This window comes from Argiope bruennichi, chromosome 6 (assembly GCF_947563725.1).
Source record: "Argiope bruennichi chromosome 6, qqArgBrue1.1, whole genome shotgun sequence".
Lineage (NCBI taxonomy): Eukaryota > Metazoa > Arthropoda > Arachnida > Araneae > Araneidae > Argiope > Argiope bruennichi.
In genome coordinates, this window is record NC_079156.1 from 35,529,370 (window position 1) to 35,645,870 (window position 116,501).

Consider the following 116,501-nt stretch of genomic DNA (forward strand, 5'->3'; position numbering starts at 1 on the left):
TCTGGCTGAATAGACTGGGGGAGAGTATCTTCCCAGTTCAATTGTTGGATCCATAATTTTTGCATAAAAATTTTGGCCTTTGTGATAACCGGACCAACGAGACCTAATGGATCATATAAACGAGCGATAACAGATAACACGTCTCTTTTAGTGTAGAAAGGCTTGATCTTTAAGTCTACCTTAAAGAGAAAATAATCTTCTTTTGGTTGCCAATTCAGACCCAAAGCCTTTACTGAAGAATGTCGATCAACGAGAAAATATTGGTGGTTAGTTTCCTCAGTGCTATTGTTTATGAGTTCAGATGAATTTGAAGTCCATTTATGAAGCTCCATGCCACAAGTTTGCAGCATTTGTATCAACTGCCTTTGTAATTCCTGGGCTGCTTCTAAAGTAGCAGCACCCGAGACGAAATCGTCCATATACACGTCTGTTAGTGTAACTTGCGAAGCTAACGGAAATTTTTTCGCTTCATCCAAAGCGAGTTGCTTCAAACAACGAATGGCCAAAAATGGAGCCGATTTTGTGCCGTAAGTGACAGTGTTAAGGCGATAAGTAGTTGGAAACTCATTCATATCATCTTTCCATAATATTTTTAGGAGATTTCTTTGCGATTCATCAATTAATATTTGACGGTACATCTTTTTAATATCTGCCGTAAATGCGTATTTATAAGTCCTAAATCTAGTCATTATTTCAAAAATATTTTCTTTCACTGCACCGGCAAGAAGCAAATCATTTAGACTTTGTCCCGATGTACTAGGGGCACTGGCATTAAATACAACCCTTAATTTTGTGGTTGAGTTTTCAGGTTTATAAACTCCATGATGCGGCAAATAATAAGATCCTTCACACATGTCATTATTCACTTTTTCCATATGACCCAAATTTTCGTATTCTGCAATAAACTCCTTATATAAATTTTGCATCATGGGATTCTTATGCAATCTCTTAACTGTTTGGTTAAGTCTAACGTTGGCTAAGGCTTTAGAATCACCTAAGAAACTTTCTTTCATCGGCATTTTAACTACGAATCGACCATCCTTATTTCTGGTGTGGGTTTCTTTAAAATGCGCCTCGCAAAACTCTTCTTCACTACTAAGAATAGTATTTTCTTCACTAATATTTTCCACTAACCAGAATTTTTCGATTACTTTTTCAATATTTTCATTTCGAGAAACTAAAGTACATAAATTAGTACATGGCTCCTGATTATTTGTATTTACATAGCCAAATACAGTATTTTGAAATATTAATGAATTTAGAGATGAACGTATTTGTTCACCCTTAACAATTTCAAAGAAGGTTTCAGCACCCAAAAGGGCATCGATTTTGGAACTCCGTGTAAATTCCGGATCACCAAGCATAACCTGTGGAATTTCTAAATTCTCTAAATTAACATTTGTTGCCGGAACCATATCCGTAATTTTATCTATTACAAAAAAGGTTTGTGATAAAAAGAAAGATCCATTACAATTGGCTATATTTGCAACAGCCTCATATTCAATCGAAGTAGAAATTCCTCCCAATCCAGAAACCGATGTATTTATTTTTTGTTTTCGCAAATTCGCATTGTCCGCAAACTGCTTTGTTACAAAATTTGCCTGAGAAGCACTGTCAAGTATTACTCTAGCCCTCGAGAAGTGGCCATAAATATTCTGAATAAGTACTATTGCAGTTGGAAGTAGAACGCTTTTATTTTTTACGACTAAGCAGGCAGAGGAAGTATGCTGTGAATCGGCCAAGGTCACATCTGTGGGGGATAAATCAGCCCTCTGCTCCGAAGGAATTGCTTCGGAATGAGTAACATTTTCTCCTCCGATCGAAGGTTTGCGATGTCTGTGCAAGAGATAATTGTGATTACCATTGCAGATGTTACACAAATACTTAGATTGGCGACAAAAAGCTAATTTGTGCCCTGGTTTTAAGCACAACACACACAGAGAGAGTTTTTTAACCATATTAAAACGTTCCACAGCATTTAAATCAAGAAAACTTTTGCATTTATAGATAGGATGATTTGCTGGTAGACGACAAACAGGACACTTTGATGAAGTGTCATTTACCTTTGTTACCAAAGTACGAGGTTTAGAACTTTGGGAAATAAATTTCGATTTTGGTGGTTGAACGATATTACTTTGTAAATTTTCTAAAATTTGACATCTTTTTTCAATAAATTTTATAAAGGTATTCCAATCAGTTAGCTCATTTGACGTCAAAGTCATTTCAAATTGTTTACGCGATTCTTTATCCAATTTCTGCATAATAATATTAATCAACATAGCTTCACTTAGTTTATCCAAATCTAAATCCAATAATTTTAAAGCTCTTAAATGTTTATGTAATTGATCAACTAATGATCTTAAATCTTTGGCACTTTCATTGTGCAACTTTTCAATCGAAAATATTTCATTAATGTGAGTATTAACAATAAGTCTTTTATTATCAAATCTATCTTCCAAAGCTTTCAATAAGGAATGAAATGTATCGTCATTCGATATCATCCGAGCCGCACTTCCAACTAAGCATGATTGTAAATAATAAAGCTTTTGCGACTCTGAAAGTTGTTTGTTAGAAGAAATTAACGAATCAAATTGAGCTTTAAAAATGTTCCATTCCTCAAAATTACCCGAAAATTTTGGTAATGGGATTTCTGGCAGCTTGATATTAACATCATTAGATTTATTAATTTTTGCATTCCCATTTTCATGCATGCTATTATTAAAAAGTTTTTTCAAGCTTACCTCCAATTTTAGGAGATCCGAGTCGATATCCTCGAAGCTATTTTCAATTTCCACTAAATCTTCATCTCTTTTCACAACTTTGTAGTAGTCTTGTCTTAAAAGTTCAAACTGTTGATTTAATTTACGCACTTTATCCAACTTGACTTCAATTTCTTCTATTTCAACATCCTCAAACTGCTGATCCTTTATTGACGTTAATAGTCTAGTTATTTGCGCCTTGATTCCACCACGAGTCCTATTTAACGAAGTAATGTCTTTCTCCATTATTATTTACTATTCAAATCGAAATTTAATTAAAATTCAAACTCCGCGAGCGGACCAAATTTTATGGTACGAATTTACCATAAGTTAAGCTGGTTCATTCAATTTTTTAATAAGTGGACTGTATTCTTTAAAAATCAAACGACAATTCGAAAGCCAACTTTTTATTTCATCGAGGTGCAACGACCCCGCAACGAACTCCTCAGTACGAAACTGTTTTTCAAACTGACCCCATGTCAGCAAGGTTACAATAATTTTATCGCTGAAGCCAAGTCAGCATAGGTTTGCTACATTCCTTACAAAAGGCGCCAACAAGGCCGTAACATATACTATATAGAAATATTTTTCATACGAACCTTTAAGATGAATGATAACAAATCTCTTTTAATAAAATGTATTAAATAACAATAAAAATATAAATGTTTATATTTAAGAGTCATAAGGTTTTCATATTAAATCTAATTTTTCGAAAATTCTCACAATACATTTGAACTGGCGTTTTTCTTCATTTCTTTGAAGGGAAATATTTTTATTATAATCGATCTTTTAAATCATTCACAATCATTTTTATACTTCGACATTCGAAATTTTGGAAGGATCTGTTTATTATAGTGCATTAAAAATTATGTAAATATTTCTGAATATGAAGAGAAGCTTTAACATTTGAATTGAATTTTGATTGCATTTGCTGAAATTAAGGATTGATTATTTAATTATTCTTAATAAATGCACAATTCATTTCATATAAAAAACATTTAGTTCTTTTTTATTAGCTTAAGATATTTTACTGTACTGTAGTTGCTCGATATTTTAAATATCGTTCAAAATCTTAAAGGCATTGTAACTTTAGGTATTTTATGCTAATATGTTTATGAAATCCTAAGGTAACAAAGGAATATATTAATAACTCGTTTTGGAAACACACATGAGTATGAGAATATTATGGAGAAAATATCTGAAAAGTGCAATTTAATAATGTGATTTTGAAAGTAACAAATGAAAAACACAAATTTTACAAAACATAACAACGATTATTTATTGAACAATTTCAAATGCAATAACTGAATAAAAATGATAATTATAAAAGATAAAAAAAAATACAAATTCGAATATTAAAAAAATAAGTGAGGTAATTCGAAATCAAAAAAACAAACGGATTTTCTCTAAATGAACAGATTTACATATTCAAGATATAAACAAGAGTTTTATCAAACTTTTAAGTCTGAAAGAAAAGAGAAATTTATCAGAAAATGAAATGAATGAAAGTAATCAATAATTGAACAAAAATACTTGAAACAGAAATCATTTTATTGACATTATAAACATCAGATTGCCTTCATTTTGAATCTTAATAAATTTTAATATTTCCTTTTAATGCCATTGGTATCAATTACCAATATTTTCTTTAGTAATAGCACCACGCAAAATTTCAAAACTTTTACTTTTAATTTCAATTTTTTAATATAATAGATATTTTTTTGAAATGGAATACAAAATTTTAAAAACATCTTTATTTCCCAGTACAAAATGGAGTCAATTCTAGCGTAGGTCATCAATTTAAAGTAACTAACACTTGGCAGTTAAAATAAAAAAAGAATCCATTGCTCATTGTGATGTTAAGGGCAAATGAAGATTAAAAGTTGCATAAAATTACATGATGTAAGTACAAAAGGAAAAAAAAAAAAAAAAAAACATCTCTGTGTTCTTTATTAACGTGTTAAGTTTTTACTGCAAAAAACATTAAAAACAATGAAAAGTCTATTTATTATTTAAACAGATATTAAAATTAATTCACATTTCTTAAATCATTTATTGAATTAGTTTGTTTTTTATAATAAAAAATATGTAGGAACTGTACAATTTATACACTGTACTTGGAAAAAGTTCTAACATTTGAAAGAACACGTCATGACGCATATTAATAAAATTAATTTGGAAGAATCAGTAATCTATCTTTTTAATAATTCAAGATTGTTAAAATAAAAGATAGAAAATGTTTAAATCTAAAAGAAGCAAGTACCTTTCTTTTCTGCTTTTTAATAATAGAAACCATTAATAACGTATCTTTTATTCAAAAATTTAGATAAAATATAAAAATAGAACTACAGTATAGTTTAAAATGCTGTTGTTCAGAGTTCCATACAGTGCAACGCTTATTTACGTGTAAAGATGATATGAACAACATTGTTTGAAGTGTAATTGTGACATCGCACGAATTTACTCCATCGATTTAGAGTGTAAAATATTTGATTTCTAAATCTTAAATTTTAGGAAGGCATAATTAATTATCAACAAATGTGATCAATTGAAATTATAATCCTTAAAATTAAAAATGAAAAAAAAAATTACATTATAGCGATCAAAACAAAAAAATTACTACATAAGTATATATAGAAAAATACTGAAAAAAATATTATAAATAAATACTACAGAGACGAAACATTGACAGCAAAGTGACACACGAAATATATAAAGCTTGGGAGATTAAAGAAAAGAATACACATTTACAGAAGGATATTATACCAATTTTTATTTTTATAATGTTTGCTTGAAAGCAAAATTACTCCATTAAGTATATTTTAATGGTTTGCTGTGATCATGATAAATAGTATCAGGGTTGCTGAAAATCATTCGAACAAGTGAGGTGGGATAGAATAAACTGTGTAATATATTTCTCAAAGATAAATTAAATTGACAACATCAGTAGCACACATATATTGCAAATTATTGTATGATATTAAATAATATTCTCAACATTATATAATAATGTTGAATAATACAAATGTCAGAATATTGTACAATATTGTTATTGTGCAATAACAGTAACTTCTGTGTAGGGATGACGAATATTTTAAGAGCGGTTATTACGTAACCAATATCATAATGTCACAAATACCAGTGATCAATACTTTTCAAAGAGGGGTGTGATACAAATCCTTGATACGATCTTACTGATGATATTTCGATTACAGGTTTTGGAGCACGATAGAAAGTAACAATCGATACGATATCACTGAAATATGCCGGAGCGGTGACTTCACTGGAAAGTAACAATCGATACGATCTGTCCAATGGAAGCTCTCGAAAGAAATCTGTGATTGGATTGAAAAGTGAACGGACCGGTTATTGGAATAATCGTATCATATCATTGAATTGCATATCACTGAAATTTATCGGAGCGGTGATTTCACCGGAAAGTGCGAAGTCACCGCTCCACTTTACGGGAGTGACCGATATTCGTATTTGATGATGCACTATTCCATACAGATCATTTTTAATTGCTCGTGACATGATTGACTTTGATTACATGTGCTCTGTTTACTGCTGGCGCCATCTCTTGGTAGAATATAGGACTAAAGTAAACGTTTTAAAGAAATGACATATATTTTTAACTCATCTTTTCCAGAAAATGGTTCACTCTAATAAATAAATTAAATAAATAGTTTTGAGAAAAAAAAATTTAAGAAGTAAGCTGAAACAGATAAATTAATTCAATCACACGTTACTTAAATTAGTAAATTAAGTATTAATTACAATTAATAAATTTTATATTTAATATTAAGTAATAATTTTTAATTAATAATATGATTGAAATAACAGATATTTGGAACGCATATTTAAAAATAACAATAGCAATATTATTTGTTATTCAAAAAATCGAGGATGTTATCCCAAACCAATATGTTTGCATAAACTCCATTGTAAAAATTAGGAAGTATATATTTGAAAATCGAATTAAGTGCTTTCATATAGAACATAGATGGTTATTTAGAATAGAAAATCTTGATGAAAATTATTCTTATATTTTTTTATTTGATCCACGAATGGAAACGGAAGTTAAAACCGGTAATTCACGAGCAATCCACGTCAAAACCACTCAGTTTTATAGAAGGCATGAGGTGGAGTAGAAGGCTGGATATTTAACTTGAGAGTCAATTTCCATCACTCCATGCCATTTAGAATAGACATGTAATGATATTGTGGAGCATTCTGTCCAAGCTTCACCAAGGAGGATGAAGTGAAGCAAGGATGATGTAGCCACTAACTATGGGCTATGAAAAATAGAATGGCATGAAATATCATTACGTTATTTGCTTGGAATGGAATGCTAAAGGATCTGCCTATTATTGACCCCTGCCTCACTCCAAATGAAATACCATCGCTACAGGAAGATAAACCTCATCCCCATGGCGTCTATCTATCCTATCTACAGACTTTGAACCAATTGTTGTACTTAAAGGATCAACCAATTTCACTACAATAAAGCTTTTAAAAGCTTTTGCAAAGCTTATCCGCCAAATCATCTTCGCATATGAGTCAAAATGAGTCGCAGAAACTTGGAATAAAGCAACTCAAGACCTATCATTATGCGTTGAAATAATATAAAAATCAATCAAATGCCATTGAAATCAATATTAATACCCCCCTTATATTGCAAGTTATAAACGTCAGGTTAATTATTATTGTATGAAAAAAGACGGGATATACAAACTTTTGTGATTGAGACTTAAAAGACTCATTGGGAAAGATTTTGAGAGACTACATTGTGAAGTTGACACTTTGAAGACATCCTACTTACTTGCTATAAATTTTACAAACAGCAAATAAAGAAACAATTTTGGGTTAATTGTTATAAAAGAAGAAATATTTAAGACAGCATAGTTTCTATTCTTTGGTGTCCCGATAAAAATTTATTTCTTGAAGCAATATTAACATTTTGGAATGATCAGTTGTGATGTCATAATTTAACCAGACTTGCTCAAAACTAAAAAAGGTCAAGAATTTCAAAAAAATAAATTTCATTATCCAAGAAATATTAGAAACGTTTATTCTTCTGAATCAATGATGGTATAAATACAAATAGGGCATAAAAATAGGCAACTTTCGTGGCTACAATTGAATTTAATCTCGTATCCTATTCTAATGAAGACAGTCTTCCAATACTTTTAAATATGTAAGCTTATTTTTGAGTTCCTTTTGTTCTTAAAGTATATCGACGAGATTAAAAGTATCACAGATGATAAACCACTTCTTTAAATTGATTATTTGAAATTTTGTGCACATTTTGTAGACCTTTGTACAAATGAAGTTTCCTTTTAATATATTGCGAAGAATTTAAATTTAATACATATTTCAATAATCCTTTTATGAAATATGTATTATATTTTATTATGTTTCAAAAACATTTAAGAAATACGCGGAATAACTAAAACAATTTTCACTTTGAAAATAGAAAACTCAAAATTTTCAAGTTGTTTTCAGTTTTCAAGTTTCTACTTTTTTTTTTTATTGTGGATAAGCCAAATCTGTGACGATATATTCAATTGGAGTCATATCAGAAATTTTGTAATGAAGATGATAATATCTTCTTATTTGCTAGGAATGCCAATAGATTATAAATCACTTGAAATAAATATTCATTATTAAATCCATCCATTCTATAGCAATCAATATTCATTTATAATACATAAAATTTCTAAAATATAAATGGCAACTATTTAATTCTGATCATAAGATGGATATAATAAAAAGCACTGAAGTTCATGGCTTTTTGGTTATAAATTATGATATCTTTATAAAGACAGGCTTAACTAATAAAGTGCAAAAAAAACGCAGAAAAAATTTACAAATTTCTTCCATGAAATTAAAGACAAATATACAAAACAGAACTTGAATCATGAGCATAAAATATATTTCAGTTCAACAAAACCATAAGTTCGTTGGGCTCGTGAGATGCAACACTTATATAAGGCAAAAGTTATTTACAAACTGTTATTTTCAAATACTGATCTTCAGTTGATCATAAGAAACAGAGCACAGGATAACATCATTCCAACAATCTGAAAGAAAAAAATTAATTTGCATCACTTTTTGCTAGTTATATATTGTTAATATTTGTTCATATAAAAATAGAATTTAAAAATTAGAAATAGAATAGAATAGAATAGAGAAAGAAAAAAGAAAAAAAAAGAAGAAGAATCGTATAAAAGAATAGAGTAAAGATGACATGGAGGAATTTTACTGCAATTATAAGAAGTTTTATTAATGGAATTTTTGGCGATATTGGGATGAACGAGGATAGAACCTGGGACCTTGTGGTTAGCAATCCAGTAACATAACCATTATACCAAAACGATCGTTCCGGTAGAAGAGTTGTTAACTGGCTTATATGCTATTCACCACAAATTATTTCAAATAAAAGCTCAACAATTATAATTACGATTGAAAAGATACTTCCCGGAATACGACAAATTATTACAATATTTTAAATTTGAAATATTGGAGCTGATAGAAAACAAAAATATATTAATTGGTCAGATCCACATATATTAATTCTTACATTGCTGCAAATAATAATAAAGCTTTTATAACAATTTTTGTCAGTAATATAAACTACTAAATGTTCAATACTAAAGTTATTCAATAAATAAAATTACACAATTGGCTTTAAAAAAACCCCAATATTATCAGCAATTCGAAGTTCATTTTTATTCCATATATTTCAAAAGTACGGATATTTAACTATGAGACGCATTTGTAATTGTAAAATGAAAGTAAAATCAAATCAGTACTGATATTCAACAATATTTTTGTTTTCTAGTACACAAAGTATGCATAGAGAGACTATAATTGTCAAAAATATCAATCTCGAGGGTTTATTAAACATCCACGCTCCAGACATTCCAGAATTAGAAAACATTTTTGTAATTATATATCTATAAGTGTACGCTAAATCAACGAAGGGCGTGTAAGACTATTAATATTTAGAATATAATCTTTATACTGAAATTAAAAAATTATTTTGTTTGCTCTGTATCATATTTTGGACCAAATTCGTTGAACATTATTGTTAGTTTACTTTAATATATGAGAAGACGATCAGGGGCGGATACAAAAAAAGGGAGGGAGAGGGTTATGACCCCTCGGCCAAGGATGACAGGATAGATTCAGCAAAACTGCTAAATTCATGCCAGAAGTTTATATTTCACAACTGTTGTATGTCAGTTCTATGAAAGGTGTTCTCTAGAATAAAACTTTTATTAGAGAATATGCGAGAAAGTTTTGGATAGACCACACCTACTGGTTTCAAACGCAGCCTTCCCCACAGAATCATCAACATTTATTGCTTGATCTTACTCACATAAAACTAACGATTTTTCAAAATTTCACCAAAAAGAAAATGTGAAATTTTCAGTTGCCTTGCAACGTCGAATCGACTCATTTTAAATATGTTTTTCATACCTCATAAAAATTACAATTTTGTCTTTAATATTCAGTTCCATTCTCTCTATTTTTTTTTACCTATTTTGATTTTGTAATTCAAACGCGGGAACTGTAATGATTTATGGCTGTTCAGATTTCAGTCCATACCTGGCAGCATAGCTGTCTTTTTAAACATCCAATCCAGACCGTTCTAGTCTAGATGAAAATATATGAATAGCATCCCATAGAAGGAATGATGGCCAAACGTTTCCTTACAAGAGGAGCATGAAATTCCAAGAATGTCAATCATTAACGCTGGTTGAAAATGAAAAATCGGTCAATTCTTTGCTTCGAAATTTATAATGTTAATATATGGAGATCGCATTTTGATGTACATTTGAATACGTCAGAGAATTTTAATAATATAAAGCAGATAATAACATCGACCGCGATCGCATTAAGCGGTGTCCATTATAGAGAAAACATTCAATTGTAAAAATGTCTTTTCCGTATATCTTTGTACATTAGTGTCTCCTCTGTACCATGTCCTTCAAATGGATGTATCTCAAAGAATGAAAAACACGATCAAAAGAGAAAAAAATCATATATTTGAATTTTTTTGTTATAATCATGAATTTCACAAACCAAAAATGAACAATAAGACTAAAAGTAATAACTTACCAACACACAAGATATTCCAATACCTATTCCTCCCAATATTAGAGCATGATTCTTTACGAACTCCTCCAGCTGTTCTGAACAGCCCTGAAATAAACATTTTTGATCAGTAAACTAACATACTAAGTTTAGATGAGAATGAATAGTTCTACTTTAAAATTCATAAATACGGTTAATAGATTTCGATTCTTTTCTTTGATCAAGATCATCAAACCGAATTCAAAAAGTTGGAAAAACTAGCCGGCCCACGAAATTATTTTGGTTATGCTATAGTTGAGTTTTAAAATCAGAGCTCAGGTTCCGCATTTTCCACTTCTTTTTCTATGATCCACGTTGGCTGGCAATTTACAAAAGCCTTCACGGCCTATTTCAACGAATATTTATTTTAAATAAGTTGTCAATTGTCTGTGTTGCATGATACAAAAGTTAAAAATTTAATATTGGCAACATTATAATTGCATCTGATACAATACAAGTACTAGTATATAATGACACAACCTTCGATATGGTGATCTGCAGTCTACTCAACTTGTTTCCAGAAACGTGGAAATAGTGGAATACCTGCATTAGTACCAATTCTATGATACTTCGGATGGAACAACCTGTTGATAAGAAGAATCTCTAGAAACAGTTTAATATCGAATGCCATGGGTAGTTCCTCCTTTTCAAATCAAAGCTCAGCCAGATGGACTCAAATATGGGTAGAACAAAACAAATTTGTCACGGATTGATACCGAATTGCTCCACAGATTCTTAAATCAAAAATCGTTTCATTCGAAACATCAGTAGAATTAGTGCTAATTGAGGTATTCTAATCACTGGAAACAACTTGTAAAGAAAACTGACGACTGAACATCGAAAGAGTCTAGAACTTAGAAGATTATACATTTTTTCAATCTGATGCAATTATATTGTTGCCATTGTTAAATTTCTAACTTTGTGAATTAAAAAATTGGTTTCTCAGGGTAACACTTTTAATTGTATCAAATATATACATTAAATAGGCCAATAAAGCATTATTACCTGTTTAGTTGGGGAGGACGAATTTTTGGACACATTGTGAAAATCGAAAAAATAATTACAAATGCTTTCTTACTATGTTTTTGCACAATGTTTCAACAAGTAAAATAATAGTATTAAAACGTATAATAAAACTTATGAAATACTTTGATCATTGTAGCACAAGATGGCATTAAAATATCACATTTAATAGCATTATGCAATAACAAATATGGTATGACAACTGCCACATGCTGTTTTTACTCTATTTTATTTTTTCATTTTATTATTAAAATTATATAAATCTAAGAAATATATGCTTTATTACTTGTGGAAAACTATCAAAACATCTGGTTATTTCTATCATTCGAGAGAAGTTGAATTATAAGAAGCAAAAATGGGGAAGGGGACAGAATTTTTACTTCTTCATATGCATTTCCAGCCGGATTTGCCTGGCAAGTTCTAAGAGAGGTGGGATCTTTGTCCTTGCAGCAAGTTTCGGGAACTTTTCTGTCCCTGTCTTTTTGAAATTCTTTGTTCTTCTTGCTCCAGATTTCATAACCTGGTTGAGAGTCCACAACGATTCCGCAGCACTTGAACTGCAAGAAGAATGATTTTAAATCATACTTTTATTAAAAGAAAAAAATGTATATAATAAAGTCTAAGTGACGTTAAATACCGTTAATGACGTTAAATAATAATCTATTTCAGTGACTTTTCTATTGTATTAATTAAATAATGATGATGATGTCGTGTCCGCGTTACCACGGAAAGGGGGTGCAGTAGCTTCTGAGGGTAAAGAGCCCTGAACACCCGAGGCAGAAGTCGGACTTCTAGCTCACATGAAGATGACACATTCACACACCTCACAGATAGAACACAGATGAAGAACAACCATGCCCGAACCAGGATTCGAACCCGAGACGCGTATATCACGGGGAAGATGCGCTACCCCTATGCAAGGACGCTGGCTAGTAATTCAATACTTTAAATAATAGAGTTAATATATAGGCCCGGGAAATTCGAAACATTAGTAGAATAATATTTTCACCCAAGTACCATTATGAGGGAAGCAAACAAACATCAAATTCCAACCATTACTTAGCCAGTCCATTTTTAAGTGGTTTTTATGTTAATTAAAAACTTCTGTAAATGATGGTAAGATATTCGGAATAGTAAAATCGTACCATTATTTCACTACTTGTTAAATCTAGAATTAAAATATTTATGTTACGACTCTTCAAAAAGCATCAAGCCGGCTCAAATCTAACAGAAGTGTACTCCAATTTGAAAAAAATTAGTACATTTTGTGAGCACAATAATAAAACAAGGGCAATATTTGCATTCTCGTACACGAAGTGTGAAGGGAGAAAATATTGTAATCACCAAAAAATACTCACACTTAATACTTAATAACTTAATACCACCGGCGGTACTAGATCAGGGGTGATCGTTCTCTGATTCAGGTCTAAATTACGATCTGTGGATGAGTGAATGAAATGCGTGAATGAAGTCCGCCCCGTAAAAAGGATTGTGACGTGTGTGTAGCTAAGTCGTTCTCTTGGCCGTAGATGGCGCTACTATAAAAAATCAAAAGACGTTCCCCCACTAGCTTAAAATCGCTGTCTTCGTTACAGCGGGCTTGTCCATGGCAAGTGCCATAAGAAACAACAACAAATACGAACAAAAGTTTGTGACGAGTCCCCACGCTTTAGAGCTTCCGAGATCCAAAGATGAAGATTTTGGAATTGCATCTGTCTGTGAACGAGATATCACAAAAACAGCCATACGAATAATATTTAGTAGTTGGTCTTTACATTAAGATAATAGATTGTAATATGTAGCTAAATCTTATATGAACAAAATATGGTTGCAGGAAGTCTGTCAGTCTATTGATGTGATGACTATAATCTATGTGAATATGATATTGAGGAATTTATGAGTTAAATGAATGAAATTTGGCTAATAGCTTTATCTCCAGAATTATTGATATGTAACAAATGTTGGAGCATTTGCCCATACGGAATAAGTCTAAAATGCAAACTCGATTTTCAACATCATAGGACAAAGCCAAATTCAAAGTTTGTTGTATCATGTTGTTTGCAAGAAAGTTCAAGACAGAATATTCCTAATGGTTGAATTTTACAATAGAAACAAGTGATCCTAATTTAGATCTAATTTTACTCACAAATTTAGCAATTGATGTGTAATTTATAAGCTGGAATGAGGGGGAGCGTTCATGAAGTGGTTATAAAATTAATATTCCCGTTTTATTTGTCCATTCTTTCCCTCCATTTATCAAAAAATATACTGACCACTTTTGAGGTGCTTAACCCAAATGTCCTTCAAGTCTTATTGTTCAGTTTTGCAATCTTTCACTTATATATAATATTAGGTGAGAAATTTTTAAATAAGTCTCAAATATCTTAAGGCTGCTGATAATATTGCTAGTAAAAGAGATCTCTATGGATACAGCCCTATCACTATGGATACACGTTTCGAAGATAAAGGTTTTTCGCTGAAGGAAAAATTTTTCCTCCGAGGTACCTAAATAATTTTAGGGATATTAAAGATTTAGTGGTCCTTTTTCTATGTGCAAAAAGTTGTTCAATTTTTTTTTAGTATTGAATCAAAAACTTTGACCTGGCCTCGCTGTCCTGCAGCGAAACTTCTGATCACCCCAATAAACCGTTCAGCATAAAGGTATGCATATATTATATACCATAGTATAAAGGCAAAATATAAGTGAAACAAATGTATAGTACAGTGAACAAAATAAGAATATCAAGCAGTATAAGAAATAAACAACAAGAAACAATAAGAAGGAGATAAGTAACATAAAAAGAAAAAAAAAGAAATAAATGAATTAAAAAAATTAGAAATTTAGTAAATACATGAATAAAATAAGAAGTAGAAATACATATGCAGTAGAAGATAATAAATAGTTTTAAAAACATTAAAATTAAGAGAGGAAAGTAATTTTAAGTCAAATAATAAAAGAAATTAGATTTAAACATAAAATAAATAAAAATTAATAAGCCAGAAGAGGAATGAGTGAATCTGATGCACTTGACTGAGTTCAGTTGTCATGGCTAGGTGAGCAATTTCTTTAGCGTATTTAAAGAATAACTATAAGATTTTTGGTGACTAAATTTCTTTTCAGGTTCTGAACAAAAGTTTTTTTTTTCCCAAAAAGTATATTTAATTTTTCCGGTTCCAAAAAATATATTTAATTGAATTTTTCATATTTCCACAGGCACATACAAAACTTTAAGGATAATTTTTTTTAAGAACAATATATATATTTAGTGAAATAAAAGAACATATATCTAAACCTCAAATCTAACCTTATTACATCAAATTTGTTCATATAACATCATGTCAAATTTTTGGAAAAAACATAACTTTTATTAGGGGGAATATGAACGCAAGAAATAATATCCACAAAAGCTTTATTATTACATAAGTTGAAAATCAAACATAATCTGAAGTTTTAATGCCTCGCTCAAGAACACTCAACAAATAAGAACAGTAAAACGTTAATTGATTTGAAACGAAAACAATATTCCTGACGAACAAACTGGTCACCAAAGGCGACTAGTTTCATAATTTAATTGATATAAATAAAAGGAAACTATGAGCATAGAATAAAAATGCCCGATTTCGTTGCTTACGTATTCTTGTACCGAATCCCAGGCGTCCGTGACGGCTGTTTCGTTCTTATATAAAGGAATGGACATGATCATTTCTTGATCCATTTGCTTTTCCACCTGTAAGAATAAAGTGAATTATAATTTCTAAAAAAAGGTACAAAACTATTGAAAATCCTCAATGATCAGATACAAGAAACCTAATGATTCATATATAATAAGTGAAATATAAAATATATTATTTCATATTAAAGATTCTCAGCTATTATCTGAATAATGACTAACACTATGAGAATAAAATCCTTTTTAGCACTTCAAATTTGGAAAGACTCAATAGTATTTAATATTATTTTTCCATTCTACTGAATTAATACTTCGAAAAATAATGCAGATATTGATTTAAATTCTTACCAAATATTCCCTTCAGTATGGCATGTACTTGAGTGTAGAAAAACTTTTTTGACTTAAATGAAAAAAAATATTTAAAATAAAAAATTATTAATATTAAAATTTAATTAGAATATTAAAATTTAATTTATTAATATTAAAATAAAAAATTTTTAAAAAATCAATCTTTTTTTAACATTTACTCCAAATATCATTAAATTATGTTAATGTTTAATGACTCCTTTTATAAGTTTGTTAATATAACGTTACTATTAAAAACATAACTTTGCCATTTTGTGATGTACTTATTTTTTATTATAACTTTACTATTTAAACCTTTTTTTGCAGATTAATAAAATTTTTATTTCAAATTAAAAAAAAAACAACAATATTTGAGTTTTTATTAAAGAGCATGCTTTCGATAGATCATATTTATTATACATCTGCATCTAAGTAAGCTTCGTGAATGTATTTCAAAAATTTGTAACTCTTCCTTTAAAAAGTAATTCATTATATAAAAAAACTTTTTGACAATAATTACGTATAGTTATTAAAACCATTCTTGTTTAGATTGCTTAACTATTACAGTAAACAATTAAATTTTTATAATAAACATATTTAATTGAATGACTGAAATAAATAAAAATTGCTAATAAAAATACTTTTTACTACTTTAATCTTTAATATGAAATGTTTCAACAAGTACTATTGCAATGTTTTAACTTACCTCATTTCTAAACACGTATCCCAGAATTCCACCAACCAGCATGACGATAAAAATCATGAACAATATGATGAAGAACTGGAAAAGAAATAGTTAAAAATAAGAAAACGGATTACCATGTAATAAGAAATTTGAATGATAGTTAGACCATAGTATTAACTAGCTGATCAATTATTAATTTGTAACAATCTATAAGCTAAATTCTTAAATCACTATTAAGATGCAATGTTTGTTTTTTTAAATTAAAATATTTTAAAACAAAACTAGTTGTTTCATACTTTAATAATATAAGATAAGCAAGCAATTTAGTTTGGCAAAAATCTCAATATGTTGCAAAAATTAGATTATTGCCGCATATGGCGACGAAAATCGACGATAAGTACTTGGAGAGTTAATGAAATATTTATTTTTTTAATTATTACGAAATACGCATTATAAAATATACAATGTATATTTTAAAACTACGTTGTGCAATGTATTGTACATTTTTATGTTTTTATTTGCACAATATTTGAATATAAATTAGGTTTCGATTAGACAGTCTTTGCGGAAAAAATACTGATATAGAAATACAAAACAGGAAAATAGTTACGGCTGGAATCTATCAGATTTACTGAATCTATCAAGTGAAAAAATAATTTGTTTGTCTTTTTGCCGACCGATTGAAAACAAACAAAATGACACTACATTTGTAATCTTGATGTCACACATTGAACTCATTGATTTAAATCGCTGAATCCAGATGCATGCGAAAGCGCAGAGAACAAGCAGTCAACTCTTGGATAGACTTAATTCAAAATTTGGTAAAAATCTACACTTTAGATGCATAGATGTTAAGATTTTGAATTATCTCATTTCTATGTATGCAAAAAAGCAAGTCGTCAGATGATCAATTCGTTGAAGGATTTTTGGTTTCAATCTGATACGGATATTCATTTTAGATGTTAAATCTGTGCACCAAATTTCATCTATCTAGCTCTTTGCGTTTTGTAGTTATTGAGCTCACTTATGCTCGAACAGCCTAATAGACTTTACTTCAAGGGATTTTCTTTCAAAATTTGATAAAAATACAAAAATTTGGTGAAGACATCATCTAGGTAATCATATCTATATAAATACGAGGGGTTTAAGTGATTTAGTCTATTCTTTCTTTGCAATAGTGATCGCATTGTGAGCAGTTGCGGGACTGTTGCGATTACACTGTTGCTTTAATTTCAGTAGCGATTTGTAATCTGCTTGTGTGCTATTAATTTCTAGAAGTGCTGTTCTTCGTGTACTCGGCTGTGTTTTACTGCCTGTGCCTCGTGTTTTCTCGTGGAATGAAATGTCATTTCTCATTATACAGCGTATTCAATTTCTTTTACCGTACATCCACTGCATGATTTTTTTAACAATATTATGGATGTACTGCAGATAATTCAATGCTCGAATAGTTCCGTTTTTCATTCAATATTTTCCTTTAGTATCCATTTATAGCTTTTGTATTTTCAAGTTAAAGTAACAGCTGATATACTCACTGTAAGTAGCATGCACTTGATTTCCTTGATAGCCCCGAAGCATCCGAGGAAGGAGATGATGGTGACGATCACTCCGGTGGCTATGAGTATGGCTGTCGCGCTCACGTACAGGTCCGTTCCCAATAGCCGCTCCATGAACGACTTGTCTGCGAAAGTCCATACTCCCACAGCGAATACTGAGATGCCGCATACCTAGAGAGGAAAATAGAGCAATATTACAAAATGATAATGATAACAATAAAAGGTTTCATCCCATGTAGTTCGTCTTCATAAGAGACCCCAAAAAAATTAATTCTTGAAACCAAAGTAGGAAAAAAATTGCTATTATTAATATAAAAACAAATTACTATCCTCAAAAATTGGTTACTAACAGCATAAAAAGTTTTTGATGTCAACTGTTTAAAATTGCAATAAGAATGGTTTCAAATAGTGAAATTTACTCTGACAAAAGATTGCTTAGGTGAGATTACTTGGTATAGAGTCAATGACCGATAAATAACACGTATTGATTGGGTTTATTTTTTAAACATCGTTCTTTATATGATCACACTGCACGTGTTTCAAGCCTACTGTAATTTGACACATTAGGATTGGGGTTCCATTAAAGTATATAATCAGAGTAAAAGTGAATAAATTTAATAAAAACAGATATAAAAAGCACTTATTAGTGTGCTAAAAAGTATATATATATATTTATTTCAAATACTTTCTACTTTTCGGTTTTTAATTTATAGTTGATTTTTATAAATGTTTTGAAATCAATTCTGTTTCAAATTCCCTATTGCGAGGTGCTACTGGTATAAATAAAATTTAGATACATTAATCGATTAACTGGTAATTAAATTCTGAAAATATTAAAATAGTCTATAATCATCAACAATACAAAAGGGTATAAAAATTTTAAAATTCTCGTACATCAGAAAATCGATTATAAAATTCAGCTTTTAGGAACATGGAAGAAATCAAGTTAAATATTAAAAGTGTGTAATATTCGTTCGTATGTAATATTCGAGCAAAAAGGTGGATTTTTTTTTATTATTTTAAAGATTTTCTTCCTTTTAATCACTAATTTTATAATTCTCAATTATAAATATTATGGAATTTTAAATTTTTATTTAATTTTTTAATTCACAACCAGACGGCGCTTTTAATACGGAATCAAAATTTTATGAAATTAATCGATTAACTGATAATTAAATTTTGAAAATATTAAAAAAAAACGTAACATCACTAATAATGCATTTATAAACAAAATTTCAAAATTCAAGTATACCAGTATACATTTCCGATCACATTGCTAAATCAGTTTAGCAAGATTTTGTAGCATAATTAGCCGCTTCATTATCATAAATTCCTAAACAAAACTCGGAAAAAAATATTGAATCACTTATTCTGAAGAAGCAGTAAAGCAGTCAATATTGACTGGATGCATTCGATTGTCGCTTGTGATATAGCGCCTCCAAAGCACTCGTGCTATCAATATATATGATGAAACTGCGCCAACTGGAAGGCAAAATCTCTTGAAGAACACAAGATGTTGCCACCAAGCAAATAAAGAGAGAGCATATTTTTGAATGATAAAGATCAGCAAACACAAAAAAAAATAATTCTAAAAATTATATAAATAACACAAAAGTCTTGTCGCAAGACTAACTCATTATGGAAATTTATATTCAAGTAAAAAAATCAAGCAAAGCAGCTTTGCACAACAGATTCAACTAGGATGCTTTATGAAGAAAAAATTTACATCCACGGCATTCTTTATCGTTTTGAATTATTATCAACATCAGTCATAAAACTACCAGTTACAGTGTAAAACGTTTTTATATACGTCACTGTCTCAAATATTAATACTTTAGTGATAATATATTTCAAATGAAAAATAAAAACGGGTAATATAATGAGCAGCTGTATTTCAAATGAATTAAGACATAGTAATTAAAGGTTATTTTAGAATTGTAAACGCCACCAATGACATCTGGAGCTATGCCATTGTTTAATATTAAACTGATAAGTTATTTTCTTTCATTAATTGAGGGAAAATAAATAAGACCGGTTGAAGGATAAATATCAATTCTGAAGGCTAAAAATTATCAATGATGTATTCTATCTAAAGAATCAGTTCACGTGTCAAAAACTATAAATAATGCTTTTAATTTTTTAAGTCTAATTTTACAGCTAGAAATCTGCAAACGATAGTTCATAATTCTATAATATTTCGAGTTTTTTTTTCTTTTTTTTTTTTTTTGTGTGTGTGTGTGTGTGAAACAGATTTCACAAAATTATTCCATATTTATTGGAAATACATGAAGTACTTTATATTGAATTATTAGCAATAAAAAAATTAAAATTTCCTTCATTTTTTTTCTAATAAAATTCATTCATTAATTAGAAGATGAAGCAAGAAGATACAAAGAATAATAAACAATTTATTTAAAATATTACAAATGAAACATTAGTTTTAAAAGGACCTGTTCAAGGCATTGACTTTCACAATTCTTACAGCGTAATGTCGTTACGACCTGTTCATTGATGAATGGGAGGCCATTGGATGACTCAGTCTTGAAACCTGTTCTTTAGCTTCTAGATGTAATTATAGGAACAATCATTTCTTTCGAAATGCATTACTAATCGGATGCTTCCAATAACACACGATTTGTAGTTGCAAAACATTCAAAAATAACCTTCATCTGTTATTTGTAGAAATTATTATAACTGACTAAAATAATGTCCGTTCTTTTCTTGCATCTCGTAAAGAGGAAACCATATAATTTCTATTATTTAAATCCATATACATATTTTGTTTTTGAGACATATTTTCCAGTCACTTTCTGCAAGAAATCGGATTTTTAAATGCTGATTATCAACTTTCAGATTCTTGGCTAATCATTTACTTAGTAGTTCGTATAGTATACTTAGTGTTGTTTCTATGAAATTGCTATTGCACTTAGATTACTATATTTCTCAGCAGTAGGCGTACAACAGTATACAAAATTTTCATTGGTGAGGATAGTAAAATTCTTAATAAATTTTTAATAATTTTAAATTTCTTTATTCTAAAAGAACTGAACAGAAAATTTGTCTGTGGTTAAGCATATTTTATATACAAGAAACATTTCGTCATTAATTATTATGAAAAAAATTGCAATTGACAACTTGATAAGAATATGGTCGCTTTCACAGAAAGAATAAACACAGGCATTTAATTTTTGGCCAGAATGTCTTACACGCTTTGAGAGTTATATTGCAAATCACATTTTAATTGAATATCCTACTTTTAATTCTCATCGTGTTCGCTTTTTTTTTTTTCATTCATTACAAGTTTGCAAGTCTTGGTTGGTTGAGAAATGTCGCCCGAATATTTTTAAGTTTTTAAAACCTATTAGCTTTTATATTTCTTTTTAGCACTTTTTAATTTCGTTTTATGTTAAACTTTTCTATATTAAGCTTTTAGAATTTTTGTTGCTTCATTTTAATCCTTCTTTTTTAGAATTATTGCTTCATTTTAAGTTTCTGGAATTTTAAAATGTAATATATTTATATGTAAGTTTTTAAAATTTCTTTTAGGAAGAAGTTATAATAATTCTTAATAAAATAAAGTGTATAAAGGACTTTTTTAAAGAATATTTTTAAAGCAAATTTAACAATAGCTTTTATTTCTAATTTTGGTAGCTATAATTTATTATGCAATATCAGAATATTGAAATATTTTAAAATTCACAAACTTCCGGATTATTCAACTGGATAAAGCAGCTCAACATTAGCGCTCAAAATGACAAAAAAGTCAACAAATCGACACGAAAATACTTCACAATTCTTTTTATTTACAGTAGGTGAGGAATGTAGATTAGATATGGAATTATGACTTAATAAGCAATAGATTTTGAGCATCAGTTTCGTTGGTTTACTTTCTTGCAAAAATGTCTTCTGGCTTTTTTGTGTGTGTTAAAATACCGTTTTTTTTTTTATTTCTCTTTTTTTTTTTGAGTGTGTATTAAACTTTTCTGTGTTAAGCATTTTCAAATTGCATTTTCTAACAATATTTTCAGATTAACAGTTTCAGATCATCTGAATTTGTTATAATAATTTACTATGCGATGTAAAATTTTCAAAAAAATACATTGACTATGCTGTTTTATTAACTTCATGTCAGATACATTACATTTTTAATATTTTTCATTGATATACATTTTAAAATAAAAATATTCGGGTGTTGTGATCAAATTATTTAATTGTGTAGAATTGTATTCAGCCTAAATCAATTGTAAATTATCAATCTAAAAATAACACAGGTCATAAAAAAAATTAGAAAGCACTTTCTCACTTACCAAAATAACGCAGTTTGCCAAGAAAAGTGCATATTTTATAACCTTTGCGAATCCTTCCACCATCCTTGGAAGCTGTAAAAAATTAAATAATTAATAAAATTCCTCCAGAAAAATAGATATCTATTTAAAAAATTCTTATAAATATATAACAATGCAAAAAAATTATCACTTAAAATTTTTAATCATTTTGAGTAACTCTTTTTAAGCTGAAACTACTGATTTCATAAATGGTTTTATATAATCTTCATCAAAACGAAAAAATAATTAAGATTATCATTTAATAACTAGAATATTTATTCTGACATAATTTTCATGGTTGGCAAATCGGGGCAACTGATTCCACCCTCTTCCTCATATACCCTCTAGATATCCGGGTTACACCAAAAGAAAATATCTGAATTCATTAGGGCTTGCACACATAGCGCGCCCTTATGATGAAATCGAATCTGCAGTCTGGAACCTTTCCAACTGGTTTCTGGTTCCTTTGTCTCTGTGGAGAATCTCGAATTTGCTACTGGTTACAAACCCCAGATTTGAATTTCCAAGAGTTTTTATACCTACTATGACGTTATAGCTTTTCACATTAATGGCAGAGATTGAAAAGTCAAATCGAACTTCCAACGTAAAGAAATTCTTGGTATAAAGTTTTGTCATCAAATGGGATGATAGAATAATTTACTTCAGAGGTTTGGTTTGGTTTAGTTATATTAACATCCCGTTTGAAGCAACACTAGGGCTATTTTGGGACGGACCTCGTAATTTTGAACCACGGTCAGATGACGAGGATGACACCTGATCTGGCACCCCCCTCTCCACACCACGCCACACCAGCAGGAGGACGTTTGGTCATGACGGATTTAACGTGCAACAGACCCCCTTACACGACGGTTCATCGGTGGAATCGGGTCTCGAACCTGAAACCCTCCGCTTCCGAGGTCGAGACCTTACCACCAGGCCACCGCGGCCCTAATTTACTTCAGAGAAGGAATTTTTAAATTTTTGTAGCAGTTGCATGACTATCTTCTCTTTTGGATAATAGATAGAGATGCCTGATTAGGTACGCATCCCGTAATGCACTGCGATTGTAATTAATGCGATAAGATGCTGTTCTGTTAAGGTGTGCGCTCGTTAATGTTTTGTCTTGCCTTTGTTTTGCTTGAAATGTGATCATTAAAGAAACATTCCTGAAAACATAAATCCTCTTGCTTCCATTGCACGCATTATAATTATCTTCATTCTGCCACATTTTTACGTTTCCTAAATCTTATTTCTGCCTAAAAACGTTTCAGAAATCACTCCTACAATAATATTTATCTTAAACAATATTCACGTGCTTTTGAGGAAATATAATATTAACAATTAAATTGTAGAAAATAAGCACACGCTCGTAGAAGATTATTTTAATATTTTGCTCCGAGGTCCAAAATCCTCCTCCAAATAAAGGTTCCGTACATTTTGAGGGAAATGTCATTAAGTTTCCACCATTTACATTTCCAAAATTCAGTTCTTAATTATTTTACTACAACTAGTTTTTATTACATATTTGATGATTAAATCTAGAGAATTCAATTATAAATACAAGTAAATAAAACAATTCTTACCAATTAATAGTCTTTCAAATTATCAATTGTAGTCAATCAATTATAGCCAATCATAATAGTACAATTTATTACGATTTGTGTTTAAATCATGTAAAATAATGATTTAAAAACAATACGATTTAAATACAAATAGGCAAATTTGGTTGCGCATTTGGAAATAAGAAAGTTGGCACTTTGCATACCATGCTTTAAAAAAATCTTCCTTTTTTATTTTCTTTAAGGAAAAGCTGTGCTCTAGTAGATTAAATTTAAATTTTGAAATTCTTTTTCAAAATTTTCAAAAACTTGGCTAGATCTGCAGAATATTACTTGAGAAATTAATACCTGCACTTCGAATCGGAATATCTGAACTTAATACGCCATTTTCAGAAAAGAAAAAAAAATTGGATCTATTTTAAGTGAGAAAATTGTGCTCTTTAATTTTAATAATTCAGTTTACTGCAATTAATATTTTATTTCATCAGAAATTAATTGGGGTTATGTTAGTTAAATTTTTTTACTTTTAATGAGTTAAAAAGTCTTCTTTTATCTTGATAAACTAAATCTTTCCAATGAAGCAGCACACTTCGAAAAATACGATCTACAGAATTTTGGCAACATCGTTGTAGTGATTGGATTTTGAAGCGTTAGGAAATAAACGTTCATAGATGGCGCTAGACCACTAGCGCTAGTGTAATTAAAAGAGTGATGTCATTCGAGTGTTGGCTCTTGGAGGAGAAGGAGTTACTGAGCAGAGTAACTCGAACGAATCTGAAATAAATCTGTTAAGTTTTCTATTTGCCTAATTTTTTCAAAGCACTCACGAACCAGCCACGACAGTCGTTTAATAATTTCTTCAACAGAAATCAAAAATCACTCGGAATGCCAAATTTAAAATATATTTAATTCTTGGTGCGCAAAAAAATTATCCTGAGGTTTACATAAACAACATAATAATGCAAATTTCTTATGGACATCGTATGAATATTTAATTAAAAATTTTTAGGGCATTGTGAGTCATAAGATTTGGCAAATTTTAAAGCACTGCAAGGTCAAACTCCGAAAATGATGTATCATATTGAGTGATATCATGAATTCGCATACATTGCAACTTAAAAAAGAATAGAAACATATTTTAAATTAGAATTAAATTACCTTTAGCTTTTAATAAAATAATTATGTCACTTATAATTTATGGATTTCTTCAATTCTATATTTTTAAATCACATTTTAATTCTTGAAAAAAAATAGTTTTTTCTTTTTATCGGTTGAATTCGACATAAGTTATAATATTTCAATCGATTGAAAATTTCACAAAAATGGTTCAAAGAAGAGAAATAATATTCAAAGATTAATTAGTTTAGCAGATTCATACGTTTTCTAAGATTTGTTTTATATCATAATTTCACTATCAATATAGATATGAAAATATTGTATGATCCATATTGTATGATATCAAAAATCACACAATATGGATTTTTTAATTATCATCAGCGGCAAATTTTTAACTTATGTTACAATATCGGTACTTTTAAGTAATTCCAACATCCACACAGAGCATGAAAAAATGACAAAGGAGCATTATTTAAAACGGAATAATTTGCACCATTAAATCCTTTAATTTCTGATGGCCATATTTATTACTTTTATTTAAAATATCGAATGAAAAAAATTCATTTTTACATACAGCAACGACAAAATTGTGGATACCTTTTTGTAAAAGCTCATTTTTGAAATTTGATTGATCAAAATAATAATTTTATTAAGAGAGAAATACCATACAGTTATATATCATTTAAAAAAATAGTTTAACCAAAAATTTAATAAAAACATTTTCATAATGATATTTGTATTGGAAGAGCATTATAAGGAAGAAAAAGGGAACATAGAAATAATGACACATACTAAAATCCTCGCTTATGGCAGTCAATACTTAACTGAGTAAATTTTAACATGATTTGCACCTTGCACTGCCATTTTATGAAATTCATCAATCGGTTTGGTGCCTGAGCTGTTATTGTATGATACTCTAATTGGATTAGTGCTTCAATTAATTGATTTATATTGATGGATTGCTTTTGTGTAACAAGTTTCTTTAGCCTTGTCCTTAGATTTTCGATTGGGTTACATAATAACATAATTTAATGAATTACATTCTTGGTAAAATTATCTTTGAAACGATGCGTAGTTTTACGATGTAATTACTATTACCCTTTAAATCTCTAAAATGCACTTTTTCCAAAAAATGTTTACAAATGTTGGTTTCTACTATATTTAAAAATTTATTACATAACTCTTTTAAGCTCGTTTTTCAGAATTAAACATTAAAAAAAATGGTTTATCAAATATGTCAGATTTCTTATTTTAAATCGGAAATTACCAGTCCAGCTAGTTTTATTTTAAGGACAATCGTACGAAAGAATTTTTCAAGTCAATATGATATTAAATTTCTTTAAAATAAAAGGAGAAAATATAGCTTCATATATTATAGATAACAGAACATTTTATCCATGCCATTGTTACAGATAAGTGATCAATCGATTATTATTAATACCAACAAGTCAACGTGAAAAATCTATTAGTCACTTTTACCGGTTACTATTAGCCTGTTAATGGATAATTAAATTCCATTCATCTTAAATTCTATTCAACTATCGCATTGAAATATTTCGTCAAACCCGGTTAACAGGTTTATAATAACCAATTAATCAAACTGATCTTACCATCATCAATTTATAGTAATATTACTGTCGCTATCTAATCTTATTTCTAATATCACCAAATTTAGAAATAAGATAGAGACTTTTCGTGAAAACATACTTTCTTGCTTTAATGTATGATATACTTTTCTAAAATAATGTTCGATCCAAAGCTTATTAATACATACCTTGTAAGAGTGATGATGAGAGACATGAGGTTTATTATTTTCCCCAGGTAAGGGGCCTCTGAACGAAGCACTATGATGCATAGTAGACGTAGAAGCCATTTTAATAAATATATCGTTACAGTCAGAAAGTAACTAATCTCAAATAGAAGCAGATATTTCAGAGCACTTAAAAGATATCAAATCTTCGTATAATAAATATCCAAAAAGAGATATAAGCTGTTCATTACAGAGTTTCGTAATTTATTTATTCAATGGTATCTTTGAATATGAGGACGTGAAAGCGAATGTAAATGCAGAAAATATTTAGCAAAGTCATTTAACTGTAGCAATATCGTTAAAATAAATAATTGTTGATGAAATTCCAGAGATAATGGTCTTTATGGGTGATTGTTAATTGTCACAATCTGACAAAGATTCTTCAAGTTGCTCAGAATTTTGGATAAAATCTTCTTGCTCCTACATGTATTTGACAATATTTTTCACCAAACTGAAAAAATTTCGATGCCTCACTTTTATTAGTTGAATTCGAGAAGAAAATTCATAGTGCTGAGCGGAAATCCAAAAAAATCTACAAAAAAATCCACAAAAAATCATATAGAATATTACAATTTAAGGTACTTGTTTTTGCACTGCCTTCAGTAAAGTCTTACTACAATAGTTCCAGTTGCAGTCTCATAAAGTGGCACTTAAACGGCTATGAATCCCAGAAGAGGCACAGAATGTAGAATATTGTTCCATGATAGCATTCATGGGATGTTGGATAATGATAGCACAAATATAATGTTATAAAATGATAACATAAACTGATAGGATTCCTGCAGACTTCTTAAACTTCAAGGAACCAGCATAACAGACAACAAAAATTAACAGACGATAACTGGAGTAAAAAATGGACGACGTTTGCGGTAGAGAATGCAAGTGCACAAGTGTCCAGTGATTTCTCTCGTTCCCAGACTCAGAGCAAAGAGGGACAAGGCCAAAGATCCCCGCCTATTTAAAAGAGGTTCACCTTTAGGTCAGCGGCAGGGTGGGTGGCTGCTTCAGAGGTCACTTCCACTTGTCTGCATTGACAGGTCATTCTATATCGTGGAGGTGAAGTTCTCCACGACTTTTCAAGGATCCCTTCCCTTTTCAATAATGGATGGGAAAAGTGATCCAATATTTCTTCATCGATAATGATAAACTGGATTACCTGGATATCCTTAGCTTATCAGATAAGTTAATGTCCGATTCGGTGAGATGTTTCATGTCAAAAAGCTTTTCTTTTCTTTGCTCAGGTGTTTTCAGATCCGTAAACGGATTATGAGTGACACAGAAAGTGAAAGTTTCAAATAAAAAGAAGCGATAACCTCGGGGTGCATCGAATATTGATGTTATTTAAAAAGTGATTAATTCTTGGGTCATCTTTATTTTCAATGTATTCAATGTTGTAATTGAATAAGAAAAAATGGGAAAATTACTTTACCTGGAGACTATAACAGTTTTCAGTGAGGTAAATATATACTCTTTATGCTTATTGAAATTCCAAATAAATTATTTGCTTTTAATGTAAATTGGTACAGTACATCAAGGATTATATCTTATTCAACAGTTACAGTAATACGGTCGGTTTATCTATATGAAACCATAATGCGAAGAATGACCTGTCAAAGGCTGAAGAGAATTGGAAGAATTCTGATTAGAAGGAGGCTGAATTAACGTCATTAAAGAATTTCATTTGTCTTATAAACAACAGAGATATTGCGTTTAAACATATTTCCCAATTCTAAACATAAAATTTCAGCGGTGTTTGAGTTTTTCATTATCTTAATGAAACTATGACCCTAAAAGTGATTTTTGTGATAATATAAAAATAGTCATCAAGGTTTGAGTCAAATTTTGTGTTATAATCTACCAGTAAGTAGAATATAAGCTAATTATTTAAAATTTCTTACGGAAAGTAAAGTTGTAGAAACTTCTGCCACCAAAGAATAATGAAATGATATCAGAAATAAATTAATACCATTTATGATTATTTTATAATCATAAATGGAATATATAGCCCATATAAGAGTACCCCATGTAAGAATTGTCTTTATAAAATATATTATTCAGTCTTTAGTTAACTCAGCATAAGTTTTCCATTCTACAGTTATGAGCAATTGAAACTTTTTTGTAAATTTAAAAATTTCGAACTTCAGTTATAATCTTTGAAAAAAATTAATTTAGGATTTATAATTGGCTTTTGAATCATATTTATTCAAAACTTACACAAATTGATACACTTTTTTATCTATAATAAAACAGAATAATTTCTTTATTTCTCTATTTTTTCTGAAAGAAATAATAGTTGATGCAACACTAAAACTATCGATTCATATGTTCGAACATTTCTTCATTCGTTTAATATTGTCTTAAAATAAAACTAACCTCGAAGAATATTTATTAATTATTCACAGAATTTTTAGATCATATAGTTTTACACATACATAAAATATTTAACAATGATTTTTAAGCCATATACCATTAAGTTGGCAAATTTTTAATGTCTAAAACTTAAAATTTGTTAAGAAATCAGCAATATTCTTTAAGAACTCATGGTGCATTTAGTATTCTAATTTAGTAAGCTTTTCGAATAAAAAAACAACATTAATTAAAACTTAATAAAGTGAGAAAAGTTATTTCGTTTATAAAATTACATTCGTTATGTCTGAAACCTCATGATACATTCATAAAGTAATCAGATATCCCAAATTCTTAATCTTTTCCTCGAATATGACTGCAACGTTCCGGAATATTTGCGTTTTATTTTTTCCTATATGAAGCACACAAGGATTACGTAATGTAATCGTCAAAAAATACGAGCTCGAGATTTCGACGAATTCGGGAAATCCAAAGTCCAGAACGTATATCAGGAAAGGCGTTTCAAACCTTCGAGTGTCCACACAAAACAACGTCTTGCAATAATTATATAAGTCTTTCGGATTGTAAACACGATAGCTCCAAAAATACTTTAAGCTAGATGGATGAAATCTGGTATAAGGCCTTGACATTAAATCTGTATTCTATAGAATTTTGAACAAAATCTATTCATTGGAATTCTGCTTATTTGTTCGAGTGAATATGTTGATTACAAACATAAAGAGTTACATGGATAGAATTTGGTACAGAGCTTAAGCATATATCAATGAGTAAATCTATATTAAATTTTGTATCAGATCTCTTTATCGGTTGGTCAGCTGTTGATCTGCCCACGCTTATACATAGCAGAATGATAACTTAAAAATGTAACGATTATATAAATGAAATTTTATATACGATTTTTATTTCTAAAATTATATTTTTGTGCCGTATTTTGGTTTCATTTGGTCGAAAAAAAAGTGTTGAAAACTTATATTGGGATTTCTTTTCTATACTGCGAAATGCGCAATACTAGTGGGTGGAACCTTAAAAATAAAATTTTGTGTTCTTATGGCTTTCTTGACTTTGGCTTCCACAGTTTTTATGCAGAGGACGGTCCGTTTATCAAGGAGAAAGTTTCTTGGGAAAAGTTCATTATCTTTAATTTGTATACTTTTTTAACCCTTTAAAGGGCCATTTTTTTCTAGTCATATTATGTTAAAATATTTTTAGGCTTGAAATTAGAATAAGAAAAGGGATTCATTCAGCTTATTTAATTTGATTAATTAATAATTAAGTAACAAATCAAGACACATCCTTTTGTGTGAGATAAAGAACTGAAGCATCGAAGTTTCTGTCTTTCTAAAAAAATGTGTCAGAACTTATGCCAACCTACATAATTTCATACAAATATTGATAAATGTGGTGTGAAGCATATTTCCCACGGGCCTAGAAAGGGTTAAGCAGTCTGTCTTTCAATGATAGGATACTTGAAACACGTAATATAATGTGATCACTAACTTTATACCGATTGAGTTAATGGGCCTTTAGTTGCCTGCCTTTTTAGTTTTTTTTTTTCAATTTTAAAGACTGATTATTCTAAACTTTTGCTGTCAATAGCTGGAAATTCATCCGAAAAAAATTTCAAGAAATTCCCTTTCTTTTTTTCCATTACAGAATATTGGAATCTCTAAGATTACCCGTCAATTTAATGAACATACGTGGAAAAGTTTACTAAGAAGGAAAAAAAATGTTAAAATTTGCATACAGTACACAAAATAGCACAGTAACTATACGTAATACAATAAAGAAAAAGAGAATGTTTGGTGGGGAGGGGAATATGAGTTCAAGAATTTTGAAGAAGTTAATATTTAAGGGCTTGATTGAGGAGGGAAACAAGAATTTATTCAGGGCTTGGGTCTGGGGAGATCAGATCTTCGTTTTCAAGCAATACTCTTTCCTTATAAAATCACAAATACTGAATTAAACCGAGAAAACGATTTACCACGATCTCCTGGCGTTAGCCAAAATTAGAACAATCAACAAAGACTTTGTGCGTGGGACGGTTCAGATCTCCTTGAAGAACCGGATCCAAAGTACCCAATCATCGCATCTTCAGATCTATTATTGCTGAAGAGAGAGAGAGAAAGTGATTGCCAGAAAGAGAGAACCGAACCTTGGCCGCCTTTCGTTCAGACTGACCCATTACCCAAAAGTTCAATGCCAGCAGTTCATGAACGAGTACAGACTGATCCCATCCAGCCACTGAATGAATCATTACGGATATATGAATTACTAGACGGAGGAAGCAATGACAGCAACTGTTTCAAAATAATTCACGTTAGATTACGCAGCTTGCAACATATTGAATGAAATGGAGCAAGAGAAAACGTGGCATTGCATCAATCTATTCCGATTCGAGAAGTAATAACAAAAATTACCAATAACAGTAACTAGAACGTAATGATCAAAATGACTGTTTTCTATGATGGATATTTAGAGAACATTAATAATAAAAATGCATTATATCTTGGCTCAATAGCGACATGCAATGAAAAATAAATGTTTTCCGTTTTACATCTCGCATTATTTTTATGGCTATCGCTGAATCTTATATTTTTACTTTCTCGTATCTGAAGTCTAAAGCATTGTAATCATTAAAAAAAAATTGAGATTTTCTCGAATATTCAGATTTTAGTTCTCCAAAAAACACATTTGTGGAAAATGTCTCTCTGTTTGGCTGTGACCAAGATAACTCAAAAACACTTCGACACAAACGGATGACATTTGATATACGGTCTTCACACAAATTTGATGATTTCTTTTATATCTGGGGCAAAATCCGTCCAGAGTAAATCTGTCTGCTCGGCTTTTCAAATATAAGTTAACCCTTTAAAGGGCCATTTTTTTCTAGTCATATTATGTTAAAATATTTTTAGACTTGAAATTAGCATAAGAAAAGAGATTCATTTAGCTTATTAGATAAATTTAATTTCATTAATTTGGTTAATTAATAATTATGTAACAAATCAAGACACATCATTTTGTGTAAGATAAAGAACTGAAGTATCTAATTTTCTATCTTACTAAAACAATTTATCAGAACTTATGCCATCCTACATAATTTCATACAAATATTGATACATTTGGTGGGAAGCATACTTCCCACGGCCCTAGAAAGGGTTAGCACAATAACTACAAAACCAAGAGAGAGAGAGAGATATAAATTTTTTTACCGAATTTTATTCAACATCTATGGTAGAGACATTTATCAAATTTTGAGCCAAATCTAACAATCGAATCGTTCGTCTGTCGGTTTGTGCTTTCATAAACATGTAAACCCGATTATTCAAAAACGTCAAGACTTAAATACATCAAATTTGTTATGTGATTTTGCGACTACAAATGCAGTTCTGAGTCAAATTTTCGTTTCAATCGGTCAGGGCAAAGCGTCTAAGACACAAAGTCAATTTTCTTGTACTATTAACTATATACCAAGTACTGATCGCCAAAATTCTTTTTAAGGATCACACGATAGTTTCAGCAATAATGCTAAATACACGCCAAATGTTAACGCAACTATAGTGCGCTAATGCCATACAAGGCGTTCTCTGATATAGCACCTTTATTAGAGAGCATAGGAAAAAGTTCTGTAGAGACCACTCGCGTTGGCTGGATTCTCGTAAAGTCTGGTGAAAAAACAGATCTATCATGTTGTTGTGTTATGTTTGGGACTTGTGGCACTTTACAAGCCGGTTGACAGTTATCTGTCAGAGATTTAAGCCGAGTGAGCGTCACTTGTTTTTTCAGGAGCGCCAACTAGGACCAAGAGTACGACTTAACTACTCACGCGTCACAACCTTTTTTACGGGGCAGACTTCATTCATGCATTTCATCCACAGATCATAATTTTGACCTGAATCAGAGAACGATCACCTCTGAACCCGTACCCCTAGTGGTATAACTCTCGAAATGGAGGACTTTGTGACCACGACAGATCTATACGTGCGCCAGTCTTCGGCCGGTGGGGTTCGAACTCACAACCGTACGGATGCGTGTCCAACGCCCTACCAACCAGGCTATACCGGCCTCAAAGGCGCCACTGAAAAAAACAAGACACGCTCCCTATCGGATTAAATCGCTGTCTTCGTAACAGCAAGCTTGTCCATGGCAAGTGCCATAAGAAACAAAAACAACACGTCCGAGGTGACGCTATTTGACATTTCAGATTTATTATATTTAACATATAGGCCTTTATTTTATAAAAGTTAGGTGCAGAGGAATTAGAATCAAATCCCTCCTATTCTGAACACTACATACAGAAGGAAAATTGATATAAGAAAGGCGAATCTCGATATTTATGCATTTCAAAATGGCAAGAAAGAGGAGAAGTAGAGATAAAAATTAGATTCCAAAAGATTCAAATTTCGAATTTTGAAATTTCCAAATAAATTCTTGTCGTCTAAATGAATGAAAAAAAAATCATTCCGTACAGAAAACTACAAATGAATTACTCCTATTCACAACAATTTAAATAAAAAGAAAAGGATTCGGTCAGATCTTAATTATGCGTTTTTCAGAACATAAAGGATTAATATGAAAAGTGGATGATGATAGATAAACAACCATGAATATAAACATAATTCAATAATCATCGTATAACCAGTCAATGACACTGTAATTATATAAATCGTATATGTTAATTAAAATTTGTAATAATATTATATATATATATATATATATAATGAATTACAAGTAAAGAAATAGCGTAACAGATACATATAAATGTCACAGACACTCAAGTCTTAATTTTATCAGCCTGCAAGATAAAAACTCTGAAATAAAAAAAATGATCCCACTTCTACCAGATACTTCTTTTCTTTTGGTATAATTTTGTTTCTGATGGTTCAGTACCCCAGCGATCTTGCCATGCTATCTGGTAATTATTTTTTCTTCTACCAAGAACTTCGAAAGGTTATAATCAGAATGACTCATATAATGAAGATTTGATTTATCCACTAAAAGAATTACACGTTGTGTATGAAGCAAGGGTGACACATAGCATTTTAGCATGAATTGCATTTAGTATGGAAGACATATTGAAACTACTGGAATTTGAACGTGAACTTTGCTCCAATTAAAAATTATATCCCACTTTTCAAATTCCATTTCAGGATGCTTAGCTGGCGATTCGATGTGATTCTACTGCATTATGGTTTTATAATAAATATTCTAAAAACTTCACACGGCTAGAATAACTATTCTAAGCAGAATTAATAGCATGCATAACATAATCATAATTAAAAATAATTAATATAAATGAATGGAAAATATCTAGACGAAAGTTTACCTATTTGTCTAAGTATTTTTAATAATGCAGACCAATGGAATTCTAACTGTCTCTTACATACCATTCGGCATGTTAGTGCATTTCATTCTAACGACTGCTCTCAACTCATCGACTGTAGCCGGAGCTGGATTTATGCTACAAACATTAGATATCAAATGCTCTCACAAAAAGTCATCAGGCGTGACTTTTCAGTTTAAAGGAAGATTTTTTTCAATGAAAAGTTTAGTTACATTTCAAATTTTAAAATTTGCTTATAAAATGCTGCCTGGATTTAATAGTTAAAAAAATCAAACATTTACTTACTGACTTTGGAATTTAGAATGATTTAAAAGTGCGTGCGCCTTCTATACAATACAGCAAACACTAAGCTTAAATTTCCCAGATAAATACTGTTGACATACGAAACTCGCAGAGGAAGTTCTCTTTCAAACTTTTTATTGCGTACAGAATTCATCAAGTTGAAGCGATGCTAAATAATCAATACTGTTTTATAATGATTACTTATAGTCATAATATTTTTTTCAATCAATCACTGTATTAATCTATTTCTATCTCAAAGTCTTTCCGCTCTTTTTTCTATTTTTTCCTTTTAAGTTATAGAAAGTTCTGCGTTACGAGTTCATTATGTCTCGACTATACGTTGCTAGGAAACTTTTATTATATTGTTTTTACGCCTTTTTTTTTGTGTCGATAAGCTTGTTTTTCAATAGTTCAATACTTTGATTTTCAAGGCCAAACATTGCTTTTGCAGAATACTTTTTTTTACCACCTACGGTATTTCCACAATGTTTTTGAAAAATACCAATACTTGCATAAGACAGTTTTCTGTATAACGCAAACAACAGTTTAAGAAAACGAATATATGTTTTTGAACAGAAAAAAAAAGAAATATTATGTGAGTGAATATAAATAGTTTTTCTTTCATTCCTTTACCCGTGAGAAAGTTTTTTTAATTTTGTTTCTTTCATAAAAAGTATCAAAACTAGAAAAAAAATTCATGCCTATTTTTCAGACGAAAATATCAAACATAAAAACTATTTATATTATTTAGTAAAGTACTAGATTTCTTAAAAAAATCACTTACTTTATTATATTGCCGTTTTATTATATGGCTTCATTTCTTACTACCATTTATTATTTTGACTTATTTCTTCAAACACTGTATCGCATAAGATAATCAGATATTGAAAACTGAATATAATTTTTAAAAAGGCATCAACAGATTATATAGCGAATAAACTCTGCATTACATAAATGAACATTATTGTATAGACAAATCCATATGAAAAAATTGCCATAGTTTTCACAAAATGTATTACTAATTATAATCCCATATTCCATTCTAATGCTTTTCATCAAGGTATAGAGGGAGCATTTGTAAATAAACTATTGAACCTAAAACTGACAGCACATTCCAAATAAAAAAAGAATATCATTAAATAACCTTAAGTAAAAATTATGTGATTTATGTTATACAATCAACTATTGATCCTTGAGGGTGGCCCATTGATTAAGTCTTCAGACCTTATTCATGCCATAAAACTTAGAAAACAATACATATTTATGAATTTGTAAGAAAAATTCAAATATCAATCCTATAGTTTAAATACTTTAGAATTCGTTGGTCAAATGAATTTCATATAAGAGCGATAAAAACTGTCCCATTTATCAATGATTATCAAATATAGTTAGAAATTTCTATTTTTCATATTCAAAAGCATTTTTTATGGAGGAATTAAAACGAATACTATCATATTTATTTAAGATATTCTGTTGGTTGGATTTAGTTTAGTTTAGTTATATTAACGTCCCATTTTAAAGCACCACTAGGGCTATTTTGAGACGGACCTCGTAATTTTGAACTGTGGTCAGATGACGAGGACGACACCTGAGCTGGCACCCCCTGATGGATGTAGCGTGCAACAGACCCCCTTACCCGACGGTTCTTCTGTGGAATCGAGTCTCGAACCTCAAACCTCACAAGCCGAGACCTTACCATTAGACCACCTCAGCCCCCTCTATTGGTTGGAGTTACTGTCTTATCTGTGATTTAAATATGATTTTAATTTTTCCTGTAATATGCAAGTTAAGATGGTGTAAGAAAGAAATTAAATCATTGAATACAAGTTAAATAATGGTCAACCAGTTTCCACAAAGATTAAAGCAAATAAAAGTTTTCTTCACTTTTTCGGTCGCTGCAGTAAGAGCTTGTGCTTTGGATTCAATCATATTTGTAGACAGCTTCATGTGAATAGAATAGCTAGAGTAAATTTGTTTGGATTTTAACTGCACTGGAATACGTTGCTAGAAATGTAAAAATCTCGGACGAGTTTGCAAATAAGCCAGCTACTTCAAAGATGATAGAAATGGTGCTGGGGTTGAAATTTTCATTTTCCTATAACTTTCTTAATATTGAAGATAAATAAATAAATCCAATTAGCCAAATTAGCGCCTCATTAAGACGAACAACTTTTAGGTTTAAAATTTTTCGATGACTGCAATATCTTAGAAGTTAGGGATTCAAAAGTGATTTTCAAGCCCTAATTTTTACTATGTCTAACATCAACAATTTAAGTTTCCAGATAGTAATTTAGATGTAAAGGAATTTACCTTCGCCTCCAGCTTTCTAAGAGGATTTTTTTTTTATTTAAGAAGAAATTTAATATACTGATACACGAAGTAGTATCCATCTAAATCGATATCGAATAGCCGGTTTTATGATAATAAAGAGTGTCTGACAGCTAAAGAGGTATCATATTAAAGAGATATTTTTAAAGATTTTAACATGGTGTAAAAATTATCTTTCTCCAATAATATTTTTTAAAGTTATTGCAAAAAAAATTTTTTTAATTTTTACTTAATTTTCCTTGATTATAATTTTAATCATGAAAAAAATCTCTCCGAGATGCATATTTCTACCCTCCAAAATGTGTCAAATTTGGTAGCTTTAGGTCAAATGGTCTGGTCGGTAGAGCTTTACCACACAAACATACTTTTATATTTATTATAAGTAGAAATTGAAAATATAATTAAAATTTTGTAAAATTTTTCGTTATAAATTCAAGAAGTAACTACATGCCAAATCTGACAGCTCTACCTCCAACAGCCTCTTATAAAGCGTTCCGAACGATTTTTTTAATAGCGCATGTCCGAGGACGCAATTTGTAGATACATTTTTAATTCACACCCAATCTGAGTGAAGCAGCTAATTTCTAAATACTTTTGAAACTTTCTTCGTGTGAATAATCAATGCCAATCTTATTAAGTTACATTAAATAATCGTTTAATTGGGCCACTACAATCGAATACTTGTGTATCAAATTATATGAGGAATATCACACGAAGAACTTCAAATAAATATTGAATTACAATACCATTTAACTACAGCTGTGAATTTGTTATTCAGTATGTCAATGAACTATTGATGCAAAAAATCTGAATTAATGTACATAACTAAATATTGTTTTCAATTTTTTGCAATTAAAATGTTTTTTCTGCATTTTTTATTGCATTCGATTATGCATGTGAACATGCAAATGCCTTGATAAGGAATGCATGATAAATATGATGCCTATCTATAAAATTACTAACTATTTTCCTAGAGATAAATTATTGCCTATAAACTATTTGCCTAAGTATGCCACATATTTTTTCGTTTGTCTTGCGAATAACTGGACTGAATCTAAAATTTGAAAGTCAGAAAATAATTTTAAAAGCAGAAATTTGTTCAAAACTTCTCATTAAATTTTAGTTTGTTTGAAATATTTATCTAATGCTTCAGCTTTCAAGAGAAGTGTTACATTGCCTATTATATGCCGTTATTCCTCTTTCAAAAAAAGAAACAACACAGGTTACAGTGAATATGAGCTGAAATCGGTGCATATTTAGAGAAATACGAAACACTTTTTCTTCTTCATAATTAAAATAATTTTCAAAACGTGAATGTAGAAACATTTACATGAAACTGAAAACAAAAGCATTAAATGCGGTGAAGAATTATAACACATTAACAACACTATTACGTAAAGAAATGCTCTTTGCATGTTTTCGCACGAATTTTCCATTTGGCCCATTTCTTTTACCCGATAGAAGAATTTGGAGCGAAAAATAAAGCAAAAAACAGCACTTAAATAAATTATTCACTTTTTTGTGATTTTACTCATAAAATGAGTTACAGTTTGATCTATTTTGACTACTTTGCATTGTCGCTAAAAGCGATAAGAAAACATGAAATTCGGTGCATTCCATGACATACTAAACCTTTGACACGAAATGGAAAATAGAAACTGTTGCCATGGCAAAAGTAAACAATGCCCATATTCTTTCATTTGTAGATTGCAATCGCTTTCATTCCATCTTTTATCAAAGATTTTTTTGATGAAAGAAGTCAATTAACTGTCATGTGAACTATGTAAAATGTGTCGATCCTATTTAAATCTGAAACCAATCCTTATCTTGTATTTGAGTTTTAATATATCATATTAAAAAGAAAAAAAAAATTGAAAAATTGCTTGAAATATTTTTTTTTACTTTATTGTTTTCGCGCGTAAGAAAATAAAGTATTGTGATAGTTAAAAATTTGAACGCGAGATTTTGATGCATTTCCACATTTCAAACGTCACTCAGTACAAAAAAATAGAATTATATTAGTCTATAAATACGACAACTTGAAAAAATTTTGATCTAGACTTATGTAATTTGAAATGTCGTATTTACATCAAATTTATAGATTCCTGTCCCCTCTTCTCTCTTAAGTGAATTTCATTCAGAAATTCACTAAGAGGAAGTATGCGCATTTATCTGTCTGAAAGTAAATATGATAAATACAAAATATAAAAAGCTAATTGAATAAAATTTGGCATACGGTTTTAACATAATAGATCTACATCAAATTCTGAACCAAATCCATTAATGAGACCATCTGTATATCCACATGCATAACTCAAAAGCATAATAACTGGAATACATGAAACTTGATATGTGATTTTGCAAAAATTTAATAACTTATCTTTAACTAAAATCGTAATCCTGTGTCGAATTTTTGCCCAAAAGAACCAGCAGCATTAGTCTTCTTGAAATTTTTTTTCACATACTCTCTAATAAACTTGTAATGCCAGAAAACGCCTTACATGGCATTGGCGAACAATAGTCACGAAATTTTAACTTCTGACGTGAATTTATCATTTTTACTGGACCAGTCGTGTCATCCTTGGCGAGTTATTTGGCGATTAATCCCTGGAATGCGTAAATAGTATTCAAAAATCGAATTTGTTTTTTAGTCACTTTTTTTCTCAACCAACTGAAACAAAAATTTCACATGAAACTATATCTGTAGTTACAAAAATCCCATACCAAATCTGATACATTCAAGTCATTGTGTTTTTGAAGTATCTCGTTTACTTGTACAGACCGACAGACAATCAACCCATAATTGGATTTGGCTAACTAGATATTAAATTTGTGCACCGAATTTTATTTATCTGGCTCACTTTGTTTTGTAATTATCGTGTTATATCGGAACAGACGGACATAAAGACTTCCTCTGGACAAACTCAAAATTTGATCGAAACTTCAAATTTGGTGTAACGACCGTGTACTAAATTTCAACCGTCTAGCTCAAAGCGTTTTTAAGTTATCTATGTCATAAGCAAACAGACTGAAGTTTTCCAAAAATGTATATTCCGAACTCGGACGCCTAAAATGTGGAAATTTGTTAAAACTTCGAGTTTGAATTGTTTGACGATTGCATGATAATTTGTGCATGAAATTCCGAACATTCGCAGCGTTCATGGTCTTGTTCAAGATTCATTATGGACCGCGGTGGCCTGGTGCTAAGGTCTCGGCTTCGGAACCAGAGGGCTTCAGGTTCTTGACCCGATTCCACCGAAGAACCGTCGTGTAAGGGGGTCTGTTGCAAGTTAAATCCGTCAAGACCAAACGACCCCCCCCGGTGTGGTTTGGAGAGGGGAGTGCCAGCTCAGGTGTCGTCCTCGTCATCTGACCATGGTTCAAAATTACGAGGTTCGTCCCAAAATAGCCCTAGTGTTGCTTTAAAATGGAACGTTAATATAACTAAACCAAATCAAGGTTCATTATATTTACTCTGGTAGGGGGAATGCTTTTATTAGAGAATATGAGAGAGTTTTGAGAAAACATCTCCTACAAGGGCTTTTTTTTTCTATCACTAGCCTTAATAACCTGAATCTGAAACTACCATATCTGACGCAGATATAAGATAGAGGTAGGAAATCCAGGACCAATTTTTTGAAAATATTAATTAGTTAAAAGTCATACGAGACTATAGCATTTTCCTGCGATATCTCCAGTAAATATTATCACGCAAAACTAATTTCTGAACTAATTAGAATTTTAAAAAAATGTCTTTAGTTATAACAATTTAATTTCTAAACCAATTTCCATACAAATGTTCGGTAATTTTGGCAAATCAAAAAAAAAAAAAAAAAAAAAAACACTTTTGCCTAGTTTTTAACAATATATTTTCATTATTGAATTAGTTCAATATTACGTCAAATATTTAATAGTGTGATTTCTTCAATAGTTATAAGATAAAGAAGAAAGATTCAGTTTAATATCTGTGTCATTTACATGAGAAATAAAAAAAATAATTCTAAAACTGAAAGATAGAAGACAGATTATCCTAAAAGTTGCGTTTTTAATAGCATTACGAAGCCATAGGACTCGACTCGATTAGGATGAATAGAACATATACAAGGTTATTAAGATTATAAAATTTTGATATCTGTCATAATTTGAAGCTTAAAAATACTTTCTTGAAGAAATCATATACATTATGTTAAGAGTAAGATTAAGTTGAATGTTGTTGTTTCTAATGGCACCTGCCATTGACAAGCCCGCTGTTCGAAAACAGCCGGTTTAAGCCTGAGGAGGAGCGCCTCTTGTTTCTATAGTAGCGCCATCTAGGGCCAAGAGAACGACTTAGCTACACACACGTCACAACCCTTTTTACGGGGCGGACTTCATTCACGCATTCATTCACTCAACCACAGATCGTAATTTAGACCTGAATCAGAGAACGATCACCCCTGATCCACTACCCCCAGTGGTATAACTCTCGACATGGAGGACATTGTGACTACGACAGATTTAACGCGCGTCAGCCACCAAGCACGCAGGGAATCTTCGGCCGGCGGGGTTCGAAATCGCAACCTAAGGGACGTGAATCCGACGCTCTACCAACCAGGCTATCCCGGCCCAAGTTGAATGTAAACATAACCAATGTTCCCAACAACCCAAGTGGTTATTAAGGCTAATGATAGTTTAGTTTAGTTATATTAACGTCCCTTTGAAGCAACACTAGGGCTATTTTGGGACGGACCTCGTGATTTTGAACCACGGTCAGATGACGAGGACGACACCTGAGCTGGCACCACCCTCTCCACACCACACCAGTGGGAGGACGTTTGGTCAGTACGGATTTAGCGTGCAACAGACCCCCTTACACGACGGTTCTTCGGTGGTATCGGGTCTCGAACCTGAAACCCTTCGGTTCCGAAGCGGACACCTTACCACCAGGCCACCACGGCCAAGGCTAGTGATAGAATAAAACGCAAATAAACTTTCAGAAACATATTTTATGACGTTGATTAAAAACATTTTTCAACTTCCCATCATGCGATTACTTGCCACGTTTTTTGCAGCAATAAGCTGCTTTCGATTTACAACAGTATGCAATGCAGTGGGATATAAATCTTCTAAAAATACGAAACCATTAAAAGTCTTAAGCAACCTACTCCATTACCCAACAACACAAAAACAATGACTAAAATTTAAAACGTGTATTTTCAAATTGCTTTTGTCTGACAGGCTAAAAAAGTCAACGGTTCATTGTCATAGTAACAGCAGATATTCAACACTTTCTTTTATTCCATAAAAACACAACTGACATTCAAACCGAGCTCGGAAAATATGTTTCAACGAGGCACACATCCATTAGCAACAAGTAGGTGAAAACTTTGGAAAGTTTGTATTTCGAGAAATGTCAACTTCTATTAAGGAAAAGCCAATATTTATGAGTTGACAGCAAGAGCTCGGGTTAAGTGCTGCACAAATAAAGGAACACTTTTCTGCGTTTACTTTTATGGGTTGAAAAATAAAAAGCGTCTTTTATATAAGTTTACGCAATTGGATAGTGAGAACACTTGGCAGAATTCTATGGAAATTGTTCGTTAATGCTACATTTCTAGTATGATAATGTTTTACAGCAACTTTAGAACTACATCTTTTAAATCCATTGCTTTTAGTCCTTTTGCACATTGAAAGCGATTCTTTATTTTCCTGAAGAAAAGTATTGTAATCATCAGGAAATCCGACTTTATTTTAATAAATCTCCAAGTTTGAGATTTCGATAATGAAAAAACAGTTTTTTTTTGTAATTATGTTGTTATTTATGGCCCTTTCCATAGACAAGACCGCTGACGAGGTTAGCGATTTAAGCCGAGCTTGTGCAGTAGTTTCTGAGGGTAAAAGCCCCTGACTTCTGCCCTCTTATCCGACGGCAGAAGTCTGACTCCTAGCTCCTATGAAGATAACACACACTTGCACAACCCCTTTTTAAGAGGGGAGGGGGTTCTTTCAACACACCTCACAGATAGAACACAGGGTGAGGAACAACCATGCCCGAACCAGGACTCGAACCCGGGACACCCAAATAACGGGGAAGAAGCACTACCCCTAGGCCAGAACGCCAAAACCGATAGTTATACTTTCTGTGATTGGCTATGTGCTATTTGTAGGCAATTTTTGTAATTATTCTTGTAAGTTGATTGATGAATAAGATAATTCAAAAATTGAAGAAAAGCTGAAAATTAAACATGCTGCCTTTAAGACTACATCATTAATTTTTGATATCTTCGAGGAAATTTGTAAAAAAGGAAATCTATCTGCTTATATGTTGAAAAAGCAACTCATAAGCTAGATACATGAAATTTGGCATAATTTCATTATTGGTAAATCTGTACCATTATAAAAAGGATGTTATCAAAATTCACACGAGCCTTTTGACATTTTCTGTCAATAACTTTCTACAATATTACAGTACAAAAAGAATTTTTTTCATCACATTAAAATTCAAAAGATTATTTTTTCAAGATACCATTTTATCATAAAAACAAAATTTCTATTTTTAATCAATTCTTTAAAAATTCTTTAAGCGCATTTTCCAACGATTAAAAATAAATTTAACCTGCACAAGCACGTTGGGTGTGTGAGGGAAAAATCCGCTTATATCATCGTGTTGCCATCACGTTAACAAAAACTGAAATTAAAATATTGAGTTAACTCTTACAGTTAATTAAACCTAGGAAAGAAGAACTGTAATTTTCAGCACGTGTCTGTAAGAAATGAAAAAAACATATTTTCTAGATAAACAAGTGCAAACAAAAAGTTTATGAAAAAAACTTTAAGTTAAAAAGTTTTTAAAATACAGTATTAATTCAATATTTCTTTAGTAATTCAGGCAAACGTGGTTTATATATAAATGCAGGATATCCACTCTAATCGAATTCGGACACCTAATTTCTAAACAGTCAGTTTTAGGTATATACATCTAACAAGAGCAAGCGGAAGTAATCTCCTTAAAACTTTCTCGCATACTTTCTAATAAATGTCTTATACCCCACCCTCCACAAAAAAACTGTAGACCTTAGGTAAAGCAGAGAATGTTGGTGTAGAATAGTTAGGAAATATTAATCTTTGGCATGGATACAATATTTAACTTTTTTACTGAATCTATGGTGTCATTCTTGGCGAGTTATTTGGCGACTAATCCTTGGCATTCGTTTAATAGTATCTGAAAATTGAATTTGTGTTTTAAACGCATGTTTAAAAAGAAAATTTGATATTGGACTACAATTGTAACCACATGCCAAATTGGATACATTTAAGTCATTGCATTTTTGAGTTACTGTGTTTACATGATTCTGGAGATGATAAACTGGAGATATTAAACCGAATCTTTACATGATTTTGGACCGACAACTCCTTTTGGATTTATAGATTCCTGTCCCCTCTTCTTTCTTAAGTGAATTTCATTCAGAAATTCACTAAGAGGAAGTATGCGCATTTATCTGTCTGAAAGTAAATATGCTAAATCTATACTTATAATAAAGCTCAATGTGTGTGTGTGTTTGTGTGTGTGTGTTGGCGCTCTACAGGCCAGACCGTTTGACCTACAGCTACCAAATTTGGTACATGTATACCTTGGAGGTCGGGAATGTGCACCTGGGGTTCCTTTTTTCGAATTTTTAATTAGAATTTTAATTATTAATTAAAAACTAACTTTCCCGCCAAAAAAATCTTCCATTTTCCCCACCGCCAACTTTTCCGCCAAAAAAATCTTCGATTTTCTCCACCGCCAAATGACTAAGGCTTCCGTTTTTTTTCTCCCAACATTAATGAGGCTAGGGTTAATATTTTTCGGCGGATTATTTCAAACGATTCTGTTTATTTTCTTAATCTTTGATGCATTTAAAATTAAACATTTTTTATTAATCCATGTTTCAGATTCATTCTGAAGTACTTTTGAATTAAAATAACACAGAATAAAGGAAATTAAAAATGTATAATCTGTATAGCGTTACCCCAACTGGCGTAGAAAAATTCACGCATTTGCCTTAACGTAACTGGCGAAGAAAATTCACGCATTCGCACTGTGTTCTGATTGTTGCCATGACAACCGTTATGAACGGATGATTTAAATTATTTTTAGGTTAGTTGCATGATTTTGTAAGTAAATTGTATTTATGTTAGTTATATATTGTTTGTATATGCTTATAGTTTTAAGTACATCGTTTTTTAAGTAGTTTTTTTAAACCTGTTTTCAATGATTTAAATTATTTTTAGGTTAGTTGCATGCTTTTTTTAATTAAATTGTATTTATGTTATATATATTTTTTGTATATGCTTATAGTTTTAAGTACATCGTTTTTTAAGTAGTTTTTTTAAACCTGTTTTAGACAGATTATTTTAAACGATTCATTTTATTTTCTTAGTGTTTGATGCATTTAAAATGAAACATTGTTAATGAATCGATCTGTCCATGATGAATCTGAGAAAATTTTGTTGACAAATTCTTGAGATATTACATAAATTAAGAAAGATATTCTTTAGTGCCCATAAGGTTTAAATGCTCAGTGACTCTGTTTACAAATATCGTATTATTAAAAAAATGCTTTATTTCAGTAAAAAATATTATTATATTAATTGCAGATTAATCCTTTCCACTTTAATTCAAAGCATAAATTCTAAGGCAGCTAACAGAAAATTAGAGAGATACATATTACGTTATGACTGAAGGCATTTAAAATTTTATGAGTGAATTATATGACTATCAAAATTTAAAGTTTTAAAATATTTTAATGAAAAAGCCATTAAAGTAGGAATTACATAAAATATTAATTATTAAAATTTTAACGAGCATTAAGATTGGCGAACCGGCTGGTCCGCAAAAGCGGTTAGTTTTCAATAAAACTGTCAAAGGCTATCATTCTAGTGAGACAATAAAAACAGCGACAACAGTTTCTGGGGAAAAAAGAACTAAATACAATGTAGTTGCGAAAGTTTAAAAAATTCACTGTCACAACTATTTTTAAAGATGATAAATGACATTAATTGTGGTTTTCAGCTCCACATAAAACTAATAAACAGCGGAAATGAAATTTTCAGATTCTTCGCTCGTTGAGCTTTCGTGGGAGGTGCAAATGTTCAATCAAAACACAGCTTTCCTCCCTACATGAGCTGGGATACAATACTATAATACAAACCATACATTATAAGTGATATTACACTAAATTTCCAATTTCTAATCAATGTCGAACCAATAGTATATTTGTATGAAAGGAAAAAAAATTTTTGATGTATTGTATACTCACATAAACATCAAATATGTTCTAAACCAGGGACGGATGCCTTCATTTAGAGCGACATTTTTTTCCCGCCTTTACCAACATAATTGGACAATAGTTTAAAAAGCCAATAGCTCGCAATTCTCCGTTTTATCTGTAGCAGGAATTTCAACAACTCATTAGATTAACGCTTTAAAAGGCCATTTTTTTCTAGTCATAGTATATAAAATATATAGTATATTAAAATAAATCTGAGATTGGCTTCAGAAAAGTGATTCGTTTAGCTTATTAGATAAATTTAATTTGATTAATTCATTTGGTTAATTAATAACTAACAAATCAAGACAGATCATTTTGTGTAAGATAAGAAACTGAAGCATCTAGGACTTTGTCTTTTTGAAAAAATTGTGAGAACTTATGCCAACCTACATAACTTCATTGAAAGGTTGATGAATTTGGTGGGAAGCATACTTCCCATGGCTCTAGAAAGGGTTAAACTCTTCTAATTGATTAAAATTAAGGAAATAAACCTATTTATGAATCATTATAAGGATACACATTATCCTTGGAATGAGAATACAGTAAAATGAAGTCCCTTATAATAATAATTAATTATGACTTTCTACTAATAACAAAGATAGCTGTATATATGTCTGTCACTGTGCCCTGGCGTTCTACAGATCAAAGCATTTGATTTAAAGCTCCAAATTTTGGTACGTATACATCTTGGAGGTTGTGATATGTGCATTTTGGAGCGGTTTCTTTTGTTGAAATTTTAATTAATAAAAGTTAAATAGAATATTGATGTTTTTCCTCGATAAATTTCGAAAATATTATTGCATATAAATAAATTTACATTGCATCATTTTTTTAAGTAACTTATTAATAACGCTAATTTTAAAAAATGCACATTTTCCCTGTTTTTTGACAATTTGAAAATTTTTTCCCTAATTTTCAACAACAGATTATATTGTTGCCCTGAAATTAAAACTGTTTTCATTATCTTGATAGACTTTTGATTTTTTTTAAGTTACATAATCGTGAAAGTTGGAAAATAAATGTATCGGACATTACGTTATGATTTCATACTACTCATCATCATTATCAAGGGCTCATGCACTTAATGATCAGAGTATATGTAAGACAACTAAAATAACACAAATTTTGTCTCTGGTAATCTAAAAGTATCATGAACATGAGGCCATGTTTAAAAATTTTAATTGAAAACAAATATAACCAATAACCTTGGCGAACCAATTGGTACACTAACAAGGGGAGGTCACGGGGTTGAAATCTGAGATCGGGACGAGATTTAGTATAATGATAGTATACATTTAGAATGTTCTTTCATGAAAATATTAAAACGCAATGGCCAGTCAATTTCGAGAAAATGGTCCTCAAACTTTTGGTAAAGCTTATATACTGACAACTTGACTCCCGTCCCGATGATCCCGATGGTGTGTTTGTCTAGGTAACCGTCTCGTATACGGAAGATCAAGGTTCCAATCTGGCTGGGAATTTTTTTTTCTTTTTTAATAATTCGTATTCAATTAAAAATTTATAAATACTTTTAATTAATATGTTTTTAATTTTTTTATACAAAAATCAATAATTATTATCGAAATACGTAATAATAAAATTAAAATTTAAATATTATATATATATATGCAAATGCATTTTTAAAAAAAATAAAATTATTTAAATTGAATTAACGATTTACAGATAGTTTTGATTAATATGCTACTTATTTTTATGCAAGGATAAACGTTTAATCTCTCGATTCTTTTCTCATATTTTTCATAATACGGAATAATTATATTTAGCTTAATTACAGAATGAGAATAACGGTGTATAGAATACGGACCTTTATACTTTACCAGATTGTTTTAGTGTGAAAATAATACAATTAAATTGAACTAATGTATCTGATTTACTTCGTTTTCGGGATATTATATGCAACTGACGCAAATAGATAGATAAACATACAATCAACTCTAATTAATCTCGTTCAAAATTTAATACAAACTTCGATTTTAACAAAAATCAACCGGGACTGTCACACTGTAATTTTCTCCTTAAAAAGTTTTGGCCCCTCTCCCCGCATAAAATTACAGACCTTGAGTAAGACCATCAAGGAGACAAATAACCATATTTTTCTTTTCAGAGTCGATACGCATGAGAGCTTTCTGCTTTGTAATACAGTAAAGAAAATCATATTATATATATATATATATATATATTGGTGGACTATTTTTATCAACCGATTTAAAGAAGTTGACACACAACTACAATTTTAATAATATAATCACACACCAAATTTCATTTATCTAAATCGTTGCATTATGAGTTATCCTGTCTACATGTATGAAAATGCATAACCAACAAACGCTCAACTCTGCGGTGGATTTGAATCAAAATTTTATATGAAATATCATACAGATGCTATTTTTGAGTGCCAAATTTTATTCGTCTAGCCCTTTGTTCGTAATTATTTTTTAACTTGTATTCGGAAAGCCAGACAGACAAGCTTCCTCTGAATAGATCTGGATCAAAATTTGACAAAAATTTAAAAATCTGATCTAAAGACCGTATGCCAAATTTTATCTTTCCATCTGAAAGGGTTTTTAAGTTATCTTTTTCACAGACAGGCAAACATAATTTCAAAAATAGATTTTACGGACTCAGGGAGGCGCAAAATATATAAATACATCAAAATCTTGAGCTCTAATTTTTTTGTACGGACTCAGGGAGGAGCAAAATATATAAATACATCAAAACCTTGAGCTCTAATTTTTTTTGGTGATAACAATATTTTCGCTGTGTATATTTCGTTTTCAAGAGAAGGGGGGAGGGACGTATGTTCAATTTTATTACCTTCGTTCGTTACATTTTTCGAATGTTCGATTTCTGATGATCACGGGAACGAACGGATCCTTGTGTTTTGATGACTTTTTTTTCAAAATTTGTTACATATCTATAATTTTTGAATAAAGACCGCATATTAGTTTCAACCGTCTGGCTTGCCCGGATATTGAATTATCATGTTAAACTATATATAGATATGCTTCCAAAAAGTGTTTTTCGAATTTATGACTGTCAAAAAGCTCAAATATACATCAAAATAAATGTTTCACATTTTAAGGAGACTGCAATATTTTTTCTCTTCCTATGCAGTAAGTTATGAAAAAATGTCTTTAATTCTCTAAAATATGAAATTTTTCCTTTCCTGACCTGGCAAAAAAATTAATCAACAAAGTTACTTACAGGAACTGCAAAGATTCTGCAGAATTTTCTTTTTTCCCTTTCTTCCTTCTCTTTCTTTAGGGATTCTCTACAAGTCGGTGCACAGCAATAAGTTCTGCCCATATTTCTCGTACATTTTTAAATGCACCTTTTCTCTACTACATATCCGCTAGCAATGCTCACCGTAGAGCCCACAGCCAAAAACTATTTTTCTCTGTAGGAGACCCAAAGGAGAACACGAGGGGAAAAAAAAGGTTCATAACAAGAAAATCTGTACACGTAGTTTAAGATTCCGTGTAAAATATTAACTAGTTTTTCGCTGTGACAAAAAAATAAACGGGAAGAGAATGTTCTCTTCCGTATGACCCATTTTTGCCACAGAATGAAGTTGATGTATCGATTCGATTTTTTTCAGGTATTCAGTATTATTTTTGCGAAAGGGCCTCTTTCGGTGGGATTTGTATTTTGGAAAGAAGGCTTTTGTTTTGTTAATCGAATCGTTTGTATGTTGAAAGAAAAAAAAAAAGAAATATATTAATGTTTGGCTGCATGTGTTTTTATTATTCTTTCTTTCTTTCATTGTGGATATGGAAAAGAGGTACACAAATTAAACTGGTGGAATGAATGAATTTTCTCTTTGTGGATTTTAACTTTTTTCGCCCAGAACACGTTTTAGATCTTAATCTACTTATTATCGGGTTTGCACATTGAATTTTAGAATTTTTTATTATTTAAATCTGTAATCCATTTAAAGTACAATTAATTCAAAAGGCAAAATTTTTTTAGCCAGGCTTGGACCCCAAGTCTCACATATGTACCTTTTTTATGTCGATGGAAATAACAATAAATGTTCCTATTTCGAATATTTATAATTATTTTCATTTGTTCGTAACAAAAAACGTTCGAAATAGGAACATTTATTGTATCTTATCCATTTAGGCGATAAACTGAGCTCATACATCAAAGGATTAAGAAAAGACCGAGTGTCCTATCAAGCAAATATTCTTAAATAATGCCAGCAGCCTACTAATAGCTTTATTTTCTTACATTCATAGGCAGTTGCGTAAAGTGAAATTTTTTTTATCTGGTCTGACAAAAGAAACAATGCCCAAAAGTCTATCACAATGAATATATAAAATACGCTATTTAATATAACAGGTTAAAATGACACTCCAATTTCAGGGAAATCTGATAGACGGTGCTGTCGTTTCAGTATTCTACTTGTAGAGAATTTTACTCTAACCCTGTAAAAATAATCCCAATCCATAGTGAAATTCGTTTAAATATTTTTGGTATTAATGACTTCCTCTATGAAATACTATTTTTAATTTTCAAGTGTTGATAAATACGGAGCTCATACGTTTAAAAAGTCTTACGACGTTCAATTTATTATTTTAAATAGGAAATAAAGTATTATAAATAATATTTTACCATTCCATCTAAAATTTAAATTTTAGGGTATGATAACTGCAATCCATAGGGGATGATAATTGCAATTTCTTACAAAAATTAGGGGTACGCAATCTATGAAATATTTAAATTTCGAATGACTTGAAAGATTTAACTAATTATCCAAGTTCTCCATCAATATAGCGGTTTTAAAATATTGTTCTGTGATATCCTCTCTAAGCGCAGTGATATAGAGAGAGGTGACCAAAAGACATGGATATCTAGAAATAAATCTCGTGGACACTCTGAGGATCATGCTTTTGAGTTTTATGCCTTTAAAGTCATTATATGATGAGGATACTACAAGCAGATGTTCCGATCTGCCTGGAAAGCACACGAAAAAATTTGATTTACCAGACAGCTGCAATATTAATGGCGGGAACAAAGGTTGATTCCTAAGAGCCATCCCATTACCACCACAGTACAATCCTTCCAGTAGGAGGCATATTCCGTCATCGTTAGGTTTATCTAACCCCACATCATTTTTGTACTCATCAGAGCGGCGAGAACCAACCACCATATCGGAAGTTTTTCATCCCCATGTCTGGTGTGCTCCCGATGGTTCGGATGAAGAGGTTAAAAAATTGCTTATTTATCTTCAGTGGAACACTTTCTTAATCTACATGTTAAAATTATGCAAGTTTTAAGCAGCACAGTAGAAACTAAATTTTTAATATTTGAAATTTCAAGACATTGATCTAAAACTTATTCTAACGATAAGCAAAAGGTGAGTGATTCTTTGATAAAAGACGGAGTTCAATGATCCTGACCTTCTAAGCATGAGTATACAACAAAGAAACCAGAAGAGAGATAAATCCAGAAGGCTGAGTTTCGTAAAAGAGGTTGCCGTTCTCGGAACAATAGGCAGAAAGAGGCAAACAACGTTGAGACCTTGAAATCCTGAAAATCTGAATGCAAAGGTTTTCTCATAAAATTTCATTATTTCTGCATGACTTTTGCATACTTGAAAGATAAATAACATTTCTAACTCTGTTGCATTTCTTTCATATCTATAATAAAATTTCATACCAATATAAGAAAAGTCTAACACTAAATTTCACAATTCAGAATACAGTGTACCTGAAGTATAGGGTAGGAATCAGATCTCTCACAGTATAGACTGACTGTGAGACACTTAACTTTCATCCAAGTGTTAAAAAAATCCCTAGTTTCAATCCCTGTTTGAAGGTAACCCTTGATGAAGTCTTTAAGCCAGATTCATCTTTTTCTCCCCCCCCCTTTTTCTTTTTTTAATTATATTTTTTTGCAATTTAAATTTAATATTTTTAATTTTCATGAAGCTACTTAGATTAAATTAACACATTGCATACAGGTCACGAGATTTCTCGTTTTAATAGACCGAACGTTGTGACGGGTTATCTCGTTTTAATGTTTTTTAGGCTAAATCGATGCATAACCAACCAGAGGCAAATATTTAACACATTGAGGACCGCAAAGAAATCTGTAAGACATACGCCTGGAACAGCACGTTTTTGGGCAAACTTGTACGTTCTAAAATCATCATAACTTTTTTATTTTTGAAGCAATAACAGACGGGACGCGAAACTCGAGAAAATTCGTGAGCATTCCTTAATGTCTTAAAGCAAGATATTGCTGCACATCGAGTCGATCACCACTGCACAAGGGAATATGCTTTAACCCTTTCTAGGGCCGTGGGAAGTATGCTTTCCACCAAATTTATCAATCTTTGTATGAATTTGTGTAGGTTGGCATAAGTTCTGACACATTTTTTTAGAAAGACAGAAACTTAGATGTTTCAGTTCTTTATTTTACACAAAATGATGTGTCTTGATTTGTTATTTCATTATTAATTAACCAAATTAATTAATGAATCAAATTAAATTTATCTAATAAGCTAAATGAATCTCTTTTCTTATTCTAATTTCAAGCATAAAAGTATTTTAACATATGACTAGAAAAAAATGGCATTTTAAAGGGTTAACAAATACCACACTCTAAAGCATTATTCAAGTCTGTTAAATAAATAATAGTTAAAATGTAAAAAATCTTATATAATAAATACACGTATAAAATATATAGCAATATTTAAGAATACTTTATGTAAATATAATACCAAATGCAAATTAAAAAGGTGAATACATGCATCCTATTGCTTGCCAAGCATGCTTCTAGAACGTTCAAAAATGTGCGAGCCCTGGCAGCGCGTTCAGCGTCGTGCACAATGTGTTAAAATCAATAAAAATAATTGATTCTTGAAAGTTTGGAGGGGCCCTGAGGTTTTTATTGTATAAGGGTCCTAGAAGTCCTGCAGTGGATGAGACAAACTTGGGTTAGCATTGCATATCAACTCTCCGGAAAAGGACTCGGGACACGTGAAAGCCATTTGTCTTCCACTCATTGAAGGTGCGGGAGTCAGTGCCTCCCTCGGGACTCAGGTCAGTCACCTCTGTCCGATTACGAGGGAGGCACACGGAAGGCGAGCACCCTTATGCAGGTCACGCGAAGTTAAAGAAACAATAAAACTGCACGCTCGTCTTCCGAACGGTCATTTCAATGGGTTTCCAAATGTGTTCTTTGAGTTTTGGCCAGCTGGGTGTTGATCTAATGATCATTGCACTGCGTATAATCAATTTGTAAGGGGGGGGGCTGTTGTAAATGGTAAGATAAATATTGACAAATAAAGACCGGGGGGATTGGAAAAATTTTCAACAATTAAAATGATGTTTGCTTGAGCATAATAATTCACTTTGGATACAGTAATTTTATTTGCGTTCAAAAATAATTTTATATCCTTAAATCACGTGACCAATAACAAAATCAATATTTTTATAAAATAGGATTCAGCTAACTGGAACTTAACTGTGCATATTTATATTATTATAATTATTTCCATTTCAGTTTAATACACAAATGAATTTAAGATATTTTGATTAAGATATTGATAAGATAATTATCAATGATTAAGATATTAAGATATTAATTTGATTAAGATATTAAGAATTAAGAACTAGCTCGAAACATCATCACATATTACTTTAATTAGGTATTTGTTCTTTATGTTTCAAATTTACATATATATCAGTGATAAAGTGCACACAAAAAATGTATGCTTTCATCGCATGCACGTTTATAAAAGCAAAAACCAAAATAACGAAAAATATTGTTGTAAAATGCTATTGTGATCAAAACATACCAGGAATGGTAGCATAAAGATTTCAATTTATTGCATCTTCTTCAAAGTGAGGTCCACCGACGTTTTTTCCAATCATCAAAAGTTGTCTAAATTTGTGTGTGGGGTTGGGATCCTTTCTACGGTTGCAGTGAGCTTCCTTTATTGAATTAAAGGACTCACAATTGTGACCACGAATGGAAAATTTCAACCGTTAAAATAAGAAAAGTCACATGGTCCTATATCAGGTAAATATGGAGCTTGACGAGCTCTTTCCGTTGAATGATTGGTTAAAAACTTCCAAATAATAATTGTAATGGGGATTACTGTGATAAGACGCGTTATCGTGGTGTAAAGCACATGCATTTTCTAGCCATATTTCAGGCTGTTTACGACAAATTGCTTTATGAAAACGGGGCAAAAAATTCAAATGATGATTTTAATTGATTGTCTAGCCAGTTGATAGGGATTCATAATGCTCAAAACCATGACACTCAAAAGAAACACTACTTTTTTTTAACGGTTTTGACATAGTCTCTTCAGTCTTGCTTCACCTTTCAAGCGTCATTCCCTTGATCGTTGATCTGTTTTTGTATCCAAATTTCATCACTACCAATAATGTATTTTAAAAAAGAAATTGCCTTGAGAAAGTATCTCTCGATCATTGGAGTGCGATCTTGTTTTGAGAACATATTCAAAGTTCATGGAACAACGCATCACAGCTCTAAATGAACTATTAAAACTAATTGACAAGAACCAAATTATATAGTAATTTATTCAATGATATATCTTAATGTCAAACGGTTATCAGAAAGAACCAATTCTCTGACTTTATCGATATCTTGATCATTAATCGTAGCGGATAGTCTATAGGAATGCAGGTCATCTGAATTCTTTACCGTCTTTAAACTTTCATGTACCAATCAAATACAGTAGCTTTTGATAAACGGCCATTTTCAAAAGCTTTTTGAAATATTTGAAATACTTTTTGAAGCAAAAATTTCATTGCGTAAACAAAATTTAATGCTTGTCCTTTATTCGTTAACACTCTCTATTTCGGAAAATCAACTGAGTAAAAAATTCTTATTTCATAAACGATATTTATTTTCTAGTGATAAAATGAAATAAATTCCTAATTGTTGCCAGATATTTACAGAAGTAAAAAAAGTTTGAAATGTTTGCAGACTATAGATGCATTTTAAATGTTGCATTGCAGATACTTTTTTTTTTATCACAACAATACACTAAAAAATATTTTTTTAAATTTATTAAAATTTGGCATCACTGGAAAGCTAATATTTCAAATTTTGATAAAATATAAGAATAGAAAAAAGATTAAAATTTTGATTAATAATCAACTGAAAATCCAATCGAAAATTTTATAAATGCCTTGTGCCATATCTTGCTGTACTTGCCTCATTGTTTTGTTTTTTCATAACAGTTGTATTCACATTTTTAGACATTTGAACTTTATTGATATTTTGTTTCGATTTTATCACGATATAAATATTTTAATGCCATAAGTATGGCATGGCTCAGCCAAAGATGGGTTTTTGTACCATAGGACACAAACTCAGAAACAAATTCGAATTAATTCAATCATGCTTTGCATTTATAGCATTTCTTTAAACAATAGGTGTTATTTATGTCACCTATTGCTATGTTATCATCAAATACACTTCACGTTAGCTTCATATTGTCCTTATATAACTTCACAACCTCGAAGAAAACATCCTCATATTCGCCTCTTTGTGAAAGTACGTTGATTTGATTTAATTCCGTAGCATTAATGTCCTATTTTGATATTAATATTCAATATTTGATACTAATATTCAATAATAGTAATTATAATTATTAAATAAAAAATATAAGTGAATTTAAATATATTGCGTGTGAATCCTTTTCCTGTCAGTATGCTGGAATTCCATATATTTTGCAGTATATTTAACGTATATTATCAATAAAATTAAAGCCCACATTTTATTTTAAATAAAGAAAGAAGAACAATATAAAGTTTCGAATGAAATTATTTGTTAAAACATAAATACGTTTTTTTTTTTTAAGTTGCGATTTTAGGAATCATTTTAAAGTTATCATGGGGGGGGGGAGTTTAAAGCCAAGACGAATCAGGAGTACAAATATCTTTCGTAAAATATTATTACAAATGTAATTTTTTTTACAACTCCCAAGTTAAATAATGGAAAACTTTTAGAATGGGAATTTCGTTTCTCGAATTCGGTCAGTTTAAAGAAGATTCGTAAAGTTTAGTTTAGTTATATTAATGTCCCTTTTTTCAAAGCAACACCAGTGCTATATTGGAACGGACCTCGTCATTTTGAACCACGGTCAGATAACGAGGACGACATTTGAGCTGGCACCCCCTCTCTAAACTTCCACAACAAATCAGCGGGAGGACTTTTGGCCCCGACGGATTTAAAACGCACCATACCGGCTTGCATGACTTTCTTCGGTGGAATCGGGCCTCGAACCTGATATCCCCCCGGTTCCGAAACCGAGACCTTACCACAAGGCCACCTTCTCGGACATGTAAAAAATTTTAATAAGCATTTTTTGACAATTTTTTTCTTTTTAACAAAATTTAATTTTCGAAAAAATATGCACATATTAAATGCAGTCTTCAAATGTAAATTAATTTAAACCACAAAAATAATTGTAAATACTTTAGTTTTTCAAGCGCTCTCTGCCTGCTTATATGATTTCAATAATAAAGGACCCCATCTTTTTTTTTATTCAAATGATATAACATTAAACATATGTAAACCAAGAAGTTAATTGCAAAAGATATATAAGTAGAGAGAATGGATTAAGTACAATGCTATCTTTTCAAATATGCAACTCTTAAAAATGAAAGTATCAGGAAAGCATGTTTTTCCATTCTAGAAACGCATGCAAATCCTCATCTTTCGAAATATTTGATTCAATAAATAAAGCACCCGCTGAAGATGAAATTATGCATAAAGATGATTGCATTAATAGCTATTTCGAAAGAAAATGTGTCCTCTTTTTTTCAAACACACGGCATATGCTGGTTGATATCTGAAATGGTACATAAAATATGTGGTCTTGAGGCATTCAAGGACATAATCCATCAAGTTAATGCCACATAATAATGCAAACACGTGTAGATAAACAGGTGCGTCCTATAATGCACTTGTTTAAGCAGTAAGGAAGATAAGTTTATGCTTTCATAAAATAAATGTACTAGACACTTGATTTCTATGGGCTTTCTCAATCGGATAAATGGTGCTTAGAATAGTATTTGTTGCAATTTAGCCGACTATCCCATTTATACCTACAAACATCATATGCTAAAATTGAGAAAATGATACAAAATCAACATATTTTTTTTTTAATTCTCATTCACAAATCTATTTAATAGTATGCATTATTGTATAATAAAATTCAAAAGTTTTGCTACTCAAAATTAGACTATTTAGTCGATATTTAGACGGAATGCTCAATAATTGATTCCATTTCTTTTATAAAACAGCGATTTCCTTTTCATGTGCAATGTTTCTAATTGTTTGAATGGTTTAAATAAATCTACAGAAATGAAATTGCAAAGATAATAATAATAAAGATGTGCTTACGCGATCGCAATATAAACTTATGAAATGAATTTTCATCGTTTTGAGTTCTTTTTATTCGTAGATTTAAATTATTCTTATTTTTTAATGAAATTTTCAATCCAAATGATCGAAATTTCTATTAAGAATCTAATCTCAAAAATAATTGTATACTTGGAATAAATTAGAACAAATCAGATCTGTTAAATCAAAACATAGTAATGGAAGTTTAGAATCACAAATTTAAAGATCAGCACATTTCTGTTCTTTTTTTCCATCCGTTACAGTCTTTCTTATCTTTTTATTTTTAATGACGACTGAATGAGAAAATTTTATAACACCAATTTCTCATCTTTAAAAAATAACTCCTTTCTCGCGTTATAGCTGAAAAATTACTTTTTTGTAATTAAATCTTTACAATCATAGATCTCTATTAAGGTAGTAATTAAATATTATTTAATTAATCAATTAATATTTTTCTGGTTAATTTTTCTTAATATAGTAATTATTTATTCTTATTAATCAAATAGTATTCTATTATCTTTATTAATGTAGTAATTAAATATTAGCATAGCATGAATATACTCAAATGAAATTATTTATCTCTTTTTTTATTTAAGGTATGCAATCCTCACTAACTGAATCCCAATTATTAATTTCTGAACCATTATAAATAAGCATCTACCATCAATTGGAAAATGTTTATAAGTAACAAAGTATTTTATGTTGTTTGAATTAAGAGATGTATTGCTGCAAAAAGTTACAAAATCTTAATTTTTACATAGTCTTCAGCTTCCATTAGATATAATTTGTTAAATATTCTTGAAGAATTAACATTTTCATTAAAAAATGTTCCTGCTACTAAAATTGACTAAGTTATGGAGTTTTAAATATCATAACTTTAGATGACCATTTCAGTTGTAATCTTCCGGAAATGCCGCCTTCACAACATTTTGGTTTTTAAGTTTGCCGTTGATTGATCTGAAATAAAGAAACTCAAAGTTTCATAACTAGATCAACTTTGATCACAGTACAATCAAATTGTTTTTTTATTTGAAATGCTAGTGTAACAAGAACAATTTATGAAATATTATATGTAGGCTAGAAAGAATGAAAAATAAGATGTAGTATTTTCAGCAATACCTTTAAGGATTCAACATAAAATTCAATTATTTTTAGCAGTCAAGCCGAATTTTGTTTAGATGGGTATATCCATCTCTCGCATTTTAAAAACTCGTAATCGGATCACCATTAGAATGGGCACTCTTTTACAGTTTGAATATTGCTGAAATTATACAAAAGCATGGTTCATGTTGCATATCTCCAGCACACCAAGCCAATTTCAGAATCCAATGTGTTATTGCCAAATTAGATAAATTTTCAGCGCTCAGTTATGCAAAGTCTATATTTTGCCCCAACCTTGGAATTTTGAACTTTAATCAGAAGATCTAGTATCTAATTCAGAAAATTCGTGTTATAACTTTCGCAGCAAAGGAAGGGCGTTTCTTCCCCTCTGATGTAGCCCCATTACTACCTACCAGAGCGCGAATGTCCCTATCCCTGTCTTTAGCAGGTCACAATCGTGTTCTGTTCATTCTATCCGGTTTTGAACTGTCTGCTACACTTTTTATTCTGCTCCAAATTGCAATAGTTTTTACGCAAAGTCTTATAATTTGTTTTGAACAACAATTGAAGTTCCGTGTCATAAGTCAATTTGCTGCTATTGCCCCCATCTTTTTGCTACATTTGGTCACAAACTCGGAATCCTACAAGTTCTAAGGCCGAGACTTTACCATGAGGCCACCAAGGCCATGCGTGTTTTTCAAAGCATTTTAAGGTACTGTATGTACATAACATAGCAGTGCCTGAGAAAAGAGCTTAACAAAATCAATTAAACTCGAAACAATTTACTTATATTGCATTACTTATTTTACAGTTTATCTATCATTACTTATATTTTTGAACTCAGTTTTACCATGGTGAAGTCAAGTCCAAGGTACGATTTTACCACTACACACGTCACAACCCTTTTTACTGGGCGGACTTCATTCATGCATTTTATTCACTCAATACCACAGATCGTAATTTAGACCTGAATCAGAGAACGATCACCTCTGATCTACCCCCAGTGGTATTACTTTAGACATGGAGGACTTTGTGACCACGACAGATTTGTACGCACGCCAGCCACCACACACGCGGGGAGTCTTCGGCCGGCGTGGCTCGAACTCGCAACTCAAGGGACGCGAACCCAACGCCCTACCAACCAGGCTATCCCTGCCTCAATGACGCCACTGAAAAAATAAAACACGCTCCCTATCGGCTTAAATAGCTGTCTTTGTAAAAGCAAGCTTGTCCATGGCAAGTGCCATAAGAAACAACAACACGTCCGAGGTGACGCTATTTGACATTGCAGATGAGATTGTATAAGGCTCTAATAGTTAGATATAAAAAAAATGTGTGTGTGTGTGTGCAAAATCGTTTTTTCTGAAAAGGTGCTTATATAGATAAACTTAAAAATCAAAACCTTATCTAAATATAAAATTTGACCCAAATCGTTAGAGACATTTCTAGATACATGAAATAAATTTATATATATACTAGCCGCCTTTTGCGACCAGCCGGTTCGCCAATCTTAATGTTCGTTAAAATTTTTATAGTTAAATATTTTATGCAATTCCTACTTTAATAGCTTCTTCATCAAAATATTTTAAAACTTCAAATTTTGATAGGCATATAATTCACTCATAATATTATAAACGCCTTCAGTCATAACGTAATATGTATCTCTCTCATTTTCTGTTGGCTCCCATAGAATTCATACTTTAAATTAAAGTGGAAAGGATTAATCTGCAATTAATATAATAATATTTTTTACTGAAACAAAGTATTTTTTTTGTAATATGATTATTGAAAACAGTCACTGAGTGTTTAAACTTTATGGCACTAAAGAATATCTTTCTTAATTTATGTAATATTTCAAAAATTTGTCAACAAAATTTTCTCAGATTCATCATGACCAGATTGATTAATTAACAATGTTTCATTTTAAATGCATCAAACACTAAGAAAAAAAAAAAAAAAAAAAACGAATCGTTTAAAATAATCGGTCGAAAACAGGTTTAAAAAAACTACTTAAAAGACGATGGTCTTAAAACTATAAGCATACACAAAAAATATTTAACTAACATAAATACACGTTAATTACAAAAGCATGAAACTAATCAAAAAATAATTTAAATCGTCCGTTGATATTTGTTGTCATGTCAACAATCAGAACACAATGCGCATGCGTGAATTTACAACGCTAGTTACGGTAACGCAAATGCGCGAGTTTTTCTAAGCCAGTTGGGGTAACGCTATGCAGATTAGAAATTTTTATTTCCTTTCTTCTGTTTTATTTTAATTCAAAAGTATTTCAGAATTAATCTGAAAGATCGATTAATTAAGAATGTTTAATTTTAAATGCATCAAACATGACGAAAATAAACAGAATCCTTTGAAGTAATCAGCCAAAAAATCTTAAGCCTAGCCTCATTACTGTTGGGGGAAAAAACTGAACTCTTACTCATTTGGTGGTAGGGAAAATGAATAATTTTTTGTCGAGAAAGTTAGCTTTTAATTAATAATTAAAATTCTAATTAAAAATTTAAAAAAGGGGACCCCAGGTGCACATTTCCGACCTCTAAGGTATACATGTACCAAATTTGGTAGCTTTAGGTCAAATGGTCTTTTCTGTGGACACACACACACACACACACACACACACACACACACACACACACGCATACACACATTGAAATTTATATATAAGTATAGATGCTTTTTTAAAGCAAGCGAAGAGGGGGAAAAAACTATTCTAAAAAATTGGGTAAAGCAGGTGTTCTTATTAAATAAGTAATTTTTTAAAAAAAGGAAACGAAAAAGGGGAAGAGTTATTCTATAAAATTGTGTGAAGCAGATGTTCTGTCTTAGAAACTTCTTTTCCCTTTCCAGCTGTGTTGCCATAGAAACCGGCGCACAGCTGTTTACACGTTTATGTTTATCTATTCAGATTTTATAACATCTAATCAGAGTAACGGTGAATATCAGTGTGTTCGTGTTCGTCAATAAAAGTTAATTTTTATAATAACATGATTAACGAAAACAGAGTCACTGAGCATTTAAACCTTATGGGAACTAAAAAATATCTTTCTTAATTTATGTAATATCTCAAGAATTTGTCGACCAACCGGTTCGCCATACTTAATGCTCGTTAAAATTTTTATATTTAAATATTTTATGCAATTCCTACTTTAATAGCTTCTTCATCAAAATATTTTAAAACTTCAAATTTTGACAGACATATAATTCACTCATAATATTATAAAGGCCTTCAGTCATAACGTAATATGTATCTCTCTCATTTTCTGTTAGCACACGTAGAATTTATGCTTTAAATTAAAGTGGAAAGAATTAATCTGCAATTAATATAATAATATTTTTTACTGAAACAAAGAATTTTTTTATAATCTGATTAATGAAAATAGAGTCACTCAGCGTTTAATCTTTATGGGCACTAAAAAATATCTTTTTCAATTTACGTATTATCTCAAGAATTTGTCAACAAAATTTTCTTAGATTCATCATGAGCAGATCGATTCATTAACAATGTTTACTTTTAAATGCATCAAACACTAAGAAAATGAAACGAATCGTTTTAAATAGACGGTTTAAAACAGGTTTTAAAAAAACTACTTAAAAAACGATGCACTTAAAACTATAAGCATGTACAAAAAATATATAACTAACATAAATACATTTTAATTACAAAAGCATGCAACGAACCTAAAAAAAATTTAAATCCAGTCCGCATCCGTTGATAATAATTCGTCAACACAATGCGGAATTCAGAACACAAAGCGCATGCATGAATTTTCAACGCCAGTTACGTAACGCAAATACGCGGGGGTTTTTTTCTATGCCAGTTGGGGTAACGCTATGCGGATTAGAAATTTTTAATTTCCTTTATTCTGTTTTATTTTAATTCAAAAGTATTTCAGAAAGAATCTGAAGGATCGATTAATTAACAATGTTTAATTTTAAATGCATCAAACATTAAGAAAATAAACAGAATCGTTTGAAATAATCCGCCGAAAAATACTAACCCTAGCCTCATTACTGTTGGGAGAAAAAAAAACGAAAGCCTTACTCATTTGGCGGTGGCGAAAATGGAAGATTTTTTTGGCGGAAAAGTTGGCGGTGGGGAAAATGGAAGATTTTTTTGGCGGGAAAGTTAGTTTTTAATTAATAATTAAAATTCTAATTAAAATTTCAAAAAAAGGGACCCCAGGTGCACATTCCCGACCTCTAAGATATACATGTACCAAATTTGATAGCTGTATGTCAAATGACCTGGCCTGTAGAGCGCCAACACACACACACACACACACACACACATTGAGCTTTATTATAAGTATATATATATATATATATATATATATATATATATATATATATATATATATATACAAGAATTGCTATATATGTATACAAGAATTGCTTGCGTAAAGTCACAAAATAAAGTATAACATTGCAGCAGCATGGATCCTCTGTAATGATATGTTAATTGTATCCATTTCAGTAGTCACAATGTGTCCTTTTATTAATTTTTCTAATAAATAGCAATGACGTGTATTTATTAAATACATTAAATAAATGCATTAAAAATTAATACACGTTAAGATGCTTCTATTAACTTTCAATATTTTCTGGTCGTACATCTAATAAAATCATTTCTTCCATAATAAGATATTCAAAATCATTGAATTCTTTAAGCAAATGAATTTCTTTATTTTCTAAGAGTATTCGTTACTATGCGTCTACGATCAGCCGGTTCGTCGAGATTACTGCTTTCTAAAAGCTTCAATTACATATAATTTTTATTAATGGATTTCTCTGTAAAATACGACTTTAAATTTCAAATTTTGATAAATATAGATCTTGCACTTTTAAAAAATATTTTATAAAATTCTCTTTATTATTTTAAATTAGAAATGAAGTACGTTTCAGTTTCTACACCCCACCTAAAATTTGAATTCTATTTTAAAACGGAACTTCAACTACTTCTGAAGTTAAATTTTACTTTAAATAGAATAACAGTTTAAAAGTTTTATTAAGAGCCTGCCCTAAACAGAAATCTATTTTATATAGGAACATAAACCGAATTCTCCTTAACAACAATGGAAGAAAAAAAAACTCAAGTATAATATAATTGTAGTAACACTACAAACGATTTCAGTTTCATTAAATTTAACAATAGAATATATTGCTGAAAAATTTGCTTTAAATATTTTTACAATTAATTGAAAATAGTTTTTAAAAAAATCTACTACAAAAATATTGGTATAATTGGAAAAACAATTTTTTAAAAATTTTGTGATAATCTAAAAATAACAGAGTTCAATATTTTCAGAAGCAAAAAAACAAAAACAAAAAAAACGTCAATTTTGTTTAATTGTTTATTTATTAAAATTTCAAAAAAATCGTTTCTAGATGCACTTTTTTATTTTTCTTAATATATGTGTGCCAAATTTAATAGCTCTAAATCTACGGTCTGCCCTGTGGAATTCAAACATGCAGACATTAACTATGAAGGTTTGACTGTGACTCGATTTCTGTTAAATAACTCTTCATATGCTCATAAATCAATTCTTTTTTCGTATACCCGGATTAAAATAACATCCATTTTCATCCTGCGTTCTTATTACCATAGCTTTCTTTTTTTGAATGGACCTACATTTAACGCTCCAGATCTCTCAAATTAACCTCTTAACTATTTCTTGCCATTTGATTTTAGTAAAAGCTACATTTTATATCCGTAAGTTAGGCATATTTTTTTAGTTAAAATGATCTAACAATCACAACAATCGAATTCACAACAACAGAAAAAGAACTGAATATAGAAAATGCGTACTGTTTATCATGAAACGATAAAACTTTAAAATATCGAAATAAAACAAAACATAATAATGTTATGGATCGCTGCAGTTCTTTTAAATTATCTGTTTAAGAATAAAACTGTGATGTAGATCTGATAGTTAAACTGCAATCATTGAAGGCAATCTTTGAAAAAGCGCTCGTTTTATAAATTTATCGATTTTTAATTATTCAAAAGTAAATAAAATTAAGGTTAATAATAGTAATAATAATAAAAAAGTTCCGTTTCATAACTATTGAGTAATAGATACTAATATTAAAAAGAACTCTGGCCATTTTTTTGTAAATGCATACCAAAATGAGGCAGCTTTTGTTCGGTTTGTTCTTTTTCGGAGCTCATTCTTTTTATGAAATAAAACTAGATCTGTGATATTCTTCGTGCTTCCAGTTGAAACGGATGTTCTACGATGTCTACATTTTTTTCAACTAGCTCAACATCAAAACAGCAAAAGGATATTACGAAAAGAGTGTATTTTTAATGTAACTGATATAAAATGTGTCAAATTTATTTTAACTCAGTACTGCAAGGAAACATAGTCATTTGAAATTAAGATTACACAAACATTTCTCACAAATGTTCTCTAAAAATCTTTGCTAATACCTTATGTTTAATACATAAAAATATAGGGTGGTATTTTTTGCGATCAAACGTATTAAACGTCCCCATCTTTACAGACGATAACGCATTGTACGCGGATCATATTGCTAATCAAAACTAACGTAACATCACAGAAAGAATGCATCTGTGTAACTTCATATTTAAGGCATATTTCGATTACGTTTTATGTATACATCTCAAATTTCAGATAACCTCAAAGACTGAAATCCATCGGAGTCAGGACGTGGGATTGTAATGACCACGAAACTGTTCAATCCATTATATCCACGTCCCGTTTTACAGCAACGCTAGGGCTATTTTGATACGGACCTCGTAATTTTAAACCGCGGTCAGAGGGCGAGGACAACACCAGAATTAGCACCCCTTTTCCTACCTACCGCACCACACCAGCGAGAGGACGTTTGACCCTGACGGATTTAACGTACACCAAACCCGCTTACGAACGGTTCTTCGGTGAAAGCGCTTCTCGAACCTAAAACTTTTCAGTTTCAAAGCTGAGACATTACCATCAGGCCACCGCAGCACTGGTGGTCACGAAACAGCGAAGTTACTGGCAAAGACTAATGAGTGAAATTTTTTACTGAATCTATAATGTTATCTGATGACATTTTTTGGGTTGATTAATCCCTGATCCCTGTGGTTAGTACACAAATACTCGGAAATCGAATTTGTATCGGACACCATTTTACCGATAAACTAAAAGCAAAATTTGATATAGAACTACAATTGTAGTCAAAAGATCTCATACCAAATTTCATTTATATGTCATAACATTTTTAACATGCATACAAAAATACCGACACATATGCAAAGTGTATACAATACATAATATCGGGCCTCCTTTTTTGCTGGAATATTATCCTTCCGCAAGATCCCTTAATGTTCTAAAACACAAATAGATGGCTCTCCTGGGAATGCATTAACTCTTTTTGAACTAGATAGATCATTCACGAATTCGGCAAAAAATTCGTGAAACCTCACCGATACGAATCCAATTATGATTCCCACCAAATGAGGCATAGCTTTGGCTTAAAAGCCTAGGACATCACAGAAAGTCATCGCCAACTGTCTCTTTGTCTTTGAACTCTTCATTGAAGCATATCAATCAAATTCATGATCACAATTTAATAATATATCATCAAAATCCGTGAAAAAGAAGCTCTCTGCCCTATTACTACGAAGAAAATTAAAAGTCGCGGTTCAAATGACAATTCACCTCTTTATTTATCACGGTTAGTAAATTGCATCATTTATACATAAATGGAAAGAGAAAGGAATGGATGGGTGGATTCTTGTTTAAAGAAGTTCTGTAGAAGTTTTTCCGAAGTTGTGTCATAATGACTATAGAAAATTTTTCTATTACAAAGAATTTATATAAAAATCAGAATGGCATATTTTCCCATGAAGTGCGTGTTGTATAAACTGATATTCTACGATTCTAAAATCCTTTTCAGATTATATATAAAGGGACAAGCCCATAAAGGCATTTTTACACGAATTAAAGAGGCACTATCAGCCTATGTGTAAAAGAAAATTGAATTTTTATTCTGTAATGAAATTAAATGAATTGGCTGACTTCTGCCCTCCGGTGCTCAGGGGTCTTTACCCTCAGAAACTACTGCACCCCCTTTCCGTGGTAACACGGACACATCATCATCATCACCAAATGAATTGACTAATGAACTTATGAAACAATTTTCTGCCTGACTTCCACATTATGACGTTTTTTTCTTATTATTATTTAACTTCGTCATATAATGAAGAGAATTGGCATGCAGTGGGAAACTATAACATTTCCTTTTGAAGAATCTTATAAAAAGTATCATAAATTTTTAATATTTCTCTTTAAAAATGGCAAGGCAATGAAATTTCATTTGTCTTCCTTGCTGCATTTTTGAATCATTGCGCTCACAAACATACGAACAAATAAACTATCAGTCAGCCATTTGATGGATTAAATCTTTAATTTGACATAAATCTACAGTTATGGTGATAAATACCATAAACTGATTTTTTTTTTCTTTTGCTTTTCATCTATATTGATTATATTCTCGCGGATAGGCAGACAGACTTTCCTTTGCTAGATTTCAATTAAAATGCAAACTCATGTATTCAAATCATACATCGCATTTATTCATCAAATCATAGAATTTTTTTGTAATTAAAATTGTACATTAAAATGGCGATTTAAAAAAGAAAAAAAATTCAATTGATCATGTATTAGTGTTTTGTTTATCTTTTCCGTTCATATAGGAATAAAAATAACATCAAATGCCCAAATTAGAACATGACATCTAATTAGGAATTTAAATAAATTTGCAAGGGGTTGAAACGGGTATCATTTGGTGTAAAAACAAAATACAAAATTTCATTTGTCAGTTTCTTTTGGTTTTTGAGTCGCATTCACAGAGAGACAGACATGATTTTTAAAAAAATGGTTATCATATTCTTGTATTTGGACAGACAGACAAACTTCCTGTAAATGGATTTCGTTTAAAATTTGTTAAACAAATTTTGTGTAAAGAGTACAAGCTGAATTTCATCCGTCTAGAGCAAAGGATTTCCCAGTTATCATGTTCTTAGATAAATAGACAGACAGACAGAAAGATGAATGGATATAATTCGAAAAACATGTTTTCAAGGGAGGTTTGGAATGCGAAGATTAGTCATAACATCAATTTCAATTTATTTTTTATTTTTTGATGGTTTGATAATATTTTTTACAATACGAATAAAAAATATTATATGAGTTTTAAAAAAAAGAAGATATACGAGTAAAAAAAATAAAATAAAAATTCCTATTCCAAAATCCAAATGATTTTATAATTTCACTTGAAAATTTTCCTGTTTTTTTATTTCACTTCTTCGATATTTTAAAATTAAGCAATTACAAATGAATGATGACTCAGTTGAGATAGCAGAAATGAAAAATGAAGGGAAAGAATGTTCCATTACAACCAATTTCTTTGCACTGTACATTATTTAGTACGGAATGCAATTTACAACAAATAAAATAACTTCTTTAAGTATTAAAAAATGCGCATACAGATACTTATAAAAACTCATCAACATTCTTCCACTAAGTTTCACGTTATTAACTTCAATCGCACCAGCAGTTAAGCATTGCAAAAGACCTCAAAAATACCGCTACACTGGTTTAAATGCAAATTATCCCCATTTATGTGTCATAACTTCAATTAAGATACCAGATTAAAAACTAATTGAAAGCAAAATTAAATAAACGAACGAATAAGAAAGGGAAATGCAATGTTTATTCTTTCCATTCTATTGTTTTAATAAAAATAAGAACAAGTAAGAACTGATAAAAGCAAATAAAGAAATGTTTTTTAATCAAGTAATAATTTCAACTTCATTACTGCATCTAAAGGACGACGGTTACGGTTGAGTAGTGAAAGCGGTTATTATTCTAAAAATCCCTTAACTGTGTTTCTGGTTTTTCATCATTGTGATTTCTCTGTTGTGAAATGTTTTGAATAGGCTGCGAGAATCTCTTGATTGTGTTTACATTCGATTGTTTAATTTCATGAAAGCTGGGATTAATCGGTTTTGTTTAAATTCTGATTCAAAACACTCGTTCCATTTCAAATTCTTTTATTTTTTCTTTTGGAATAAATGCTAAGAAAATTAAATAAAATCAAATTAGATTCAGCAAACGATATTTTTCAAAAGAAAGCTTGGGAAAAAGAACACATTATGTATACCAATTTTGGTGTAAACATAGAATTTCCAGAAAAAAAATTGTCTTATTTAGAAATTTTGATGAATATCCTACGAAACTCTTTCTACTGAATCATTTTTAGTTTTAATTATTTCATTTCAGTAAAGTTGGACTTAATCGATTCTTTTGTAATCTTGATTGAGGATAATTGTTGTTGTAAATTTGTTTTTCCTGTTTCACGAACTAATTTATGAAAATTAAACTATTGGGAAAATTGAAAGTTTTATGAAATAAACTTTTATTTTAAAGAATTAAAAAAAAAGATTAACAAAGAAAATAAGGAAATCGATTTAGGAAAGTCTTATTAAAACTTGAAATTCCAGGACCAAAATGGAAAAAAAAAAATAAGAAATTGGAGAATCTGTTACGGTTAGTTTAAGAGAATGTTTTTTAAATATTAAATTGTTTATTTTTCTAAAAGCTGGAATTGATTTCCGTTATCTTTAAATCTTCTTTGAAACTATTTGCTCTACTTCTTGGGTTGTTTATTGCATTTCTTTTTAAACCCGAGTCTAAACAATAAAGCGTTAACTTTGCCTCGAAAAAATAATTACCTGTAACGATAATTTGATTTTAAAAAATCTCACAAAATTATCAAATATATAAGAAAATGGATTCCTATGAAAATATATTTTAACTATACATACCATTAACCCTCTAGTCAAAACAGCTTTTGAACATCCATTTACTTATCATGAACTTTATGTCATAATGATCGATATGTTGGTCAGAGGGTTAAAAATCAAAACATATTCGTAAAAACAATAGTAAGTTGTTTGGATTTTCCTTTTTGGTTTAGCTAGTTCTGTAATCTAATTTTTTTAGAGCAAAATATAATGGCTTTTAATCTTAATTCATTAAGCATACTGTGGTCTACAAAATTCTTATAGTTTAAAATCAATCAATGTTTATAACTGCATATTTTTAAGTGCAAACAAATATCATGCATAAAATTTATATTAATAATTTGTAGAATTCTTATATATAATGAGAAATTAACTTACCTTCCAATCTTCTATCTCTATGTATACGAAAATATGCACGTTTTACAAATGGAATTCAAGATTCAAAAAATAACAAGCAGTTAAACGAATTCCGCTGTTTTTAACATAATTTTTAATGCATAGTATAGAGAAAGTATTGCAATCTTCAAAAACTTCGAATTCGAGATTTTGACGATCTCCACGTTTTAGATCTATATGAGTTCGAGAATCTCACGTTTGGAAAAGAATTGTCTCTCTATCTGCCTGTCTGTGACAAAGATAACTCAAAAACGCTTTGAGCTAGAGGAATGAAATTTGGTATACGGTTTTTACACCACATTCAACAATTACTATCAAATTTTAAGCAAAATATGTTCGGAGGAAATCTGCCTGGCTGTTCGAATATAAGTTAACACGATAATTACAAAACGAAGAGAGCTCAATAAATGAAATTTGGTACACAGACTTAATTTAACTTCGATAGTATTGACACCTATTAAATGTTGATCCAAATCCAACAAGTGTGTGACCATTTCTTGGTAAGACGTTCTCTGGGATATCAGCTTTATTAGAGAGAATGTAAGAAAGTTGTGGGAAGATAATTTTCGCAAGTTACTTTCTTATATTCGAAGCATGCAAAGAGAAAGTATTATGATGGTCAAAATATTTGAATCTGGGATCTCGAATTCCCATGTTTCCGGTCAACCAGAGCTCTAAAACCACATTTCTGGAATTATATCTCCCTATTTAATAATATGATAACCCAAAAACGCTTTAAGATATACAAATTTGACATGAAATCTTTAAAAATGTTCAGATTTTTGTCAGATTTCGAATGCAATCGATTCACATGACATTTATCTGTCTTGTCAGGTTGAATGCATATAAATACCGCTAACTAAAAACAAAATGTAAACAGCTAAACAGATAAAACTTGGTTCGCAGTTTTAGCATTTAAAATAAAGATGTATCAAATCTTGAACCAATTATTTTCCCAGTTTTCACGTTTTTGACCTTCAATTAAAGGTCTATTTCAACATGTAGCTTTTCATGCTCAGTAATATGGTTCAGTTTTAGTTACTAACTTTTAATTCCCTAGTTTCAGTTACTTATTTGCAAGAGTTCAATACAATACTTAAACGACTGGCCACACATTCTTGACAAGTTGGGCCAAGACATTATCTCCAAATTAACTATAGTCGCAAGGACCGGGTCAGTAAGCATACAGTGGATCCCTTCTCATGTGGGCATCCACGGAAATGAAATTGCAGATGCTCTGGCCAAGGAAAGAAGCCCAAGTCCTAATCCCCCCCCCTCTTGTAGACTGCAGGCCGCAGAGATCCACACCTTGTTAAAACTAAAGCGAAATGGAGGATTTCTCCATAGCACGACTGGTATGCCGGTTGGTGCCCAGGCTTGTCTCTGGCGTGCAGTAGTCCAAGGAGTGTTAAAACGTTCTTATCTAGACTAAGATCTGGCCGTATAAAAAGTATTTTCTTCATCAGAGGTCAAAAGATGTATACCCCTAGCCACTGCTCGGCCGACGCTTCTCTCCCTCCTATCATTGAATGTATTGCTACCTCTGTGAGGCAGCTGGTGAATGGGGGAGTCAGTTTACAATCTTATTATGTGATTCGATCTCTTGGACTTGCTTTCAATTGGTGTTCAATCCAAAGGGAGATAAACAACAGCACTTATGTGCCTTTCCATGTTTTAATTAAAAAGATAAAAATTGAAGGAAAATTCTCTTTTTAACTTTATGATATACTTCCACAATATACAGTGAATACAATTTATTTGCCTTTGAAAATAGTTTATGCATTTTGTACTTCTTCGAAATGACTGATAAAATCCAAAATTCATTGAAAGCTACAAACTTGATATGAAAATTCCATTCCAAATTTGATAAACTGGTTTATAGTTATCTAAGTGTTTGAGTTGTCCCTTTTACATGCTTACGAATCTAAAGGCCGATAGACAATCATTTAACAAACATCGTTCTAAATGTGATACGAATCTATATTTTATAAATTAAAACTATGTACAAAATTTTATTCATCTAGCTCTTTACATTTTGTAATTATCATGTTAACATAGACAAACTTCCATTGCAGGAATTTCGTTCAAAATTACATAAAAATTTACACACCATATACCAAATTTCCTGAATCTGAAATTTACACACCATATACCAAATTTCCTGAATCTGAAATTTACACACCATATATGAAATACACCTGAAAATTTACACACCATATATGAAATACACCTGAAAATTTACACACCATATATGAAATACACCTGAAAATTTACACACCATATATGAAATACACCTGAAAATTTACACACCATATACCAAATTTCCTGAATCTGAAATGTACACACCATATATCAAATACACCTGAAAATTTACACGCCATATATCAAATTTCCTGAATCTAACACAAATAATTCACGAGTTAGGATTTATTTGTAAAGAAAGCAAATATAATTCCAAAAGTGTGATTTTTCGACTCAAAGAGTTTTGAAAAGTGTCGATTCTTCAACGTCTCGATGTCGAATTTTTCGACGATTACAAGGTTTTCTCTATTTCACGTACAAAAGATTAAAACTAGTTTTTTTTATTTAGATTTGGCTAAGTCTAAAACGTAAATAATTCTAATCAACCTGATGTCGAATATTTTGTCGCTTACAATATTTCTCATCTCTGTAATTCTAACAAAAGAAAGTAATTACAGTATTTCCTATGTTATAATCCATGGATTATCTGTTTCAAAAAACACGAAAATCGTCACTAATAATCTGTCGCCGTGGATAATCCGCTGTTTAATCCGAAGATTACATGGCGGTGCAAATTATCTGCTGTTTTGTTTTTTCAGGGCTAAAAGTAGTACTTGCGGATTATACGTCGCCTCCATAATATGCAGGAAATTAAGGTATATTAAATGCCTTACATAAAAATATGTAAGAACTTTTGTTTAACAATGGTACTATATTGCATACAAGAGTAAAATTTACATACAATCAAACATGAAATCAAAAACATGATTACTTGATTGATAAAATTTCATATGCCAAACACTGAGACAAACGAAGAGGAAAAAAATGTTAATATTCAAATAAACTATAAGGCTGTTATCTTCTTAATTTTAAGCTTCATTTAGAATGGAAGTGTTGTAATAGATATGGACGAATGAAAAGTACGGATAATAATTGGCATTGACTGTAATATTACATCATAAAACAGGTAATGAGTGAACCGATTATTTCAGAAACAAAAACTCATACAACTGAACTAACTGAACATTTTAAGAGAACACTCAATTTATTAATAAAAGAAAATTGAAAAAAATCATTTATTAAATTGAAGTATATGATTGGTTGCATGATACTGACATCACTTCATAAGTCCCATATGTAATAAGTATCACCGTATAATGGATACCTGCCATTAAATATTAAAGTCATTTTAAATCCGAAATTAATTTTTGTTTCAAATTTGATAAATAACCAATATTATTCAATTTCATTTCGTATGTTTTCCGAAAATATTTAAGATTAATCTTTTATTCATAAATTAGAAATTTAACTCAAATATGTGCATTTCAAAATTTTTTTTTGTAAATTTCTTTAGTAATATGTAATTTATTTATGTAAATATTTTAGAGTCAAAATATCATCGTGTTGATAATAGAGATACATATGTGAGCAATTAATACACCAATCAGAAATATACCAATAGATATATCAATTTCAATCATATAAACTTTAAAAATAATGCACAAAACTTATATTCAAGAAGAAATAATAAATAACAACTTCAGAAATCATTAACAAAGCTTAAGTTAAAAAAAATGATTAAAGGATAGCATCGAAGAACATCATGTTGTATATGAAACGAATAAATTAACTGAATATCAATTCAATAACCGTCACTGGCATTCTGAAACAACCGAATCAAATCCTATCCATTCACTTTCTTTTTCCATAATACTTATATAACAGTCAAAAATACTTACTCAAAAAGTTCTCACTCTCTTAAAAGTAAAATTATCCGTTACTGTATTCGATTTTCGAACGATAAGAAAACTACTCTATCCCCAAACAACACAGAACACTTGTCGAACGCAGTCAACCGTGGATATTCATTAAAAACGCGCGCTTTGACAACGAGAGACTGGAAAACTTTCAGCGCATGCGTGCTGAGCCTCATTCAATATTATGCTTGTTGACGTTGTCATGGCAACTCGAATCCTCACGGCTTTTTAATGCTGCTAAGGGAAGCGGAAAAGGTTGTTTTTGTTGGTGAGATTATGTAATTTCTTGTTCTCTAACAACAAAGTTATTTTTTTATAAAGCATTCATTGATGAAATTACCAAGATTAACCTTGTAAGGCTAACAAATTGCTAGTGCAGCTCATGCCGGTAATTATTTCTTCAGTAAATTAAGATAAATAAGAAACAGGTGGTTTTGGTGCTCCAGAAAGTAACAACAGAAAGAGCAAATATATTAAACATAGAGTTCTGCGATTGGATTAAATAAGAAAATAAAAGAAGTTATTAAAAATTAAAAGAGGATACAAAAAGCGTTTGTTTGGTCTATGTCTCTCCGTTTTTTGTTGACTTTGGTTATGGGTGTGTTATGAAATATCATTATTTTTTCTCTATACTTGCTGTTATTACTCTTGCCAAACAAATAATATTAATCACCTAAAGTGTTGAGAGTGATAGATCACATACATGAGTATCAAAATAACAAAAATTGTGCTTATGCACTTTAGTGATTAAAGCCTTTCAAATACAAAACATGTGATGTCTTCGGATCTTACAAGATATTTGATCAAAATGTTGAGTCTTATATTTAAATTAATATAACAACAAATATATAATAATTAATAATACAGGGCAATAATATTTAATGCTTGAACTTTCTTTAAACTTTTTTATGGCTTAATTAACCTAACTATGGTGAATTCAAATTTTATTTAAATTTCAACCAAGTTATTGGCCTGGAGCGGCAATAATTTTTATTGCTCTACATTTTTCTGGCCTTCCACGTTGAAGCTTAAGGTGTACGTACACACTTGAAGATTTTTTTTTAAATTTTAACTTTAAAAATCCATTTTTTTTACAGTAGGTTATTAATATATGTTTAAACTCCTTTCAGTGAGAAAAAACCATATTACACTATTTATTAATTAATTAAATAATATTTAATGAGCTAATTAGCCTATTTTTTGAAACATGATATCTTAAATTCTAATTTGTACAGACACACAATTCTAGTTGGAAATGATGCCTAATATTAGTCTTCATGTTGTCTGCCTCAATCAAGTTATAAAAATATATAGTTTTTTTTTACAATTTTTTCATCAACGATGAATAGAAAAAGCGAGATTTTTTCTGTCATTTTAACTTTTAAACAGCTATTAAAAATTTATTTCTATAACTATAACTTTGATTGAGGCACAAAACATCCGCTCTTTCATACAGATTATTTTGATATATAAATAACTATGTTGTTGAGTTATGATTGTTTGAATGAAGCAACATAGTGGAAAAATATCATTCTTCATAAAATGAGTTTTAAAAACACCGTAACTAGAGTTTTCAATGAAAGCACCTCAAGAAAAATAATTATAACTCGAGAAATATTTGGAATATTGGCAACATCTTGGTATCGTTTGAAAGCTAAAGAATCGGAGAACATTATTAAGCAATAAAAAAAATATTCGGTATTTTGAACGATTTTCGAAGTTTCAAGAGTGTACATACGCCTTAATTCGCTAATACCGTGTTTACAGTCCATGATTCGAACTTACTTCTAATTAGATGACCCCCTTCCCTCCCTTTTCCACTCACCTACAAATAAGAAATACCAAAGGATGGGTAATCTAATAATGTAAATGGTGCAAATTTCAAGCGTGAGTCGTTTGGTAAATTGGGTTCTTTCTGGATTTTCGATTAAAATGTTTAATATGGTGGGGCTATAACTTTTAGTGCTTTAAGTTACAGTAAGTTTTGTTACTGTTACTTTAAATTAACTCTTTTACTCCGAGCTACGTAAAGATATCATTATTTTACACAATTTCTTCAAAAACTTCATTATTCTACGCGATTTTGAATGGGTTCCGTTTATATAAATTTGCACAAAAATGGCGTTAGCTTCAATTTAAATTTTTAAGCTACACGAAGGTTAATTTGGAAGATACCTCTTAATTTTGAGCCATCATTAGATGAAAAATAGAACATCTGAGCTAGCATTCCTTTCACTATATTTCTACTCCAAACCAGCAAGAGAATGATAGCTGGTGAACCGGATTTAAACGCAGTAGAATTTATATAATTTGGTCATCTCTGGCGGATGCGACCTTCAGGTTTTATATCTGAAACACTGCAATTCCCGTGCAGGTCCTCCTCCTGCTCTAAATGTTCCATTGCCGTGATTTCGAATTTCATCTTAATCATTTCATATAAACGGCTTAAGAAAAAGTTCTTGACTTTTAAACAAAATAAACAAATAAATAAATGGTTTGAAATCGGAGATTCAAAATTTTAAAATTGGAGTATGAATTCCCGGCATCAATGTTTTATAGAGATAAATCTAATTTCAAAGAATAACTTTAAAATGTTATTTATTTGCTCTTTGAACGGATATGATATGGATTAGTTAACTTATATTTATGTTCCGTTTCAAAGCAACACGAGGATAATTCTGGGACGAACCTCGTAATTTTGAACTGCGATCAGATAACGGTGATGACACCGGAGCTGGCATCCTTTCTCAAAACTTTTGAATTATATCAGTGGGCGAAGATATAGTACAGATATTGTTTTGTAGAAAACATGTGTCGAATTTCACTCGACTGCCTTCTTGCATTTTTTAGTTATATTTCATGTTGGAAGACAGATGAACTGTCTTTCTAGTGATGGAATTTATCATCCACAATTTAGATGACAACACCTTATATAAAATTTCATTCGACTAGATCATTATGTTCTTATATTATCGTAATTAGACATACAAAAACGGGCCTAGGATTTCCCAGAAAATTCTGAAGACTTTCAGACTCTAGGTTCACATTTTTCAGATTCAGGAATCCAAAACCTAAAAATTCATAAAAATTTTGAAATTTAGAGGTTAAAATATTTTTCTTTTGCATATTTCGTATAAGAGAGAGTAAAAATACCGTGACATCATGGCACAAAGTATATGCGCAATTATATATTTCATACGGTTATGAAGATCTCACATAAATTGACTCCATTTAAGAGACGGATTGAGATGTTTGCTGCCTTACACAGTATACACTAGGAACCCGATCTTTTAACCCTTTCTAAGGCCGTGGGAAGTATGCTTCCCACAAAATTTATCAATCTTTGCATGAAATTATGTAGATTGGCATAAGTTCTGACAAATTGTTTTAGAAAGACAGAAACGTGTCTTGGTTTGTCATTTAATTATTAATTAACCAAATTAATTAATTAATCAAATTAAATTTATTTAATAAGCTAAATGAATCCCTTTTCTTATTCTAATTTCAAGCCTAAATATATTTTGACATAATATGACTGGAAAAAAATGGCCCTTTAAAGGGTTAACAGACCTTCTTGTAAAGATAGTGGCCGGCCTTAAGCAGCTACCTAATCAAAAATCCTCTAAAACTCCTTTTCCCGGTAATAAAATATTTTCATAACTCTAACACTTGCCATGGACAAGCTCGCTGATAAAATCAGCGATTTTAAGCCGAGCGTGCGTCTCTTGTTTTTTAGTAGCGCCATCTAGGGCCAACAGTGCGTCTTAGCTACTCATGCATCACATTCGCTTGCACAGCCCCCTTTTACAAGAGGGCACATTCACGCATCTCACAGACAGAACAGATGAAGAACAACCATGCCCGTACCGGGAATCGAACCCAGGACGTCCAGATCACGGGGTTGCCGTGCTACCCCTATGCCAGGACCCGCCATTTTTCTTAAGTAAATGAACGTAAAGAAATACATAAAAACTTGTCAAAATATATTAGATTATACTTGACTAAATAAATTAATTATTGACTAAATAAATCGATTAATATTATCATGATAATTTATAATTGATAGAAATTGAAGTTTTTGCAAATTTATTTATTTGCTAACAAAGTCAATAAAATTTTTAATAGACCTTCTTGCCACCCACTTTTAGCATAGCGGCCATGGGCACCTGCCTGAACAAATATACATTAAAACTCAATTTCCCTGTATTCTTTTTACATAATTTCTTTGAAGGTCCAGAGCCAATTTTAAAATGTTCGTCATCTTATGTGACATACGTCACTTCGTTTTACTTATTACAAGATATAATAAAATATCCGCATAACTAAATGAACGTAAAGAGATGTACATGAACTTGCCGAATTATTCTAGATTATACTTGATTCAATTTAACTCGATTAATAATATCCTGATAATTTCTAATTCATAGAATTTGTAGTTTTTTCATGCATAGTTAATCAGCAATAAAATCAATAAAGTCTTTTAATACACTTGCAACCCTTGCATAAAGGTCTTAGAATCAATTTTAAAATGTCCGTCATGTGACATATTTTACCACGTTTTACTTATTACAAGATCATTCATTCAGTGGAACAATCGCTCAGGAAAAAAAAATTCTAATATATATCAGTTTCTTTCTTCTCTGTGGCAGTTTGCGTTCCATGGATGACACTAGCCTTTCAGTTCTGACTTATTCCACGAAGCCAAACTCCGATATGCAATGTATTTGTCACGCATCTAAACTATACGATCAATATGTCTTGTTTACAGAGCACTTTTCTTCATGGGATCGTTGACATTTCGATGAAATGGCCAGTGCTAATGTGTCCTTGGTATAACCGAATCGATTTGAATATCGATAGAGGCACATACACAATCGTTTTATTTACTACATTATTCTAAAAAGCGATGACGGATTTAGAAAATGTTGTTCATTTGGTTTACTGAAAAAAAAGGAAGATCCCAGCTTAATCACACCAACTCACGTTATTTGTCATTTTGAAATAAATAATTCATGAAAGTACGATATGAGAATTGGTTTAAAATGTATGATAATGGTCGGAATCAATGTTATTTTTAAAAAAATACCGTAAAATAGCTATATTTCTGAATTTTTGCATCAAATAGATTCACAAAATATCTATGAAACTGAAATACAATGGCTAAAGGCCAAAATATAAAAAAAAATTAAACGAAATATAAAAAAGAAACCTTCTGGTGTAAAAGTTTATTGGGGAATTAATTCAAAACGTGGCAGAAAGCCTAAAAAATATATTACCTGGCTTCTGAAATGAAAAAATAAGCTGTATTTCTATCTAATTTTTAAATATTGGGGCTTAAATTTCTGAACTAAAAAATGAGCTGTGTTTCTATTTAATTTTTAAACATTAGGGCTTAAGCTTCTGAACTAAAAAAATAAGCTGTGTTTCTATCTTTAAACATTGGAGCTTAAGCTTCTGAACTAAAAAATGAGCTGTGTTTCTATCTAGTTTTTAAATATTGGAGCTTAAACTTCTGAACTAAAACATAAGCTGTGTTTCTATTTAATTTTTAAATAACTTAACTAACAAATAATGATTTTTTTTTGGACTTAAAATTTTAAAACAACTAGAGAACGTTTCTAACTAAACGGATAGCTTATTTTTTAGTTCAGGAATTGCAAAGCATATTAAGGAATTATTATTAAAATTTGAACAAAAATATGCATATTAGATATAATTTATGAGGCAGGCTTTTTTATAGGAAAATTCTACCGTAATTTAGAATTTGTGAAAATAGCATTTAAATATGTAAAATGGCATTAAAAAGTGTTTTGTAGTGATATAAATCAATCTAATTACAATGTATTGACCTTAGAAACAAAATTCAAACAATTTTATGAAGAAAATTGTCCAGACATTAAGAATATTGAAAAGAAAAAAAATTATTTGATATTTTCGCAAACAATCGACTTTTCAACAAAGTGCGCCTAAATTAAATATAAACAAAATATGAAAACACAATAAAAAATGTTTTGAATACTTAAATGTGTCCGAAAAATAGATTAAAATTATGTTCTTAAAATGTATATTTTGAATTTTACCGATGAAAATATATAATTATGAAAATATGTATCGTAAAATTAATTCCTACTAATGCTACGATAAAATAATTTATAAAGTTATTCTTGAGACACTGCTATTATTATCATTGCATTGAAAGAAATGTTTATTAGTAACAATTCTAAAACGTTTTGTATTCTATCTGTTCTTTTCTCGCAAATCTCTATTGAAGACGTTACCCTCTCTCCCTTCCCCTTTCCGAATAAAAATTGTTGACCTTGGGTGAAGCCTTGAATGACACAAAGGTATTCCACTAATTTTCAGAGCCTTGCACATGAATGCTCTGTGCTTCGTAGCATAGAGAAGAAAATCGAATATTCATTTTGAAGGGCTTTTTACCGACCTATTCAAACTTAAATTTGACAAATAACGGCTAAGTTATTTATAAGATAAAGGCACAAAATTTATTTAGCTAAATTACTGAAATTTTGAGTTATCGCTATTATATATATACGAATTTACAGACCAATATACAATTAACCATCGACGGATTCTACTCGGACGTACTCGATACGAATTTGAATTTTGGATTTCAAATCTGTGTGCCAAATGTTATTTATCTAGATCTTTATGTTTTATTATTATCGTGTTCACTTGCTATCAGACAAGTAGATTTATTTGCCTCCTAATAATGGATTTCATTCAAAATTTGATAGAAAACCGGTGGAACGACTACATACCATGTTTCATCTGTGTGATTCAAAACGCTGCCGTGTAGTTATGCTGACAGGCAGGCGTAATTTCTAAAATTTGTTTTTTGTTCTCTGAGAAGTGCGAAAGACAAAGATTCATCAAAGTTCCATCACAATATATCCTCTTTGTATGCATCATAAGAGAAAATATAAAAAAACACGCTAATCAAAAAGTAGTGCAAAATTAGTTTTGATTCAAGCATTTTAAATAATAAGTGATTTAACTTTAAACCTTCATTACCACGTGTATGGATGCATACATATTTTAGACTTAAGATATAATTTAACTTTTTATTCAAACAACATAGGCTCTAATAAGATCATAATTACTAATCAAAGTAATGGCATCGTGATCATGAAAAAAAAAATTGAATTATATGTTTTAAGCTTAAAGTGTACAAGCAGCCTAATGTCGTCATAGAGATTCGAGTGAAAGGATAAAAATTCACATGAATTAGAAAGACAAAACATCAAAGTTAACATGAATTAGAAATATAAAATATCAAAATTATTGCATTATTCCAAAAATCGTTTTGAAAAAAAAATATAAATATAATATTTGCAATACCTGTTATTTCCAAAGCTTTACTCGTCAATTTACCAATAATTTTTGCTAAAGTAAACAATGCATGCTTATTGCTTTAAGTACAATATTATACAGCTCACTTTTTCAAAACTGTGCCAGTTTTAGGATATTTTTCCAAAGCAACAATCGATCAATCGCTTTTAAGTCAAGTGAAATAAAATACTTAAATGAACGTATTTGCATGTTCCTGTTGGAGAAGAATTTTAAGATTTAAAAGGAACTCGGGAATTTCTGAAGCCATTCTGGCAATCTGATAAATGTGTTTTTTAAACACACTGAAATAAAAAAAATGTTGCAATGCATCTGATGTTTAAAATAATTGTTCCCTTGTTTTCCTTTCCTTTTCTCGCCATTGTTTTCATATTGAACAGCTAACCTAATTACAATTTTCTTGTTGTTGTTTTTTAAATATTCCGATGAAACTGAAAGCAGCGTATATTATTTGTAAACAAGAATATTATCTTAAATAAATTATTGATATTACTTTTTATTGACATTAATCTCGGGCTTCCATTTTTGCTTTTAAGTTTTCCATAATTTCTATCCCAGTAAATTTTATTTAAAGTATACTGCACGTCCTTACAAGCTTACAGATGACGAAAACGAATTTCCTTTTATAAAATTAAAATTATAAAATTACCTATTATAAAAATAAAATTACCTATTATAAAAAATAATAGGTAATTTATATGCAACAGTTAAAATTCTAATAATAATTATGATAGGACATAAATGAAAGGCATAAGTAAGAACATAATAAACAAATATTTTTATAATACCAATGCAAAACAATTGTTCTATGTAAAGAGTCAAGATAAAATTCTGAATTAATAATTTGAAACATCAAATAAGCTACCATCGAATATTTCATTATTATTTATGGTATTAGTCTTTATTTTTTTGTTCGCTTTAATAAATAACTTCATCTCAATTTATACTAATAAGAAAGTTCTGCACGCGCGAGCGCGCGCGCGCGCGTGTGTGTGTGTGTGTGTGTGTGTGTGTGTGTGTGTGTGTGTGTGTGTGTGTGTGTGTTATCACTCGACAAAGTTCTTCGATGAATATTTTAAAACGATTTCGTTTTTATTATGAATATTACAATTTAAGCGAAGTTTTAGTGTATGATAATGCTATTTAAAATTTTAAACAAATATTCTTAAACTACTCCAATTTGGGCGCATTTTTACCCAATTTTAAATTTTTTGAAAGCAGTTTTTGGTTATATTTTGCAATAATTTAGTCCATCATATTAAAATTCTAATCATTTTAATAATTTCTACAATTTTAAATCGTATCTTTCTTCCATTGTTAAAAAGATAGTCATCAGCTTCAACTCTCTTTGTACATTTGATGTCTGTATTATCATATGCCATGACTATTTACTGTTGACGTCAGTTGTTTTTAATATGCTAGTTGTGAAACCGTCTGCATATAAACCAGTAAATCAAACAGCTGAAAAATCAAACTTTGATCGAATCGATGCGATTAGTTTAAAAAGGTCAATAAAGAAGACGACATTTGGAATTACCTGACATGAGGAGTTGTAATTTTATTATATGTATATAAGCTTCAATTTTTTCCTTCGTGTTCTTGCATTAGAATATCTGATTTAGGAATTTTTCAGCGAAAGGCAATGCAATGATGAATCTCCTCTTTTAATAAATTGTTCAATGAGGCTTCAATTTTGAACACTTTACGACACACATCACTTACATTTACACATATTCAGTAAGTGAATTTGTGCAATTTTGAGGTATTTTTTTTAATTTACTAACTTCTCAAAAAAGTTTATATTTTCATTTTTTATGACATATGACACGCATCATTCACATTTACACATATTCAGTAAGTGAATTTGTGCAATTTTGAGGTATTTTTTTTAAATTTACTAACTTTTCAACAAAAGTATATATTTTCATTTTTTATGCCACACATCATTCACATTTACACATATTCAGTAAGTAAATTTATGCATTTTTCAGGTAATTTTTTTTAATTTACTAACTTCTCAAAAAAATATGTTTTTATTTTTTGCGACACACATCATTCACATTTACACATATTCAGTAAGTAAAATTGTGCAATTTTCAGATAATTTTTTTTTAATTTACTAACTTCTCAAAAAAGTATATATTTTCATTTTTTACGACACGCATCATTCACATTTACACATATTCAGTAAGTGAATTTGTGCAATTTTCAGGCAATTTTTTTTAATTTACTAACTTCTCAAAAAAGTATATATTTTCATTTTTTACGACACACATCATTCACATTTACACATATTCAGTAAGTAAATTTGTGCAATTTTCAGGTAATTTTTTTTAATTTACTAACTTCTCAAAAAAGTATATATTTTCATTTTTTACGACACACATCATTCACATTTACACATATTCAGTAAGTAAATTTGTGCAATTTTCAGGTAATTTTTTTTAATTTACTAACTTCTCAAAAAAGTATATATTTTCATTTTTTACGACACACATCATTCACATTTACACATATTCAGTAAGTAAATTTGTGCAATTTTCAGGTAATTTTTTTTAATTTACTAACTTCTCAAAAAAGTATATATTTTCATTTTTTACGACACACATCATTCACATTTACACATATTCAGTAAGTAAATTTGTGCAATTTTCAGATAATTTTTTTTAATTTACTAACTTCTCAAAAAAGTATATATTTTCATTTTTTACGACACACATCATTCACATTTACACATATTCAGGAAGTGAATTTGTGTATTGTTTAGTTAATTTTTTAATAGAAGATCAGTGTGTAAAAATATTTTAAGAATTAAGTTTATAAAAGTATTAGAAAGAGAACCTGGCTAATCTTACAGAAAAAGTGATGATACCATCTTATAATCATAGAATTTGTATTTTTTTTTACAAACTCATCGATATAGTAATTAGGTTAATAGCCCTTTTCCAACTAATTACGCGCAGTCTCCCTTTATTCTAACAGCCCTAGACAACTGTCTAGTCAGAAATCTGACACTGCTAAAGCTGAATCTTAACTATACATTTGATCTGGGTTCAGATTGAATTGCTTATTGCAATCGATAGCTGTATCAACAATCTAAAGCAGTACTTTCATTTTAAAAGTGTTCAATATTGCTACACTATTTTAATAAATCTATATAATTATTTCATGCTATTAATAACTAGTCGCCTTAGGCGACCAGTTGGTTTCCTTTTATTTCGGATAAATCGTTCAGATATAGCTTTATGTCCATGATTCCACCGAGCTATCTGAATTAAAGATGTGTTATTGAAGTACGTTACTTAAGTTCTGTTTATTATGTACATGAACTATTCTAATGGAGACAGTCTTTTAATATCAAAACGCTAATAAAATGTAAAAGTCTGATACAACTATTTTCCAAATTTTGAGGTATTATAACTTCATTTTTTATTCGTCTTTTAAATACGCAGATGTTAAACACAATCTTTCTTCTCTAGCTTTCAATAATGGAAGAAAATCACGTGGTTAGATATTTAATGAAACAACGAAATCTATTTGGATTTCAAATTAGCAATGCAATCTGTGCTGGAAATTAGGTAAAAAGAATATTTTTTTAAAAAAATTGAAAAAATTCTCATAATTATTAAATTGGTATCATTAAAAATACAAAACCAAAAGAAATTTTTGAAATGGTGCAAAATTTATTTATGCGCAATGATATTTTCAGAAATGATCACAGGAGAATTCCAAAATTCAGTTTAATTTTTAAATAATTAAAATTCTAATTTAATTTTTTAAAATCATGTAATGGTGCACATTTTCACCCACCAAAGTATATATGTGCCTAATTTAGTAACTATTGCCAAGCGGTCTGCTCTATAAAGCACTCTAATACATTCATCTTTATTATTATTATAAATCACTTATAATGTCTTAAATTATTGTTAGTTTCCAAAAAAACAAGAATTTGGGGCACTTTTCTCGAATACACTCCCCTATCATCAGACTACTAAACACTAAATTTACGACGCAACATAATAAAAATTGCTACTCCATTCACTAACATGAATTAATTATTTCTCTTTATAAAAACGTTTAAACAACAATAAAGGTTTTAAGGCAGAATAATTAAATTGAATTTCATTCAAGCATAATTCATTGTAATTCCTTTCACCCAAGGTTAAATAAAATCAATTTACTAAAATCCCAATTCTATTTCCTGGTTCAAAATCTACATGCATTAATTTCTTTCAAAATTCTCTTCACTTTAATTATAAACAATCTAAGAATCGAAGAGAATGAGCAATTAATATTTCCATTAGCAGTAGTAATGGGAAATTTTCTCTTTTGCAATCATTTTAATGGAAATAATGGCAATCAAAATTAAACCTGCCGTCTCAAATTTTAATGATATTTAGCAAAATATAATGGAACATTAATTTTAAAATTATATAGGATAATATTTTAGAAAAATATCATTGTGCAAAGAAGGTCTATTATAATACTTATTTTATTCTAGCCTTTTATTAAATTTTATTGTGGAAAAAATAAATTCAGCTGAAAAGTCTATATAATTAAAAAGGCTAGTCCGATTAAAAGTTCAGTCCGATTTTTTTTTATAAAAAAAAATCGGACTGAACTTGTAAATCACCGTTTGGCAGCAGATCGTAAGTTTGAAGTGTTTACTTATTTGAATCGACTTAAAATCTGAAATGTCGATTTTTTTTTAATAAACAAGGAAAAACGATTTTACATCGTATGCTTTCGATTATAAATCGAAATCGTCGAAAACGGGAGCTAAGGCAAGTGTTGAAAGAGATTCACTTACAATAAATAAATTAAAATGTGAAAGTTTTTTTTTTTTTTTTTTGTATATCTGTGAGCTTTTGAGCTAGAGGAACATAGTTATATGGATATAGCATGACTTTATTCTTTTTGCTTTGTACTTTTTAGGGGGGAAAAGTACGAATGAAAAAAAAATGCAACAGATGTTGCCACAACAAAAACATTAGTTTTATTAATTTATGTACTTATAATTTCCTTTTACTAACAAAAGCAATACATGTATGGTGAGCAGAAGAAATGAATTAGAATCACTTAGTGATCCCAAGGATCACAGCGTGATTCTTAGGGATTGTTTAACAGAGTGAGCAGGAGGTATAACATCCCAATAAAATTTGAATATCTATTTGGTTAGATTTTATGGATCTTACCGAAACATTAACTCTGTATTAGGCATTGTCCTCAATGGAACTTATTGAACAGTAGAAGAAGTAATCTCCCACCAGCTTTCTTATGCATATGAACAACAAAGCGCGTTTTGTGAGTCATAATACGTTGAAGTAAACTCAATGTGCATTTTGTGTTATTTCTCATGATTCATAATTTAACACATCTACAATTCTAATGATAAATTTATAGATTTAATTCATCTATCTAGCTAATTTCATTTTTTTACTTTCTCGAATACATAGTACAGAGAAAGTATAGTAATCATCAAAAAGTTCGAACTTGAGTTTTTGACGAATCACCTAGAGTGGACGAGACCTACCTAACCTACCTGTTAGACCTACCTGAGTCCGAAAAACATATTTTTGGAAAATATCTGTCTGTCTGTGACAAAGGTAACTCAAAACCGCTTTGAGCTAGAAGAATGAAATTTGGCGTATGGTCTTCACACCAAATTTGTAGATTTCTATCAAATTTTGAGCAAACTCTGTTCAGAGGATGTCCGTCTGCTCAAATTCGAGCTTACATCACATATTAATTAATAACTTTAAAATGAAGGCAGCTAGATAAATAAATTTTGGTATGGTGATTTAATATCTACAATATAGACCCCTATCAAAGTCTGAACCAAATTCAACAAAGGATTGACAATTTGTCGGTTTGTAACTCAAAAATCTATGACTTAAATATATCGAATTTGGTATGAGATTTTGTGACTACAAGTGCAGTTTTGTGTCAGATTTTTGTTTCGATCGGTTGTGAAAAACATGTCTTAAAATATAAATTCGATTTTTGGTTATTATCATCGCATGCCATGGATTAATCGCCAAATAACTCGCCAAGTATGGCAGGATAGATTCAGTAAAAATGCTGAATTCACGCCAAAAGCTAATATTTCGTAACTATTATACGCTAATTCTTTGTAAGACGTTCTCTGGCTTGACAAGTTTATTAAAGAGTATGCAAAAAAGTTTTGGGAAAAATACTCTTGTTATTTCTTTCCTTCTTTTTTATATTGGGTTAATGACTGAGAGGACGTTTGATGCCATCTTCTAGCTTCGAAATATTACATCTTGCAAAATATGAAGGAGACGATTGACAATTTTCAGAGGTGGGCTGCGGTGGGTACTTGTTTTGTGTGTTATTTTGAAAAAAGTTATATTTTCTCTGTGCTACAGAGGGGACTAAATTCAAATTATTTTATTCTTCTCTATGCACAAGTAAACAAAATATTTTTTTCTCTAATCTGGTCTCATAATTTCTATCAAAAAGAAAAAAGCATAGCAGGATGGATATTCACATGGATATATACGAACAAATAGGCAGATTTTCTCATGAAAAAAATAGACAAAAATCTGCAAAATTTGGTGAAAAGCCAACATGCCAAATTTCATTTCTAGGATTTGTCGCATTTCTTAATTATCGAATTCACAAACAGATAGGCAGAAAGATACAATTCCAAATAAGTGTTTTGCTTGAGATGGAGGTCTAAAAACATCATAAAAATCTCAAGATATAGTTCTACTTACATTATTTGGCGATTACAGTAGCTTCTTTTGGCCTAATTCATGTACGGAAGAGTAGAAAGGATCAATTTTATGTGATACAAATTCGCCAAAGGAGCGTTAATAATAATCATGAAAGAGAATCAAAATCATTTTAAAGCTGCATTTCGTTCAAATATGGTTACTGGTTTCCGACGTCTGTTTATGACTGTTTTGCGTAATTTATTCCGATTACCATATTTTACATTGTTCATGCCTTGCAGCTTTCACAAGCAAGGTAAAAGTGCTTTCAATAAACATTAATTCTCAAAATGTAAATATAAATCTTAATTTAAATGCAGACTCCAATGGAATGCACTGAAGTTTGAATTTAAACGACTGAGAGATTTTATCATCCTTAGTTTCGCGAAGATAGATAAAAAGTTGATTGCAAAAATATAGAATACAAGATTTAGAATAAAATTATTCTCTCCAACTTCGATAGCTTAATTAGAAATTCTGAAATGTATATCACATAATATATATTAACTTTCTTAACTATTTTCTATTCTCAAATAAATAAATGTAAATTAAATAACAAAATCAGAATATAGGACATTTATAAACAATAGCAGAACGTCCTGGAGTAGAATAACATAAAAAATAATATTCTTGAATAATCTTATAACAATGATTACTATAATGGGTACTCACAAAACTCATGACGATAAAAAGTTTATGGTTTTGCGTTAAATACATCGAGGCTCATCTTGTATTATATTACTGACATACTATATTTTTGCATTATTTTTTTCTATTCATTATCTCTCATAATATTGGATTTTCAGAGTTAGATGTTAATAAATGGCAACTTTACTATAAGCAGATATTACTTTGATAATTCCAACTTTCTTTATTTAAGAGTCATTCGGCTATATAAGGTAAAGTAATTACAAAAAAAATTTAAGGCTAATTAAAAATCTTTTTATACATTCGATATAGATTGTAATTGTAAATGATTTTTTTTTCAATTAGAGGGTGATTGTTAGGTATCGTCGAACCGTAAATGATGCATTTTTTTCCTTATGTAAATAGCAAAACAAAAACAAAAAATAAGTTAAAGCTTAAAAAAATTATAAATACCTTACTTTATGAAATTATTTATTTTATTTATAATACGAATTGATATATCGTATTTATTATTCTTTTTCCACATTTTTTTATTAACGACGGCCATATTTCATCTTAATATTATCAATGCATTATCAAGAAAAAATATTTACCCCGAAAGATAATTAACAAAAGAATAAGTTAGTTCGAATAAACAACTAATTTAGAAAAATCTTATATGGATCATTATTTATTTTTCAAAATAACGTTTTATTTAAATTGGAAGGCCAAGGTTTGTTGAATGTTGCTTACTCCTTTTTTAATTTTATAAATAAATTTTATAGACAAAACATAAAAGATTTCATCGCTAAATGGTGTTTAAATAAAAGCAGAAAAGCAGTTTTTTGTTTGTTTATTTGTTGGCTTTCTTCTTTCTTTGTATTGCATCAAATCACAACAAAAACAACTGCCAATTCTCAAAAAAAAAGTATATATAATTTGAAACCTCAAAAGAAAGTTTTAAAATTACTTTTCTAAAAGCTAAAGAAATTGTGGAAATCTGTCAAAATCAAAGAAAAAGAAAATCCTCGCATTTTGAATTCCAAACGATATTTTTAAAATAAAGTATGGCAACACATGGATAAAAGAAAGAATCACGCATCATTGAAGAAATTCTCAAATTACATTTATAAAACCTGATAAACCACGACAACAGCAAAAAAAAAAGATAATTCTTTGAGAATAAAACAAAAGAACATACCTTTATCTGGAATTATCCAAATGATTTTTGATCAATAAAATCTGGCAAGACAGAGATAAAAGAAGAATGAGACAAACATCCACAGGAAAGTTCTACCTTGCATTCCGAGTCTGCAGACGATGTTTTTTCGCTGTATGTTTACTACTTCCTGAAACTCAGCGGTAGCAGAGGCCTGGGGTTGACTAAAAGTGTCGTCATCCAGGTGTTGGCAACTTCGAGGTTTCGCTCCACGGCACCCAGCCTCAATTTCGTTCTTGGGAGTGTGGACGTGACAGACATTCGATTTCGTTCTCACGTGTCTTCCCTCAGAAACGAAATGGAACGTTTTTGTTAAGGGCGTCTTCGAATCAGGTGGGCAGTTTGCTGTCACTTGTTGCTGGCAGATAAAAGGATCTTTCAATTGAGTAATTTTCAATGGAATGATGGAAGGTTTGGAAGTGAACAATGGGTAGTTTATGCGTTTAAAAAAACGAAACGGCATTCTTGGACTCGGAAAATGGACTAAAATTGCGAAAGCATGAAATGACTTTGAAAATGTAATATTCAATCATAATTTTGGAGAATTGTCAGGTGTGGTCTTTTGTGCAAAAGCAACCTCAGCATTTGATAATACATGTGATTCAGAATTTTATTAGATAAAGGGGCAGCACGAGTGTGAATATATATAAAAAGAAACGAAATGGAATATTTTTCCTGAATTTGAATAGAAAAACGACCAAGTAAATAAACAAAATAATTTAAAATACATAAAAAATTTTCTCAGATATAAGTAGAAAAAGTAAATTTTGAGCACACATTCACCATTTACATAAATCAATATAAATATTACTATTACACTAAAAAACATCGTGTCCTTTCTTCTTTTAAATCTGTCGAATGAGCTTATCAATACTAATTTGACAATCATGATTGATGAAAACAAGGATATAAGAGAACAAAAAAGAAAGTATTTCTGTTTATAGGTCTTACATAATGGACTCGGTACTAAATGGGGTCTAGTATATGAATTCTGTTATTAAGAAACTATTGAAAATAATTGTGTTTGTCAAATTCTTCAGAATTCGTAAAATTTAAAAATAATTAGGAAAGAAATTTTGCTATTGTATATTTGCTAAAATAACGATAAATTACTATAGAAAACATGAAAACAGCACATATATATGTAAAATATATTTAAGTAATTGCATGGCGGAATAGAATTTTTTTTTTAATTTTAAAACGAATTTATTTCACCACTGGAGGCATAATTTACATACCAAAAATAAGTGAGAAGAAATACGTCAGTCTACATCGCGATACAAGAGTAGAAGAGACCAACATTTTTCGCTTCAGTGATTTTACTATGAGATTTTGATAGGAATTTCTTTGACGCGTGTATTCTTAGGAAGGGGAAAATTAGAAAAATGTTTAAGGATTATTACCCTTTCCTTATTAACATCCAAACATTAAAGATTTTTATCCCTTCCCTCGGAGCGTAGGAAAAATGCTGAGGCCAGCAGTTTTATAGAGCGCTTGCAGAATTAATTAAATAAAAAAATGGGAACTGGATCAGGAAATAAGAGAACATTTTAGAATGAAGTTGATATGGGTTAAATTAAGATAAGAATTAGGAAATAAATTGGGATTTAAATTAGAATAAGAATAATTACATATATATCTCAACTGATATTAAACTTGAATCTGTGTCCATGGGAGCGTTCTTGTATTGGCATTCTATAAGCCAGACTGCATGATCTACAGCTACGAAACTTAACACTTACACATGTTTTGGAGGGTGGAAATATTCACTTCAAGGTGATGCTTTTCAAAAAAATAATTTTAATTAATTCAAAATATTGAAACTTTGATGTTTTTCGAGGTAACTTTTAAAAATATTTCTACCCAAAAATAATTTTTACATCATCTTAAAATACAAAGAAATATCTTTTCAATGTTACAAATATTTTGCAACATTTTTTTATTCAATTTTTAAAAAAAAATATTTCTAGCGTATTTTACAACAATGCATTTTATTAGAGCTTCATAAGTGTATTAAAATATAGTGATGTGGAACTGAAATCGTTTTCATTGTTGATATAAATATTTTATCTTAATTTTTTTTTAATGTTCATAATCAAGATATAAAAATTTAGCTTATTTTCCTCACGTTGAGTAGTTTTCAGCATAAGGTACACTTTTAATGAAAATTTGTTCTACTTACAATTAAGTTTTGACTTCAGAATCAAGCAAACTTTTCTCTGTATAAAGATATACAGAGAAAATTAGAGAAATATATATCATGAAGAACTAAATGAAATAAGGTTTCTAAAATAGTACGAACAATATGTCTATAAAAATTTGAAGCTTAAAAATATTTTGCGCAGAAAATATTAATGCATAATTACACAAAATATTTAATTGAAATTTTTAGCTACCATTAATTCCAAAAATCCAACTGGTCGCCAAAGGCGGATAATTTAATTCACAGCAGTCTTTCGAAAAATATAAACATATCTCAAAATTTCTAGTGAATTTAATTATAAAATTATGAATTAACCAACCTTTTTTTTTTCGTGTTGATTGTTACAAATTCACTGAAATGTTTACAATTCGCCTTACAAATTGAAACCAATAGTAATCTGTTTTTATTACTACTGCAATAAACAAATTTTAGAAAAATTAAGCATTCAAATTTTTCTGCAGCGATGTGGAAGAGCAGATGCATTTCGAAATAAATAAAAAATATTTGTGCGCATAAATCATTTACATGCAGATGAAATATTGCCCTTGAAATTACAAACATGTTCAATGCCAAAACTTTTCAAGCATTTGATGACTAAATATTTACCCAGAAATTGTTAATAAATAATTTATAAAATGACCATAAGCGGCATCTACTGATGATCGGAAAAACATATTCTAGAGCTCCAGCGAGCATCGAATGCACGCCAGTTATTGTTTCCATTCAAGGTTCCACACGATATTGCCTTGCAGAGATAAACTTGAGGGTAAAAGTAAAAACATGAGGGTCTTCACAGGTAAAAGCCCTCATTTTACGATCTACTTAGCAATCGCATTGTTCTTTGGGGACTACTTTATTGCCTTTGTATTTCGATTTGATCTCAAGAACAATGAAAAAAACTAGGATAGGTGTTTGAAAGCAAAACTTTGAACTCTCTTGCTTTCTTTTGTATTTTCTTAAGCTATTTACCATGAAATTGCTACAAAACAAAAAGAAAGGATTTTATCTGGTGACTCCTTAATGTCATTATATCGTACTTAGTGGAATACAAACACAGAGTTAAGGCTTTTTCGAATGTTTTATTTGTTTTCACGACAAATGTATTTTACTTGTTTCATATTTGTAAAAGTGGAACTTTGGTATTGCTTTTTAATTTATTTCTTTATATGCTAGGATTTTGAAATTTTTGTGTTCTTGACGACATTGTTTACATAATTTCATAATTTGCTAACCAATTATTTATTTTTGTAGGAAGGATGCTATCTGGTAATGAACTCGTAAGATATAAAATAGTTCTTTAAGCTCCCAAAGATATAAAATATATTAATTATGATTTGATTTATTGTAAAATATGTAAATTAAAAAAACATGAAAAAATTTAAAAAATAATATTAAATAAAATATTATATTAGAATTAAAATTTTAAAAAAATCTCCTGCCTAACACACTAATAAAAGCATGTTTTTAAAAACTGTTTTTGCTAATTTTTTATTACTTTCTCGAGTACGTAATACAGACAAAGTTATTGTAATTGTCTAAAAATTTGAACTCGAGATTTTGACGAATCGCCACATTTTAGACTTCTCTCAGTTCAGAAAACACATTTTTGGGAAATGTCCGTCTGTCTGACTGTGACAATGATAACTTAAACACGCTTTGACTTGGAAGGAGGAAATTCGGTATGAGATCTTCACATGAAATTTGTAGAGTTTTTATCAAATTTTGAGCAAAATCCGTTCAGAGGAAGTCTGTCTGTCTGACTGTTCGAATGCAATTTAGCCAAATAACTACGAAACGAGAGAGAGAACGGTAGATATGATTAGGTACATAGATTTAATATTTGTAGTGTAAACACCCTTCAAACCCTTTTGAACCAAATTCAAAGAGGGATTGGCCGTCTGTCGGTCTGTACTTCCAGAAGCATATTAACTCGATAGCTCAAAAACGCTATGAGTTCAATATGCCAAATTTGGTATGTGACTTAATGATTGAAAATACAGTTCTATGTCAAGCTTTGGCGTCATTCGGTTGAAAAAAAAGTATCTAAAACACAATTTCGATTTTCAGATGTCATTAATCACATGCTAGGGTTAAGCACCAAATAACTCTCCAAAGTTGACATGAGATTCGATAAAAATGCTAAATTCCCGCCAAAGGTGAGTATTTTCGTAACTATTGCAGATCATTGCCTCCCAAGGCGTTCTCTGGTAGAACCCTTTATTACAGAATATGCGAGAAAGATTTAGAAAGACCACCCCCACTGGTTTTTAATTAAAGAGAAAAAGAACGATAACAAGTATTTTTTTCTGACGATTTTAATTTTCCCATATGTGAAGTTGCTAAAAAGTAAAGTAATTGTTTTTATTCAAAATAAAGTTAAAAATTAATAAGGAATTTTGTTTTTAAAGAGAATAATTTACACGTTAGAGAACAAAAGGGGTCATACTACAATGTTTAGCATGCTAAACAATGCAGGACGAAGCGTCTATAGGCTGAATAAATTCCTAAGCTTTGTGTTAAATGCATACCAATCTACTCATTAATATTTCCTTCACAATATTTTGATGATTCTTTGAGAATAATCAGGCTTTCAGATGCTGAATACCAATTGCATGAGATGCATAGATTTCGTGACCCTAAAAGATCAAAATTCCTCTTGGGTTCCAAAATTCCTGTTGACCCTTATTGGGCCGTGTTGTTTCGTCTGTCGCGATGGGGAAGGGTTACATAGACACATATAGGTTATTTGTATGGTTATTTTAAGACACTTTAGGATACATTTAAAATCCAAGATTCAAGATAGATCTAAAACAACAAACAATGTACTTGAAAATCGTATATTTGTATAATTGTATTTAAAAATAAAAGTAATCTCTTTTGTTATTTTCGTATCTAAATGTTAGATGATTTTCTCAATGCCAATAAACTGTAAAAAATGGGTTGTAAAACTCATTTAAACGGAAAACGTAAACAAATTGTAAAATTCTTTTACATTCATTCATAAGGAAAAAGAACTACTTATGGTTGTTTCGTCGAATTTTGTTAGATTTTCTAACAACTACTATAGAAAATAGACGGAGGAATTTCCTTCTAATATTTCTTATATTTTACCTACAAATAAGACCTTCTCCACCACTGTAAAAATTATGGATCTTGGGAAAAGCCATGAAAGCCACAAGTGCGCAGATTTTTATTTTCAGAGTTTCACATTTGAAAGATTCATAATTTAGGAAAGAAAACCCAATATGAGGAACATTTTTTGCTATCCCTCCTCCTTCCCCAATTGAAGCCGAAATTTGAGATAGCGATACAATTTTAATAACAAGATCATATACCAAATTTCATTTATCTAAAGCACTTTATTCATGGGGCCGGAATAGCCCCATGAATAAAGTGCTTTAGATAAATAGGCGTAGGGCGTTGGTAGGGCGTTGTATTCGCATCCTTTGGGTTGCGAGCTCAAACCCCACCGACCGAAGACTCCACATGTGTGTGGTGGCTGGTGCACGTATAAATCTGTCGTGGTCACAAAGTCCTCCATGTCGAAAGTAATACCAATGGGGATACTGGTTCAGGGGTGATCGTTCTCTGATTCAGGTCTAAATTACGATCTGTGGACGTGTGAAGGAAATGCATGAATGAAGTTCGCCCTTAAAATGGGTTGTGACGTTTATGTAGATAAGTCGTAAGTCTTGTTTTACGAGCTACTGAAAAACAAGAGACGCACCGTTGGCTTAAAATCACTGACTTCTAAAGCCAATGGGCTTGTCTATGACAAGTGCCATTAGAAACAACAACAATCTTATTCCTGGCTTTTACATGCATGCGAATTTGTTATTTGTTGCAGGTTTACGCTTTAGATGCTAAAGTAGTATGTCAAATTTTATCCATGCATCCTTTCGCGTTTTGTATTCATCATGCTCACTTGCGTAAAGAGAAATGGAATTTTGAATTGATTTCGTCCAGAATTTGAAAAAGATCTATAAAACTAGTATCAAATTACAAAGGGTTTTTTTTAGTTATTTTATTCACAAACAGTCATAGTTCTTCCAAAAATGTATTTCGGAAGGTCTGAAACGTGGAGACTCGCCAAAATCCAGTATTCAACTTTTTGATTACTACAATATTTTTTGCTTCATTTATATAGGAAAAATTGAAAAATGCGCCTTACCATACGCCTTTTAACTAATCTGATTCATAATACCTTTCAAAAGATATTTTAATTCTAATATTTCTAAAGTATAGGTTTTGATATATTAATGCAACCTTTCAAGGAAAGTTTTAATCGGGAAATAATAATTTAACTAAAAGCACAATCTTAACTATGAGAGTGGTCCGTTTGTTTGTATATTTTCGAACTTCACTCGTCCGGCATCCTTTGAGTTGCAAAAATTCGATAAGATATCAACTTATATCCTACAAATTAAAAGTTAAAAATTTTAAAGAAAAATGAACTTTTTGGCTATCGTATAATAAAGTCAACAACTTCCGGCTTCCTGGCATAGGCGTAGCGTGTCTTCCCCGTGATCTGGCCGTTCCGGGTTCGTGTCCGGTTCGGGCAGGGTTGTTCTTCCTCTGTGTTCTATCTGTAAGGGTGTGAATGTGTCCCCCCCCCCTGTAAAAAGGGTTTGTGTAAGCGAATGTGACGCATGAAGTAGCTGAGTTGCATTCTTGGCCCTAGTTTGCGCTACTGAAAAAACAAGAGACGCTCACTCGGCTTGAATCGGTGACAGATAACTGTCAGCGGGCTTGTAAAGTGCCATAAGTCACAACAACAACAAGTAACTTGGTTCTTAATATGAAAGCTACGAGCATGATAAATATGTAATCTGAAACCTAAAGTTGTGAATAAATCGCCAGACAGGAGAAATTTACTGTGGCAGTACAAGAAGTGATCATAAAATGAGGAAATAGACGAAATTCTACAAGATTTTATTTTATTTATTTATATCATGAAGCAAATTACATACGTAAGTTCTTTTCCGCAATTCACGCTTGTTGTTGCTGTTGTTGTTTCTAATGGCACTTGTCATAGACGAGCCCGCTACCGAAGGCAGCGATTTTAAGCCGAGATAACATCTCTTGTTTTTCAGTAGCGCCATCTAGGACCAAGAGTACGTCTTAACTACTCACGTTCACAATCCTTTTAATGGGCTGCACTTCATTCATGCATTTCCTTCACACGTCCACAGATCGTAATTTAGACCTGAATCAGAGAACGATCACCCCTGATCCAGTATCCTCAGTGGTATTACTCTCGACATGGAGGATTTTGTGACCACGACCGATTTATACGTGCGCCAGCCATCACACACACGGAGAGTCTTCGGCCGACGGGGTTCGAAATTCACGCTTGATATTCGGACTACCCATCTAATTTGATGACCTTTTCTTTACTGTATTTCAACTTAAGTCGAGAAGAAGTCATTTTATTAGATAAATGGTTCGGTGCGATTATAAAATGTGTAAGAACCACAAACGTGTCATGAGACAGTCAACATATTAAGAATTTTATTAGAAGGCTGGCAATTATGATCTTCTTCAAAAAATTTCATTTTTTTTTTCTTGTTGCTTTTTGGCATACTAAATATACTAATAGAAAGTATCAAAGTACCAAAAAAAAATTGAACTCCAGATTTTGACGAATTTTCAAGTTTCAGTCCTCCACTATTCCTAAAAAAATACGTTTTCAAAATTTTGATTATTCGTCTGTCTGTCTGCAATAACTCAAAAACAAGCACTTTATGGTAGACGGATGAAATTTGGTACATGCGCTTTAATTTAAATTTGTAAATTGCTATAAACTTTTAAATGAAATCTGTTCAGAAGAAGGCTGTTTGTCAGATCTTGCCAATACAAGTGAGCGATTATTACAAAGCATAAAGAATCAGGAAAATAAAATTCGATGCATGAGATTAGCATCTGAAACGCAGATCCATATCAAATTTGAAACCAAGTTCTGTCGGTCCATATATTTGTGTACCTGTAAATGCGATAATTCAAAAACGTTACAACTTAGGTAAATCGAATTTGATCACAGCTTTAGTATCTGAAAGATGGATCCATATCAGATTTTGAGTTTAGTTATATTAACGTCCCTCTGTGAAGCAACACTAGGGCTATTTTGGGAAGGTCCTCGTCATTTTGGACTTCGGTCAGATGACGAGGACAACACCTGAGCTGGCACTCCCCTCTCCACGCCACACCAGCGGAAGGATGTTTTGCCCTGACGGATTTAACGTGCAGCCGACCCCCTTACACGACGTTTCTTCCGGGGAATCAGGTCTCGAACCTGAAACCCTCCGGTCACGAGCCGAGATCTTACTACCAGCCCACCGCGGCTTTTCAGACTTTGAAAGACACGTGTAAAAGGGTTAGCTATCTGTCGATCTGAACTGTCGCATATATGTGAAAGCGAAAACTCAAAAAAGCAATGAGATAAATAAATGAAATTTGGCATGTGACCCTTTGATTACAATTGCAATTCTGTGTCAAATTTTGGCTTATATGGATCAATAAAAAAGGGTGTTCAAGACACATATTAAGTTTTTGGTACTTGTGTATTAACCACAACCTAATGGTTAATCGCCAAAGATCGTTTGCCTACTGCATGCGATTAAACATATACAAGAACTGGTTTTCTTTGTTATACCACAAAATCGACTACTCGGTATTCTGAAAATAAACATCTGAGCGTTCTGGCCGTTCCAAAGATCTGGAATTTTATACGGCAGTGGGTAGAAAGCTAAAACTATTATACAGAATCGGCGAAAGGTTTCTTGAAATTACTTCTATTGGATTAGTTATATTATCGTCGAAAAGGTCGAAAAAATTTATTTTTTTCTCTTTTTAATACTCTTTTATATACGAGATATACAAAGAAAAAGTTTTGAAATGTTTGAAAAATTTCGGCCAGAAAAGTTTGACAAATTTTTATGTATTTGCCTATCCTATACCAGATAAACGAATTTTGGAATTGTGCTTGTCTAACTCTCTGTTTGTCTGTCTGTGAGAAAGATGACTAACTCAAAAACGCTTTGACATAGTCCGATAAGATTTAGTATGGAACCAAATTTGTATATTTCTATCGAATTTTAAACTAATTTAAAATCTATTCAGGGGAATAGATTATATCTATTCCCCTGAATCCCCTACAAACAAACTATAGATAATTCCCCTATTATCTATAGTTTTTTATAGATTTAAAATTAGTTTCCTTGTGTTCGCCTGGCTAAGCGAACACAAGGAATAAAAGATAACTACAAAAAGCGAAGAGTTATATATCTATCTATACTTATATAAAGCTCAATGTGTGTGTTTGTTGGCCCTCTACAGGCCAGACCGTTTGACCTACAGCTACAAAATTTGGTGCATGTATACCTTAGAGATCGGGAATGTGCATCTGGGGTCCCTTTTTTTTCAATTTTTAATTAGAATTTTAATTATTAATTAAAAACTAACTTTCCCGCCAAAAAATCTATTCATTTTCCCCAACGCCAAATGAGTAAGGCTTCAATTGTTTTTTTCCCACTCTAATGAGGCTAGGGTTAACATTTTTCGGCCGATTATTTCAAACGATTCTGTTTATTTTCATAATGTTTTATGCATTTAAAATTAAACATAGTTAATTAATTTATCTTTCAAATTTATTCTGAAGTACTTTTGAATTTCAAAATAAAGGAAATTAAAAATTTCTAATCTGCATAACATTACCCAAATGGCGTAGAAAAATTCATGCATTTGCGTTACCGTAACTGGCGTAGAAAATTCAAGCATGCGCATTGTGTTCTGATTGTTGACAACTATTGTCAACGGATAATTCTTGATTTAAATTATTTTTAGGATAGTTGCATGCTTTTGTAATTAAATTGTATTTATGTTAGTTATATATTTTTTGTATATGCTTATAGTTTTAAGTACATCGTTTTTTAAGTAGTTTTTTTAAACCTGTTTTCGACCGATTATTTTAAACGATTCATTTTATTTTCTTAGTATTTGATGCATTTAAAATTAAACATTGTTAATGAATCGCTCTGTTCATGATGAATCTGATAAAATTTTGTTGACAAATTCTTGAGATATTACATAAATTAAGAAAGATATTCTTTAGTACCCATAAAGTTTGAACGCTCAATGACTCTGTTATCAGTAATCATATTATAAAAAATGCTTTGTTGTTTCAGTAAAAAATATTATTATATTAATTGCAGATTAATTCTTTCCACTTTAATTTAAAGCATAAATTCTACGGGAGCTAACAGAAAATGAGAGAGACACATATTACGTTATGACTGAAGGCCTTTATAATATTATGAGTTAATTATATGACTATAAAAATTTGAAGTTTTAAAATATTTTGATGAAGAATCTGTTAAAGTAGGAATTGCGTAAAATATTTAATTATTAAAATTTAAACGGACATTAAGATTGGCGAACCCGCTGGTCGCCAAAGGCGGCTATTTCTTATATAAAGCTCAATGTGTGTGTGTGTGTTGGCGCTCTACAGGCCAGACCGTTCGACCTACAGCTACCAAATTTGGCACATGCATACCTTTGAGATCGGGAATGTGCACCTGGGTACCCTTTTTTTTATTTTTAATTAGAATTTTAATTATTAAACAAAAACTAACTTTAAAGCCAAAAAAATCTTTTCATTTCCCCACCGCCAAATGAGTAAGGCTTCATTTTTTTCCACACTAAAGAGGATAGGCTTAACAAATTTATTTCTTAACAAATTTAATTTCTTAATGTTTGATGCATTTAAAATTAATCATTGTTAATTAATCGATCTTTCTGATTCATTCTGAAGTACTTTTGAATGAAAATAAAATAGAATAAAGGAAGTTAAAAGTTTCTAATCTGCATAGCGTTACCCAATTCACGCATTTGCGCTACCATAATTGGCATTGAAAATTCACGCATGCGCATTGTGTTCTGATTGTTGACAACTATTTTCAACGGATACGGACTTGGTTTTGAAGGCTTAATATGCTTTCGACAGATTATTTCAAACGATTCTGTTTATTTTTTTAGTGTTTGATGCATTTAAAACTAAACATTGTTAATTAATCTATCTGTTCATGATGAATCTGAGAAAATTTTGTTGAAAACTTCTTGAGATATTATATAAATAAAGAAAAATATTCTTTAGTGACCATAAGGTTTAAATACTCAGCGATTCTGTTTTCAGTACCGATATTTAAAAAAATGCTTTGTTTCAGTAAAAAAATATTATTATATTAATTGTAGTTTAATCATTTCCACTTTAACTACTCACGCATCACATTCGGCTTGCAGAACCCCTTTTTACAGAGGGCACATTCACACATAGAACAGAGGAAGAACAACAATGCCCGAACCGGGATTCGAACCCAGAACGCCCAGATCACGGAGAAGACGCGCTACCCCTATGCCAGGATGCCGTGTTTCAAATCATTACTTGTCTTAATTAATTTAAGTCATTTACCAGTTTAAACCATTTTGAAACAATGTCTCTCTCTCTCTCTCTCTCTCTCTCTCTCTATATATATATATATATATATATATATATATATATATATATATATATATATATATATATATATATATATATATATATATATATATATATATATATATATATATATATATAATGTTAATTTTTAAACTAATATTTTCAATTTTTAATCGATAAAATTGAAGCTCGGTCGATTTTGAGATGAAGAGATTTTGAGGAAATAAAAGACCGATTTTGAGATTTTGAGAAAATCCATCGTTTTTCTAAATATCGACGCATGCTTAATCTGATAATCTCGTGATTGTTTCAAACGGATTTAAACTGGTTAATGACTTAAATTAATTAAGACAATTCGTAAGAATTCAGAGAATGAATAATTTGGAAATCAAGTTGTAACTTTAGTTGGCGATAAGTCGCCAAATCTGACAACATTCTGCATTATTTTCTAATAACCCTAAAAGAGAAAAATTGATGCTTCAAAAGCGATAAATTGCCAATTTGTTGCCTACGCATTTTGAGACTTCAAAAACCTCAACCAAAACAACATCATGTCTTCACATCATTAAAATGTTCAGAATTAGAGATAATATGCAATTAATTTGAAATTAATAAGTCAGTTCGTATTTAGTTTTTTCCTCTAAACAGACTTTACTCAAACTTTGGTAGAAATCTGCAAATTTCGTGTAAAAACCATATACCAAATTTCAACCCTCTAGCTCAAAACCTTTTTGTATTTTCTTTGTCACAGACAGGCAAATATTTTTCAAAAGTGTATTTTTCGAATTCGGGGGGGGGGGGGAGTGTTGAAAAGTGAAGATTCGTCAAAATCTGGATTTCGAATTTTTCAACGATTACTCCCCATACTACGCATAAGAGAAAGTAAAGAAGTTTTATAAATTAATTTTCTGACATTTCTGACGATTATCCATTAAGTATTGTTTTGATGAATGGTAGTTATGGTTTGTATCGGATCACAACCTGATTTCTTGGTAGACTGCGTGCAGATAATGAATTACAGACATAAAATTGTCACGAAGTGATACAATATACAAAAAAAAATCATACCCTTTCCCTGAAAATTGAATTCTACGAATTAAAACAAGAAGGATTTCTTCCCCTAAAAGGCTTTGATGTACTTTGGACAATTTTTTTAAATTTTATTTTATTATTATTATTTTACTTTATTTTTCATTTATTAAAATTTATTTTCTATTTGTTTATTTATTTTTTACGTGAAAACGTCGTATGGGGGAAATAATGACGATGGCCTTCTCGGAGAAAAATGAATGCTTGGATTTAAAAAAATACCCATTTTACCAAGAAGTAAAAATTAAGTTATTTCTTATTCAGAATTTATATATTTTAGAAAAAACGCTAGTTGTAATGGTCTTTCTAGGAAACTTCTTAGTAAATATGTCCCTGCACTTTTAACGTGAAAGTTGTGAAACTTGAATAAAACCGAAAATGCCATGAGTGTTTAGACTCGAGCAAGTGAAGTTTAGTAAGCAAGCAAGTGAAGTTTAATAAGCAAGCAAGTGAAGTAACAAGACAACTATATGAGAACACGATAAGTGAAAAACACTTTGAACTAGACGGGTGAGATCTGGCAAGTGGCGTTTAAACCAAATTTGAAGACTTCTATCAAATTTTGAACAAAAATTGTTCATAGGAAGTCTAATTATCTATTCAATTAAGGTGAACACAATAAATTCAAAACCTAAAACCCTAAATGCAGAAAATTTGATATTCAATTTTATCGATTAAAATATACATTGCTATCTAATATTGAACCAAATCTATAATAGTGCTGACATTCCATTGGCTTGTCTTTTTACATACACGCAATTGTGATATTTCAAAAACGTAACGATTTAGGTAAATTAAATTTAATATGTGGTTTTGTTACTAAAATTGTATTTCTGTGTCCGATTTTGGTTTCAAAGGTGTTCAAAATGCTTACTAGACGTTTCTTCACAATATTATGAATTATAAAACGTTCATGAGCGTGACATACTAAGCACACGTGGCGTTCACGGCTTTGTCTAAGGCTGACAATTTTATGCTGGAGGTAAGAAGAGAAAATATAACACCTTTATTAGAAAGTATGCTAGAAAATATCATGTAAACATCTTCCGCTGGTTTCAATCATAATGTTACGAATCTGTGATGCTGCTTCCCAGCATAGCTGGTTCCATAGGAGGTCCCAGAGCTTGGCGACAAACTTGGCGACCATTTGGCGACTTAGACGCCAAAATAGATTATACCAGAAACATCGAGAGTTTTCCCGATCCGTCCAGTAGGAACAGAGTTACGCCTCGAACGTTGATGATTGGTTGAGAGGCTTCTAGCCCCGCCTCCTAAGACCTATAAAAGGAGCTGCAGCTGCCGGGGAGTGGTGGTGAATTGAGCAGTCGTGAACCAGGTGGTAGTCGGAAGCGACAGAGGAGAGTAGTCGGAATCGACGTTAAAGAACTGGCCTTCCAGAGATAAGCGGAGCAGCGACGGAGTGAAGCTAGAGCTGAACTAAGCTGTGCGCTACTGTATGCAGTAGAGTCTTGCTGTTGCTGCACGTCTCGGCTGAAGATAATCGTCTTCTGTGCTGTATATAGTTGTCGTCTTTGTTCTGTCCTGTGTGTCTTCGTGTAAATAAACGTCGTTGTTTTATTTTCTACTGCCGCCAGGTGACTGAGCGTTCTTCACACCATATAACTTCCACTATCCAAACGAGCCCCGGAAATTTCGTAACAATATATTAATTACCCCATGTCAAATACTGTAATCCATCATGGTGGTCTTTCAGCTATTTTTTCCCTATAATTTTTTGTCTTTATTTTATCCACCTAACATATGTAAAATGTAACGTTTCTTTATTGAAAATTGCGTCCTTTTTACATTTCATTTCACTTTAGAGAATAGAAAGTAAATAAGAAAGTTTAAAGAAGCTTACTTATGCAAGCGAACTACTTTTTCATAAGTTTATCATCATTTAGCTGTCAGGGTCGATTAGGAAACACCGAATTGAAGCACAATAGAAATCCGCAAAACCGTCAACAACAATGTTCGTACCTCAAGGCATTAAAGTGGTAGTCAACGAAGCAATTGTTTTCAGTTATTTAAATCTGTGAATTTTAAACATCCGATTTTGAAATTGCTCAACAGAAGATTATCGTAAAGAAATATACTTTAAACCAAGACTTTCAAAAATTTTCTTTCATGCTCTAATTTCCGAAAAAAAGAAAAAGAAAAAAGGTTAATGTCTACGCCTTTTCTAATTTTCTATAGCATAGATGGTTCAACAGCTGCAAATTTACAAATACAAATATATCTTGAATAGAATAATTTAGAGTATTTCTTTTATCAAATTTGAAAGAATTTTAAATTAAGCAAAAGTTTAACGGGATTCAGTAGTGGACCTAAGAAATAATGTTGCTTCAAATTAATTTTTATATCATTTAAATTTTTTATTGTCTTCTTAATTATATCAATTGAGATATCGCTGGATTTTCCCCTTAAATGTAACAATTTTTTTAAAAAAATATTATAGGAGTAATTGGCATCAGTACTTTATATTATTGGAATGAAATTCTACTCATTTTTTTTTAATTCTTTTGTCATTTTAATCGACACATTTTTACTACTGGTGAAACGGTGGTGAAAAAATTTGTCTCTTTAAATATTAATTCCCAGATGCATTTTTCATTTTCGATTTCATTTTGTTACATAAATATACAAAACCTATTAAATAGCATTTTAAACAACTTCAGTTTCTTAAGTTGAATATCAAAAATGGTCAAATATTAATATAAATAAAAATCCTTGTGACATTGTATGTATCTTACACATCAAAGCCTGAATAACCCGAACGCATTCAACTTAACTTCGCACAGTTAATATTTAACACTGGAGAAAAAATATTGCCAAATTCTCAGAGAGCAAAGGTTAATTTAATATTCAATTAATTAAAAATTAACAGTAGTAACTTCATAATAAATTATACAAGAAATATTTTTGTTCTATTTTAATAATTCAAAAATTTGCATTTCCATTAATATAAATTCATTTTTCGTGCAAAATCTTCTTCCCGTTTCTATTAATTTTTGAATGGATGCAGACGATTCTGAAATAAGAGAATTTGTGTTTGCCCTGTTGATAGGCAGACAGAAACTTTGAAACTTTCTGCCTTTAATTTTTTTTATATATTTTAAATATTTTAGCAACGCTTTTTATTACTTATAAAAATTCTAAACATAGTTGGAGTACACAATACTGCCGTGAATTTTTTTGTTGTTGTTATTTATGGCATTTGTCATAGACAATCTTGCTGCCAAAGTCAGCGATTTAAGCTGAGTTTGTGCAGTAGCTTCTGACAGTAAGGGCCCCTGAGGGCAGAAGTCTGGCTTCTAGTTCAATTGAAGATGACACACACTTGCATAACCTCTTTTTACAGGGGGTCTCTATCACACTCCTCACAGATAGAACACAGAGTAAAGAACAACCAAGCCCGAACCTGGGATGCCCCGGTCACAAGAAGGACGCTCTACCCCTAAGCCAAGACACCGTCACTTTTTTCTGTTGTTGTTTATTTTACATATGTCTTCTACTAAATAATGAAATTATATATTGCGATGAAAAGAATATAAAACTTTGAGTCTTAATTTTAGCCCAATATCAAAAAAAAAAAAAAAAATCTCAAATTTTGTCTTTGAAATAAAAGGAAAATCACAGTAAAATTTTCAAAACAGTGATATTAATTAAAATTTGAGTTAATAAAAATTTTATCAGGATTTTGAATTTTTTTCCATAATATCTACCGAAATTATAATCTCGCAAAAATTATTTTCACATCATATTAAAGTTGAAAAATTGGCTTTTTAATGATATAAATTCCATTTCCGCGCAATTTACTTATCATTATTTATTAAACATTTTAAAATTCATTTTATACACTCTTTGTAAAAATAGTTTTTTTTTATTGTTGGAAAAATAAGCATACTTGCGAAATACTGTTTCTGAAACAAAATTGCAAAATTACGGATTCGCAATTTATATCATGAACTACAGATTTGAATTATTCTCACGCTTTTTATTTATGAAAAAATTAATTAATTAATTGTTTCAAAACGTTTATTAAAGCTTTTCTATATTTCAATATTTGAGAACAAAATTTCAAATACTTATAAAATAAATATTAATATCTCATGGAGAAGCTTAACTGTCGGCTATTTATAAAAATCGTCTGCTTCAATTTATGTTCTCGTTTTTATTTTTAAAAAAGGTTTCAGACGATAAAAATATTTCGTGTATTATAACATTTTATAAAAGCAATATTTACATTAAAAATATTAGATGAGCGTGAATTTTAATTCTCAACAATGCTCGGTAAGTCAGATAGAGTTCAAATAAAACGAAAGATATTCATTCTAATTGAAAATAAAAATAATTCTTCTTAGCTTAATGATAGGTTTTTACATTTTTATATTATTAAACAATCGCCATAATCTTTATATGCTTACAATTATTTGTTTCATTATTTCTTTAAAATATTTTTAATCCCAAATTGATATCTTATTTTTTAAAATTTATTTTTTAATTATTAACTGTTATGGTTTTTGTCTCTCAGTTTCATAAATGGAATTTAAAAATGATAAAACTGTAAATATAATAATAAAATAATGATATAATGAAACATAACACGCTTCAAATCTTTACCGCCACGGTAAAACCAAATTTAATATTTGTTTACTTTAGGTCTGCGTTAGAGGAAGTAAAAAATTGAATGTTTTTGTAGAATGAGTCCCATATCATTTTATACTACAATAAAAATGTCAGATGTGTATATTCTAAAACAAACAGAAGTATATAATTTTTTTTCTTATGATAATTATATTATTTTTAAGATTTCTTTCTTGTCATTTGATCAGAACTTCAAATTACAATGCGTGTCGCAAAGTATTCTAAATGAACGTTGATATAATATAACTTCATCATTTCTGTTACTTTTAACATTTTTACAAATTATCAGATTGTAAATATGGAGCAGATCCTATTCAAACAAATCCACTAAATTTGAAAATAAATTAGCATCAAGCCGAGTTTTAAAAAAAAACTTGACTGGTATTTCTAAATAAAACTGCAATTAAATCTTTCATTTTAAAATTGCTATCAACTTTTTGAACACACATTTAACCAGAAGTATCTAATATGAAACCTTTTCTTCTTCAATATTTAAAAGTTTCAATATTTTAAAATTACTAAAATTGTTTTAATGCTCTTATATAGCAACAAGATACAGCACTGCAAAAGAGACATTTTATCGAAATGCTACTTCGAACTACCAGAGCGTAGGATAAAAAAACAAAACACGCACCAATCTTTCAGGAGTTGAAATGCACTTGCAACTACGAAATCAAAACAAGAAAAGCAATGCAAATGAATGCTATTTCAGCAAGTCAATAATTTATCGAAACATAAAGAGAAAAAAGATAGGGAAATCAAAAACCAACTAAGACAAAACATAAATATATTATAAAGATGTTTTTGGAAACTGGAAATCGTATTTCTATTTTTCTCTTTTGAAAATTTTAATTAATTAAAAATTAAACAACTTTTTTTATACATTTGTCAGCTCTAATTTCCGAAATTATTATAGAACAAAATTAAATTTTGTGCGCCTTTTTTAAATTCAAAAATTATCTTTTTAATGATTATTCTAATTTATTTATTGTAAAATATTTTACTGAATTTTACAATTTAAAAAAATATTTCTTGTAGATTTGCCAACAATACTTTTCTTTGTTTCTATGTAACCGCACCGTCTTCATTGTTTTATTAAATTTTTAAACACGCGATTTTCTTATAAAACTATACAGAAAAATTTCTTTAATATTAGCGCGTTTTACATGAGTATTAAAAAAGCGAAGTTACTATATTATGAAATAAAAAATTAGAATTAAAAGATAAATAGCCTAGATACTTATATTTCTAATAATATTATAAAGTCATGGGACTTGACTCAATTTAGAAGATAAATAATAAACAGAATAGGAGTGAAACTAATAAAAATATCTATCAAAATTCGAGTCTCAGGAATGCTTATTTGAGGAAATCATTACAACTAGTTATTTTCTACGCAAATCAATTGGGGAATAAAAAGAGTTGAATTACAGCACCATGAATGACCCCCTACAGTAACGTTTTGAATAATTTTTAAAATCTTGGACTTGACTCCATTGGAAAGATTTGAGTACAGAATAAACAAAATATATAAAACTATTGAAATAAGATTTCTGCGATATCTGTCACAAATGATACTTAAAATACAAGGTATCTGACTAAGTTGAAAGCATGAATTTGGATATTTATTTTCGCATTTTTATTTAGTTATTTTGCAGTTTCAAAAAATAGGTACGTTTTTATTTCTAGTGATATCGTTATTTTGTCTCTGTGTCAATTAGAAGCCAAGTCATAGCAAACTTTTGACATATAAGTAGTGCTTATTTAAAAGCATTTAAAAACTTTAAATATATTTTCTGACGAACGAGTTTTTCATAATTCTGCTGTATGAGGATCGTCATATCTTGAAAAATAATCAAGATATCTTAATGAAATTTATGAATTATTACTCTTTATGTTATGCAGAATGTATAATGAGCTATGGATTTGATGTTGAATGCTTTAGAAGAGGATTTATGATTGTTTAATGTAAATATTGTCAAAAAAATTTCAAAATTTCATAGATAATTTCATATATTACACATAAAATTTTTATTTTTGAATATAATTCTTAGATAATAGTTACATACTAAGATATGTTACACATTTAATATTACAAAGAAAAATGAAAAACTATAACAATTTTTTTTTCTAGAATAGTTTTAGTTTTTGTAAATAAATGTTAAAATAAATCAAAATAAGGTGCGTTTTTTTCAAAAGCTGCATATATATTGAAATAATTTCATTTTTATTCATCATTTTATCCGTATATTAATACCTTAATTGAAGGAATCATAAAGTGATTTGAATGAAATTAAAACATATTGGGGTTTTTTTTTAAACCTAGTCAGATGCCTTAATTGAAGGAAACATAGAATGATTTAATTGAAATTAAAACATTCATAAGAGATTTCATTAAAATTGAGCACAATCTATATTTCCGGCGAATCTACTGGCCGCCAGAGGCCGTCAAGTACATAATACATGCGAAAGTAAACATCCATTTTATGCATGGTTTTTACAAAGGAATGGAGATAACGTTAAAAAGAACTTCTTAAATCTCCGATTATGAAGAATTAACCTACATCTCGTATATTTACACATTATCTCATCTGCTTACTTCTGTTTATAATGAAATAAATTCAACTCACACACATCCCAGGGAACTTCATGTTGTTTGCTGCCAAACCAACGGACAAATCCAAAATCCGGAGTTAAACTAATTCTGTTCGTTTCGGAAAGCATCGTCTCGAGAAATATGATTGTGAAAGAGCAGAACTGGCAAAAGCTTTTCCAAAATATGATAATTGGATTTTAAAAAAAGAATTTCGATGAAAGAGAGTGAGAATGTTATGACTTGCTTAATTCGCCCGCCGCCTCGGCAGCCTTAATAATTAATAGCGCATGCAATGGCTTGTTTATCCATCCCTTTATAACGTGTTGCATGGCTGGGTGGTTGTTACTGATCGTTCGGATTTCGAACACTGGAGAGGCTGAAATAGAACAATGTGATCGATCTATTTTATTGTTTTATTTTTGTATCACTGTTAATAACCGGCTGTAATGGTCTCCCTAAAACTTTCTCGCATACCCTCTCACAATCTTGTCATGCCGGAGAAAGTTTTGCAAGACATTGGCATATAAAAGTTATGTTAGGCGTATAATAGTAATAGTTATGAAATATTAATTTTCGACATGAATTTACCCCTTTCACTGACTCTACTGTGTTATCCTAGGCTAATTGCTTGTCGTTTAATCCCTGCATTCTTTAATTATATCCAAAAATCGAATTTGTGTTTTAGTAACGAAATTTTACTAATATATATATTAACTTTTCAAAAATATTAACTTTAAATACAAAATATTAACTTTTCGGGTGAATTTAGCATTTTTACTGAATTTATCGTGTCATCATTGGCGAATTATTTGGCGATTAATTCTTGGCATGCGATTAATACTTCCAAGAATCGAATTTGTGTTTTAGACACGTTTTCTCGACCGATTGAAACAAAAATTTCACCAAAACTGCACTTGTACCCATAAAATCTCATAACAAATTTGATGTATTTATGTCATTGCTTTTTCGAATTTTCGTGATTAGATGTTTCTGAAATTACAGACCGACAGACAGTTAACCCGTAGTTGGTTTTGGCTTCAACTTTGGCAGATATATACATTATAGATGTTAAATCTATGTACCGAATCTTATCTATCGAGCTCTCTTCATTTTCTAGTTATCGTGTTAACTTATATTCGAACAGTCGGGCAGACCGACTTCCTCTGAATAGATTTTACTCTAAAGTTGATAGGAATCTTCTAATTTGATGTAAATGTTGTATACCAAATTTCAATAAACTAACTTAAAGAATTTTTGAGTTATCTTTGTCGCAGACAGACATTTTCCAAAAATATATTTTTTCGAACGCAAGTAGGTCTAAAATGTGGAGATTTGTCAAAATCTCTTAGTCGAATTTTTTGAGAATTACTATATTTTCTCTATACCACATATACAAGAAAGTAATAAGGGAGACTCCGTGTGTTTTGCTGTTTGATAGGAGAGACTATTAAACTGTAGTTATCAAAATTGGTGCAGATATACTTTGGAAAATAAAAGTATGCATCTACATTAGTTTTTTTTCAAATATTTATTAGGATTTTAATTAATTAAAAATTAAGAAATATTTTAGAATGCTAGCACAATAAGTTCAGAAAAAGTTATGGTGCGAAACTAACCTTTTCTCTCTTTTAATTACTGTTCAACTTTTATCTAAATTTTGGCAATTATTTAAAATCGTTTTCTGGTATGATTTTCATCAAAGGAATTTATGGTTGAAAGAAAATTCAAATCATCTCCATTGTTTCATCGAGGAATTATTCGCAGTCTTTTCCATAATTGTTAAAGTTAAGAAAGGAGAATTCTATCTGCTTAAAATTTCAATTAAATATTTTGTGTAATTGAGTCTTAATGGCTTCTTCAGCAAAATACTTTTAAACTTCAAATTTTATCTTACTATTTTAGAATCCTTACATCTTTCTGTTCACTGTGCTTTCATTCGTTTATTTTTGAAATATATATCATGAATTTTTCTGCCAATATCTTTGTATATCCAATTATATCGCACGAAAACGAAGCAGTATTTCTGATTTAAAACGTTCTTTTGCTGAACTACCAACGATTGTACCATTGCTGAAATTATACTTTAAATATAAGCACAACAAAAATTTAAAAACTTTATTTAAAGCATATCTTTTAACAAATTTTAATGAACGTGGAAAAACAAAACTTCGTTTCCTGAAATTTTTCTTGTGTTTTAATTATGGTATAGTACACATTTATCAATTTTATTTCAAGGTCAATCTCCTTTATTATTTATTTTTTGTAACTTCCTTATTTCGCCGCTAGGGGCATTGTAAATTGTCCGAATACATTCAGCGTAGTTATTTTACTACAGAGGCACGTTACTTCCCTGGCTATATGAGACCCCATTCTGAATTTAAAGGAGAAAAACTTTACAGACCACCTTGTATAATTAAAAGCAAATTTTCAAAGATAATATCAGTGATAGCATTTTACGATATTTTAAACTAGAAATTAGAATTTTCTTTAAATTGTTTTATCAAAGAATGCCAATTTTGATTGATCAATTACAGCATGCTATGAAATCCATTTCCGTGAAGTTTTAAAGCAAAGATTAACAAACTTACGATTGATAAAACTACTTTTACTTTCACCTCGAAAAGAGGATGAGATGCTTCCGGTATGGTGGTTGGATCTTGCCACTCTGGAGTGTATACAAAAAGATGGGGGATCTGGCTCTTCCCATCGATGACGGGATGTACTTCTTTCGGGAAGGGTTGTACCGTGACCGGTGATAGCCCTTAGGACTCAACCCCAGTTCCCGCCAATGTTGCTGTTGCGGCGGTGCAGTCATTCAGTTTTCTTCATCCGTATGCCTTCGGGCGGGTCGGAGGGTCAGTGATATGACTTCTCGTATTAGTGCATACATCTTTATGTATGCACTAATTATTGTCTAAATGAAAAAGAAATTATTGTCTAAATGAAAAAGAAATTATTGTCTAAATGAAAAAGAAATTATTGTCTAAATGAAAAAGTTTAGCTTGCATAAATGTTCGAATCAGTTCAAATCAGAAAAGAAATCGAATTCATTTTCTTTGTGTCCCTTTCTATTCCAGTATATGTGGATTGATTACTCACAAATTTATCATCCATGAAATATGTTAAACGCTGTTTACATCAAAATTGTAAACCAATTCTTGAAGTGAAAGAAATTTAACAACAGGATTACTTGTCTGTTGAACAACGCATTTATAAAATAAAACTATGTTAAAATCTGTAGCATTATCCACACAAAAAGTTTTTTAAAAAATTAAACGTACCAAATCGTCGTCCTCCTTTTTCTCTTCTTTTCCCCTTCTTTTGATGTAATACATGCAAAAAAAAAAAAAAAAGATCATAACTGAAAGAGTGCTTTTTTTAAAGCATTATTCCTAAGAAATATACCTATTATTTTCGTTTAGAAAAATTGTACTTTCCTCATTTTTTTATTTTTTTTCAAACTGTTTTAACGAATAGTTTTATTTATTTCAATTCCTGCTATTAGTTCACACTCTCTCTATATATATATTTATATATCTTGTTCAAATTTTCAATCGTTAATAAAATACTTTTTATTCATCCACTCAAGTTCAAATGCATTTTTTTAAACTTGTACTGGATGACACTTGAATGTTAAATTTTTTCAAATATTAATTCATTAGTTAAATTTAATTAATTTTTAATACTTTAAATAGAGTTTTTGAAGTTTTTAATGATAATTGAAATCAACAGGCAATAGCTCAATCGGTAAAATGCGAGAATTTCGGTATTTCTCGCGTGAATGTGAAGAATGCGATTTCAATTCTTGCGAAAATCAAAATTTTTTTGATACTTATAATTTTTTTGATAATTATTTAATAAAAAGTAACTAAAATAAAACTTTTCTTTGTTGACCTAAGTAGGAATTGAATTAATTTTTTTTTTATGTTACTTGTTTTTTGTCTATGTCTTTGCAATAGTACATTAAACGATGCCATTTCATATAAAGCTAAGTTATAAGGTACGGTGTTTTTAAAAAAAGTATGGACAGTATGAAAATGAAACGTATATTTCACAGATTATTTTTAAATACCGGGAATTCGATAAAACGCCCGTGTTTCATACCTTTCCAATAAAAAGGTTTAAAAATCTGAAAAACCTATTTTTAAAATTACGACTGTCGGTGAATCCGATAGCACAAAAAATATTTTGTGTTATACGGATGGAATTTCGATATAATCTTACACCAAATTTGAAGATTTTTATCACATTTTGAACGAAATCCGTGCTCAAGGAATTTGTCAATCTAAGAATAAATGAATATATCAAATACAAGAATTAGATGCATCGAATTTGGTACACTATTTTTGCGTGTAAAGTATGGATATGCATCAAATTTTGAACTAAACCGTCAGCGGGTTGTCTGTTCGTCCGTCTAAACGTAAATTCACATGCCTGCAACCGTGATAACTGAAAAACACAATGAGTTAAATAAATAAATAATGATATTTGATTTTATTATTAAAATTATAATTCTACGCCAAATTTTGGTTTCAATGAATTGAAAAAAAGATATCCAAAATGCATATTTTGGTTTCCTCTATTATACTCCGAAGCTATATTGAGGCTATCCGAAAATATATTGAACAATTTTATTACTTTCTCGGAGGTCCTGGCCAAGATCCAAGGTTTATATCCGAAAGGGGGGGGGGAGATTACACTTTTATTATACAGTTTGCAAGAAAGTTTCGGGGAGGCCACACATGTCGGTTTTTACCGTATAATCATTATAGGTTACAAGTGCCATCATTTTGCAAAAATAATTCATTGTATTACTGCGTATGTCATTCAACATTTTACCATCGCTATCTTACACTGTGGCGTGAATTCGCGTCTTTTTCCCCATGAAAGATACATAATAGCTTCCAAATTGTAATTACTGCTGACATTTGATCTGACTTGAATGTATTTCATTACCATTTTTCAACGAATAACGCCCTGTTTGACATCTTCAAAAATTTCAAATATATTTCTCCAAAATTCTTCGCTTTAATCACCTTGAAAAGACCATCAACACATCCATTCTTAATGTCCCTGAAACCAGCGTGTTCATATTTTATTTCGTTTTGTTTTGAGAGAACAAAAATACGAGGTCGAATTTCTAAGGTTCGTGTTGATCCCTAATAACGGCACTGATTTTTTTTCTGACCTTCGAAGAGCGTACAGGATTCCATTTCCCTCCTTCGCTAATTTGCTTGTTGGATTGTTTTTCTAAATTCAAGTTTCTATGGATTGTCTTTCTAAATTCAAGCTTCTAAGTTCCCTTATGCGAAATATTGTATTTTCTCTCAAAAATATAGGGAAATCGATTGAAACACATTAAGTATAACCAACGGATATAATAGCGCATGGAAGACGAAGGTGAGGTATAAATACTCTGCTGTGTGGTAGCCTTGCTGGGGAGGAAAGACAGGAAGATAAAATATAAAAAAATATGTGCTAATAAGTCTATCTTTAAATCAAAATAAAAGGGGGGGGTGAGAGTTGATTCTACCATCTCGGGAGTATTTCCGTATATGCTCTTCTAATGCTGAAAGAAACTGCTGGTGAAATCCAAGCTTGTGAATAGAGAGAGATCATGGATCTCCAAATTTTATTCATAGATTTACAAGCAGCAGTTGCAATCTGTTGAAATTTTTCCCGATTTTCAATTAATGAGGCGTCCTTATGGTGTATCACGTTAGTTACGGGAGGCGGGTAAGCATAAAGATAAAACATTGAAGCTGGTATGTTGTTCTTTAAAGCAAAATATAATGCTAGTGAACCTACCATGTTCCGAACGCCAATTATTATCATTACGTCATTGCCCTGTTATTGAGAGAAGAGGCTAATTAAACTCGAACTTGTGGAGAATATCTCCAAATCATATAACATTACAAGCAGTGATTGCAACCTGGTTCGCTTAATGTCCCTCAAGTAAGTTTCGGAGGGGGGGGGGGTCATGGAATAATAAAAATATGTTATTCTTTAAAGAAAAATATAAGACAGATGGCTCTACCATGCCTTGAACATAACTTATTTTCATTACACCATTGCCCTGATACTGCAAGAAGATGTTAATAAAGAACTTGTGATAAAAATTGCCCACTCATATAATGTTACAAGCAGCTACTGCAATCTGGCATTCTTTT

At 30.5% G+C, this 116,501-nt stretch overlaps 1 protein-coding gene across 3 annotated transcripts; it reads right to left on the reverse strand.

Annotated features, from left to right (window-relative positions):
- Positions 1-4,136: 4,136 nt before the first annotated feature.
- LOC129972572 (CD151 antigen-like) lies at positions 4,137-90,517 on the reverse strand. Of its 3 annotated transcripts, none has more exons than XM_056086760.1 (8): positions 90,286-90,517; positions 22,489-22,560; positions 18,161-18,352; positions 16,647-16,721; positions 15,557-15,652; positions 12,305-12,481; positions 10,887-10,970; positions 4,137-8,842 (listed from the first exon to the last, which is right to left on the reverse strand). In XM_056086760.1, exons 2-8 carry the CDS (start codon positions 22,549-22,551, stop codon positions 8,795-8,797), a joined length of 735 nt encoding a protein of 244 aa, XP_055942735.1. In that variant the 5' UTR covers positions 22,552-22,560; positions 90,286-90,517; the 3' UTR covers positions 4,137-8,794. The 3 variants fall into 3 exon arrangements, with proteins under 3 accessions (XP_055942735.1, XP_055942733.1, XP_055942732.1); XM_056086758.1 differs by lacking the exon at positions 90,286-90,517 and adding an exon at positions 74,335-74,472; XM_056086757.1 differs by lacking the exon at positions 90,286-90,517 and adding an exon at positions 49,831-49,991.
- Between the last annotated feature and the right edge of the window lie 25,984 nt (positions 90,518-116,501).

Excerpts from the sequence above, each read along its gene's own strand:
- LOC129972572 (XM_056086757.1), bottom strand. The coding sequence starts at position 49,932 with ATGGGCAGAACTTATTGCTGTGCACCGACTTGTAGAGAATCCCTAAAG. Across the intron at positions 15,653-16,646 it reads GATACGTGTTTAGAAATGAG|GTGGAAAAGCAAATGGATCA; the intron begins GTAAGTTAAAAC and ends TTATTCTTACAG. Across the intron at positions 10,971-12,304 it reads CTGGAAATGCATATGAAGAA|GGCTGTTCAGAACAGCTGGA; the intron begins GTAAAAATTCTG and ends TGTTTATTTCAG.